The sequence below is a fragment of the Orbicella faveolata genome, unplaced genomic scaffold, assembly GCF_042242905.1.
Source record: "Orbicella faveolata isolate gen_17 unplaced genomic scaffold, um_ofav_v1 contig_12, whole genome shotgun sequence".
NCBI lineage: Eukaryota > Metazoa > Cnidaria > Anthozoa > Scleractinia > Merulinidae > Orbicella > Orbicella faveolata.
In genome coordinates this window covers 14,863,287-15,007,465 of record NW_028301539.1, presented here as the reverse complement: position 1 = coordinate 15,007,465, position 144,179 = coordinate 14,863,287, and the positions used below count along the sequence as shown (strand labels likewise).

The 144,179-nt window shown below is 37.8% G+C and overlaps 7 protein-coding genes, 1 non-coding gene and 1 pseudogene across 9 annotated transcripts in view; 3 read left to right on the top strand and 6 right to left on the bottom strand.

The window, feature by feature from the left end:
• LOC110044297 (xaa-Pro aminopeptidase 1-like) overlaps positions 1-1,583 on the bottom strand; it is a 23,867-nt gene extending 22,284 nt beyond the window's left edge. The window contains exons 1-3 of the mRNA XM_020749837.2: positions 1,519-1,583; positions 1,295-1,371; positions 977-1,087 (exon numbers count right to left, since the gene is read on the bottom strand). Coding sequence (XP_020605496.2) covers positions 977-1,087; positions 1,295-1,371; positions 1,519-1,564 — 234 coding nt within the window. The 5' untranslated portion in view covers positions 1,565-1,583. The remainder of the gene's footprint in view (positions 1-976; positions 1,088-1,294; positions 1,372-1,518) is intronic.
• A 5,615-nt stretch (positions 1,584-7,198) lies between these two features.
• Positions 7,199-30,383, bottom strand: LOC110044294 (DBH-like monooxygenase protein 2 homolog). The gene is made up of 3 exons (XM_020749829.2): positions 30,003-30,383; positions 12,901-13,047; positions 7,199-10,954 (listed from the first exon to the last, which is right to left on the bottom strand). Exons 1-3 carry the CDS (start codon positions 30,303-30,305, stop codon positions 10,721-10,723), a joined length of 684 nt encoding a protein of 227 aa, XP_020605488.2. The 5' UTR covers positions 30,306-30,383; the 3' UTR covers positions 7,199-10,720.
• Positions 30,384-30,431: 48 nt separating this feature from the next.
• LOC110044293 (large subunit GTPase 1 homolog) lies at positions 30,432-52,740 on the top strand. Its single transcript, XM_089282496.1, has 16 exons — positions 30,432-30,583; positions 35,628-35,745; positions 38,321-38,441; positions 38,522-38,608; positions 40,526-40,612; positions 41,483-41,543; positions 42,775-42,857; positions 43,095-43,173; positions 44,245-44,910; positions 45,542-45,643; positions 45,849-45,989; positions 46,300-46,426; positions 46,532-46,611; positions 46,740-46,868; positions 49,697-49,729; positions 52,092-52,740. The coding sequence occupies exons 1-16, from the start codon at positions 30,494-30,496 to the stop codon at positions 52,248-52,250; spliced, it is 2,163 nt and encodes a 720-aa protein (XP_089138622.1). The 5' UTR covers positions 30,432-30,493; the 3' UTR covers positions 52,251-52,740.
• Positions 52,741-55,025: 2,285 nt separating this feature from the next.
• LOC110044295 (uncharacterized) lies at positions 55,026-58,536 on the top strand. Its single transcript, XM_020749830.2, has 2 exons — positions 55,026-55,433; positions 57,845-58,536. Exons 1-2 carry the CDS (start codon positions 55,112-55,114, stop codon positions 58,171-58,173), a joined length of 651 nt encoding a protein of 216 aa, XP_020605489.1. The 5' UTR covers positions 55,026-55,111; the 3' UTR covers positions 58,174-58,536.
• Positions 58,537-60,805: 2,269 nt separating this feature from the next.
• Positions 60,806-61,821, bottom strand: LOC149116813 (uncharacterized; annotated as a pseudogene).
• Positions 61,822-67,718: 5,897 nt separating this feature from the next.
• Positions 67,719-67,791, bottom strand: Trnat-ggu (transfer RNA threonine (anticodon GGU)). The gene has a single exon. It is a non-coding gene; the product is annotated as a tRNA-Thr (tRNA).
• A 232-nt stretch (positions 67,792-68,023) lies between these two features.
• LOC110044300 (gamma-aminobutyric acid receptor subunit beta-1-like) lies at positions 68,024-75,217 on the bottom strand. Its single transcript, XM_089282507.1, has 9 exons — positions 75,106-75,217; positions 74,250-74,326; positions 73,804-73,871; positions 71,625-71,842; positions 70,953-71,035; positions 70,506-70,646; positions 69,701-69,915; positions 69,357-69,509; positions 68,024-68,420 (listed from the first exon to the last, which is right to left on the bottom strand). Exons 1-9 carry the CDS (start codon positions 75,177-75,179, stop codon positions 68,211-68,213), a joined length of 1,239 nt encoding a protein of 412 aa, XP_089138633.1. The 5' UTR covers positions 75,180-75,217; the 3' UTR covers positions 68,024-68,210.
• Positions 75,218-77,658: 2,441 nt separating this feature from the next.
• Positions 77,659-108,932, bottom strand: LOC110044304 (E3 ubiquitin-protein ligase TRAIP-like). 2 transcript variants are annotated; one of them, XM_020749844.2, is made up of 14 exons: positions 108,583-108,932; positions 106,661-106,685; positions 103,311-103,443; positions 101,358-101,397; positions 98,202-98,236; positions 97,724-97,766; positions 97,149-97,225; positions 95,611-95,705; positions 87,486-87,593; positions 83,385-83,472; positions 83,160-83,249; positions 81,276-81,364; positions 80,535-80,684; positions 77,659-78,667 (listed from the first exon to the last, which is right to left on the bottom strand). In XM_020749844.2, the coding sequence occupies exons 1-14, from the start codon at positions 108,644-108,646 to the stop codon at positions 78,373-78,375; spliced, it is 1,332 nt and encodes a 443-aa protein (XP_020605503.2). In that variant the 5' UTR covers positions 108,647-108,932; the 3' UTR covers positions 77,659-78,372. The 2 variants fall into 2 exon arrangements, with proteins under 2 accessions (XP_020605503.2, XP_089138625.1); XM_089282499.1 differs by lacking the exon at positions 106,661-106,685.
• Positions 108,933-109,076: 144 nt separating this feature from the next.
• On the top strand, positions 109,077-114,644 carry LOC110044305 (transmembrane protein 26-like). The gene is made up of 4 exons (XM_020749845.2): positions 109,077-109,400; positions 110,425-110,557; positions 111,113-111,433; positions 111,797-114,644. Exons 1-4 carry the CDS (start codon positions 109,147-109,149, stop codon positions 112,319-112,321), a joined length of 1,233 nt encoding a protein of 410 aa, XP_020605504.2. The 5' UTR covers positions 109,077-109,146; the 3' UTR covers positions 112,322-114,644.
• Positions 114,645-144,179: the final 29,535 nt, after the last annotated feature.

Genomic DNA, 144,179 nt, shown 5'->3' with positions numbered 1-144,179 from the left:
TGGCGGACGCAAGTCAAGATGAAAGCGAGGCCACTTTTAAATTTATCGAAGAGGTTCACAATTGCCCGGCTGCTTGGGACGTTTCATCTGTAGTCTGCAAAGTTACTAAAAACAAACAAAAGAAAATGGAGGAGCTAGCGGACAAATTGAGTTTCGTCCAAGCCTTTCTTGCTTTCTGTTTCTTCTCTTCTTTTTTTCTGTTCCATTGTTCTACGTGAGTGCCACTGCACCAAGTCGGCCATGTTGCAAATTATCGTGTGTTGGGATTTGACGCGAATTTGACGTGTGAAGGAGCGAGTTTGTCAACTTTTTGAAGTTTGCCAACGCGGGTTTGCCAACTTAAGTTTGCCGTGTGAAGGCCGCGTAAGACGCGAACTCCCACTGCACAAGCGCACGTTTTTCCTACGCTCGCGCAATTCCGCGATTGCTATGACAACCAACACAAAACCGAGGCATTATTCACGAATAAGCCGTGAACCATTTATACGAGCACTTCGCGTCTTATATAAGGCGTGCTCGTATAAATGGTCTAGGACGCATCTTATGTAAGCCGCAGCTTATTTTTCTCGTATAAATCACCCTATTGTATCGACTTCTAATTGACTGACCCCCCGCCCCTTTTCACCTCCCTTGGCCTGACAAGTCAAAATACTGATCTGAGAGTCAATGACCAGTTAAGGCAAATGACTTGACGGCAGCGGTTATCGTCTCTGATAGTCAAGTAGTACTGGTCAAAATTAAGTTAGTTCAGTATTAGGCTAGTTTAGAACGGTTTTCAGTCGAGTGTCGAAAGTGATCAGGAAATTAGTTTGGTTTTGGTTTTGGTTTTACTACGGTTTCAGATTGGCTGAGAGGTCCAATTGGTAAGTAATTGATTTGGTTTTGGTTTTACGACACTCAAATGAAAACCGCTCTATGATCTAAACCAAGCAGTAAAATGTAACAAAAGAAATAACGTACAGCATGGCTAGCTTACCTGGTGTGCGTCCATGGAGGGTACGATGTAAGCTTTGATTCCAACTTTCCTCATCGCACTCCTTAAATCTGACAACCGCTTCGTTGTGTTGACTGAAGTGCGTGCTAAAAACTAAATCATTAAAGAAACAGGATTGCTTGGTAATCAAGTGGGAATGATGTATGCATACGTCAGGGAGTAAACAAAACAAACTGCACTACGTCATGCAAATCAAACTGAATTGAGCATTTTTAGAGAAAATCCCTTTCGTTGCCCAGGCTTAATGCGAGAGAGAAACTCGTACTCCCATGATATCAGTTAAACTTTGTTGTTACCAACCTGCTGTTTTCCTTCAGAGCACATTCGCAGCTGTATTGGATCTTGAAAGGAAAACACATCTGGAATTTCTGCCATTCCTTAAATAATAGGACGGACATAATGATTTTATTTTAGTCCCAAAAATGGTGGAAACTTGCAATCCGACACAGGTTGAAGTTTTTCTCATCCTACAAATTAAGATCAGTGGTAATGAAACAAAGATGATCAATAGATAACTGACTGACCTGCCCCAAGTATAACGCTGAGGATCGCATAGAAAATTTCCACCATTGTTAGTCTTGTGAATCCACTCTAATTTCGAGGAAATATTACCGCCATATTTTCTGTCGTTACTGATCTCACTCTAGCATATAAGATTCAGCAGAGACTTGTAGTGCAGGTACCGGCTGCGTTTGATGGCATGGCGACAACACAAGTGAATACACCACCAGTCAAAATTTCATAACAAGTGGATCACGGACGGTACGATACTTAAACTAAATTGCTTAAGTTTTAGCGGAGCTCCTGCGCGTCGAAGGCGCGCGAGCGGAGCACCACACCTCAGAAAATTTGGTAACCCATCGATCTCAAAAATTTTGGTTGTCACGTGTCTGTCCGTCGTCCGTATGTCCGTGCGCTGCGGAGCCCAATACCTTGAAAGATAAGAGAATAGCACCATTGCCATAGGTACATCTTTGATGTTGTATATCTGTTATGGTTAATTGAAAGCTGTCAAAGCAAGGTATCCGCTGGCCAGTATCACGGACCATATCGCGGGCTCCGTTTTAGAGGTTATTGAGGTAGAGTGTTTCTCTAAGGTCAGCGGCTGACCAGGTTATTACTCTGAGGGAGAAGAAGAGAGTAAGTTTCGGCGCAAATTAACCCCTAGCCCGTCGTTGACTTTTCTTCCCGCATATTCCTTGCACAATCGTCTCTTGGAAAATCCCTGATATACTGCGTATGTAATTTCTACAATCTCGGTTACGCTTATTGGGCATAGTTTGTTAAAATTTAACTGGAAAAGATACGGAAACCACAGGCTGAACAATTACACACTCAAATTGATCATTTTTGAGTTTCTGAGAAACAAATTCTCTTTTTCCTTTATGGCTAATTATTGCAATCGAGAGCTCCGCTTTTAGGCTTGGCTAAATCTGTGTATAAGTTATTCTTAAGGACGGTGCCTTCTAAATACAAAGGTTTTTGCGCCAGGTTAGGATCATGCGGAAAAAGTAGATCTTTGCAAGGGCTATTGGAATCCACAAAGAACTAGTGAGACAATCTCAGATAGTGCAGAACGCAATTGATAGCCCTGGCACGGTTAGTCCATCAGCTGAAGGGGTCGTATGGCTCACTTAAGGGGAACAAACGAAACTTGTATATTCTTAATCTTTGACTATTGAGCATCATAAAAATGCATGATAGCAAAGATAGAACGGTAGCTTTCACTTTGTAAATCAAATTTTAAATTTTCCCCCAATACCCTCTTTTTGGCCGCCATCTTGGAATTCTAAAAAAAAACATGTAAAATGTTATTTTCGTTTGTTTCTCTTCTTAGAGGCACACACTATTTTGCCTGGACGTATATTTGGAATAATTAGTATGTTAGATATTATTTCAGTATTGTGTTTGGTTGTTCAAGCTAGGATGACATCATATATTACGTTACAATGGCCGCCATTTTGTTTTCAAATATCTGACATAACGAAATTACCATTAAGGTGCTCCACACCACAATAACAGAAAAACACCTTTGTCTACGTTTAGTTTCATACTACGCTATGAATCAGTATACCATAACTCAGATGTAACTGTAGGTCCATACTTTAGTCTAGAACTCGTTTGAGTACAGTAACGCCAGAAGCGTATAACGCCCTTCTTCACTGCTGTCACTTACATTTGGGATCTATAACTTCTCAAACTCATAAACAATTCATTAAGTTTAAACATGGTAAATCATGACCGTGGCGGTGTTTAGATACCTGATTTTTTTAGCAAATATTTCTACGATTTCATTTTTCTGTTTTAGTTACGGTAGAGAAGATATAGCAAACACTCAAGACTCTGTTTGAGGACCTTTCCAAACACCTAAAAAAATGTCAAAAATGCTCCGCTACTAGCGCCGTATTTCAACTGTCTCCTTTGTGGTCTTCCAACGCAACGTCATAGAGATGACTCGCATGGCCGCAAAGCCTCTGGCTAGACTTCCCCGCCTCTGGAGCAGTGGACCTTATAACGCAGCGCATCCATACTCTGGCACTCCTTCTCGTACAGCTGTCACGCCAGTGCCTCTTCCAGTATCCTTTCAGGTACTGTTCACTCCTTCCCAATTCTCGCCATAGCTCGGATGTACCTTTCACTGTAGTGGAGAATTAGAAGCTGAACTGCTTACCAGAGAGTATCACAGCCTGTGATCGTGGGTGCGCCAATTAGGACTTCATGAGGCAGTGCTTGTTAGTGCCTTGGACAAGTTACTTCTCCAAGCTGTTAATGACAAAAAAAGTCATTATTTTGGTGTTTCTGCCTCTTCCTTTCTTGATGTAACACATTTCAAGATTATGGCTTTGAGCAAGCAGCAGGACAAAGATATCATTGTCGGAGTGCATGCGCACCAGCCTCTCACATGGTGAACCATACTAATGTCAGCCTCTTCATGATTACACCCCATCTCAGGAACTTGTTCGCATGTAGCTGGGTCTTAGCTTACAACATTGAACTTCGGTTGTCTCGTACATGATTCGGTCCCTGAGCCTGCCTCTGAATGCTTCTTTCTTCCACTGTGACTCTAGCGAATTGGCAATGTCAGGCTTGTTGGCGCTGAAACTGAAAAGCTTGTTCCCTGACTTCGCAGTATAGGCAGGAAGTATGTTCTTGTACTCTTCACCGTCAGAGGTAGAGTCTCTTTTAAATCTATGACATTATTGATAGATACCTCGTGATACACGTCGAACACTATGTCTACGTGCCTGCTGCTGGTGCTCATTACCAACTCAAACACTCTCATAGCAACCACGAGACGTACCTCCAGAGGGCCGGGATATTCAACTTCTGCAAGACCTACATTCCAGGCATACTGAAAATACTGGTTGCGTTCTCTGGGTATTTCTCGGTGACTGTGATGCGTCACTCTAGCTGTCGGGAGAGTTTGGCTTTGCGCAGTTGTTTTTCGTGGGAGTCAACAAGGATCGGCAAGAGACCAAGGAAGTGGGCGAACAGGATAGGCGATAACTTTTCTGTCAATCTGACGAAACTGTCCGACAAGTACCATCAGAGCAAAAACATCACGATTCATAGGAGGAGGAAGTACTACATCCTGCTAGTTACGAACCTTACACACAGCCTACGGATCCTTAAGGTGGCTCAAAACAGTAATATTTAATCTCCGTGAGACGCCTGAGCTCTAGCGCGCACTTCAGCGCGAGGCATCACGCGATCACCAGAGGGTTCGCGAGATAGCGCGCGAGGTTTAATAAAGTTTACTGAAATCAAAACAAACATGGCGGCGCGAGGCCTACTTCGGAAAACTTTGTTTCCGCCAAGTTTAGTAAGCTGTTTGCGTTATCAGTTATTTTTAGTTTCGAAAACATCCATCCTTCAGGCAATTCCAAAGGAAAACATCCCTTTAAACCGCTGTGCTGGAACGAAAATTGTAATGTTGATGTTGCGATCGACCGCGCCGGCTATCAATCTAAAAAACAGCTGGAAAAAAACTACTCTTCAGGCTTTCTTCGTTCTTTGTACTTGGCTAGTCTCACCTCCGCGTGTTTATGGTACTCTTCTTTTCCCGCTTATGCTGCTAACGACAACAGCGAAAAAGACAACACTATTCGCGGACTATTCGCGTTTATTCGTGTGGAATTGTGGGCTTTACTGATCAGCGGATCCCCTTCACGTATGCGCAAGGGGCGATCTTGCAAAGTCGAGATTTTAATTTGCGCGTAGAACGCGCGCTAAAATACGTTATCCACGAAGCTAATATCTCAAAAAATGATCTGGTGACCCCATCTTTTTAATGTATAAAAATATTCCACAGCAAAAGCAGAATGCAAATGCGAAATTGCAAAAAAAAAAAAAAAACTGTGGAGTGCAATTTCTCCAACTTAAAAATTTCCATTTTTCTTAATTCAAGAAAAATCCACTCCACATAATTTTTTATAACTTTGTCTGTTTCTTCTTCTATGTGTAATAAAAAGATTTTTATTAAAAAATGGGGTCACCTGCTTAGTTTTAAAGATAGACGCAATTGATGGTAAAAAATGGGTCAAGTTTGTTGCTATGCAACAGGATAGTGCAACCTTAATTTATGACTTTCCACAATGAAAGGTACAGTGGAGAGTTACCTTAAAAAATTAGCATAGCCATTCAAGACAGTACAGTTCCAAGCCTGAAAGATCGCGTTTAGTTCTGTAAGTCTCAAAAAAAATTTGTTAAGGAAAAATCTCTAAACTTTTAGCTACGCGGATTAAATTTACTTTCTCTTACTCTTTTTAATCGACTTTCATCGTTTCAATGCGCTTGAATTTTCAGAGCCGGGCTCTTCCTAATTTGCATGATCCGTAATCGGCCCGTGGGCATTACTTAGCTCTTATTAACCGAGCTGGAGGTCTGTATGGGAGAATCTTGACCGAGGTCGTGAGTACAGACCGAACGCAGTGAGGTCTGTACACACGACCGAGGTTAATAAGATGTTTATTATATGGCAAACAAGAAAACTTTAATTCGTTTAATGTAACTGGTTTGCTGACATTTTGCCAAAGGTGATGAGCTTAACTTAAACCTGCCGAAATCTGCTCGTCCTTTTTACTTTTTTTTTTTTTTGTCATCAGCCTTTTTGGCACTCCCATAAATGATTGACAAGAAAATAAAAGAAAATGGTGAACATTTTTGTATTTCGTTTGCTACTTTTTCAACGCACAATGAAACCGGTCTAGATGCCGGTCTAGATGGGAAGATCTAGACCGCGGTCAATATCGATTTCAGCCGATCAAATTCGTGTATTCTGTAGTTCCGAGTCCTTGTGAGACACAGCCATATAATAAGGCTGCATAATGACCGCTCAGATCACGCTCTTAGCCAATTAGAACGCGCGTTATATCGGCTACAAACCAAAGCCATATAATAATACATGGTTAATGGTAACATAAAAACTATTTTTCACCCGAGATCACAGAGAACACCTTTGGTAAGAAACAGAAAGGTCCTTGATCTGTTGGCCAAATCACTTGGGTTATAAGGCGAAATAAAGCAGAAAGTCTCGAGCGCATCTCATAGGCTTAAGATTGCCCCCCCCTCCCCACCCCCGACAGTCACGTGTACATGTGATGGCAGGGAAGAAAACAGCTAGAACCGAGATCGAAAGTCTTTTTGGTGTAAGCAGGAGGGCTCCTACCAGCAGCATACCCTTGTGTCCCACAAAGGATCTGACTCCACTCCAAGACATACATTTTCAGTTTAAACGAGTGATAACGTAACTAGAGGGAGTTATGGCAGTTGGGCAAGAAATTCATTCATTGGTTACCCCTACATTTTATGTTATGAAAATGGAAGTGGCAAGCCTATTCAACACGTGATTAGTTTTTGGTTGTGAGCAAAAGGTATTTAGACTGTATTTTAGCTTAACCAGAGGAAGGCTGTCAAAACCCCGACAAAGTCAGCTACCTGACCCGACAAACGGAAAGAGAACTTCCGCTGAATTATCAAACTGTTTCAGTTCCTTACCGGCACCTTGTCTTTAAAACCTACGTGAAAGCCTGCAGGTGTTGATTTACAAAGGCGGTAGTCTAAAACAATTCACGGCTACTTTTTCTTCCCTTCACGTTGTAAAGGCTAGTGAGCATCAGTTTTTCTCTTGTAGGGGAACAAAATCTAGCATTTGTTCAGACTACACTTCTGATGAGAAAAACGCCATCACCACTGACCAGACTATAGAGCTTTAAGCTACATTTATTGTCCTTGGTAAAGCACTAAGCAGTGGTACATCGCAAATAGCAAACTGTATGGTTCACATTCGAGAGTGATTCTATTTTACCCGTGAAACAGACTATTAGTGTGCTAAGTGTCAATTAATCAGTGCAAGTGCGTGGTTACAAAAGCAAAGTAGCACCGAAAACGTAACTTCTTTAGGGGATACATTTGCAATCCTACTATCTCTTTCACAGGCTATATTCAATAAGTCTGATCCTACTACTACTGAACACAAAAAGATCTAAAATAATGTGTCAATAATGTGTCCTAATTACCATTATTTAAACTATAATATTTAAAATACTGCATTGTACCTCTTTATAACGTACAAACTAAAATACTTTTTACTCTAATGCCTACTATTAAATGAATTTTAAATGCATTTAAGTATTATAAATGTCTGTGATTACGAATTACTGATAAAGACTCGATTAATTATAAAGTCACTTTGGCGGGACTCAGAAAGTTTCATATTGACATCACGTTGATACAGACACCTCATTGGGAAACTATGGAGTCCATATTAAATAATACACTACCTCTTAAGGAATACAACCAATCAGGAGACTAGAAAGCCATGCTGCATATTAACGGTATATCCACGACCTTAAAGTTTTCCCGCGCAGGTCTTTTTATTGACTTGTAGCTCAGCTCAGATATTGAGAAATCGTTCAAACATGAAATAAAAACCAAACTGTTCCTCCAATTAAAAAGCCATGGGAACAGAAAATCTGATGTATGAGGGGGAAAACTCTACACAGATCTCGAAGAATCTGGCAAACAGTGCCCGAAAACCCAAGAACAGTTAGGAAAATAAATAGAAAAATCTGAAACAAGATTTCTAAACGGGGCAGCTTAGCAGGTAAAGTTGAAAAGCTTCACAAGCTTTCATGTAAGGTTATGTTCATTGAAACTTTACCTTTTTTGTAAGTCTTCAATATTAAATAAGGATGTAGTACATGTCATGACTAGACAAACAAGACAAAAATTTATCTCAAAACACACAGTGAAATGAAGTTGAAATAGTTTTATCATGTTTTCTGGTGCCATATGTGACCGTTAATACCAGACTCGCTACTTGACGTTTCTTTGTATGCACAGTCACCTCAAGCCTTGTGTGTCTACAGAAATCATGGCACTGATGGGATACTTCAGGGCATACCATTCATCTCATGACAATGCATAACTAGTATTGACTGTTCCACTAAAACTTGTAACAAATTAAATGCAGCAGCAGTTAATAATAAATTAATTGTAATAAATTAAATGCAGTATTCTGTTAATATTAAGCAATTACTTTACAAAATACAGTCGAACCTCCAGTTGCGACCACTTCTCCTCAGCAACCAGTTTTCCAAAATACCGAAAGTTTCCAAGTCAAATCACTATATTTGGAACCTCTTGTAAGTGACCACCCTTCATAAGCGACCGCGGCCACTTTTGAAGCTAGAAGTTTGAAATTTTCTTGTTTTTAAACTCCCGTAAGTGACCACTTGATAGAAAATAGAGCAGAAATTGGATAATAAGGTGTTGTAATATTATCGCATTCCTTGGTAGTACAAGAGACAGAAATTTCTCATTGGGAAGTACCGAATTTTTTTCTCGAAATTGACTTTTTACATGAATCAAAAATTTAAAACTTTAGAGAAAACTGCACATACACTGTACTCTATCAGTCTTAAAAGAGACGACCTTATAAAAATGTCTTATAATTACAGACAATTAGAATCACCAGCAATATAATAGGGCTGTCAAATTTAAAGCTAGCAATTTCCAATCCTTATCAGTTGATGTTCAGTTGCCCCTAACATTTAGAAAACATTAAAGATCCAATTTGTAACTATCGTGAGACTCTTACCGTTCTCCTTATTAAGTAGTTTAACAGAGTGACATTCTGAATAAACACATTGGAAAGCATAAATATTTTTGTGGCCACAAAAAGTTATAAGTTGGGTTAGATGAGCGTTAACGCATGGGTAAGTCTCTACAGCTACTAGATGCTAATGAGGCACAATATTGACCCAATATGGTCTAAGCTCTCATAAGCGACCACCTCCCGTTAGCGACCAACTAGGCTTGACATTTTGGGTGGCCGCTTACAGGAGGTTCGACTGTAATTGTAACTAATATTGTAGTCTTACTGTACAAACAGCTGCAAAAGAGTTGAGAAACTTCTCAAACTTGTCCTCACTGTAAAAATAAGCAGATCATTTCCGAGCCCCCTTCCCTTTTCTATTTAGTTGATATAATAAGTTTAAGTACAGTGCTAAAATTCAGACAACACTGATAAGGAAGAGAAAGGACACACTAGGTATCAATGTATAACATTTCTAAAATGATGCTCTTAACCAGTGACTGTGTCAGTTCTCTTTGAAACTGAGTGTACAGTGTAGCTTGGTACTTGTACTGGACAAAATGTACAACATATTCTTGTAAATGTACCTGTGTTTTTGTTTTCTTCCATTGCTGGAAGCACATACATGTACATGCACAGTGTGACTTAATTCCTACAGTGCCTTTAGGCTCCTACTAGAGCAAAGGGTGTCTATGCAGTGTAGTACATGTAAGTTAAAATTGGCAACCTAATTTGCAGCTAATAAGCCCAAGGCCTAAATGCAATTACGTCCACTAGACATGTACATGTACATACATAAATACAATCAAGACTAACCCAGGAAATTCATACAAACATACACCAAAGTAATAGATAAGGCCTCATTCACACTAGCAACATACACAACAACACAAGAAGGATGTTATGTTGTTGTGTTTGCAGTGTGAACATCCTGACGTAATGAAATATAGCAACATAACAGCGTGAACATAACGACATACGGAAAAAACTGATCTTTTCCTTATGCTTTTATGATGATGTTCACATTGCAATGTAAGTATTATGTCGTTCTGTCACTATCTCATTATGTTATTTATGTCATTTCTTCACTACTGTGAACTCATTACCTAGTTTATCTCATCATGTCGCCAATGTGAACTAGGCCTAACCAATATACTGTATCTGAATCGAGCCATATTGACGTTAAGTTTTACATGTAAACTGTGACTGTAAAAGAGTCCTTTTCAATCAGTCCAATTACATGTGGGTTTTCTGAAAATGCTATCCACAGAATCAACATTTCCTATTATAATCAACGTATGCAACAAATTTGTTTTATTTCTTGTTTATAGGCTAGTACAGTTATTTGTTCTTGGTCTTATTTTAAAATACTGGCAAAAATGTCACTCGCAATTAATATAATTTTGGAATGCAGCAAAACCCATCTATATGTATTATTTCAAAGGCTTGTAATATGTATTTAGAGAAGATTAATTAGTTTCTATCTGTATTTATGTTTCCTATACCATTGTAAACCATCTTACGTTAAGTTGTTTTTACTGTAAATAGTGTGCGATGATAAAAAAAAACCGAAAACCGAAGTGAAATATTTGCCAGAAGTTCCATGGAATGCCCTCAAAACTCATGATCTAGTAAAAGAAAATGACTGCAATGATAAACAGCAAAAAGTTGCCAATGATAGAGACTGCTATTGTGCTGGCTCCAGTTGTGTGTGGGTCATTGTCAATAGCCTCCACCATAGGTTTTTCCCTTGGTTGCTTAAAAAAAGCAACCTCTTCAAATCCTTTATGTGTATGTTTTTCCATTCCATTTGTAGTATCATTAGTGTAATGGTAAGCCCACACCATCCATCTACTGCCAGGCTAAAAAGAATGAAAAGCAATGCTTAACGCCAGACATCTTGATCAACAGGGCTCTTAAATTTAACACAACTTTGTGCTTGAGATAAACTACATGTACATGTATAGTTATAAATGGCAACACTCTGTGTTCAATATGGTATGCGTGTGATGAAACAAAGAGCAACTTGATTAGAAGCTTTGGCCATTGTCAAAGATGTGGGGATGAAAATACAAAAATATAAAGGAGAACTTGTAAGCATTCCTGTCTGCTCAGTTTCAAAACCTGTTGGCGCATTGTTTAGATCACACAAGTACCAACAGGCTTTTAGCACGGATTTGAAAATGGGTGTCCAAAATGTACTATAGGGCCTGCTCAAATGAACAATTTACAAGACAACATATCAAAAATAAAACAATTTTCTTTAATAAGTAGCCATCCACAGGACACCTGGACACCCATCTGGGAAAACACCCGAGTACCAATGAAGTAAAAAAGGTGAGTTCTTAAAAAGTACGTTATTGCACAGTCATAATGCATTTTAGCCCTACCAAGTTAATGCTCAAGACTGCTTTTCCCTTGTTAACACATTACAATGAACTGGTAAGTATGGGCATTCAACGATGAACTTAAATTACTCCCTCAGACAGTGTTTTCAAACCAAGCAGGCGACCACCAGAGTTCCACTGCCTACTTGACGATACATTGCCGGCTCCCCCCTTTAGCAATCAGCTTGCAACACCCTAATTTTTCAAAACTTTAAGGTGGCTCTGAAGCCCATGTACAGATTTTTTAAAACTTTGCCAAAAGTTGCATCTCATCATGCTTATTAAAATTTGATAATATAAAACAATTTCACCATGCTGTTTTTGAACTATAAGCCCCTTAAGCTGTAATTAACAGTGATTTTAGAGAGTCATACTGTTGCTATGGTAACCTATTGTGTCACAAAAATGATAACAATGTGTTCACCAATGATTGGGCAGTTTTTTGATACCATGATTGTAGCATCAAGTGATAATGAGTGGTTATACTGACCCATCAAAATCTAACTGCTGGAAACTGTTTTGAGCCACCTCAAGGTCATAATCCTAAGCTTCAATTTAATGTTATAAATGAAAAATGTGAGATTTGGAAATGTTTTAAATGATTTTCTTTTTTACAATTTCATCTCAGACAAACATGTGTTACGAGGATTTATTTAATTTTCATGCCACTCTGTAAAGCAAGATACACTGTAACATGGTGGCTAATATAAATCTTTGCTTCCTTGACTAGTTTTCATTAAATTAACGCAACCTAAGAAAATCAATAAAGTTATACCAATGAAAGATCTATATCTAACTCTGAATGCTTAAAATGGCATTTCCTAGCTTTTATATTGTAGATTAAAAATTTTCTGGGGGAGTGGGGCATTCCCCTAGACCCCTAGAATGAGGGGCTTTGCAGCCCCTAACTTGTCATAGCCGCCTACTTCAAAACATTTTAGAACACCTGCTCAGATATCAAGTTCAGCCCTGCTATGGGAAGCAACTTGGTGAACTGCTAAACTTAGTGCCACAGGAATAGAATGGAATGGAATAGAAGTGCAGAGCAAAACAGAGCAGAATAAAAACGAAACGATTAGAATAGAATTTCTAGGTGCATTGGTGCTAGTATTAGGCACAGTTTTGTTTCCTGGATATACTGCACCTATACATGATCCTCTACACATGTAGTCAAATGCATACAATGACTACTAAACAAAGGAAGTACAATGGTTGTTCCTTTGTTTACCACTACACAAGGACAAATTTCAAGATTGTGCTATACTTTATACTGAAACTTTGCTCATTGGCCATGGTTCGTGTCATTGACAAGTCTTTTAACACAACATAGGAAGAGAGAGCTGGAGAATATTTCATGTTCTGATCTAAGGCTCCAGTCAGGGTATTTTGAGATGATTGGTCTATTTACAAGCTGTACCTACCCCAATGACATTGTCATCAATGTCATCAGTATCTTTCTTCCGATTGAATTCCATAGTTGTCACACCGTCAATTTCAGTTATCTTTGTAACATTCCAGTCTTGCTTTTCATCCACCTCTGGGGCCATATACCCTCTAGTCATACAATCCTTCAAAAAAGAATATCAGGGATTTAATCCTGAGATGAAGACGTTTAGGTTATCCGCTAATGGCTACCAGGCAAATTGGGAAGCAGTAATAACAGTTCCAGAAGCAATTAAATATTTTAAAACCAGAAAAAGCAACCGCTTAAGAAATGTTAACTGTCGATATTTGGTTCTTTTTGTTTTGTAGTGGATGAATTCTCCCAGCTTCGCATACATACATTCACAATCGGTTGTCCCAAAAAACTACAACCACTGACAAAATTATTTGTGATGGAAAATGCCAAAAACATTAACCCATAACCCTTATTACCATAAAACCTTGAATTAGCGCCCCCCCTTCGAATAAGCGCTCCCTTCAAATAAGCGCCCCCCCTCTATCGGCCAAAATTTTTCATTTATAACATAAAAAATTTTTTCTCGAAAACTAAGCGCAAATCAACAAAAACAATTATGCAATGATGCTTTTCATGTCAAAACAAGTCAGTCTGCCAAAATTTAGCTCAATCCTGCAAAAAAATAAAAATCTGCTCAAAATGCCATATAAGCCCTTTTTGCAGGAAAGCCTTTGTTTATTAGTCATGATCAAGATCCCTAACAATATTCTTTGTAAAACTATAGTATTAAAAAGTGTAGTCAAAAGCGAGCTTGTTTTGCTTTTAAAGAGCAAAAGCAGCGCTCACACGCGTCGTAACTAATGAAGAACACTCGAATGAGTTCTGATTGGCTCAGAGTTGAGTGGTTCAGTACACCATATTGTTTTCCAAACGATTTGTAAAAGTGTTGTTTCACGATTTAATGTTGCTTTATTTCAACAGTTTTGTTCTTCATTAATATTCATATTTTTGATTATCCGAACCCTTGATTATCTGGACTATTTCGTCTAGTGCAACAGGTCCAGATAATCAAGGTTCAACTGTTTGCATGAAAGCCCACTTGAAACGTGTCAAGATTACACGGTAAATAACTCATGACAATCTTTTTGTCCTCCACTGGTGAAAAGGCCAAGAGGCAGGTGGAGTTTCATGTGAACTAAACTTTGCGTTGCGATGTATTGAAAGGATTTACAATTTTTTGTGTCAAAATAGCGCTGTGATGTGAGGAGTAAAAGGTTTTTTTGGAGATAATTTTGTTTTTGTGACCTTTCACCTCTATCTGGGTGTTCAATTAGATAGCAGATTATGTTGGAAAGAATACTTTCTACATGAATCAAGTTAATGTCCAATGGCACCAGCAAGGCTAATAAGACAGAACTTTTGGTCCTGTGACAAGAAAGTTAAAACGACTTTCTATGAAACAGTGGTAAGACTCAAACTTGAGTACGCATAGTCAAGCTGAGACTAGCAATACAAAAGAGTGGAAGTTGTACAGAGATCTGCTGCACATTTCTGTACAAGTGATTACCAGCACACTTCAAGTGGCACTGACTGGCACTGGAATCCCTGGAAACGACAAGGAAGTTAGGCTGACTAGTGATGATGTATACAATTATCCACAAACTTGTCAACATGAGTGTGTTTAACTACATGTATCTGCAATTCTCCATGGAAACATGAACCAAAAAAACAGCCATAGGATGCTCTTTAGCTCTAAAAACATTTTTAAATTTTCCTTTTCCCCAAGAACTTCAAGGGACTGGAACCAGCTCTCAGCTGTTAGTGTGATGCCTCATCAACTTTACTAACTCAAGAAAAAAGAAAAGGTGAATACCAAGTGACTTCTGAACTTCAGGCTTCTACATTGAATTATGCACTTTGCTTTGGTATATCACAACATACCAAACCCTAGGATTACAAATTGTATCTGTAACACTTTTTTCATTCCATGTCCAGTCTTTCTAGTTATCTTGGGACATGATCAGTAACAGATGTTTACATCAAAATTCCAAGCTTGATTTGGACACAAGTAAAATAAAATAAAAACAGCATCAAGAAAATGAAACTAACATAAGATGCATGTACTGAGTGGCATGTATCTTACCTAGTTAAGTAAGTTCATAAATGATGCAATGTTCTCCACGTTGGTCTCAAAATCAGTACTTGTAAAATTATCTGTTCCCACATTTGATTATTATGAGTGAATTTTCATACTTCTTCTTCACGGTGGATGCCAAGTAAATGGATTGCTGGGATAAAAACCAGTAATATTGTAGCTAATACACCCTATCAGACGTTCATCCCCATCCTAAATCTGCCCCAGACTGCACTGTACAGACTTGGCGATGAACTTTGTGATTAATACAAGATGGTGAACAAGTGAAGTGAAACAAGGTTTTACTTTCATAATTATGTGATAGGGGTGCTAATCAAAGGAATTTCTCTACTTTTTGAGAGAAACAACTCTTATCAAACAAATTCTGATCAGCAAGGCTGAAGATGTCCACGGTTCCATTCAATCCAGGCTTATAGCCAAGATTTGATGTCTGGACACCCGTCTGGCTAAAAGTCTGGTTCAGTCTGAATCATGGTAATGAGTACTGGAAACAATCATTACCATGAAATCCTCAGGCTTGACCTACTGTAACACAAAGCATTTGGTGCCAAGTCTGTTCCAGGAAATTATGGAGAACGCAGATTGGACAATTTGTAAATTGCAAAACCAGAACATTTTTGTTTAAAATTACTTGGTTTTTCTGTCTGAAGATCAAATACCATCAGGAGGGTTCAATGATCATTTTTATAGAAATCGATCTTTGAATCTCTCACTGCCAAGTATGTAGTTGTTTTTTGAACAACCATACCTGTGAGTCAAGATTTTTACAGTCTAGCAAAGCTGGGGAGACTGTTTTGGTTGTAGCTACATGTACATCAGTGAGACCGTAAGGAATGTGCAGGTGCATTATTTTGTGGAACATTCAAACACATGCAATGACTCTGAACCTGCCTATCACCTAAACAAGAATCCTTTACATTCTTTTAGCTGGCACATACTCTGACAACCCAATCTTTTCACAAGCAAAGAATCCTACAGGGCCTAATGATCCAACAATGGCAACCCAGCATGTAGAAATATTTATGGCATAATTAAAGAAACAATACTCAGTTCTATGCCAGAAACAATCCAGTTCAGCAATTTCCCCCCTTTGAAAAATGTAGACTCCTTCACACTCTAAGGGGCATTATGGGTGATCAGGTCAAATTTACAAAGAAGAAAGGATGTAAAACATACATTGTTCTTTACATTTCTCTTCTGATTTCACATTTGGAGACGAAACCTAAACTGTAGATGGAGAAACCCCTTTTCTAGGTTTACCAGCGTTTTTAAGCTGATCAAGTGATTGTTGTGGGCGTAGGAATTTTTTTTTACAGTTAAATCTCAGCCACTCAAGCCACATCTCTGATACTCTGATAAGCAGGCTAATGCCTACCTCATTCAACTCAAAAACGCTTCATAAATGTAGAAAAGGGGTTTCTCTATTTACAGTAAAAGTTTCTTCTCAAACCTTAAACTCAGAACAGAAATAAGAAGAAAAACTTGTCTTTTGCTGCTTTGTTTCTTCGCTGTGGCTACATGTCCGGCAGCTGGACAGGTTTTTTAAAATACTCTGTGTCCGGCAGTGAGACTTTTTTCATAAAGTAAAACAATGTAAAAAGATCTTTAAGCCAGGCGACCCCAACAGGAATTGAACCTGGGTCGCCAGCATGGCAAGTGATACCCATGACCACTGTGCCATGGCAACCGACCGGCAGCTTTGAAATTTTTTAATTATTTATAGAGTTACTCTTAGCATTATTGAAAGCTAACCGGAGTGCTATTCAGGCTAACCGGAGTGCTTTTTAGGCTAACCCAAGTGCTGAATGACTGAATGTAGACTCCTTCACACTCTAAGGGGCATTATGGGTATCAGGGCAAATTTACAAAGAAGAAAGGCTGTAAAACATACATTTTTCTTTACATTTCCCTTCTGATTTCACATTTGGAGACGAAACCTGCTAACCCGAATGACTGCCGGTCATTTTATAATAGTACAAACATATCATTCAAATTGAAACCCTTATGGCCTTACCTATAATTTTAGTTCTGCAATAGTTTGGACATGATGTCTACCAACTTTGACATATGTTTGATCTTTCTCTGGTATTTTTAAACCAGTAATTTTTTTCATTCCTGTCAGTTTTTCAGTAGAATTTCAGATGCATCAAGAAAGAATTTTCTAGCGGTTTGACAACAAAATTTGGCACAAGCTTTCATTGTAGAACTTTTCTGGCATTGATAGCCATTTAAATGCTTTCGGCAAACAAAACGTGAAAGCTTCATTAAATCTCTGCTTGTGAAGTCTTACATACAAAATCCTATTGTTCTAAAAACATTAAAGGTACTAGTTTTTCCGAGCTTTAATAAAGGAAGTTTCATCAAATATTGGTAGCCTTTGATGAACTATGTATTTCAGTTCCCGCGTTTTAGTTTTGCTCGAATGCTCGTCGGACGATCATGAATTGTACTCTTGAAGAAACAGCTGCTCGAAGGAAAGACAGTATCATACACAAATATAAGCTCACATTTCTGACAAATTCCTTTAGGTCTCAGTCCTCTCTTCCTTTAGGCTTATTTTATCAAGTAACGAAAGTAACAGAGATCATTTTTAAAAGCCATTCATGAGTTCAAGTTCAGCCTAAGACGTGCAACAAATTCAAAACAAAGTGGAAAGGAAATTGTAACCCACAAACCTGCCATTGAAGAAGAGCATCTCAAACAACTCAAAGCCGGTGGTGTTTGTTCGCTTTCTTCTTCACTCTCGCTTTTAAGAAATGTCTGGTTCCATATTGTTCTTTTCTTTTGCCGAAGAGGCCGTGAAGGACAGAGAGTTCAGCCACCAAAAGCTTCAACCATGTGCAGTTTGTTTTCAATTCTTCGGAAAACTGATCCAGAAAAGTTTCGATGTGTCACTTTGTCATATTTTTGAGTGAACATTTTTACGCAGTTTCTCACGCTTTTGACTTCAAATAAGCCGGATGCAATTCCATATCTACTTTCTCAAAAGTCTCAATTTAATGAAAGAAATGGTAAGTGTGCAGTGTGCAACTACTGAGTTATGGATGAATGAATGAATGCTTTATTTAACGTGGATATACGCTTAGCTTGAGAGCTAGTTTACAGGTATTCCACCCAGTAACTAATGAAAACCTAACAACTAAACAACACTAGTATCACAATTCATCAGGTAAAATCACAAATTAAATACTGATTAAAACTATTCAAAACTATTAGTACAATATCACCGCCGCAGTCAAACTACTATCAAAACTAATGTCATAAATTTACTAATCCCCAGAATTTAACGACCTAATTCTGTTTACTATTTCATTGGTGCCTACTTTTATTCTAATGTCATTTGATAGTTCATTCCATTTCTTGGCTGCAAAATATCTCCATGACTTGAGTCCATATTTGGTAGTGTTAACTTTAGGTAAAGATAAAACATATTCTTGGCACCTGAGATTGTACTTAAATGAGCGCAAATTAATAAGATTCCTAATTGCCTGTGGTGCTTTGTTCGATATGCTATTATGTACTGTCAATAACATGTCTTGAATTCTTCGAGATTCCATAGAGGGTAGTCTTATCCTGTCCAAGAGATGCTGATAGGATGCATGTTTATCATTATAGACACATCTCAACGCCCTTTCGTTGACTTTTTCGATTTTTGTAGTGTTTCTTTTTCTGCAGTGGTGCCAAACGTGGTTGCAGTAATAAAAATTTGGTAGTATGAACGAATGATATAACAATTCCTTGGTTTTCAGTGGTAAAATGTTTTTCAGTCTATTAAGGGCATTTATTTGAACACTCACTTTGCAGCAAATACTCTATACTCGATCGTCAAATTTTAGGTTACTGTCATGTACAACCCCCAAGAGGTTAGTCTCTTCTGTAGTCCTAATATCAATATTACCCAATTTAAGGAGTAGCTGTTCTTCTGTTCTGCAAAGGACCATAGCCTGGTACTATTCCGGATTCAGTTTCATGCCATTTTGAATAAACCATGTGGTTGCGTTCGCAAGATCACTATTTAGGTTGTCTTCAACAGCACGTACATTCTTATTGGAACAATGGATATTTGTATCATCCGCATAATTGATAATCCTGCATTGCGTTATTGCATACGCCAAATCATTTATAAAAATATTTAACAATGTACGTCCTAAGACAGAGCCTTGAGGGACTCCTCTTAACACCCTTCCCACATGGAGAAGGCAGTAGTGAGCTTCACTCTTTGATGGTGAGAAGGGAGATAGCTTCGCATTAAAGATAGCGCAATGATCACCTAAGCCATAGAATTTAAGTTTTTGTTGAATTAAGTCATGTGATAGACAGTCAAAGGCTTCACTTAAATCAATGGCTGCTGTGCTGATAATGTTATGATTATCAAGATCTTCCTTCCACTGTTCAGTGAGTGCAAGAAGTGCCGTCAGGCACCCATGATATCTTCTGTATCCAAACATAGAATTATGAAGAATCTTCTCTAAATGAACTGTCAATTGTTGATGAATAAGATGTTCAAAGATCTTGGACATTACTGGAAGAACTGACTGGTCACACATTCTCTTTCTCTGATTGTGACTCCTTTTTATGACATGGTACGATCTCTCCTCATTTCCAGGAGTCAGGGACTGCTCTCGAAGAGATGATAGTGTTAATTAGATGACTAAGACGCTGTGTAATTGATGGAATGGATGCCTTGAATGGATGGAATGGAATGGAATGGATGCACTTGGGAGGTTTGCTAAGCACCCAAGAAGCTAGAGTCGCACTCACCTATCGCCTTGTGCGACTCTTACGCATCTTTCATGCTTAGCAACCTCCCACGTACATCCACAACTTGATAGTTGCACGCTGCATGCTTACCATTTCTTAATTACCAACTTACAAATTTTCGATGGAAAGTGCTACTTTATGCAAATTTATGGCACGTTGTCCAGATGTTCTCACAGATAAGCCGCATCCCCGATTTTTCAGGAAAATTTTGAGTAAAAAGGTGCAGCTTATCCACTGGTGTTTGGCATATTGTAAAGCATTGACTGGAGTGGACTGGAGTGGAGTGGACCGGATTTGTAAAACATGGAGTGGATTTGTAAAAGGTGGATTTCTAAAAGGTGGATTTGTAAAAGGTAGATTTTTAAAACATGGATTTGTAAAAGGTGGATTTGTAAAAGGTGGATTTGTAAAACATGGATTTGTAAAAAATGATAATTTAAAATTAAAGCGCATGATGAGAGCAATACAGAATTTTTTTTTTCGTGCAGATCAAATCGGAAACTGTGCAATAAAAGCTAAAGATTGTGGCACCCAGGGGACAATAAGCGGCAAGAACCTAACGGTATTGAAAGAAAACTGGATGTTATCCTACAACATAATTAGCCAGAAGTTTGTGCAAGCGGCTAACAAAATCAACTGTTATTTAATTCCGTAAATCTTTGCTTTTTTAGTTTGTGCAAAAGGTGGGTTTGTAAACAAGACATTGTCTTAATCAGAAAGAACGCTCAGCAGAAATGTGACCCTCCATATGAAAACACGTCTTATGAAACATGGCAATTTGGGTGAAACCGGGTTTCAAAAGGGTTACCAAAGGGTTTCAAACTCCCAAAACCGGGTTTCCAAAGGGTTTCTAAAGAGTTTCCAAAGGGTTTCCAAAGGGTTTCTAAAGAGTTTCAAAGGGTTTCCAAAGCGTTTCCAAAGGGTTTCATCACTTCTGCTTCAGTAACGACTCGCCTGGGCAAGTCTTCTGTAAGGGCTATGTTGATTCTGAAGAAGTGGAATTTGATTTGCTCAGAGATCCAACAAAACTTCCACCTTGTACACTTCCTCCTATCATTAATCCAGCAGGCCTGGATCTAGAAAGGAAGAGCTATCTGTATAAAGAAATAAGGCAGTTTTGCAAGCCAGATTCTGTAGGTCTGGTGGCGCCAAAACCATGAAACGGTAAACCTTGTTGAAAATGTAAGCTTCATAGTTTACTTAGTTTGCCTAACAACTGGGACTTCAAAATATATCGACAAAATCTTCCAACGAACGTGAAAGCATTTTAAATATCTCAGTAAATTGATATTAATTCTATGTGGGATAAAAAGAAACTTTTCAATTCAAGGCGAGATTATTTCAACAGAAAGCGAAAACAAACATTAAACACTGTGACACGAATTTCATCACGTGTTGGACTCGACAATGCGGTAAACATGCAATGCTGTGTGGATTAACTATTCGTTTGTTTCGTTTTTGACTAGTTGAAAAGGGAATTTATACAACAGTGTTGCTTTGCTAAATGTGCAAATGAGACCTAAACCTTTCAAATGCACTGTAACGAGACTCCTCGAACGTGATTATAATTTCCATAAATCGTGATCTTCACATTGTGATTGTAACGCAACATGTGTTGCCGGTCAGAGCAATAAAACACTCATTCACGTATATCACTAGCAGATTGTTGGCCTGTTCATGATAACTTTACATGGACAGCAAAAATTACTCAAAAGAAGGAACGAAAACCATTCAAACCAAACTAACAATGCCTTCAACAAATTACAGAGTCTAAATAGTTTGTTGGTGGGATCGAAAGCTGACATGTTCCATATTTACTCGCAAGAAAGCAAAAGTTTTGTAACGAGCAAACAGTTTAAGTGGAAAACATAATTTCAAATTCTTCGGGAAGCTTGAGAATTAGTTTAGAGAGAATGTAGGCAGAATTACGCAGCAGCAAACAAAATATTCAAAAGAAAAGGTCGCACCTCACGCAAATATGCAAATGACGCGTGTCGTTGATCTCACATGTAAACGATAACCTATTTGCGTTTACATTCGCAAACGTCTGCAATTTTTGCCACTAAACTTTGGAGAAGTTTTACATGCGTTATATCATTTGATCTTTCCACAACTATAAATAAATCAGTACTGAGTAATGCAGCAAAATAACATTTCTGCAAAAAAAAAAAAAAATTAACATGCAGTGCTGTCACACATTCGCCAGCGAACGCAAACTAGGAAAATATTTTTTTCCCTGACACTTTCAAATCAGGTTTTCAAAGAGTATTCGGAACATTTCGAAGGGGTCTCCGACGTGTTCCACATTCCAAAGAGTTTCAAAGCGTTTCAAAAGGGTTTCAAAAGGGTTTCAAAGCATTTCAAAAGAGTTTCAAAGCGATTCAAAAGGGTTTCCAAAGGGTTTCAAAGCGTTTCAAAGCGTTTCAAAAGGGTTTCAAAGCCTTTCAAAAGGGTTTCGAAAGGGTTTCAAAGCATTTCCAAAGGGTTTCCAAAGGGATTCAAAGCGTTTCAAAAGGGTTTCAAAAGGGTTTCCAAAGGGTTTCAGAGCGACCTCAAACCCCCTAGGAAACGCTTTTGTGGATAAGACGTGTTTTCGTATGGAGGGTCACAAATAGTTAGGAGCTCTCATTAAATTTCACTACAGGCGAGTAGAGCGGAATATGACCAAACTCCACAGGATTAAACAGCTAGAAGTAAAAGCAATGATGAAAAGCTAACTAAGAATAAGGTACATTACACGGTCCTTGAACCGAGAGTTAATGTAAACAAACATGAAGAAGAATTGAAAACATCCAGAAAATTCACGGCTGAAATTTCAGATACAGAAATAACTTTCCTGGATACATGCCTATATAACGGCAAAAGATTTAAGAAGGAATCCATTCTCGACATGCGCACGCACTTCAAACCGACAGAAACTTTCCAATACACACACTTCACCTCCTGCCACCCTCCAGGCGTCAGGAAAGGCTGATCAAAGGCGAAGTCTTAAGACTTCTGAGAACCAACTGCTCAAAAGCTACATTTGAAGAAAACATTACACAATTCAAACGCAGATTACGCAACAGAGGTTATCCAGATAACCGTTTAGAAAACATTCTCTCAGAAATTAAATTTAGCGAAAGAATGTCGGTTCTACAAATAAACAAAAAAATGCGCAAAACAATTAATTTTGCCATTTGTTACAGAATATCACCCATCTGTGCCTAATCTTCAAAACATTCTTATGAGTAAATGGCATTTAAGACAAAATCAGCCTCTGCTAAGGGAGATCTATAAAGACCCTCCCCTGCTTTCATACAGAAAAGGGAAAACTTTGAAAAACATACTTGTTAGAGCAAAGCTTTGAAGGTCAAAGTTTTCCTATCTTGACCAGTAGGAGTTGTGTTTGCCTGTCATCCATTTTTTCATCATTACAAATCCACCTGTTACAAATCCACATTTTACAAATTCACCTTTTACAAATCCACCTTTTACAAACCCAAATTTTACAAATCCACCTTTTACAAATCCATGTTTTACAAATCCACCTTTCACAAATCAACCTTTTACAAATCTACCTTTTACAAATCCACTCCATGTTTTACAAATCCAGTCCACTCCAGGCCATGTTTTACAATATGCCCTGGTGTTTACGGTATATTAATGCTATCAGAATTGATACTGCTAAGGGCGTGTTTTCCCAGGTATTTTGTACAATGTACATGTATTCATAGAGGCGTTTTTACTGCTGTTGACTTTTGGTGCAGCAGTTTCACTCGAACAGTTGACCATCAAATACAAAACAGACAAGTTCAGGGCTCGAAATTGCGACTCGTGATTTGTACGATAAGTAAAGATGACCACAACACAACTTTTGTTCTTAAATCTTTAGATAGGGAAATTATTCAGATCTGGTAGCTAGTAGACACTAAAATAATGTCTGAATATTGCAAGAAAATTGTAAAAATTACTTCGACACGTTAAAACTGCGTTCACCAAGCACCATATCGTTTCAGCGGCCTCTTCCAAAACTGGGATTGCGGGCACACTACAACACCATGCGCTTTTCATTTGCCGCAAGAACAATGGCAGCAGATGTGATCAGTTGTGTAGGAGCCTAGGCCAAGCACGGTGTTGGTTATCAGGGCATGTACTAAAACCCAAAACAACGAAACAAACCAAGCGAAACGAAACCACCGAAACAAGCGAAACGACCGAAATGAGCGAAACGACCAAAACGAGTAAAATAAACAGCCTTGATCTCTAGCACATTACTATGGCAGCCTGATCTCGTACCCAGATCCACACGTGTGACATCGTTACATCTCAAACCTGAAAGATGGATGAGCGCAAGGGTGTCGATGACGACCATGAAGACATGGAGAAAAAGGTGAGTATTTTTCACATTTTGAATGGCATTCTAGCTAAAACAAGAAATGCAATTTCAAAGAAAGGTTTCCTGGTCATATCGTGGATTCTTAGTTGGTGGCGAATCGACAAGGCCGATCCCATGATGTACGAAACACGATCTCAAGAGTATCTGTGAAGAGCTGAGCGCCTAATAAGGAATTACTTTGAGAACTGCAGGAGTCACGAAGGCCTGACGTTAATATGATTAAAGCCTGTCAAGTTGACCTCCTTTTTCTTTAGAGATATATATTAAAGAAAGTCCTGGTTTGCACGAAGAACGCTGCAAAGTCATTCTCGAAAGGACCATTCAATTCGCCACCACCTAAGAATCCATGATATGACCAGAAAACCTTTCTTTGAAATTAGATTTCTTGTTTTAGCTAGAATACCATTCAGAATGTGAAAATACCCACCTTTTTCTTGGTGTCTTCCTGCTCAACACGCTTGCACTCATCCACCTTTCAGGTTTGTGATGTCACCATGTCACACATGTGGCTTAAGAGCACGATCTGGGTACGAGATCTGGCTGCCATAGTAACGTGCTAGAGATCAAGGCTTTTTTTAAACTTTTTTGTTTATTTACTTATTATTTTCCTTGTTTCAGTCGTTTCGCTTGTTTTGGTGGTTTCGTTTCGCTCGCTTTGTTTTGTTGTTTTGGGTTTTAGTACATGCTGTTTATCAGCAGCGAAAGGCGATGAAAATAAAGAACTGCGTTTCGAAGAAATGCGAAAGGACCCGTGTTTGTCTCATTACGAAAACCACGGACATAAAAGTTTTTGTGCTTCGCTCCATTTAAAATAACTTGGAAGAAAACCATCACCTGCAGACCAGAGATATCAGGGAGTTTAAGCAAATCGCTACGGCTGGCTCTGATATGGCTGCGGAAGTAAATTTCCCCCAAAATGAGACACTGCGCATGTACGTTGCTTGCACCCAGCCGTAGCGTGAAATCTGACTACGTGAGTTGCGATGTTTTGCCATAGTGGCTACTACGTCGGGTTTAATTCGCTTCTCTGGCCCTTTTCAACAGACATCTTGGCATTTTAAGAATTCCATTGGATACTATATCCTTTAAACTCAATTTAAGTCAAAGATTGTGTCAAGGTTGCCTTTCATAAGCTTGTAAATCCGTATCCTGAATTTACGGTAAGTTTTGGCAAAGGTGTTGGAATAGCGAAGCGAGTCAAGTGAAATATTCATGTTGAGCACGAGGTTGTTTTTCTTCGGTAAGTTTGCTTTGAGGGTTTAGTGAAGATGTTTTATATCTGGATAACTATACGATGCTATTTTGCTTCTTTGAGTATTGATATATTTGTGTTCTTCACTCGATATTCTTTGAGATAATTGTCTCTGAAATTATATATTTCATCCATCAAATTGTTATCGTACAAAGAGTGTGGCATTCACTTTCGCTCAGAAATAATCTGTTTGTCCTACTGAATAACGGCCATTGTCTTTTGAGCGAAGCCATTTGGCTGTGAGAAACTAAATAAAAGAGATTTTAAACTCCTTAGGTGATGTTTCTTTCATCTTTGTATTTCGCTTTACTCGCTAAACTTAAAATTTGGCAGACCACCGAGATGTACTCTCCCCAGACCTTTTCAGTCACGGCAGCCGTAGTAGTACCAGCCGTAGTAATTTGCTTTAACTCCCATCACCTGAGAACAACGGTAGCTTTATAACAGTTTGTAAGTCTTACTCATACTGTTTTCAAAAGTCTTAGCTTTTCATTTATGACTTTCTTGCATGCAAAGTAATGTACAAAATCATTTTAGTGTTCCCATGTGAGTTATATATAAAATAAGTTGGCGACCAAAATTTACGATCTGGCGACCGTATTGCAAAATATGTTTTAAGCTCTCTAAGTATTGGCTCTGGAGGGACAAAGTGTTTGAAATATTCTGTGAACATGTTGCTTACTTGCACTCTATATTATGATGCCCGGCCTGGCTATTTGATTAGCTCGATTAGAACTGTTTGCAAGTACCGAGAATGTAGCTTCTTGATGGGTCTAATTACCTCATTGACTGATTTGTTACAGGCTTATCACCACGGGTGGATAGGCACATCAAAAACAAAGTCTACAGGCTCCCCTGTCCCCACCCCGATCGCTTTGCTCTCCAAATTCTTCTGTTTCGCGCTCGCCGAAATCTTTTTCCGTCCTTGCCGGGAGCCTGTTCGAAGGCTATGTGATGAGAAAGTGAGCCTGCTCTGATCTCTGCAGTTTTTTTTTATTTCCAGCCCGGAAACCGCAGAAAAGAATAAAGTCAATTGATTTTCACCGGAAGTATGAGCTTTGGCAGCTCAGATTTCTCGGGAAAATTGTAAATCTTTTTCATAACAACATGTAGGCGCAATATCCGTTGTTGATAAAGTTTTGCCGAAGAAAAAGTGTCAAAGTTTATGTCTATTAAGGACACACACTTTGATTCCAAGTGATCTTGCTTTGGCAATCTGGTCTTTGGCGACGCTGGTAAACGGGCAAACGCCTATGTGTTGTTTCGTTGCCTGCTTACAATCACATACGTTTGTAATATTTAACTCTTCCCGTATGCAGTCGGCAACACGACAGGTACGTCTTGAATCATTAACATACTTTCAACTGCTATTTCCTGCTCCCTCTTTAGATTTAAATTTAACCAGAAATAGACTGGACCTTTGTTAAAACATCAATAATACGCACACTCAACTCTTCCTCTGACTCCAAATGTGGACGACTTGTTTTTTATTGTGCGGTAAATTACCGACTCCATGGGGATTTAATCGCTCGTCATCAAACATAGTAGATTGACAGTTTTCTCGCCTTTCCCGCTTTTCGACCAATGGTATTTCACTTCGCTCAGACGATTGACACAGAAATGTAAAAATTACAGAGATCAGGGTGGGCTCACTTTCTTGGCACCTCTTCACTAGCAGCCTGTGAACAGGCTCCCGATCGCTTTGCTCTCCGAATTCTTCTGTTTTGTGCTTGCCGGAATTTTTTTCCGTCCTCGCCGGGAGCCTGTTCGCAGGCTACTTCACTAGACTCCTTCCCGCCGGATCGCTTTGCTTATCGATGCTCGCGCGTGTGACTTAAAGGTGAGCCTGCTCGAGAGCTAGCTGCGAAACTCCACAGCTCTTTTGCAGCTCTCTCATGTGGAGAAACATCAAGAAAAACCTCTGGGACCAGGGTAAACTGTCAACAGACTTGCTCGTAAACAGCTAAATTTGAATCATGTGGTGCCAGAACGACCAAAAGGGGGAATAAACCTATACATCGAGCTCGAGAAACATAAGGTCGATCAGATAGCTGTAAGAAACCAGAGAATGTCTTTTGAGAAACGTATAGCTTTCTCGAAGTAAAGCTACAGTGTCTCCGAGGAAAAACGTACGCAAATCGGATATCCGTGATAAGAATCAATTACAACATACTACTTGCAAAGTGTTCTAATCAAACAGTCGGGCCTAGCATCACAATATAGAATGCAAGTAAGCAACATGTTCACGGTAAATTTCATATTTTGTCCCTGGAAAGCAAATACTTGTATCTTGCAATAGAAACAAGCCAAAACAATGGTATGCATAAACACATGGCAAATTACAGGTGTCAAACTCGACGAAGTGACATGCAGATAACAAAGGAAATCATGCAGACCTGTAAATTCTAAAAATTTGCCATAGCACGGTCTAACGGCTCAACTTGACTTAAAATTCCTCCTTTTAACACAACATGAAATGCCCTTCATAAACATGAGTGAAGCGAAAAAAAAGGTCGAGTGACCGAACAGAGAACGGCAAATGTACAAATGTCACGAACCGTAGAAGTCGTGTAGGCTAGCCATTTTACAAGTTTGTACAAGCCGCAGAATGTCTTACATCCTCACATATGTACGAGTTCCGCTAGCAACTACAGACGTACATAGTATTTTAGAAATACCGGCAACTGATGAGATCCACATGGAGGATCGAAACTATGGTCTTGCCTGAGCTAGGCCGAACAGTGGCAAATACAACACGCAAAACAGTCAACAGACTTGCGCGTAAACAGCTACATTTGGTGCCAGAACGACCAAAAGGAGGAATAAACCTATACATCGAGCTCGAGAAACATGAGCTCGATCAGATAGCTGCAAGAAACATAAGAATTCTTCTGGAGAAACGTGTAGCTTTCTCCAAGCTACGGTGTCTTCGAAGAAAAAACTTACGAAGACAAATATGATATCCGTGAAAAGAATCAACCTCCTGTACTTGCAAACAGTTCTGTAATCACAGCCGGGTCCAGTGTCACAATATAGAATGCAAGTAAGCAACACTTTTATGGTAAATTTCATATTTTGTCCCGCGAAGGGAAAAACTTGGAGACTAAAAAACATATCTTGCAGTAGAAATGAGCCTAAAAAATGCATAAATACATGGCAAATTATTACAAGGTGTCATCGACGAAACGACATGCAGATAACAGCAGAAATCATGCACACCTATGACGTCATGGCTTCTAAAAATTTTGCCATAGCACGGTCTTACGGCTCTACTCTAATAAAATTCCTCCTTATAACACAACATGAAGTACCCTTCATGAACACCAGTGAAGCAACAAAAAGGTTGAGTGACCAAACAGAGAACGGCAAATGTACAAATATATCACGAACAGTAGAAGTCGTGTAGACTAGTCAACCCATTTTACACTGAAATACTGCAAATTATACATTTAATATGTATACAGCTAAATATTTCAGTTAACATTGCCAGATGAAATTTTTAGATGAAAAAAACCCTATGTGAGAAGAACACTAATGATAGGCTATGTATTCATTAAGTTTGGCTTATCACATGAAAAAAAAAAATCTACTAGTTTGTATTTTTGTGTGTGAAGTAGAAGCTTACACAATAAGACCACTAATGGTAGGCTTTGTATTCATTAAATTTGGCTTATCATTTAAGAAAAAAATGATTATACATCTCACAGCTTGTTTTTTTGTGTGAATTAAGTAGAAGTTCTGCGCTTTTACGAGATGTATTTAATTAATAATAAAATAAAATTTTTAAACGTAAAATGAAAGCCTTCCTCTGAATCAATTTTTAATGTGATAAATTTTATATATAAATAGTTTTTCAATAATTGTTTATCAATAATCTTTGAGTATTTTTTAAATTATCTTTATCATTATTATTGTCTCTGAAAAGCTCCCATGGGGAGTTGAATATGAAATTTGTATTGTATTGCAAAATAATTAATAATAACATAATGAATAATAAAAGTAATATTCACTCAGGATAATAATATTCAGTCACTCATTCTGACAAAGAAAGTTTCGTCTAACGTGTAGAACCTACTGCTCCAATGAAACCCTGTTCCTTCTAAATGCCCATAGAAGACAGTTAGGATAAATTTTAAGGTTAGGGTAAGTTTTTAGCATGACTGAATTGAATGAATTGATGAAGGTGAATGAATATCAATCGCAATAGAGCTTGCAATATACAGTAGGATAGAGTCCAGACTCCCTTCCCCCCCCCCCCCCCCCCGCCACCTCTGTCAGGAGACATGTGGCCTCTTACCTAGCCTCCACCTCCGTTAGGAGATCCATGGCCTCTTAAGTAACTCCCCACCTCCCTCAGGAGACCCATGGCCTCTTAAGTAGCCCCCCACCCCTTCATTAGACCCATGGCCTCTTAAGTAGCCCCCCACCTCCTTCAGGAGACCCATGGCCTCTTATATAGCCCTCCCTCCAAAAAGTGGGTCCCTAGCATGTAACATAGTTTTGACCACTTCCCTTAGTCGCCAGCTGCTGGCTCCCGAACGAAGAAGTTAATTTCGAGCCCTGGAGTTTCAAACTAACCTTATAGTAATGGGTATTATTATCAAACATTCCACCAACAATGACATCGTAATCCTGCATTGAGTGTCTATTCCACTGTAAGCTTTCTTCCTTGGGCCACAACAACTTTGATATTCCAAATCCGATCCAGCCAGTCGCGATCACCTCAACTTTAAAATAAAACATTTGTGTTTCATTCTGGAACTTCCAACGGACTGTGTAATTTCCTCTATTAAAGGACGAGAAATTTGAATATTCGATGCCGTAAGAACACGGCAAAACAAGCACCAAACTACAGATTGACAGAAAGCCAAAGTGAAACATTCTTGTAGTTGGGGAAATAACGCCTTGACAAGAAGCTGTAAAGTCCCCCTCAAAGTAGCGCCAATAAAGTGCACCTTACAATCTCACGTGACAAACCATTAAAAGAAAGTACTTCATGTTAATAAATCATATAATATTCCTAATTTATACTTGTATTTATCACGTGTCATTCTTGAAGTCCACGCAAAATGGGGAAGAAAAGCAAACCGTCCCTAGGAAAAAGTATTATAAGACAAAGGGTTAAAAGTAGTGGAAATATCAAGCACGCAAATAGCTGGGTAAGTCTTTTTTATGTCACGAATTAAGCTTTAGAGCTGTCTGTTTTTTTCACTTACATTGAGTTACAAATGATGTAAGTTAAGGTTAATTCTTCTGATCTCTGTGTGTAATTGTATCTTATAAAGGGTAAGTTTAAATCTTGTAATGTTTGCATCGCATTTCATGCGTACATTGGTGAATTGTCGGTGATAATTAAGCTTGAACCTTCAAGGTACTTTATTTTCTTTGATAAGATTCTTTTACAGTTTCTAACGTAATCTTGTAAGGTGATTCAGCATAGAATGTGTATGGATTAGTCAGCAAAGCACATGATATTGAGGCTCTGTTGGGATAAATTCTGACATGGCAATTATATCATTTAATGTAATCAACAATAAGACATGGATTTATATCAATTACTCAAACAAATCAATCTCACTGATACTCACGTCCGCATTAACGTCTCAGTTGTGACTATTACTATTAAGCTTAGATTTTTAGGTCATTCCCCAGTATTGCATTGCGCATCCCTTCTGCACATAATTTCACGCGTGATTAGCGTGCACACATTACAAAATGGCGGCTTTTTCTTTATGGCTGGACCTCACCATAGAGGTAAATGGTCATTTTCTCGCAAATGAGTATGGTGACCTATCATTTTTTTCTGTTGTTTTGAATTGAGTAATAAATTTCTCTGTATAAAATAAATATGGACCAATTCTCAGTGTAGAACAAAAAACAGTCGTCAGGAACATGAATTTAGCAAGCAATAAATAATAAATAAAGATTTCACTTATGGGTTGTCTAATAGATTCAGACTCGTGTCGGTGATTTTTCAAGTGTTGCACTGTGCAAATGTAACAGACTTGTGTTTTTAACAGCCCACCCCATCCCCAAAATAAAATGCCTAAAAGCTGTTTTCAACATAAGGAGATGCCGATGGTAAGAAGGAAAGTTCTTACCTTCCATTCATGGCTCAATCTGGCTATGGAGGATATATTTTTAGGCTGTTAATTGTTGTTGTATCTGTTATTTCACTGAGCAAATTGTGAAGCCTGGAACGAGTTCACGAACCTACAGGAGAATGGGCTGGAGAAAATGGCAGCGGAGGCTTCCCCATATGCGTCTTTCGTATACTTTATGGCCACAGCAAAGGAAATGGCAATGTGTAATGATTTAAATTGTACCCGAGCCTGAATCCAGGTCTGTTACATTTGCACAATGTAACGTTCAAAATTTTGCCATCATGAGTAATCTATTAGACAACCCGTTACTGAAATATTTATTCATTATTTTTATTATATCTTAGGGGGTGGTCCATAGAGTGGGTCCATAGGGGGAGTCCATGGACCGGTCCATAGGTAGTCCGCAGACCCGGTCCGTAGAAGGGGTCCACGGACCGGGGGTCAGTGTTTTCGGGTTAACCTTGTTTAGTTCTTATTATCTTTTTCCTGGTTCTGATTTTGGCTTCAAATTACGGTATATTTTAAACACTGACCTGGACCTTTTGAAGTCACTTGCACATTTTTGGAAAAAAATCTGTCTGGATTAAGATAGCTCTCTCTGAGGCAAAGATGGCAGCATCTTATGCTAATACGATACATAAAATTAATGTAGCTTCTGTTTATAAAGTTCAAAGTCAAATCAAATCCTTCAGAATCTTAGCTGTCTTCATGTAGATCAAAGAAAAAAAGGAAAAAGAGTGGGAATCTGGGAAACAGATTGTTTATATTGGTTATTGTGACGTGAAATTCAACACGTAAGATCAATCTAGCACCAAAGGAAATACCTTGTACCTTGCATGCCTGCCGTGGTTGAGAGGCATCACAAAACCTTGGTATACCGGTAAGTCAGCAATGCATTTTAAAGAAGCAAAGTGTGTTCTTATTTCCCAACACAGACACAGTCAAGTCATTGTTTGAGTTCAGGTCAATCCAGGCAGTAAAGTCTAAAAGCATTTTTTTGCCAAAGAAAAAAAACCCTCTCGTGAGTTGTTCCCAGTTGCCAAGTGTTACCAGTGTCAAAGTTTGGAAAGGGAGAACTGATTTTAGCGTGATAAAATATGTCTTGCTTTGACCGTCATCTTTTCTCGCGCGTGAGTTGAAGACATGCATTGCGATCACCTTCTGTGGACATTTCATGGCCTAGTAAACAACAATAAACTCACTACAATATAAGTAGAGGAAATGGATTTGTTGAATTAATTAATACAGGGAGTCCCACAGACAATGGTCAACAAGTAACAATCAATTGCAACAGAGATATCATTTCAAGTCCGCATGATTTGTAGTGTTTCGAACTTCTGGGATCAGGGGACAGAACCCTAACCTCAAGAGCTTCCTGAAATCAACATGTTACTGTTCATGTTAGTGAAATGAGCATCTCAATGATTGCGTATTCTCGTAAAATCAACCTTTTACTGTTTCCTAAAGCAACTGGCGCCTATGTTATGAAGCTTACTTTGGCGTAGACATTTTTGTAGAGCTCTACGACTCTATGCTTTTGTCACCAATGGTAGTCTTTAAATGTACATTTAACTGTAGTCGTGCTAACTGATGTGAAGGACATTTTGCTATAGTGTACTCAAAAAGTGCAAATACTTAGGTCACATGACTTTGAACGCTTAGTGGAGGTTTTGCGACCATGTGGAGATGTTGTTTACTAGTTTTTAGGGTTGTAATTGGTCGTAGAGATTGCTGTTCATTTCAAGTTCGAATAAATGGTTTAACTCAGAATATGCTGCCTTTGCAATGACATCTGCAAATGGTTAGATATTCTAGTCTTCTCGGATAAGGACGATAAACCGTAGGCCCCGTCTCCTACATCTTCACTGTTATGGTCAGCAGGGGACGTTAAAGAACCCACACACTAATCGTAAAGAGCAGGGCACGAAGTTCCCGGTGTTGTGGTCTGGTCTCTGCCCATTGTGCTGTGGAAATACTCGGAGACATTAGCTGTTAAAGCTACTCTACAATCCGAGGGTAAATAAAGTATACTACTACTACTACTACTACTACTACTACTACTACTACTACTACGACGACGACTGCGACTGCGACTGCGACTGCGACTGCGACTGCGACTGCGACTGCGACTACGACTACGACTACTAACACTACTAACACTACTAACACTACTAACATCAAGCTGGTTATCCAGAGACATTTACCAGACTTACACTGTATTGTCAGTTATAAATCTACTACTACTTTAGCACATCTATGTAAATAGCATGTTTTTGGGGGGCCATATGATTAGCGCTAATCGAATGGCTCCCAAAAATATAACAACATGCAATAACATATGCATTAAAGTGCCTATGAAGTAAAAAATAATTGCTGCTTATTTGCGAGGCTTTTCAAAGTAAAGAAGAATGGCGTTTTCCTTTTTGGAATATCTTTTTTCATTTAAGAGATATTTACGTTTTTGTAAGGAAAGTGATGACATCATAGGTGGTTCTACTAAAACAGCACAACACTCGATCAAGAATAACTCTAGAAATATTAAAGCAGTGTTCTTTAAACTTGGCACCAGAAATGTACATCACAAAAGAAACATACCGGGGTAATGACACCTGTCGTGCCATTGCCATGACAACAGTTATGCGGCTGGTTCTGTCTTAATTAAGACTAAAATTCCCAGATTTTATCTTAAACAAGGATCATCCACTCCCACCAATCTAATGGGGAGAGTAGCTTTACTTAAATCAAATTGTGCCAGGGGTGTAGCCAACATTTTTGCATAGAGGGGTTCCTACTATAGTATCGGTGACCCAATTAAAATGAAAATCCAGCACCGGAGGTGCTCTTTGCTAGGGAGGTCCGGGGGCATGTTCCCCGGAAAAGTTTGGTATTCTAGGTCCTCAGAGATAGCATTTTCTTGATTTTGAGCACAAATTTCGAATTATCTCAGCAGTGCCAAGCGTAACTAGGATTTCCAAGAGGAGATTGCAAATCTCGCTTCCTAAAGAAACGCTAACAAAATTAAAAATGGATAAGACTGTAGTCTTATGATTTACCATTTACTCAGCTAAGATGTAGATCTTCAAGAAGGAGGCATCTTGGATGCTTTCCTACAAAAAGGTTGGTTGTTTTACTAACTTCTATTTGCCCGTTGTAATGAATTTGCATTAGGGCAAGTCCAGACTCAAGTGAGTCTTTAGTCGGCGCAATGTGCTAAACAATTGTTCCAGGCAGTTTCAGGTAGTTTCCCGAATTGAATTGCAAACAGCCGTGCATTTGACAGAGCTTCTAGTGCTCTTACTATAGATGGGAAAAGTGCAAGGAAAACTTCATGTCCTTTTACCTTTCAACCCACCGTGTTTGACACAAGTTGAGCACATTTGTTTAGCTGGCCTCTGGTATTTCTTTCTCAATTATGGCTAGCAAAAGCTAGTTACGCTTCGGTGAATACTTAAACCATTGTAAACTTCACTGAATGTTCCAAAAGCATGTTTCTTATAAGGGGTTGATCACAGGAATGAACAATTGGGAAGTTCAGACAGTGAGCCCTGCAGTGTGTGTACACAGCCTTTAGACTTTTTTCCTGTATCAGTGCTTGTGCGCCTCGCTTAGTAGAACATGTTAGACGCTCCATTGTACTGTTGCCCCCAACAGTTTTTTATGTCTAAGTCGTAACCCAAAAGGAGGGTTCCGGAACCCCTGGAACCCTCCCCTGGCTATGCCCAGGCTGCTTATCTAGTAGCAGGATTATATCACCAAGCTTGTTAGAGCTTTTCAGGGGACATCACCCCAATCCAAGTTGTTGAAGAAACAAGTTCTAGTAGTAATAGATGTCCAACAGTAGGAATTAAATGAAGACATGACGATAGATGCAAATGTGGTGATAACACTACTGGAAAAAGACTTGAAATTTTTTTCAGGTCTTTTTCCAGTAGTGTTGTGGCTGCATTCGCATCTATCGTCAAGTTCTAGTAGCTTTACTTGTTATGGTAAATTAAACTGTACCTGATACCAGTGCAATGATGTTGTTTTTTTCCATATTTTCACATCAACAGTCGTCAGGTGATACAATTTCTGTTTATTTTGTGTGTATTGTTTTTAGCTGCATTGCAGTGAGCTTGACAATGACAGTGCACCCAACCTGCAGTCCATCACTGAGCAAAGTGCTTTGGATGATTTCCTGGCAACAGCTGAACTGGCTGGCACTGAGTTTACTGCAGGTAAAGTGTTAATTATTTACAGAGCTAATGAAATACACTTTATCTCACTGATAATTTGCCGGCAACATAAACCTTTTGCATTACAAAGTTCTTCTTTGCCCTTTACTTGTACCTTTATAGATCTGCATTATAAACTGTATACTCTTCTTGCTCAACAGTGTTGTTGACATATAAACTACACTTTTAGAATATGGTGATAAGGGTTGCCATCTCTTCTAAAATGTTGAAACAGAGACAACGCATCACAACCCGGCATAGATTTGAATTCAAATAAAATCTTCATTTATCTTTCATATATTCTTGTGCAAAGTAGGGAATGCAGTGCCAACAAAAACTCTCCAGTGACTATCTATTGGATGAAAATTGTGACTAACATGATTTCACAATCCTAGTAACATGATGTGACGTACCTGTTATAATCCCTAACTTAGTTGCGACATGTGAGTTATTTGAAAACAAGTTGTGACAGTCACTAACAAGATTGACAAATATCTCTGACAAAATGTGTCATTCACCAATCCATCATATAACAGTTGGTGTGTGAATTTGTGTGTGCAGTAAAGATGCGCAGAAACAATTAGCATGAATGTCCTTAAATCTCTTCCACATTTTTCTTTTGACCAAAATGAACAATGCTGGTGAATGTGGCTCAGTAAACATGGAAAACTTTTCAATTTTTGTGGAGTGTTGTTAGTAGTTATTTCAATGAAAATACACATGAAATGGCAACCTTGAGACAACTGTGGCATGCATATGTCACATATCACCTCTGTGTAAAAAAATGCATGTATATGCATGTGACTGGTTACAAAAGGCATGTTAAATGTGATCTAAATAACATTACCAAAAAGTATGTAATAAGGCTTTTCAGGCTATTACATGTGTGTAAAATTTGGTACATGCATGAAAATGCGCATATTTCACAATTTACACATTCCAGGTGCTGCAATACGTGTGAGCGGTACTGTAAATGTATAATTATATGATGTGGGTTCCCCTTTAACATGTGGAGTAGGAATGTACAGTTTGCAATGCAGACAAAGTTATCACTAAAATGTAGAGCTGTAGAAGCTAGACTACAGCTCATTACTGAATGATAACATTGTACCTACACCTATAACTGTAGAGCCCTAGAAATGTACAGTTTATAGTGGAGAGATCCCCATACCTTAGAGAATTTAACCCATCGAGCCGTGAAAATTTGGTTGTCACGTGATTGTCCATACAACGCCCATACGTGTGCCACATGCTCTAAGCATGCGTGTGTTTTTCAAGGTCTTTTACATCTGCACATGCTGCCTTGATTTACAACATACATATACACCTTCAATATTGGACATCCATTGTATGGTCAATTGACACCTGTCAAAACAAGGTATCCGCTGACTAATAAGGCAACTTGACAATAAGCCTTAGCAATAGTAGAGCTGTGAAAGCGATTTCAACAAAACCTAGATAGACTAAATGAAATCTTTTTGTGATAAAGAAAAGACTAACAATTCACGACTTAGCAAATAACTACAACAATAAGAACTTACGTAATTTGGTTGACGACTTGCACCAAAAGGTAGCAGAGAGACAGCAAAATACACTTGAAATAGAGGTAACTTGGATCCTCTGATCATAGCACAGTAGTGTTGTAAGTTAACCAACAATCTCTGACTAAAAGAAGTTGTGCGTCGTCTTATATTGCCTATGCTACATGAAAAAACTAAGGCGTTGTGAGAGACGTGGTGCCCACAATAAAGACAACTTCCTAGCGGCAAAATTTCTAGAACTATTACATACGTGTGAAAATCACGATTTTATGAAAGCGTGATTTTGAAATCACGTACTTGGCTTGAATAATAACTGATAATAAATCAGTGGGAGGTTGCATAGGAAATTGATAAATGATCAGTGTTTCAAAACTAACAGAGGTCACATGTTTTGTTGAAGTGAACCACTGACCAAGTACTGGCTTTTCGATTGGATCACAGGTTCAAACTAGGTTAACTTACTGTAATCAGGGTCGGGTTGTTCGGAACTGAGCTGGTTATTGCTAACCCAGGATTAAAAGTTAACCAAAGTATAAATCTTTCTTTTACAAGAGTGTTTCTCACTGCTTATGTTTTGTGTAGTTTGAGATTATTGAAACTCAGAAGGCCAAACAATATAAACAGAAACCTCACTGCCAACTTAAAAGAACTCAAATCAAAATTCTCACTTATCCTGGGTTAGCTTAATCAGGCTTTGAACAACCTGGCCTAGGAGTTCCACTTTCAGGCTTGGCTAAATCTAGATACTAATCTTAGGCTGTGGAAGTGTATGGTTTGTAATGCAGATGAAGTTATGTCAGCTGGCATGAGACATGTATGTACATGTAGTGCCAGGGAAATGTACTCCTGCTGTTACTTCTTACATATTTGGTACAGATCAGGTGCTCATGCCCACTTTGATTAGTGGCATACCTCTATGGGCCAATTAAGGTGTGATGTAGCTCTCCAAAAAACTATGTTAAGCATGTACCCACCTGCCTACCTACCTATGTACATGTACTTACTTACCTTCTTACTTCCCTTAACTTATTATACAGAAAAGCTGAATACAACAATTGTGACTACAAAGTATAATGAAGGTCTTTTGACTAGTGAGACAGTGATGGCAATTAAACAAGCACAGCAAGAGCATCAACATTTCCTCAGAATTCCTCGCAGGTTTGCTCATCTTGACAGAAACATTTTTTTAATGCACAAAACATTATGAAGGTACATGTAGCTGTTTCATTTTGTTGTAGGCCAGAATGGGATGAGAACATGACAGCTGAAGAGTTAGACCAGACAGAGAAGGAAAGTTTTCTTCAATGGAGAAGACAACTTGCACAGTAAGATCCTAAGTAGGGGGTTGCACAGAGGGGATCTCTGGTACAGTTCATGAACGGAAAAAATATATAGAGGATCACGGATCACGGATGTAAAAATTTTGTTTTCCCGAATCACGAAATTTAAGCAAGTAAGATACTCTTTCTCTTCTTATACTAGAAAGAGTGTTTGAAGAAAGCAAAATCATGAGAGGCTAAGTCAAGGCTCCATATTGATGAATCGCATGTCTAAATCACTCTCAATAGACATCTCTAACCATTTTGAGGACTTGCGTCTCAAAATCACGTAGAACAGAGTGGCGAAATCATGAATATAGGTTAATAATTCAAGTTCTTCACGGGTCATGCAAAACCTTCAGGTCACGGATCACAAGGCATAGTTTCCTAAATTCACGTTTTACGGAAAATAAAATCAGCTAATCATGCATCACGAGAATACCCTTGTATGACCCTTGAAGTAAAGTTGCAAAAGCAAATCTGTTACATTTTAACTGTGATTAATTGTACCAGCATCAAGTATTTTACATTAGTCCCAACTTGTTGCCATATTTAATTTGAAACTCTTTTGCCTGCATGTAGATATCTACTATAATATTCCTTTTTTGTTGCAAGCAAAGGAAATGGTAAATGTTTGCATGTGACCCAAGACCAGTAAATGTACCCTTTATAGCCCAGCCCAGACCATGGTGCTTTGTATGCTGGTTATAATTATCTTGATACTGCATGGAGTGATATTTTAAAAAAAGAATGTGAATATGCAGTGTTAAATTAAGTATGAGGTAAACAAATCTTGTCTCTGCCCCAGAGAAAAACCATCAACTGGATGTTAAGGGAGTGTATACAGTATGTGAGGCAGTGAGCCTGCAAGCCAGATGTGTGAGTCATGCAAGGCATTGACCAAAACATAGTTATCGAAAAAATGTCATGCATTATGTAAAATCATGAATATGTGACTGATTTATCTTAGGCAAAGAATAGTCCCATAAAAAGAGCTAGTTGAATCTGCCAAAGATGATCCAGTGATGTCCATGTAGGTCGTACCGCAGGATCTAAGAGAAAAGGCACTCGGGAGTGTGAGACTCAAATGACATAGGCAATGGCATCCAGTTGGTGTACTAATGGTTCACCAATATGGCAGCGGGGACATCAATTGCGTACCCTCCATTGGCCATTAGGGAATTCATTTCAGCACTATTGTAGATCATGGACTTCTGTACTTTAACCCAAAATATGGAAAATGCTTATTTACATGATGATAATTGTACATGTATGTTAACTTTCTTGCCTAAATCTTCACATTACTCAAAGAACTCTTAGACTGAAATAATTTTCTGATTTGAACAAAACCCACCTAATTCCATGTCTATAGCATGAAGTGACTGGGAGCATTCCCCCCCCCCCCCCCCCTCAGTGGATTGTTAGTCTATTGCAGGGCTATTCCCAGCATTAAATCTCCAGTACCCATTTATACGCACAGTGCCTATTTAGAGGCATTGTGAGGGTCAAGTGTCACAATGGTCCCGGATAGGACTCTAACCAGACCTCCAGCACTCTAACCATTAGGCCACTGCATCTCCCTTTGAATTACGTATATTCGAATTTGACGCAAGCAACATGTGCTCCTAGCCCTTCAACAAGGATCCATGTAATCTTATGACATGAAATTTTCATTTTGTTCCTCTGTTTTTTTCAGATCACAAAAATATAGAAAGTCATTTATTTAGTACATGTAAAAAGAAGGTTATTTGCAAAGTTGTTGTGGAATAGTATCCTTGTTGTAAAAATAATTTATCATCTTTCAAAATTAGGTTGTCATAAGTAAGTAACATGTATCACTTTAATTATAATTCCTTACTTGCAAAGATAGATTTTGGTTATTTTGAGCTTCATACATGTAAAAAACCTGTGTCGTTATTTTAGGTTACAAGAAAAAGATCATATACTCCTAACTCCATTTGAACGTAATCTCGACTTTTGGAGACAGTTGTGGAGAGTAATTGAACGCAGGTACTATCCTCTTGTAACGAGTATACACCTATTTCAATTAATGTTGTCAGATCAAAGCTTAAGCAGCAAGACCAAATGGTGGGAGAGGTAGAAGTAGGCAGCTTGTGCAATCACTTAGTATCAATGACATATAAGAACATTTTTTTCTTCACACATAAAGCAAGTTAAGCTACACTGAAGTTTAGCTTTTTCAAAGGTACAGAAAAAGTTACTGACTTTTGAGGGGAAAACAAAACAACTGCGAAATAGGAATATGCTGTATAGTGTATACTACACTGACATCAATACACAAAATTCTAATATTATATTATAATTATGATTATGATTATGATTATGATTATTATTATTATTATGATCATTATTATTATTGTAAGGCCATAATTTGATCTAGTTGCATACAGACTACCCAACAGCATGAACTGAAATAGCAATACTTTTAATATTTATGTTGCCATGCCTCCTCCTTCAGTATAACTTACAACTCCACTATGTAAACCCACAAACAACTTGACTGACTGAAAGGCCCATAAAACACAGAGGAAAGAGATGGAAAAAGAAAATGAAAAATGGCATAAAAAGGAAGAAATACCCTTTTTGTGATAAAAAAACTGGTGATATGCCAATGGTAGCTTTTTGTGCATACCCTAGCCAAACGGTCTCAAACTGTAAGCAATTTAGGGATCATTAGATTCCTCCATCTTTGGCACAGTCATGTGAAGCATGTGAGGCTGTCTGGCTGCCACCTCTTAGGAAAAGAGCCAGACAGGGAAGTGAGAGACAAGAGGTCGAGAAATATACATACTAAAGATTAGCAGAGGAGAGGATAAAATTCTTAGGTACTTTTAGTCAATGTATTGTGCTTTCTTCTAGTGACGTAGTTGTCCAGATTGTGGATGCAAGAAACCCCCTCTTGTTTAGATGTGAAGACCTGGTAAGACAATGTTTTGTTTTGTTTTGTTTTGTTCTTACAAGTACGTGGATTTCATCCTTATGCAGTGCAGTTATTGTCACTGAAATGTTCCCAGTGGTGGAGTAATGTAGGGTATAAGTCGTAGTCCTTTCTAACACATTCAGTAATAAAGAGAAGAGTGATAACTTTTTCCTGGACTTGAGCACAAGCTTTGCATCTCCCTTAAACACACAAGGTAGCTGTACTAGAATCCGGTTTACCTAACTCGAAACTTAAAACAACTCAAAATTATTGGCATTTATGGTATCTACATTTACTCTATGTGAATGATGTCAAAATGTGTTGAGTAAGTCAACTCGGGTTGTGATCCAAAGCTGTCTATGATATATACTACAACATGAACTGTAATGGCCTCTCAATCGGACACGTACGTAGCAACCGTTTGTTAGAGAAGGCATTTGACAGTAAGATAAAGGAAACAAAACGGTGCTGGTAAAACCATCTCTCAAACGAGTGACTGGAATAAACTGAAATTGATAACTGAGTGATGCATTTATCAAACACGGGAGGCTGTTTTTACAACATCTCCAAACACCTAGAAGAGAGTTTAAACTACGTCGCAGCAGAGTATTTCTAACTAACTTTCAAGGTGTTTGGAAATGTGGTCAGAAGTCTTGAGTGTTTGAGATGTCTTCTCCATCAAAACTGAAACTGAGGAAAAAATGGAGAAACAAAATAATTGTAAAAAATCTGTGCTAATTAAGATCACATATCCAAATACTCGCAGTTATGATTGCCCCTTTTTTCGGCTTGATTAATCATGAATGAGTTTGAGAAGAATTAATCAACACGTACTCCAGTGGAGGCTCAGGTCCAGGTCTCAGGAGGCTCTGCACCCTGACACGTAATGTGTTAACATGAACAATTTAACTGATACTCACTCTGATCTTCTGAAGACAAACAACAGCTGCTTGTTTGTTTTACTAAGTTAAACTCTATTTTCGGTTCTACTTCTAGTTGAACTTTTTTACTTTCACTTTGATTCTTGAGCATCATTTTTTCTCCTTAAAGTGGCCGTATGTGGTAAATCAAGATTATGGGATGTTGGCCAGGTCTTTACTGCATGTTTACTGACCTGGAACAGCACACACGAGAAAGAACTTGACCAATATTTTGCCATCTTGACAGAAAAAAATGTGATCAAAAAATATTATTTGTTGATTAATAACCACCATTCTTTCCTTGTTTTAAGGAGAATTATGTGACTGACATTGATCCAAAGAAATGCAATCTTCTTCTCATAAATAAAGCAGATTTGTTATCTCCAGAGCAAAGGTAAATAGCTAGACTAGTGTTTCACTGTCGAATGTGTTCCCGAAAACCAATTCTATTGTCAGAGCAGTCTAGTGGAGTTGAAAGTTTTTTTGAAAGTTTTTTTTGCTATCAAGTCAATACGAATTTAGAGTTGATTACCTTCATGGCTACCTAAGGGTATTTGTTGAGCTGACAGGTCCCTTCTTGAACAATATTAAAAAACAGACTATACTGTTATGAAATGATTTGTGTACACAGAGACTCCTGGGCAAGATACTTCAGAAGTGTTGGATTACCGGTGGCTTTTTGGTCTGCACAACAGGAAAGCGAGAGGCTTGTAAGTGCCCCCATGACTTTTTTAGTAGGCATTGTCTAGCCTGTTCCAGGGCCTTCCAGGCTCTCGGTTAGTGGGTAGGATGGAAAAAGCGGGTGGGTCTGGTAGAGAAAAGAGACCCGCTTATCGCTGATCCCGCTTGTCGCCTGCCTGCTTTTTTAATTGTCCCCACTGACCGAGAGCGTGGAACAGGCTAGGCATTGTCGAATGTCGTGACTGTGACCTACAAGCCTTGTGCAGCTATCAGAAGCAACATAATCAAACTGAGTCTTGAACATGGCATGTTTTCTTTCATGAACGTTTGTGCCCAAAGAAGAATACAGAAGGCATTATATTATGTGTTTCCTTTCAGAAATTTTGTAATAGTATTTATTGTTGACAATGTGCCAAAATAAACCGCACCATACCTGTGCATAAACTGTACTGATATGTTTGGTTTTGTTTACTTGCTAAAAGCAGGGTGATCTTAAACTAATAAATTTCTTCCGTAATAACCATGATTGTTAAGCTGGGCGGGGCAACAAAAGTTTGAAAGAAAAGATGGCATTTGATTAAAAGAAGCCCAAATCAGTGCAAACACATCAATGTTGAACATTAATTTACACACAACGATTAAAACTGGAAGAGCGTGGGCTGCGTTTGCTGATCAGTCAAGTAGACTTAGCTGATGTACTGAACTATCCAGTGAAACTGAAAGTCAGTTGCTGTTATTAGAAAGAAGGGAAGTAGAGTGGAAAGTATACAGGTTACTGTAACGCAACACGTCTTACTGTCGAAATTCTGTGATAACCTTTGACTGTGACTCTTACCATAAATGTGTTGTGAAAAAGTGTCCAGAACATGGTGATGTTATGGTAAATTCAAACTCGGGAAATTGGTCATTAAGAAAATTGATATGATTTTTGTTTGGCTTTCCTAAAGATCTCTCAAGAGGTTTGAATAAGACTTGTCAAGACTAAGACTGTCACCCAGGCCTTTCAGGTGGTTGTTCAAGCCGATGTGCATTTTAAACTGTTAATAGCAGACAAAGTAACAATACTTCATATATCGTTGAATATATGTTTTTCACTCCAGTTGATGGCTACAGGTAATGAGGAGAGTCAGAAAGAGAAGGAAGAGGAAGAGAAAATGGAAAGGGAAGGACGAGAGGAAGAGTTACAAGGGGATGGCTCTTTGCAAAATTTGACACTTTGGTCAAAACTTGCAGAATTGGCAGTCGAGAATGAGGTGAAAGGTGCTGAAGATTCAAGCGTTGTTGGCGTTGAAGCAAACAGTCCAATAAAGTCGGACCTTCATATGAGTGATCTTTCAGTAACATTGTCTGAAGATAGAATTGCAAATGTTATGTGTCCTAGCAACAGCACCAATGACGTGGACTGTAAACATCTTCCCTCAAATGTTCAATCTTATCAGAGTGAACAAGCAGTGGATGTAGAAACTGACAACCAATCTATAACAGAAAGAGAACTACCTCTTATAGCACACCTTGATAGTACTACTGATTGTGGAATAATTAATGAAGTATCCTTAGAAAAAAAGGCAAAGGAGTTAAACAGCTGCCTTAGTGTTGGCACTCAGTTGAATTCAGATACGGACTCAAAGCATGAACGTTTGTTTGATGGGCTGTCAGCAAACCTTCTGACGAGAGATGAGCTGTTGGCTTTATTTAAAACGCTTCACAGGGAAAAACAACAAAACACAGCGGATTATTCACAAAAGCTGCTCACAACTATTGGTTTAGTAAGTCAACATAATAATAAGTTGAGAATTATTTTCCAGTTAAAAGTAAAAACATGTTGTATCACATGGTGGAGGAGATGGTTTTGGAAAAAGAGTAATGATTAGTTAGTTTTTCATTCCTAGTTAAATGTGATTTGTATATAAAGTCAGTTAGTAGAATTCTACTTGTACACTAATACAATTACACTATCAGCGATTAGTGTGTAGTGGCTGGAAGTCGTCAACAAATTGGTGACGTTTTCTCGTTTTTCCGAAGTTTTGGAGGAACATATTGGTTAATTAAATTCCTGACAAGACTAAAGAAGGACATTTACCGTTACCCCGACAAGAAAAATACTTGGAACTGTTGAAAAAACTAATGATCGAGGGCACGTACAGTGACAATACAATCCACGTGATTTATCTAAATTGTGAAGCTTAGTACTAAATGAATAAAACATTGAAAATTGTTGCTCTTTACGGAAATGCTCTCAGAATTCTTCTTAGATCTTCTTAATTACCACTAGATTACTGGCTCTCGATTTTTATGAGTAGAAATACAGTCATAGAGTTTCGAGCTTATAATCCGATTGTTCAAGAGATTTTTGAGGGCGTGCTCTCTCATTTTTTTTTTTTTTCAATATCTTTACAGGTTGGGTACCCGAATGTTGGAAAAAGCTCAACAATCAACACTCTTCTGAATGACAAGAAGGTTCCCGTTTCAGCAACTCCTGGGCGAACAAAGCACTTTCAGGTATTAATTTTAGCACTTCGGTCAATTATACGGTTGCCCCCTGTACCTCCTATCTTCATTAGATTTCAATGCAATAATTACAGAAAACTTGGTACGATCAATTGTTGCATTTACAACATTGAAATTATTAGCTAGACTTGAGAATGAAAAAGTTACAAATGTTGTCTTTGTACTTGCATGTTTTGACTTGAACTCTTTATTGCAGACACTTTATGTTAATGATGAGGTGTTGCTGTGTGACTGTCCAGGCCTTGTGTTTCCTTCATTTGTGTCCACAAAAGCTGAGATGATCCTCAATGGAATTTTACCAATTGACCAGATGAGAGACCATGTCCCCGCTGTCTCTCTTATATCTTTCTCCATCGCACTGCCTTGACTCAGGGCTTGGCATTTGTACTCACTGTTTAATCAACTATTATCAATTGTTTTGTCTCGATTCCAGTACTAGAATTGTTGTGCTAAACAATTCATTTCCTGCCACAATGATGATACAGATAAACCTGTAGTACTAGTGACAAACCTTTAAAAGTGGCTTAAGTCAACTAGTAATGAAAAATATATAGATAAATAATTGATTTTAGTCGAAGAAAGGTGTAGAGTTGTGTTTGAGTAGTACATCATGCTGCTTGTACGTATTCATTTTCCTTGACTTAAACCACCTCTGTCAGAGAATTCCTCGTGGTGTTCTTGAAGTAGTTTACGGTATTAACATTGCCCCACCCCAGGAAGGAGAGGATCCCACTAGGGCTCCTTATGCTGATGAGCTGCTGTGTGCTTATGGCTGTAAGTTTTTACTTCTATGTGTAAAGCCAGACTTTGTTCCTTTCACTTCAGAGCAAGAAACTGAAAACCAGACTGACTAAAGAGAGTTGTATAATTATTTTGCAGATATCAGAGGTTTCATGACCTCGCACGGAATCCCGGATTGCTCCAGGTCTGCCCGCTACATCCTAAAGGATTATGTGAGGGTTAGTTAGTCAGCTTACAGGATATTTCAAAAGAAAACATCATTCCGGTTTTTTGAGACGAACTAGACTTCAATGAACATTGTATAAGATGGAAACAATTTTTTTACTTTCTTTTCTTTTCTCTGTAGGGTAAACTTCTATACTGCATTGCACCACCTGGACAGGATGAAACAGAATTTCAGCAAATCGGCAAACTGCAAAACCTTGCTGATGTTGAGAGGAAAGATCGGGAGGCCAGAGAGAGAGCTCACAAACAGGTAGTTTTTCTTTTTTTCGTTTATTCCTACTTAGAGCAAGAATATATCCGCTCCTTTCTGCGCGATTGTCGTTGTAATAAAAGTAATATATAGATGTAAAGGTTAACCATCAAGGAACAAAAAAGATTTGTTTTTCTAGGATCAGAAACTCAAAAAAAGATCAGTTGTGAGCATGTTGTTTCACTATTTTTGCCCAGTTAAATTTTAACAAACTAATCCAAATAGGTGTACCCAATTGTTCTAAGATTGTACAAATTATGTACCCAATATATCAGGGACTTTCCAACAGACGATTGTGCGAGGAATTTGTCGGAAGAAAAGTCAATTACGTGTCAGGGGTGAATTTGCGACCTCCTTCTCTCCCAGAGTAATAACAGTTCAACTTCCAACTTTGCACGAAATTTTACACCGGAAAAAAAATTTGGAGAATTTGACTGGTAAACTAAATGCAACTAACATAAAGTAGTTCGAAATAAATTTTTAATGCATCTTTCTTTGTATAGTATCGGAGTTACTCCCTCGATGCAAAGACTTTTTACAAATCTTTAGCAGAGGGCACCATGACAAAGTTACGTAAACAACCCATTTGTAATTAAAACCAATTTTCCACTGGGAAAAAAGTTAACATGTTGTTTGCCGGCTTAAGGGGGTCTTATACCTTAAAAATTTTTTTTTTTTATAAAGCAACTCTGTGGAACAGTTTTGGCGTTAAGGACTTCGCACTCATATAGGTATAAGGAAGACCATTTCGATGAATCATCATTGTTGTGATGAAAATATTTCAAGAATTTGTTATGCTAATGACTAATTGCAGCATTTAAATGCGAACAATAAAAAAAAAAATTAACTTTTCCAGGTCACATGCCACAACAGTTAGTGAATAACTCTTAAGTGTTAAAAAGTGGTGTTCATGCTGTCCATAGGCAAGTTGTCCAGGGAGCAAACCTCAGAAAACAGTGTTTTGGGTTTTTTTTCTCGAGAAAATGGGAAACATTTTACTAATATCAACTAATATTAACTATATTAACTAAATAACAGGGAAAACATTTCATAAATTGCAACTTTTTGAGGTTCACGACTTAGATAATTGTGTCCTTTACCAATCTTGAAAGTTTGGCAACATTCGGTGGAAACCCAATGGAGATACCGTGTGCGAGGTATTGGTGATCCGTCTATTTGGTCATCTTGAGAACTAAGGCTTTAAAGTTTTACTTCGTTCTCCGAGAGCCCAAATTAGTCCTGTGAACCGGGGAGGGGGTAGAGGCAGGGGGAGGAGGTGTATCGAAAGGTCTTACATAAATATTCCATTGAATACCCGAATACACACCAGTCATAGAGATGTTAACCAAGTATACTGAAGAAGCGTGTAAGATGGTAGAGAAAACAATGTTCAGGACCGTGATGCAAAATTCTCATAAGTACACATCTCTCCATTTTGCGAGTAGTTTTGGACTTTACACAACCGTTGCTATGGTTGTCGCCATGTTGAAATATAGCCATCAGTGTGCAGATTTCTTCATTTAAACGTAAATCAAGGAGTGATTAGACTAAAATTGTTTCAAAATACATTTGCAAATGATCAGAGATGTTGAATCTTCGTGTTTCGAAAAAATGTTCTTTTGGAGAAAAATTTATATCTGAGGGTACAAGACCCTTTAAGGTCGGTCCGTATAGAGAAAAATTGTGACCACGGGCTTCAAAATACTGCCCTGGGCCTGCGGCCTCGGCAGCATTTTCAAGACCTCGGTCACAGTTTTTCACTATACGGACCGCCTCGCGGGCAAATAACATATATGTACCTATGGTAATGGTGCTACTCTTATTTTTCAAGGTATAGGGTTTGGCGTGCGGACAGTCACGTGACAACCAAAATTTTTAGATCGATTGGTTACCAAATTTTCTAAGGTACGGGGCTCCGCTCGCTCGCTTACGACGCGCCGAAGCTCCGCTATAATGTAACGAAAGTTCGCTCCACTCGCCTGGATCTTCTCATACCCTTTGATTTCAGCCCTTGTGGCACTTTCTCGTTCCTTCGTTCCTTCGTTATGGAAATTATAAGCTGGCAAATTTAACGATACGATACTTTATTTAACGTGAAATTACGCTTAGCTCAGTAATCAGCGAGTTAACAGGTAATTCACTGCCCTTGTATATTCTAAAAATTAAAACTAAAAATCTACGATAATTGATCGTATAAAACTATAAACGCAGAGAACTAAAAATCTAGAGAATCAAATCACAATAAATTCCGATATCAGTCAAAATTAAGCGATCGAATTTTGTTATTCACTTCATTAGTGCGAACTTTAGTTCTAATATCATTTAATGGTTTCCATTTTTATTGTTCGCATTTAAATGCTGCAATTAGTCATTAGCATAACAAATTCTTGAAATATTTTCATCACAACAATGATGATTCATCGAAATGGTCTTCCTTATGATACCTATATGACAAACTGGTTTTGCCTTGTGTGTATGCCCAAGAGATAAACTGAATTGGAGAGAATATATTTTCATTACTGTAAAACCACGTTTTTGGCAGTTTTTGGCAATTGTCGAGATGAAGGCCAGGAATAAGTATCTGCAGTGTAAATAATTGTTTTGCCTGGGTTTTGCCCCAAAACACTTCAATGAGCCGATTTGTGTAGAGGTGGCGGGGGGGAGGAGTTTTCTCTCTTTTTGTGAAATTAAAATGCACAATTTCTATATTGCGATTTAGTCAGATATCCGGGGGCTACAGGTTTCGTGTTATTACCGTCGTGAAACTAATTTGTGTAAATTGTTCCACCGTGTTTGGACATTGACGTATGTTTTGTCTTGTTTCTTAGATGAGCGATGTGGACAAGAATTTCTTTAAACAGGTATTTTGCCAGACTGAAGTCATGTCAGCCCATAGTTTTTAGAGGGAAATGATTATGAAGCCAGGCAAACATCAAAGAAGCAAACAAAGATGCCCAGATCGTCCACGACCGTGCACAATCTTTTGTCTTTCGCTCATACACCATGCATGAATTACGTAGTTGGTTACGTAGTTGGTTACGTAGTTGGTTAGTTCCTCAGTACGGAGTAAACAACTATTGTGTTTTGTGCACGGTCAAGGCCAAAAAAGCGGACAAAAACATATAACAAAGAAATTTGTCAGGTTTCATAACCATTCCCCTCTATTAAGTGGCAGTCCCGCTAAGAGCGGTCCACTCGATTTCGGGACCAAAAATAATTTTCCTTCATTTTTTGCCAGTGAAAAGGGTTTGACACACATATATAAAAAAGCACTTTATTATTTTCCAATTCCTTATTTTTGCTTTGCTACGAGCCAAAATTGAATTTTGGCCGAACTGAGGTTGCCGACCGTGATCAGAAAGGCAAAATTCACCGATTTTGTGAAGCGTGCTACGTCGCCTAAAATGCAGCTCAGTGAATTTCGTTTTCACGCGAATTTTAAGGTACATTCATTACTTTGACTGACGAAATATGGAAACTTTTCAAAAAATTCTAAGCTTACCAGCGAGGCTGGAAGACACCCTACTCCGAGGCCTTTGATCACCTACTAAAATTTAGCCAAATTTGACGGGGAAAATCTCAAAAGTTGGGTCTAAATGAAGCCTAAAGAGCACATCACAGTAAATTTCATACCTTAATAAACCGATCTATAAGTTCAAACCGGTGGGTATCTCCTTGGATTGCACGCGAGAACAGATTAAAATCTGCCATAGTCAGTGTGTTTACATAGCTATCGCTCGTGTCAAAGCTCATATGCATAACCCAAGCACCCGGTGAAAATACATCTTCTTCCGTTCAGGTTCGTTTGTTGGCCTTCTGAGTAGTGGCAAATAGCTTCCTTTAATACTTGTGTACACTCTAGATCCAGTTTTGAGGTGAAGGTTGCATTAAAGTTGATCAATTCTCAAGACTTGCGAGACTCCAAAAGTAAATAATGGCGCCGGTCTGCAGAAATTAACCGTAGCCGTCGTCCTGACCCTTCAATAAATTCCGCCGCAGATGTAGCACTAGGAGAAGAAGAAAATCGTAAGTTTTCATTTACCGTTTAATGGCAACTGAATCCTGTACTACTGCCAAGACTACTGGGAGCTTGAGGGCTATATGCCCGAATTTGAAGAGCAACAACAACGAAAACTTGCCGGTTGCATCGCTGGGAAATGAACGTGAATGAACACGACACGCTTGAATGGAACTATGTTTTGCGATGAATGATGGGCTTTACTTCTGTTTTATGCTTGATGCTTGTCTTTTAGTATCTTGCAAAATTCAATTTTGGCTCATAGCAAAGCAAAAATAAGGAATTGGAAAATGATAAAGTGCTTTTTTATATGTGTGTGTCAAACCCTTTTCACTGACAAAAAATGAAGGAAAATTATTTTTGGTCCCGAAATCGAGTGGACCGCCTTTAGCGGGACTGCCACTTAACTATGGTCAGCCTACTGACCTGACACTGCCAAATTGTAATACTAATAACTGACTGCGTCGCAGACTAGTAGGTGCCGGTAAGGTTTGTACCACTGGATAGCTTTGCTTATCGGCTCGTTTCATTCATTACCAAAAGGTGAAAGTTAACTGCAGAAAAGATAGGGAAACACTAGGATAAAGTAAGATAACGACTGATCAACCTTTCAGTTATTGTCTTATCATAGTGACGTAAGAACACAAGACATAGAAGTCCGCTTAGAACTTCCAGAATCTAACAGAAGAATCAAGATAGTTTTTAAATTATAAATTTTGGGCCATCAAACTCGGCCTGGTATAGCAATGAGAGGCTTTTCTGAATCTTCTCTTTGAATGAAATGGCAATATTTCCTCTGATGTTGTAGTTAAGTTTGTTTTAATGGCCTCAAACAAGCTGAACAGGTAAATTTTTCGTCACAACAAACAGACCGTAAATTTTCCAAACGAGCGATTCTTAATTTTGCTCTTAAAAGAAGTCTTCTTTCTTACCTAGTGAACCAGCAGCCATGTTTTTAGTCTGATATATTGTATGCAAGTCTAGAGAATCGTTGACTTCAAAACGCAATGTTTCTATGTCCAGTGATTGGGAAAATCAAACATGAAGTATAGATACCGTTTTAAGTACACTAAAATGAGTGGCCAAAAATAAAATCTGTTCAACAAAATGCGCAAAATGTAGAGATTTTTGGAAATGAAATAGTAATAAGCGGTGTCCATATGTACGTCACGCGTACTTACTTTTGAATTTTTGTTTTCTAACAGGAACAAGTTCGCTGTTTCTCTCGAGGCTTCCACACTACAGAATCAAGACAGTATGGTATTGTCCCTCCACAAGAAGCTAGTGCTTTGCTTTACAAGCCTTGGAAGAAGCATCATAACAAGAATAAGAGAGAGAAACTTCGAAGGCTTGTTAAAAATTAAAAATATTGCTTGCGGTGTTTTTCTCAAGCCTGGTTTTCACCAGAGACGCAAGCGCAAGAATAAGGTGTTTATGCCTAATGGAACGAAGGAGGAGCTACGGCTTTTATTTGACGCTTGTGCCTTTTAATTTCTGTGTTTAAATTCCCTACACTTTTTGTCATACAATATTCTACAGTTCCAAACGTGGGAAAACTTTTCATCAAAATCAACCGCGGCCTCTGCAGATTTGTTCAAATGGGAGGAAATCTGGAACGAGTGTTTTAATTGGCCAGACTGTGGTAATGCGGTGTTTCGTTTTCACATGGCATAAAGCGAACGCAAACACAAAGAAAGGAAGCATTTTAACCTTTGAGCTTGCGCTTGTGTTTATCCTTGGGTCAAGGACGTTTTTACAGTGACATAAGAGCTGTGCTTGTGCTTGTCGCTATAGTGAAAACAAGGCTTTAGTGTGTTTTAGTAAAATCAATAAATCTCTATTTAACATACTTTGCATGAGTTTTCCGTGGTTTTTGTCTCACTTTTCTTTGTTATTTTACTACATGTTATTGAAGAAAAGGACCGAATCATTCGATCAAAACGAGTTCGTTTGATTTCCTGTTGATCTCACGGGAGTAAGAAAAAAGCGATTCTTTTTTTTTTTCTAGCTCCTATTCTGACCTTTTCTGTAATGATTCTGACCCCTAATGATCCCTGGTTTCTTTTTTGCTTTTGTGTTTGTTGTTTGTTTTTTTTTAACCTGAACTCGAAATGATCCCCCAGTACTTTTTTGTAGGGATCTTGAAATCACTACTAAATACTGATTATGTCGTTCTAATAAGTGCTGTATTGATTAACAGATGTAGAATTTTGGAATTGTTTCTGTTATTTCGTGTTCTCCATTTTTCTTCCTCTATTTCCAGTAAGTTTGAGCCGAAAAAGTGGTTGAACTGCACTGTTTGTTTGTTTGTTACTCCGCTTTAGCGTGCTTTATCGAGTTTTTATGTCCGCGGGAAGTGAGGGGCATGAAAGAAGCGTAAGAGTCGCTCTCCAAACTTTACAAGTGCGTCGTAGCTCTTACATTTGTTTTGAAATCAAAGATGATCCTTGTGATCTGATTTGCTTTCAGCAGCGTGATTTATTCACAAATCGCAATTCTTTTTGCTCTAAATTTGATCTTTTTTCTATTTTGCATACAAAATGAGACGTAAAGCTTTTCCTGTTCCGCTTTTTAACGAACCCTCTACTGGATTATTGGTATACTGGCCAAAACCCTGTATTTAATTCAGGATCGATGTAATAAAGTGGCAATTGACATCTGTGTCGTGCAATTTTGATTTGAAATCGTCTAGTCATTTCAATTCAAGTTCGCGTCCTCGTATAATTTCAGACCACTGTTGCACTCCATTCAGCTGAATTATCAAAACAAAAAAATTATCCTTGCAAAAAGGTCACACAACATATTAAAAGCTAGGTATTTTTTCCACAATCTTGAACCCTCTGTGCCCGCTTGATGACTTACTGTGTGTTACTGCAGTTAGCAACCGAAAAATGCCATCTATTTAAAATTCGCATGAGAGGGTGAGTGCTTATCTTCATCTTAAAAACTGTACGAGGCTGGAAAATGATTAGATTGCGGTATTTGCATCACTGATGTATACAAGTACGAAAACTAGTAATGATGGCGCGAGGGAAGATAGTTACGTCATTGTGTTAGCTGAATTGAGTGCAAACTGAAATATTCCATTATTCCAATTCAATTGAGATCCCCTCACCTTCCCTCCCCCTTTTCAAGGTCAGGAAATCCAACATTGTTTGGGGGGAGGGGTTAAAATTGTGGAGTTGTGGGGTAAAATTCGTGTCAAGTACTCCAGAATAGCAATATGTTTCCACACTTTTGTCGCCCATTGTAATTTTGACAACCGAAATAAACGCTTATCTAGCTAAAGAAACCCTCTTGAAAGTTTAGCGTGGTCCTCAGACGGTCCGAGTCACTCCCTCTTCTTCCCCGTCGGGGAAAAATGGAAGAAGATACGGAAACAATAGATCGTTTTCACGTGACGTCATCATAAACTATGGAGCCACCAAAGTGTTTATCCTCATAAATTTATATCTGTTTAGAGTTTTACAACTCAATACTGTGCTTCGTTTGGAAACCCGGCAGCGCATTTTAAATTTCAGAGTTATGCCGGTGCGTGACACAGAGTTACGTTCGCGTTTGTCGAAAAATAAATACTTATGTAATGATTTTTAGAAGTTAGAACATTAGGAAAACTGCTTATATAAATGCTTGTTTGTTCAATGCAGATAATCAGGTGTCGTCTAGATAGCCAAAGTAAGTTTTAGATGTTTACACTTTTTTTCCGGCCGCCATTACTACCATATTGTTGTACCATGACGTTTCCATGGTGGGCTCTGTAAATTTCTGCGAAACATTTCGACGAATATCTGAAGTTTGGGAAAACGTACAGACTAAACTTGGAGAAATGTCTTCTTTATTTATGTTTTATAACATCACAATTTCTTGACTTCCACTGACTGGTTAACAATCTTTTTTTTTTTATTGCGTGACAGTTAAAACAATCTATCTTGACCTATCTTGACCAGCAGCTTTTCAAAAAAGAACAATTTAAACTTAATGAGGATGACTCGGTAGACTATTTCAGCTGCCCATTTTTCCTGCTATAAATTTTGTTGTTGTTTTTTTGTTATTTTCTGTTTATTTTTTGTTTATGGTTGTTTATGTTTTTATTTATTTATTATTTATTTGTTTTTGCATGTGAAAAACCTCCTTGAAAGACCCCGAGGATGACCTGGGCACGAGAATGTAGACCGTCAATTATTTACGGGACACGTTTGCATACTGTCTTTGTCTCTCGTTGATCATGGATCGTTGGTTAGAAGTTTTCATGGTTTTTGCTATCATTTTCAACGTGAGCAATGGTGAAGAAGAGAAAGTAACGATCAAGGTCGAATATAAACCACCAGAAGAAAAATGCCAGCGAAAATCGAAGGACGGGGATTTCCTTGCGATGCATTACACAGGACGTCTCGAAAGGGATGGCTCGGTGTTCGATTCCAGTCACAATCGCGGGCATACTTTTGATTTTACAATGGGAAAAGGTATGGTAATCCAAGGTTGGGAGCAAGGACTCAAGGACATGTGTGTTGGAGAGAAAAGAAAACTTAGGGTTCCAGCACACCTGGGTAAGGACTCATTTGTTTCTTGTTAGCTTCTTAGTTGCTGAGTGTCGGAACGCGTAGGAGTTGCTAGCGAGATTGTTGGAACCCATTGACTCACTACCCTTGCCTATTTCTTGCACCTTTCCAACTGATTGCAGCCCAGTGGCCAAAGACTTCATTGAAGAGGGAACAAAACATTCCCTTTCACTTTTGAAGCCACAGAAGGTCGCCTACAAGCTTAGCGATTAATTCATCAAACAGAGAACTATTATTGGCTGGTAAAACAACGAGTTCTTTTAGTTAACTTTTGGTCACTTTTAGGCCTCGGGGAAACAAAGCTCACTGTTTCTTCACAGTCATCTAGTGTTTTGTTATACGACCTAAATGAAGAGTCTGTTGCCTTTATTCACCAGAAAATGTTACTAACGCCGAAAACTACTTGAACCATTAATTTCATTGAAAATTTGAACACTGTTCTTCAGAATTTGCATTGAGATATCCTAGTAATTCAACTTCTGCATAAACAAGTGGTAATTAACAAGAATTATTGGACAGGCTAGTTGAGGGTTATTTTCCTTCTAATTTTTTGTTTTGTTTTATTGTTGTCATTTTTTTACAAAGGCCTACTAAAGCTATGTTGGAGCAGGGCCTACAGGCTGTGGTCTAATTGGACACACTTTATTTATGAATGTGAGGACTTGAAGTTAAGGTTACTCCGAACCTTCGTGGGTGAAAAAAATTCGTACACATGCTGTTTTCAAGGAAACTCCTACAAACTAGATATCAAAGGTTATGAAATGTAGAAATTATTCGATAAAATTATATTCTGTTTTTGTGATTGCTTAATTCCTAAGGCGGCAGAAGCCGTTAACACCAAAATGACCAACTGAATAATAAACATGTCACACCTTCTCAGAGGGATATGTCAACTCAAAAAGCCACCAGCCGATGAAATAACAGAGCCCCTGGTGTTCAAAGTATGCAAACTGGAGCTTTCCAGGAAAGCGATAGTGTGACAGGCACATTTTAGGCGCACACGTATGAGGCTGGTGGTCAACAATAATGGGCAAAACAGAAAGAAAGCGATGTGCAACAAAACAAAAAGAAACTGAGGAGAAATTGCCAAAGCATGACTAAAAGGAGGCACTCTTGACGGACATGAAATCTAAAATTGAAAGTATTCAATACAGAATCTCTGGATTGAGCAGTTTGCCATGAAAAGGTTGCTGAGGAGTCCATGTCTTTTGGGGTTCATGACACCTTGACAGTTTTGACTTTTATAAAAAAAAAAACCTCTTTTTCCTAAAAACTCGCATGTGTTTTAATATTTTATTTTCACTTTTTGAAAAATGTTACCTTAAAATAATGAACTTTAATTTTGTTGAAAAAAAAAAAAAAGAAATTTGCCAACAGTAGCCCCAGGAAGGTTTGGAGCAACCTTAACGTCCTCAAACCTTTGGTACCCGCCAAAGTTGATCAAAGCCACTATCAACCTATTCATTACCAAAATCGTTATGGACAATGTACAGAGCGATGCACTCGCAAACAATGTTTCCACTCCCAAGATCGTGTTTTCCAATCCTTTCATTAACCAGAACTTTAGCTGTGGACAACTCAAGGAGACTACTACAAAGTCGTGGATCAAATTTCAGTGTTGCTTTACAACCAGCTTTCATGATCAAGAAAGTCGTCAACATCATCAAAACCCGCGAACCAAAAGCGAAGAAAATTAACAAACAATGTGTTGTTTATTATGCAAAGTAGACTATGTTGGTTTTACAAATCAATACCTTGAACAACACATTAATAAACACACCAGCTCAAGATCTTTGATTGGAAAGCACATGAAATTACAACACAGAGTTGAAAAACCATCTATTTCAGATAATTTCTCCATCCTAAAAAAAGTGGTGGAATAAACTCAACTGCTTAATGTATGAAATGTTTTTCATGAAAGAACTAAAACCATCAGTTAAGGTACAGTCTGACTCGATTTGCACGAAGTTATTTGCTGATGATTAGTACACTTACATACTTCACCCATACTGGAATGCAAAGCATCTCAAACTCAACTCTTACGTAACATTGACATGAACGACCTCAATCTGAGAATGATGTTTGTAACATTGAAATGTTGATTGACATTACTTTTAATCTTTCTTGTCAAATGCTTTAACAAGCAACTCATTATGCAATCTTTTTTTGTTTGTTTTTGTTTCTGTTTTGCTTTTCACCTTTCACTTGTTTTTGTCACTCATACAGTTTTTGTGAGTGATTAGAGGAGACTGCCAGTTTGATTCTCATTTGATGAGACTCTGATGATCTGATTCAGGGTTCAAACTTTCTCCTTAGCTTAAAATACTTTTCTTTCAAATTATTGCTGGCACTCCTAACAGTAGATGTTAATAATTGCTTTACTTTCAAACTGTGTTCAGGTTACGGAGATCGGGGAGCTGGTGATGTTATCCCTCCAGGAGCCAATCTTTTGTTTGATGTTGAGCTAATGGAAATTAGAGCTGGAGAGGATGAAGACGATGGTTCACAATCTGCACCAAATGTGTTTGGCATGATCGACAAAGATAAAAACAATGAACTAAGTATAGAAGAAGTCAAAGAGTATTTGAAGGAACAGCAAGGATTCCCAAATGAGGATGAATCTAACCATGAAACTATTTTATCTGAAATATTTGAGCATGAAGACAAAGACAAGGATGGGGTTATTTCCTTTGACGAGTTCAGTGGCCCAAAACATGATGAACTTTAGTAAAAAAGTTGAGTAGTAAAATTGAGTTCTTTGTTTATACTCTTAGCTTATGTACAGCCACACTCCTGGTGTAGGGCTGATGCCCCCAGTGGAATTTTTCCACTTTTAGATATATTGAATAGAACTGTATCTAGTCAAAATTGTTTTCTAAGTGCTCTGTATGGCAGATGAAACATTAATACATCAATACAATCTTGGCTGATACTGCGATTATTATTGTGTATTTATATTCAAACTCCAGCCGTAAATTTTGTAAACAATTTTGCCATTCCAAACTTTGCCATCGAGTTAATTACATTAAATGTTTGAATTTGTTCATAACATGATTCTTAGTGCAGTTTGTAATAAATTATGAGTACAGTACCTATCGTTGCAAATTTTTCAAAATTGTATGGATCATGCAGTAAGTGCCATTTTGTAGTCTTTCAAGAAAGTACAAGTGGTTTCAATGATTCCAAATTGCACAAGAAAGCTCTTGTGATTAGTTTCAGTAGTGCAGGGCTGGGTTGATCAAAGCCTGATTAAGCTAACCCCATATTAGTGAGAATTTTGATTTCAGTTTTGTAATTTTTTGGTGAAGTTTTCTGTTTACATTGTCTGTGCTTTTGTTTTGAGTTTGAAAAATCTCAAACTACACAAAATAGAAGCAGTGAAAAACATTTATACCATGAAAAATAGTACCTGGTCAGATGCATACAACTAAGCAAATGTTACTCTAAGGTTATGAAATTTCATTTGAAATGTCCAAACCAAAAATGCAATGTTTGAGCTCAAATTCAAACTTTCTTCAGTGAGAAAACATGAAAAGTATGTTAGTAGGATGTTAGCCCATTGCATGGTTGCCCCCCCCCCCCCCCTCCCCAGCAATAAATTTTACTGGTACTAGTATCCATTCATGCACTTGGGTGGACAGACTGAGGCACTGAGAGTAAAGTGTGTTGCCCAAGAAGCCAACATAATTTCTCCCACCAGGGCTCCAACTCGGACCGTTCACTCTGCAGTCGAGCGCTCAAACCATGAGGCCACCAAGCCTCCCACATATTCAAGCTCATTCAAACTCGGCCCACATCAGCTATGTGACCATATCATAGCCACATCATAGATAGCCATGCTTATGAAATGGTAAATGCATTTCTAACCATCTAATTGGTTCACTGAGTCTTGGTTAGTTTAGAATTTATATGCCCGCATTGGATATGAGATGATTTTTAAAAAGTGCCCAAGTTTGTTGTAATAATCTCTTATTCAACTTGTTCAACAAGGGCGAATGGAGTAATTAACCGGGACGGCCCAGGGCCGAGCCCATTTCATGTATTACTCGCCTTTTTTTGTTTGTTTTTTGTGTTTTTTTTAAATTTTTGTACGCGAGTAGACCGAGTTCACCGTGAGTGGAAATTCCTTTTTCCACGGGTGTCCAAACTGCTCCCTTCCCCTTGAGCGCAAAATATCTCGACCCGAAATAGACCTCTTTACCTAAATGTTGATGCAATACTTGCCATGAAAATAAATCATACATGTTCGATGATTCCAAATCATACATTTCGGTTATTATGTAAACAAGATTTGGTTACCGTGTTCTATTTATCATTCACTCGGTCACTTTCTACATGTAGGACAAAATGTTGTCAATCCTCCAAGAAATTGGGGACTTAGTTAAACGCCCGGGGTTAAACGACATTCGGGGCTCTCAAAAATTTTGCCTTCAAGACTCTTCAACAGTCTCAACAGTCTCAACAGAAGTGATCGATAAACAAGGATTGTGGAACGTTTTGAAAGGACTAAACTGCACGAGTTTAAAGGAATGCTTATGCAATATTTGCTGTTCAAAATGTGACACTAGTAATCAAAGATGTCAATAGAAAGCAAGACGTTAATAGAAAGGCAATAGTTTCATTAATAGAACCTGCGCTGGGTTAAGTGTCACAGACTGCGATACCTGAGCGCTTTTAACTCTCAGGCCTATTTCCAGGATCCTTTAGAACAGCTGAAAGTAAATATGCACGCTGATTGGTTAAAAAATCGTGTTTCTATTTAACAATATATTAGATTATGAGCTTGGGCTAGAGAGCCTTGGGCCTCATCAGCTATCGCCTCATAGAAATCGACAGCGAATAATCTTATTGTTTTAGTAAAACCCTGACTAATTAAATTAAATTCCCCTTCAGAGAGCGATTTCCAATCATTTCTCACCGTGGTATTAAACTCTACGCTCTAGCAAAATCGTGCAGATTGAATTGCTTTTTGCGTTATTTTTTTGGAAAAAAAATACCTCAGTCAGCGCGTCGGGTATGTTATGGACGGGTCAATGGGTGAGTGAGTGAGTGAGTGAGTGAGTGAGTGAGTGAGTATAGTATAGTATAGTATAGTATAGTATAGTATAGTATAGTATAGTATAGTATAGTATAGTATAGTATAGTATAGTATAGTATAGTATAGTATAGTATAGTATAGTATTGTATAGTATAGTATAGTATACTATAGTATAGTATAGTATATCTTTATTGCGCCTTACTCTCCAAAGGGAGGTATTGGTCTGTTTACAATAAAGGTTTAACATTAACTAGTACAATAAGAAATAACATTCACTTGATTCTTTTATAATTCAAATAAAGTTGAATAAAAATTATAATGCTCATTTCATTTGTAAGTTGAGAATCTCTTTTCTTTTTTTAAACATTAAGTTGATATATTTACCTATTATTTTTTATGTAACTCTATTGTCAGCTCTAAGTAAGTATTTAGTTCTCTCGTTATCGCTCAGATTTGAGTAAAGTGCATCTTTGTTTGAAATGTGAGAATGGAGCTGAACTCTCATGGTAGCATACCCCTGGCAATACATCAAGAAATGCTGTTCGTGTTCTACGCAATTTTCTTTGCATACTAAGCATGTTCTTTCCTCTACTGGGATTGATGCTCCTTTATTTTCATATTTTCCAGTTTGTATTCGTAATGCGTGACATCCTAACCTAAGCCTTGTCAGGCTAATTCTGTGTGCTGAGTTTGTAACCATTTTCAGGTAATTTTCAAATTGATAACTCTTTTAAACTTCCTTGTGTGTAAATTTTTCCCTTGAAGTTGTTGATGAACCGTTCTTAGTCTCAAGCCAGTTTTGTGAATACTGATTTCTAAGATTTTTGTTTATTTTTAATCGACCGTTCTTGATGTGTTGCTGTGTTACTGGCTCTGTTGATTCTGTTACTTGATACCCCCTAGTGATCTCTTCATTAATTGTAACATCAAAGAAAGGTGTAGAAGTTGTTGCATATTGAAATGTTTCACGTAACAAAACGTTGCTGCAAGAATGCTTCAATCTTTGCCAATAGCTAAAGATTGAGGCTTTCATATCAATGCTTAAAGGGTACCTCCATAGCTCTGCCCTGCAGGCAATATTTTCTGTATACCATGGGATGTTTAGTGTTTGTTTACAGAACTTAATGTGGACTTGTTCAATTGTGCTTTTATCAAAATGTGTTCTGTATGACAATAGTTCTGGTCCCCAAATTTCAAATGAATAAAGTAACACGGGTTTAACAAGGGCATCGAAAAGTTTGTTCTTAATCGCAATAGTTGCTGAATCTGAGTTAGAAAAGGATCTTTTTATTATCGAGAGAACTTTTGTGGCTTTTTTGCTGAGAATTTCTCTTGCATAGGTCTAGCGACCGGATGAAGTCATTTCTACACCTAAATATGTTTGTTTATCGACAATTTGTAAAGTTTCATTATTGTATTTGAAATTTGTATTGTTTTTGTTTTGCCCGTTACCACTAAATATGATTATGTTCGACTTTTTAGTGTTGACTTTGAGCTTCCATTGCTGAGCGTGTTGATGAATTACATCATAGCGATTGTTGCAGCCCTTCCAGAGAAGGACTGATTACTAATAAATCATCTGCATACATTAAGCAGTTTATAGAGCGATTCCCTAACATCACACCTGGAGATTTGTTCTGTTTAAAATATTGCGGTAGATCATTCATAAATAACGAAAATAAAACTGGACTTCTTCTATAAAAGAGGAGGAAGTATTCATATATTGGGTTTCCTTCGACATTTTCTGTGGGTCAGGCTGAGGATTTTAGTTAAATGAAGGAGATGTGCCTTGAGGTTTGAAACAGTTCGTGAGTTAGTAGTATGCAAATGCAACGAGATATTTTTATTTTTAGTTACAAAGGTAACTTGATACTTTTGTTTTTCACAAGGAGTAAATTCAATTAGAGGTCACGAATCGTCGCGTCTAGTTTTTAGGACATGTTTTAGACGGGACGAGACTTTAGATTTGAAACAGTTCTAACGTTTACAATAGTGCGGGTAACGATTGTTTTGTTCTTGTTGCATGCAAATATAACGAGATATTTTTGTTTTTTAGTTACAATGTGTAATTTTGACACTCTTGTTTTTCACAAGGGAGTAAATTCAATTAGAGCGGACGAATCATCACCACTCTTTCTCACGAGATGTTTGCTATCTTTAGTAACAAATGGTAACTTAACACTTTTGTTTTTTGTCGAGGAAAAGGTTGTTGTTATTCATCGTGGTAGATGCAATAATAAAGTGCATTACCGTTTGTCTCACGAAGTAGTCACTTGAGATGTAGATCGCGACGTTTCGACTGCTTACTGCTAGTCTTCTTCAGGCGATAAGGTCGACTGATTGCACGGTATCATTTATATCACAAAGGTCGGCTGTGATTGGTGCATTTCGATCCTCCTATTGTTCCATTGTTCCGGCGAGTAGCTGTTCCCTCAGTGGTCCGCTGTTGTACCGTTCTCCTGTTGTTGTGTTTCTTGATCGTGGGTATCCATGCTTCAGGAATTTCAATTCCACTATCCCTGTTGATGTTGTTAGGGTGAAGTCTTATGTGAATAGCTTCCTTGACCGTACGTGTGTACCAGTGAGGATCTCGATCAATAAACTTGACCTCATTCCAGATAGGATAGTGGCCGGTCTCGTGGGTGTGTTCAGAAACGGCGGAGGTCTGGGTTCGGGCGAGTCGTATATCCCTGTCGTGTTCTCTGATCCTCTCCTGCATAGATCTCCCTGTTTCCCCGATGTAGACTTTGCCGCACTCACAGGGAATCCTGTAGACAACACCATCTTGTTTAGCCGGGTTGACGGTGTCCTTTGGTCGCACTAAGTGTGACCGAAGTGTCGTGTCGGACTTAAAGACGGTGCGAATGCCTTGTTGTTCTAGGCAGCGGCGGAGAGACTCCGAAACTCCTTGGACATAAGGTAAAACGGCGGTGGATTTAAATTCCGCGACAGGCTCTCTTCTTGGGGTTGTTCGTGCCTTTGTGATCTTCTGTACAAAAGAGGAGGGATATCCGTTAGAAACAAGTACAGATGACAGATGTTTCTTCTCTCCAGCGATTACTGATGGTTTGGTGACGAGACGTTTAGCCCGGTCGTACAGACACTTCACAATACCGCGCTTTACTGACTGAGGGTGGTGTGAATCATACGCTAGGTACTGATCAGTATGTGTTGGTTTCCTGTAGACACTGGTGGTAAGGCGGCCATCAGGTTCTTTGTAAACTGCCGTGTCGAGAAAGGCGATCTTGCTGTTGTTCTCGATCTCCATGGTGAAACGGATTGATGGTTGTTGACTGTTCAGGTGTTGCAGGAAGACGTCAACTCTATCCCGATCCAGGATGGTGAAAGTATCATCTACGTAGCGTTTCCAGATCTTAGGCTTGCAAGGTGCGGACTCTATTGCTTGTTCTTCAAATATCTCCATGTAGAGATTAGCAATAACCGCGGATACATCGTGAGACAAACGATAATACACTTTATTACTTTTGTATTTTATATTCTTAGATATCTTTTTAATTGTAAATTTAGTTAGCATCGGGCAGGCGAAGAGCCACCCTGTGGATATACTGCCCGAAATGCCATTATTATTATTATTATTATTATTATTATTATTATTATTATTATTATTGTTGTTATTATATGGGAGTAAATTCAATTAGAGCCGACAAGTTATCGGCTATTGTTTCCAGGATATTAAACAAAAAAGAAGCTTTCGTTTCTGGACGGTTTTTACGTCTCTGCAGTAGCAGTTTAATAGTTTTATTTGATGACGTTCATTTCAGTCCGATATTTTTAAAGGTAAAAAGTATGAAAAAAAAAACTGTTCAAATGTTCTTTGAAGACTGCGTGGCACCAAGTTAAAGTGTAATTTAATTAGATCAGACTTTCAACATGTCAGAGGTTTTTTTTCTCTTTCTATTTTCGGTGAAGTTGTGTTGTGTTGTGTTGTGTTATGTAAAAAGGTAAACTTACGACTCGTCTAAAATGCGAAAAGGTCTCTAAATTAACTTGAGTATTTTTGAGCAAAAATTCCTCTTGGGGTTGGAAGGGTTATGTGATCGGTGGGTGAGGGAGTTATGCATGTGCGCGTGTCACACCAATCACAGTGCGGGTTGTATCAAAGAACGAATCAAATTGCCTGTTAGAAAATAAGATGGCATCTACATTAATCTGGAGACGTGTCAGATTACTGTAGTTTGTTCAGTCAAACATTTTATGGCTTACTATTTAGTTATCTTACCATGACCGTTGTAACATCGCAACCAAAACAACTTGTCAAATTAACCAAATCATTACTGTGCCATGAATGGTTCTATCTCCACCACTTCACACAAAATAATAACTCTTGCACGCCTTGCATGCCTATGTTTGAAACTTACAGTTGTCCACGTGCGCTCATCGGTTCATTGAGCCATTTTGACGTTGTTAAGCCGCATAACGGTCAGTTTCCTTGCTTTAGTGTTTTTCAGAATTTAATCAGAATTTAATCTTCCGCGAAACATTAGAGGAACCAGAAAACGTTGCCATTATGTCGACGACCTTCAGCCACTGCGCTCTAAAACTCGATAGAAATACGATACATATTTTCTATTTCTTCAAAATTTTACAAATGAGCCTCTCTTCCAGATTTATCGAAATTTATGTGAACCAAGCATTAGTTCCGTTTGTTCGTTTACAATGTGTTTTAATTAACTGTAGTAAACTTTTTCCTTAGAATTTTCATGTCGGGAACTTTTAGTATTTCTTAACAGATTCCTTTCTCGGCCTTTTCTGTTGTTTTGATCCACAATCTCGAGCTTTATCGTCCAACACGTCCAAAGCCTTTTTCCAACTGATTGTGGATACATCATGCTTTTCTAGCCAACGGGAGTTCACAACAGAATTATTTCGTTGGTCGGTGTTAATTTTAGGCAGTTTTGTTTGGCCGCCGTAATGTTTTATATATTCATTAGAGCCTTTGTCTTCCCCACTGATAGGTGGCAAACTTAAACCACGTTTGCCTTCGTCATTGTGTTCAGAGCCGTCGTTCACCGAAATATCTGGCAACTTTAAAACTTGTTGTATGGCGTCGTTTTCTTCATTGTACATAAAGTGTCCAGGAATTTCTTTGAGTTCTTTTCCAAAACTATCACAAATACTTCTCTCGATATCCAAGGTGATTTTGCCTAGTTTTCGTCCATGCTTGCTACGACTCTTGCGAGCTCGGGGAGTCTTCATTGCGTGGAAATTTCTGTTCTTGTTTATCAGTATTTTACCAAACAATAATGACGTGTGTCACATAAACCGTCAGCAATCGCTTCTGTACAGGAGAGATTTCAACTCGTAAACAACGAGACCAACATCACAGCGACAAAAAAATAGGTGTCAGACGTCATGTTGGATGGCCCGAGTATGATTCAATCTCTTGTAAGTATTTTCGATCTTTTCTAACTGTAAGACGAACTTTCTGTGCAGTAAAAGTTATCACATAAACAAGCAATGAAAATAGTTGCTTGGCAAAGTGAGACCTATTTGCTATCCTGAATATATTATAATTTGACCAGTTTTAAATCAATTTTTTTGTTCATCACCTCTCCTGGGACATTCTTAGGACAATCAAGTTGTCAAGGAAACTTTTTGTTTTAAGTCCTATTTTTTCCGTTAATCCATTGACAAATAATTCTTTTGGAGGCTCGGAGACAAAAATCAGCGAAATTTTTATTTTTTCTATATATCGTTTATTAGTTGATTGTTTAGTTAGTTTCGAAATGAATGAAATTAAAGGGCTGTAATGTGGTCATCAGTTTGAATTATAAACCATAGTGTGGAGTGGGATAGTTCTGTGCGAATCATCTTGTGCGTGTAAACAATCATCTTTGTAGCTTGAATATTGAACCGGCTTGCACACATTTGCACTTAAATTCTACATGCATTTTGAGAACTTGAATCGTAAATATTTTAGATCTTGCATCGTAATGTGGACTGAAATTTTAGTCCATTCGTGTGTGCAGTAGCTGAGGTGACAAAAGACAAGTATTTAAAATCGTACGGGCCTTCAAGTACTCAAACTAAGTTTCTTCAACCATTTGGAGAAACTGAATAATAAATATTTCATAACTTGCATTGTAATTTAGGCGGAAAGTTTGGTCTTTTCTTCTGGCTTTATCAAACAATTCTTTGTTTGTCACTCTATGTGCACAGGTTTTTGGTTTAAATTTTGGGATGTCTATGAACTCTTTAAGAGAAGGAACTTGTTTTCTATTCTCAAAACGTTTACTGAGATAGTTCATAGACATCCCAAAATAGACCAAACTATCCGCAGCAATTTCGTATCCTTGGGCTACACTAGTGTATATATGTTTTGCTGCATCTTGTTCTCTGTTGGTTGTTAAACTGCATTTTTATTTGTTTATTTTTTATTTATTTTACACTGCTTACGAGATACAAACAAACAATTAATTTACTATTCAACATAGAGTTCACTGCTCTAAGTACTCTTAATAAAGGACATTATTCGTACTAATAGCAGATTTGCACGATAGCGTTGTTTAACTACAACTACCAGAATTCGTTTCTTTTTTTTCTTATTATTTAAATTTTGAAGCCCCAGTGGGGTTTAAATAACAATTGCCCTTCATAACAAACAGAAAAACTGAAGGATTCTGTTAGTTGTAGTGAAATGACGCCATCATGCAAATCGTCTGTTTTCGCGAGTACTTTAGCTTACTACAGTTTTGATGGATTATAACAGCCCAACTTCTAACTCTTTTGAAAAATGTTCCACGATGTTTTTCCTTTCTCTATTTACTGTTTACTTAAGTCTTTTACCATTCTATGGAACAATTAAACGTCAACAAATGGCCAAAATGAACGACCGAGTACCTAAGGAGAGACTGGGTACTTGTAGGTTAAATTACGTTTTTCTCAAAATCTACCCGTATGACCTCACCCCAAAATTTCAGGAATAAGAAATTGGCTCTGATTTAACATTCATGCAAAGTAAAATAAAAATCTGTAAGACAGATTTTAAGCTATTTTTGATTTCACATTTTCTTAGTTTGCGAAAAATCTCTCTACATTTACACAGTATCACAATTATTACCCACGCGTATTAACCTTTTTCGTTTTATGCGTCAGCAATAGATCATAATCTCTCCACGACAGGTTACAAGTGGAAAGTATGAAGACATGACTGATCATCGCAGCTATACACACAGCTTAAGCAGTTGTGAAATTAAAGCCTGTAAAAAAAATTCAGGCCTAAATGGGATTCGAACCCATGACCTCTGCGATACCGGTGCAGTGCTCTACCAACTGAGCTATCAAGCCAAATGGGAGCTGGTCACTTTGCGAGTTCGTAATATACCCGGCGTAGATGGCGAAGAATACAAAGAATACAAGTGAATATATGAAAAATATATGAAAGATCATACATTTGAACTGCGAAGAAAGATATGAAGACATGATTGATCGTATATACAACGAACTCACAAAGTGACCAGCTCCCAGTTGGCTTGATAGCTCAGTTGGTAGGCACTGCAGCGGTATCGCAGAGGTCATGGGTTCGAATCCCTTTCAGGCCTGCATTTTTTTCAGGCTTTAATTTCACAGCTGCTTACTAAGTTGTGACAGTGTATAACCGCGATGATCATGTATTCATAAGTCTGCAAGTTTCATTATACATTGGATTTGAGCTGGAAGTCGTTAAAAGAAAGGAAATTAGAAGAGAGTTGCTGACTGCAACTGCATTAGATCCATTTAAAAGTATCAAGCCAGTAAACAACATTGAAAAGCGCAAAACCAGCCGGAAACACATAAAGCGAATAATCATCCAGAGCAGAAACAAACGAAACCGTATAGATGCGAGTTTTTATGAGGAACATGGCGGTCCTGAGTCGCTTACGGCTGTGGGTTAAGAGACTGCTTGAATGCGTGTCGCTGTCAGGACTGTCCTCTACCTGTGTAAAGAATAATAATTTAATAGAACAATAAAGGACCCTGTGAGCCAACTCATGAAATGCACGGGCGAATATAATGTGATATGAATTACATGGTTTACAGGAATTGTTTTTGATTTCCATGCTTTGTGTATGGCTAGAAATTGTTTTTGATAGGAAGACACGTTTTAGACATCGGTGCATAAAGACCCGACCAAACGATCGCAACATTGTTGGGAGTAACATGTTGCGCGAGTTTGGCCACCCTGCTGGGACATGTTGCGACATGTTGGGTGTTGTTGGCTCAAGTTTGAAAATGGTCAAATTTTAGCCACGTCGACTCAACATTTCGCAACACGTCGAAACAGGGTAGCCAACTTTGGGATATGTTGCATTGAACGATTGCGATCGTTTGGCCGGGGCTGAACAGTTGACACGATGAACAAAAATATATTCTCCTGCAGGGTTTCGTGTTTCTTTTTTAACATTTTACTCTGGTTCTGGCTCACCAACTGAAGGAATAATATGCAGCAGGGAAGTTAAACAAGCCTCGAGTTCAAAGGATATTTTGACTTCCGATAACTCGAATCTTCATGGGAAACCCAGAAAGGTTCGAGGTATCATGGAAATTTTTGGCGAGAGATGAGAACAAATGTCCAGAATTGGGGAGTAAAATGGTGAGCACAGAAAGAGTAAAACTGCGACGATACTACCAACAGCAATGCTACCAACAAAGCAAATTAAAATAGTTATAATGGGAATCAAAATAAATAACACGAAGCAGGAAATTTCTATGGTGGGCTACTGTGGTAAATAATAGTAACGAGTAACTATGCTGCTCTCTATTTCTTTTCGGATTATCTTAACAATCCATTGCTTGGCGAAATTGTGTAGAAGAATCGTTTAACTACTTAACCTTAACCTTAAAAATAGTCGTCTGACTGCAAGTTGACTTACACTGCCGTACAACTTCTCATTCGCGTCCAGCCTCTTCCGCATTTTTTTCACTTGTGATAACACAAGTAAGATTATTGAATACTCAACCAAGGATGCAAAGACAAATAAGAAACAGCAAATGAGGTACACGTCAATCTTTTTGACGTAATTCACCTGCAAACCAAAAAGAACTATTAGAACGACAGTGTTTCAGTATTAAAAATTAGAGTCTGATGAGGCATTTGTTGTATGTCTTATGCAAGTTTAGTGAACTTGAACCACAAGGATAGCTCACAACTAAGTTATTTGCGAACAAATTAGTACGGCTCTGCTTTAAACTCTGTCTACCCTCCCACCCTCCCTACCTTTGCAATAGAACTGTTCAGCATAGTGAGGATAGTAACAATCGTCAAAACTGCAGTGACAGCAAGTGTCACGCGTGCTGGTGGTGTGTCACGTGGGAGTACAAAACCAACCCACGACAAGATGACCACAATCACGGACGGTGCATACACATGATAGATAAAATAACTGTAGATTCTTTCAAAGACAAACGTTGCCGTTACTCCTGTCCAGTTGGCTAAAAAAAACATGAATTCAAAATCAAGATAACTCCATAACAGTTAAGAACGATTTAGATGATGGAGAACCAAAAACATAACAAAAGAAAAGTCACGGCCTTGTCAGAAGACCACGATCAAGAGTCGTTTTCTTCCGCTATCTGGCTTTAATTGTGATAAAAACACATCCTGCTAATTTGTCAGATATGATCATCAGATGGCTGATCATATCGAATATTCTCCCAAGTTCAGACACACCCTCGCTCTGACTTGTTCCCTGAAATTATAACCCAAATCAGAACTGATCCATTTTGATCGAGCTTTTTTACAAGAAAGAAAGCCATTTTGCAACCTTTTTTTGATATTATTTATGTTTTTACTTTTAGTTGTATTAGTAGTTTTAAGAGCCTTTCGATTCTTAAGCGCGCCAATACGAACTTTAATTTCATTTTAAAGAACAGAACAAAGTGCATACATGTGCTTTACTTCTAGTGAGGCTTTAATATTACGTTGTTAGAACAGATTTACACCAAAACGCCAAAAACTAGGGCTAACCTACAGTTTGAAGAATATATTTCGGATTTTCTGTTAAGTGTATCCGGTAACGTACCTGCAACATAAGCCGTGAAGGACTGGGACAGTTCCATATCAGTAAGAATATACTGAGGATGCATTTGCAGGGTATTGGGTACAAAGTCCATTCCACTTGAAGTTTCCCATCGAAAAGTGATGTGCGTATCACTGTACCCATCTATGAACATAATTACATCATGAGACCGAGGTCCGTTAGCAAAGATTAAAATAATATCGCTGATAAGGCTTTTTGAGTTCTGGTATAAAAAAGAAAACTTTTTTTTTTCTGTTGATTGTTCACATTTACAAGCAGAAAGTTGGCTCTGAATCAACTGTCGGCTTAATACCAATTCATTATTTGAATTAGTCTCACCATTTTAGTGCTAAATGAAATTCCATCCAGAACTTATCTACAAACATAAATGAGATTCAGCCCAATCCGGACGGGTGAAATCAAACAAAAACCAAAAAACAGAACACTCACAACTTTCTATGGTGATAGGACATCTTTGTACGTCCATTGGAAAATCTTGTAGATTCATGGGACAATAAGCTTTGATAGTGATCCTGGAATACCAAAAAGAGAGAAAGAGACCATTTTAACGCAGGTTTGGTTCCCGTTATTATCATTTTGGGTTAAAAGATAACGTTCTAAAATGTTTCTTAATGTTACCTGTTTTTAACAAGCTCTACCCCTGATCAAGCCACGTTCTCGAAGTAGCGTCACATCAAAAAGTCCGCGATTTTAGCGAGCGAAAAGGCGCTATTTTGAGTAAATACGGTGAACAGAACTTACTTAGCAACGAATTGTTTTTGTACGAAGGTGTTTTAAGGGAAAGTAAAACGAAAATGAAGACTCAACTCGGTCATAGTGAGCTTTGCATTATGAACGTAATGCCTTTGGGAGAGGCGGGATTATCGATCAAAATCAATTTGGTCGGCCACCACTTGTAAACATCCGTCACAATGAGGACGTCTCTTTATTGAATGTTTACAAAGTTTGTTGAAGGGAAACGGAAAGTTAATGGTAATTAAAGACTACATGAGAGTTTTTGTAGAAATTCCTAATAATCTGGGTTTGTCAATCTCTCCCATGCATGTACTTGACCAATTAGTCCCTAATGAATGCTTTCCTCTACGTTATCTCCGTACGTACCGTGCATTGTACTTAACCAATCCCCCCGGAGCCAACATGATCATCACATTGCTGCTTGTGACATCATGCATTTCACCATTTTTGGCGTTCACAAAATACGAGTCAGGTATCCAAATAAGGTCATTCACATGATTGCTGAGGTATAACGTCTGATTGGTTCCATGATCCAGTCTTTTGTCGATCCATTGTTGCCTTAAGAAAACATCAAACGTGAAATCCTGTGCAAAGTGTTGAAAACGAACAAGAAAGAAAGAAACAAGAAATACATTTACCGTCTCCGCACTATCTTTGGGCCAGTTTACACCGTTAATTTTTGATACTCTTTTTGTTGTCATGATATGTTATGCCACAATTAAATCACGCATTTGTAATAAACAAGGCAGTTGTCATACCCGTGATGCAACGCCAAATCACTTGGGAAAACGGAGACGCTTTACGGAGGGTAAGCGCCCACGCGCAATGCGACATGCACTTAGACCCCGTCTACACTACGCTGAGGAATTTGAAAACGGAGGTTTCACTTCATACATACTAGAAAACTGATAAAATGTTTTGCCTCCACACCACGCCGAAGAAATTTGAAAACGCCATAACCACAGGCGACAGAACCGTGAGCATGCGTATATCAAGGTACTAGTTGAACCCACATGGCTCCACCACTTGTTGTTCTCTCCATATTTTAAATCTGTTTGAACGGAAGTCAAAGAAAAATGTCCAGCTGAACAAAGAACAGATCCGAGGGAAACAACATAAACAACAACTTTTAGTGGTCGGACGACGAGGTGGAATTATTGCTAAACGTAGAAACAGACTTTAAAGCTTCAAATTCGATTGAAAACATGGTGACATCTTTGTTTTCGAAAAGCTCCGTTTTCAAAATGTTTTTCGCCCACACTAAAACGTAAAGCTCCTTTTCAATTTCCTCCGGTTTCGAGAGCGTTTTCTAAAAGCTCCGTTTTCGGATTAGTGTGGATGGTAGGCCTAACCGGAGAAACAAAGCTCCGTTTCAAATTTCTCCGGCGTAGTGTGGACGGAGCCTGACAGTGATTATTCGTCCCGCAAATGATACTTTGCATGTCTAAGTGTACTGTTTGTTTTCAGAGGTAGGTTTTGGAATACTCTTGTCTCTTTAGAGATTTCAACTGCTGTCAATCGAACGGTTGCAGGTTCAAAGTAAATCCCAACGTGGGACAACAGTTCAGGTGGGTCCGGCTCCTTTAGTCAAAACAACGTAACTGGCCAAAAAAAGGCGCCAAATTTCGGTTTGGGATTTTCCCGTAAAGACCTCACTTTCGGTTAATAAGTAGTTAATATTTTTATGTATACTTTATAACATCAAGATTTAAATAGTTAATAAAAATAAGTAGGCTTAGTTTTAAATACAATTTAGCAATATGAGAAATTCTTACTGTAAGTGCCTTATTTTAATCCTTTTTAAAATTCATGTAACGTTTGATATGTACTGTATCGAATGAATAAAGACATTATTATTAGTAATTATTAAAAAATATTATCATTTATATTAATAATAATAATAATAATTATAATAATAATAATAGTACGCCACACTTTGTCGAGGCAAGAACCAAGAGTACAATGATAGACAGTTTTCCTCTCATGGGATTCAACAAAGAGAATTCACCTTAAGACACCGAAAGAGCTGAAGTTCAGTCAAAACCAAAACTTCCAACGGTCAAAATATGATGAAAATTTTTGCTAGTATCAAAGCCGTATGCTAAAAGAGACACTGCGCGTTATAAGATCGAGAAAATTCTTGCCTTTGTGCTAATAAAAAGCCACTTCCCATATTAACTTATGTCTGAAATGGTCACATTTTGGAGTAAAATATCCCCAATTTATAGACGGACTACAGAGGCAAGCATGACAAAATCTATTTATTGACCTCTGTAAAAGCCATATGCTAAAACTAACCATGTTGCATATTAAACCTACAAAATGCAACCTTTCTTCGACAGCAACCGGCCATTTTCTCCATTGTTTTAGCTCCGGATCTCTAACTGAAGTCTAAATTTGCGCCGGTGACGTTGTAAAACAGTCCCTGATATGTCGCCACATTGCGCCGGCGGCGAAAAATACGAATGTGATAATTTCATAGAGACCCAGTTTTTCACTGTAAAAAACAAAATTGAACAATAATGATCATGAAGTATATACTAACCATATCAACTACATTGATGGAGTTGATAGACAACAAGTAAAAACCAACTGTGACAACAACAGGCCCCCCTGGAAATAGAGAAAAGACAACAGATTGAAAAAACCCACAATGGGATTTTCACGTGATGTCTTCAAGAAATTCAGTGGAAAAGACAAGAGATTTCTCCTGTGAAGTCTGGCAGTGTCTCACGCCGTGTTTTGGCTTGCATTTTGCACCATAATCCAAGAGCTAAGAGCAAACAGACTTTTAAATCAAAACTATTTGTTCTTAACTCTTCAGTTTTGTTTTTTTTCAACTACATACCATTGATTCCAGCTGGGGCCTGGGACCTGTAGTTACAGTATTAGAAAATGACGTCCCTTTTATTACCTGCTGAATCAACATTGCAATATCTAATGTTGCGAAACAACAAAAACCAATGATGTATGGAATATTTATTGGCTCACCGTCGTAATTTGGTCTTATCCTAAAGTCATACTTTTCTTGATCAAGTAGAATTTCCAGAGGATGGTCAACTTTGCCTCTGAGAAAGTATGAAAAGAGACTCTCGTTATCCTTAAACTTGCTTGTATGAGCAATCATTGTTTCTCGGACTCAGTAAATGTATCGTTTTCGACCACGTCTACCTCCACTGTCAGAGCCACCACCACCACACAACCACATCTCTATTGTGTTCACTCCTCCGCCACCACAACTGTAGTGTTTTTGCCCACAAATACCACCAATGCCAACGTACCATTTTTATTGTTTTGACTGCGCACCACAACATTTCTTTTGTTTTTACACTAACGCCACTCAAGAGTGTGACGCCAGCACGTTTCCATTGTTTTTACTGCGCCAAAAACACATTTCCTTTGTTTTCAACCCATCATTTTTCGTGATTCAGTCTGTTTCATTTTCCCTTGCTCTTCAATTGGTAATAGTCATGGTGGAAAATTGCACAGTTTGAATATTCATCCAAAAATAAATCAAAGAACATATCGTCCTTATTATTTCCTGATGGTGGTCTCGTTTGAATTTAAATGAGAACCGACTCAATGGCTGGGTTAAAACAGATTTTGCATATTTCTTTTTAGATACCTTTAAAATATTTGCCTCACGAAGAGTTCTTCACAACATTTGTCTTCGATTAACTGTTCGAGGTAATATCGTCCCTGATTTTCAAACCCACAGCTTGATTTTGTTCCAATTCATCAGTCTTGAAAAACGAGGCAGAGGGAAAGTGACAACAATGGTCTATGAAAATCTTACAAGGCTGAAATGTGGCACTAAGACATAAGAATAAAGGAATAAAAGCAATACCTTCCTTGGAGTGAGTCGATTACTTTCGAAAACACAAAAACAAAGACTAAGTGAAGGGTGACACGCCACATCATGTCTGCACCTCCGACTTTTTTGAAAAAAAAAAACTTAGATATTCTGTGTGATGACCCCTCTTTAACTTTGCGATGAAATATTAATCATTTGTAAATATGTCTAAAAGAAATTCAGTTACCCTCTAATGTATGTGGCTATCGACAATGACAATTATCAATATAGAGCAAGAAAATACATTTATGGGAATTACATCAGTCAGTGAAAATATTCTTCCGAGAAGTTTCTCCGATAGACAAACAGAGGCAATTTACCACATTTCTTTTAATACTCACTCTAAAAAAGTTAATAACAATGTTTTTTTTTACCTTGTGTTAAGATGCTTATTGAAAAGATAAATTTTACGAATATAATTTCTCACTTTAGGCTCACGAATAATTTAGATGTTTTTAATATCCAGGCTTATCTGTTTCTTTTAAGGTAGGGAATACTTTAGAAAAAGTAAGGAATATCTGTCGTGGACAATGCGTGCCTATAGAAAGTGTTTTGGGGAATACGGCACGCTAGGGTTATCAAACGAAAACAAGCACAAAGCTTAAAAACGAAAACGCAAATAATTGTTTATAGTTTTTCAGTTCAGTTGGGGATAATAAGTCTTACCAAAGTAGTTTTCTTTATCAACTGGCTTTTCACTTAAACGGCAGATGTTTTCGCCAGAAAAGACAATAGAATGAGAATTTCCATCGACTTAATTAGGTCGGCAAGTTACTGAGAGCATTAGTCTATTTCCTCTATAGAACAAACAAGTAACACCACTGGTATTGGCTCTAAACTTCCAACCAGTTGCAGGCGCCGAATACATTGATAGACCATCTATGAAGTTCTAGAGAAAATAGCCCTATTATGTAAACAATAGCCTCCATTTCGGGCGGAAATATGTCCGCGGACATTATCTGTTCCGAGAAGCGAACAGTTTTCCCAGGGCGTAGCTCAAGGAAAACTGCGAGCTTTGAGGAACAGATAATGTCCAAGGACGAATGCCCGAGCATATTTTCGCGCAAAATGGAGGCTATTGTGTTTATTATCCTTCAAACATTTTTCGCAACACGCGCGGTTTTGAAAATTTGGGAATATCACTCGGATATTCCCGTTTTAGCTGAGAAATATTCAGTCACGTGACGTGTTTAGAGCAATCGCGCGCGAGCGAAAATATTTGATGGATTATAACGAATATATAGATTTAGCCAAGCCTAAAAGCGGAGCTCCTGGGGCGGGTTGTTCAAAGCCCGATTAAGCCAACCCAGGATAAGCAGGAATTTTGATTTTAGTCTTTGAAACTGTGGGGTGAGGTTTTCTATTTATAGTTTGGCCTTCTAAGTTTGAATAATCTCAAACTACACAAAACATAAACAGTGAAAAACATTTTCATGCAAGAGAAATTATATTTTGGTTAACTTTTAGTCCTGGGTTATCGTTCACTGGCTTCCGAACAACCCGGCCCTGATTACAGTAAGTAAACCTGGCTTGCGCCAGCGATCCAATCGAAAAACCAGTACTTGGTCAGCGGTCAACTTAAAAACAACGCGTGATCACCATGAGCTCAAAACTTGAGCCCCACAAAGTGGTCAAATGATACTGGTCAGTGGATACCTTGCAACAACAACTTTATTGTACATAGAAATTACTTATATCAACAAAAATCAGTTAAAATAAAGAGTACATGGCTGCCCGAAATAACCTTAATGGGCTAATAAGACTTTAACAAGTGTCAATTGATCATAACATGGATGTCCAATACCAAAGATGTATGCTGTAAACCAAGGTCTACATTTCTCGGTCAAATTAATAGCTGGAGTATGGCCGCCATGTTGCGCGACGTCGTCGCCGCCGCCGTAGTCGGGCGTACGTGCCCATGAGCAATACCGCTAGCCATTATTGAGCGATTCACGGGTTCTATGAGTATGGCGCTCCGCTTGGCGGCCCTCGCCTACCCGAGTCGTCTCGCCTCCCGAGACGGGATTGCAATCCTAATGTAAACGGTTGGTTGATTTAACAAAGAAATAAGCTAAAAGTTACCTCGGCCGTCCGAGACCATATAAATGGGGCCCAAGTTGGATGTCACTTAAGGCACGTTCTACTATGCATTTTGTATTTAAATGTGTCCATAACAATGCTCCAGATCTGTTCAAGGAAGATTTTGTCAAGTCATCAGATAATTATTCAGTTTACACAGCAACTGCTAAGAAAGGTTGCTATTATTTCGGAGCACACGTTTTCAATAATCTACCGTCATACTTGAAAGAAATTAAATCTCTATTAATTTAAAACCATGCTTAAGGACTTAGTAATAGTTTTTAGAATTTTTAATAATTGTATATAGTTTTTTATCTTTTACTACATATATTGTAATCTTTTTAGGATTTTTATTGTTATTTCATTTCTATTTTTAGTTACCCTGGTTAAATATGATATGATGACGATGATGGCGCTGATTACTGTTATTACCTATAAACATCACGAGTCGCTACAATAAGAAATGAATCCTTGAAATTCAATTTTTTATTTCAAAAATTAAGGTATGCTAACACATAGGCTTTGGCACATCACACAGTGAATTTCTTGGTATACTTGAGAGCATAATTAGACTACATACAATTACGTTTAATGTCTCCGAAGATTTCCTAGTTATATTTGACAAATTACGTAATAACGATGCATGCAAATTTCTGTGGACGATAAGATTTTCGTTACTTGAGCCCAACACTACATTTAGGTTGCCACTCAACGAAATTCTTGAATTGCTTGCTATGATTTACATAGTTAGGACCAATATGGTGGAACTTACGGGCACAAAAACTTCACAGCTTCAGCATAACAACAAGAAATGAAGGGGAAAAAAAGAAAATCATAAACGTTAAACACAAGTTAATAAAATCAAAATATCGCAAGAAAATTCTTGCTTAGATGTAATCAGTGACGCTATGATTTTTTTTTTTCATCGACAGGACTGTTTTCCTTTACAAGATGCACCAGATAAATCAAAATAAACTTCAAGAAAGGATAGAGCTAAATTATTTCAAAACGAAACTAGATAGATAATTCAGTTTACAGGTTCTCTTTTATGGCAGTCAAACTTAACAGACACTGATTTAAAGAGTTACAAAATGTTTCACCTACACTGTCTGTCATAGCACCAGGGATTTCCCAATCAAGCCAACACTAATGATTAACGTTCAGTCACATCTTTTTTGTGTCTCAGGTGAAGTCTAAGTTCATTGCAGGTAAAGGAGGCTCAGTTGCTCTGCTACACTTGGTGTGTTTGATAAATTTTGAAATGCCGTTGGGTTTGGCCACTTTACGTGATGCTATCTTGACTGGTCTTAACGGAGCAAGAAACTTGGTATGTCCACCCAATCCATCATAACCTCGCCTGAACACGGAAAGGCCAGCTTGGTCAGGAGGCTTTTTTGCCTGTTGTTGCGTTAGCTTTAAAGGTGCTCTGTTTGAAGGCGATGCCAGACTTGTTGTCTTCACAAGAGACAAGCCCATCCTGTTTAAGGAACCAACAGACAAAAATCATTGCATCACAGGAAAACAAAACAATTTAACTTATTAAGGATGGTTATGTTCCCGCGAACTAAAACTTAAAACTATCTGACTACACGATTTAATGCAGTAATGCAATTTCCTTTTTGGATCAGTGGTTGACCGTTCGTAAAACTCGAACTTGAAACTGTACGTTAGTCATCGTGTTTTCCTTTCGTTTGAAATAGTTTACAGAATTTGTGTCCTCGCAACACAAATCGGGTCTTCAAGCAGGATAGTTGCTAGGTGGTTGTTTCTTCGAATGGCAGCGAGAGATGGGCCGGCGACGGATCATTCAAAAACGGCCTTATGAACATAAGGAAATGACATCGAATCATGGACTTTTACGCGGAAAACTGAGTATCTTCGGGACGAAAAATTCCAAAACATTAAAAAAAGAAAGAAAGAAAGAAAGGCAATAGCACGGTGCAACGATATGTAAAGGAAAGTGTTTTTCAATTACTACAAGTTATGAACAAAATACATAGACTTAATTGCGTTAAACTGAGCGATGTGAGTCAACGGCGGAATGATAAGAACGGTTACTGTGATAATTTATGTATCGTCGACAATATTGAGGAATACTCAGAAAGCCGTGCAAATGAATTAGCATAATAATAATGATAATAAATAGAGGAACTGGTGGTGGCATCGGCCACAGGAGATTTTTCTGCCGTCGCTGTTGTAGCTAGCAAAGTTGATGACAAGGTAACTCAGAATTCGCAAGTTGTCAACGAAGTAGAGAAGTCCGGCGAATTATTGTCGAAATTTGCACAGTCGAAAGAAAATCTAGCTACAAGAAGGAATTTAAAAGCCAACATTGACCGTCTTCTGTCGACACAAAGACCTTTTTGCGTGGATCGATGGTAAGTTCTAGCTAAGAGCGAAATGAAGATGCTGAAAAATTCTGTCTGGCAAAACTCAACGAGTTGTATAGCGCATAGGCTACACATGAAGACAGTATCAACATCCTTGGAGATAAACTTAGGAACCTATAGACTGACGTACTGGAGAGTTAGATGGAGAGTGTGTCGATGTAACGATAGCTAGAGTAAAACACAAAATAGGTCTCAAGCTACTCGATGCATCTTGACATGTGGATATATCTGTACTGAGAAATCGATTTTCAATTAGCTTCCAAATGGTGTAGAATTGTTTCAATCTCACAGCCATATAATAGTATAAACTAGAGTCCCAGAAACACCACTTGAACTAATTTAACTTTGAGGGTCGAACGCAGCGAGGTCTGTACACACGACCGAGGTCAAGATTCTCCCATACAGACAGACTAAGCTCGGTTAATAAGATGTTTATTATATGGCAAACAAGAAAAATTTAATTCGTTTAATGTAACTATGGCTTATACTAGCTGACTGATTTTGCTTGTGAACGGCGATGAGCTGAACTTAAATCTGCAAAGTTTGCTCCCTCTTCACTTTTTTTCTCATCAGGCTTTTTGGCACCTCCACTCATATGTTTAGAAGAAAATTGTCACTATTCTTTTAGTTTAGTTTAGTTTGCAACTTTTTCACCGCAAAATGTAACCGATCTAGATGGGAAAATCTAGACCGCGGTCAAAATCGATTTCAGCCAATCAAATTCGTGAATTCAGTAGTTCCCAGTCCTTGTGAGACACAGCCATATAACAATAAGTAGTTAATAACCAGAGCTCAATGCCAGAAAGAAGAGACAAAAAATTTCAAGTTGACATTCATGAAAGAAAGTCACAACAAATACTGAGAACCAATCGTTAATTGATAGGTTCACATGTAGGAAGGAATATAAAAAGAAAGGAAGAGAAGAAGATGGAGGGATAATAACTATGTCCTTACTCTTCTGCAATGCTCTTTAGTTCACTTCTTCCCCCTGGAACTCTAGGCTTTGGGGATGGTGTCTCGGCTATGACAATATTTTCTGAATCCTCAGCTGAATCATCAGCAGGAGAGCTCAGCCTTGGCCTCTTAATATCCACTGGTGCTGGACTACAGATAACATAGATGGAGACATTATCACACAATGTAAAGACCAAGATTGTCTGGTTCGTGTTTTGTTAATGTTGACCCTACTTCTAGCATACAATTTGCCGAATCCCGATATACGCAAAGATTTTTGATGATAGATTGTAGAAAATGTCGGCTATGATTGACAAGGGGCCTTGGAACGCGATTTTAATGTTTGACTGAAAAAGAGTTAATAATTATTTTGACCATACTAAATATGTTAAAGATATTCTGAATAGAAGTAGCAAGAATGAAAGACATAACAGTCTTGGCAGAATTATTTCAACGTAAGTAGGCTGGAAAATCTCCAGGCTGCAAGAGGATATAAAGCTGTGAGCCTTCTAGGTCTTCCATTACTTGGTGGTTTTAATAAACAACCAAACCGTTAGGTGATAATTGCTAAACCAAGTTACAGTATCTGCCTTCTTGATGGCACAAACTAAACAATTTCAACACCAGCAATCAAAGGATTATAGCCTCTAAGTATGTAACGCTTTCTTAAGGTCCCATTAAATTTATTTCTACCCAGACAATTTCATTATCATTCATAACTTAATGTCATAAACTGTACACCTTTCTCGTATAAGGCGACCAATGGCACTGCTTCTTGGACTTGGGGATGCAAATGCTTTCTCCATGGCTGTCAACTTTTTTTTATAACTCTGGCATTCAAGATATAAGCAATAAAATAATAAAATGTAAGCAAATCATTCAAGTAAATTTATGAAATATATATCTGTCAAAGGAAGCAAGGGAGGGAGTAAGGAAGGAAGGAAGGGAGAGGAAGAGATATGTACGCAGACGCATGGTAAGAAAAGAGGTTCTCTTTGCTCAGTGTACACTAATTCATGAAATATTTCTAAGGCCACTGTTTGTGTCTAGAAAATTCTCTAGCAGAACCGCTAGAAAAGTAAAATACTGTTGACAAGCATGGAGCGGTTATCAGTCGAGCGTCGAAAGTAATAAGGCAATTATTTTGGTTTTGGTTTCACTACAGTTTTAGGTTGGCTGGTTTTGGTTCTAGGGCACTCAGTAGAACGCGCTCTTGTCAAGCACTGATACAGTGACTGCAGGCAGGCAGGCAGGTTGGGAGGTAGGTAGGTAGGCAGGCAGGCAGGCAGGCTGGTTTGCTCTGAGGTCTTTGGTGGCTGGTTATGCAGTATTAGTATTATAATAGGGCTTGTTTTTTAGTCTTATGTGCACAGCCATGCTAATTACATTTTAAAAAGCTTCGAGCAGTAGAGGCTCTTCTTGCTATCCAGTAAATGTAACCTCAAAGCACATTTCCGTCCTGAATTCGGAAAATAAGTCTCTTTCAAAAGCGAATAGATCCTTGCAACTGTATTTCAATCATGCCTATGATTCAGTCGTGTATTCGATTTGACTAAACTAGGCCTAATGCTGTAATAGGTTTTTCAATCGTTAAAATGATGACCATAGTGGTGTGGGTTCTCAAACCTCTACTGATGCTTTCTCCAGTAAACTAACAGTAGTACCAAGCTACATCCGGAAACTTTCCGCGGTATAGGCGGATTCAATTTCTAAAGGGATGTCTTATGACTTAGCAATTTGAACTTAAACGTAAGTTAGAACATTAGCAAAACTTGAAAATCAGAAAGGAAATTAAACTCTCAATGTTCGTCTATAAACCGAACAATAAACAAGTTTCCCCTTGAAAATGACACATCCATTCAACTTATGACTCACGTGGTAATTTTTTGCTGATCGCCTGATGTTGTCATAAGACGTTTCCTACAATATTTCAGGCGGTACTTACAATCGTTGGCATGTACTAAAATCTGAAAAAACCAAGAGACCGGGGAAACGAAAAGAGCAAAACCACCAAAATGAAACCGCCAAAACGACTAAAAGGGTACACGGGCGATAGCAGCCTAATCTCGGCGTTCTTTGGGCTCACCGTGGCGCTATTCAGGCTATCAGAAGCCGAGGCATATTGCAGACAGACAGAAATCCACTCTGGTTAGCCTGAATACCTACCCAAAATAAGTAAGTACACCTTACTGTTAGTGAGAAGTAAGAATTTTTTTGTTGCAAGCGATGAAACCAGATATTACGTTACAAACGGTACATTGACATTTGTTTTTCACCAAAAGGTAGTTTCAGTTAAAAGTGACCATCCAGTGACTCTTATTCTCGTGATAATAAACTAACAAGAAAGCAAATAAAGCAGCATGTCAAGAATGAGTTATGCAACTATTTGTTGGCATGTTTTCAAAGAACGTCTCCGGCACTGGCACTTTTTAGTATCTTGTATCAATATATAGGCATTCTACGGAAAGGGGTGTTAAAAACCACTAATATTTGGCTGATATTTTCTTAAGAAAATTATAACATGAAAGTACAAACTACTGAATGTATAATATACAGAACAACTAATTGATAGTTGAGCAACAGAATTTTGCTGCCGTCATTGTCGCCAAAGCCCATGGAACTTACAGCATTTTCATCTTCTAGTCTTCTGATATCTTCCTCTGCCATTTTAAGATGCTCCTTAGTTTTTGTCAGCTCCATTTCCCTGTAAGTTCCCTAACGTATTAAATAGTATGTTAAAATGACGTTCGTACACCAAAAATGGCATCTAAAACAATTCACAATGTGACAACGCAGCTGCAATTCACCAAAATCATTTATACAACTGAACAGTAGAACTAGGTTACTTACCTCATTTTTAATTAGGATATTTTCCTTCTTAATTTTCTCAGCTGCATCTATGGCTTGCTTGCACTTTAGTTTTTTTTCTTCTAGTTTCCTGCCGGTATACAAAGTATGAAACATGGAAAAATTACTAAAAGAGAGATGGTCTTTGACTAACATTGTCAAGGTTTTACATAGAATAATACCGACGGGACGTAGCGGAGAGAGAGTCCTCTTTAACTGAACAGTTGTTTAAGGCAAATTTGTATGAAATTCGACAAACTGGCAAGATTTGCGAACGTGATTGGCTGCTTGGAGAAACAGCAAGACAAACAGCTGAAAGTTCGTCCAAAATACTCGTGTTAAAGTGCCCACACTCTAATTTTGTTACTTTCTCAACTGTTCAATTTTCTGCAAAAGGAATTTTTCTATTTGAACATAACGCAATCTGTTAACAATTTTTCAAGTTCTGCAATTTCTCCGCGGATCAAGATGGCTGACGAGCTCAAAATGCTAAGCGTGTGACGTAGATTAAGGAACGAGCGTTCAAAAGAAAGGAAGATGGCGAGTCTTTGCACATTATTTTCTTGTTTGTCTCTGAAAACATATCGTCGATAAAAGATAGTGTTTCTGAAACCGAAGATAAGGAATTGAACAGTGAGGACCAGACTGAAATCAAAGAGGTGACGCAATGGGTTACGACCTCGAGCAAATAAACAGCAACACAACGAATGATTGGCTGGTTCTGTACGCAGACGATTGCCTTTGGCCGATGAAGAGTGGATCAAAAATTACAGTACATGGTATACTGTATTTTTTTTTACTGTAGAGGCAGATTGAAATTAGGCTTTGGCTTATTAGGGGTTAGCTTCAATGTCAGCCTTAGCAAACAGGGTTTATTTTTGGGTTTGTATTAGGGTGAGAGTATTTATAGCTATAAGGCTACAACCATGGACTCAATGTACTGAAAATGTGCAAAAACATGAAATCATAACCGCAATACGCAATACCTACAGAGTAAGTGTGAGTACCCCATTCCCCCTTTCAACGCTGGGAAATGGTAAAATGCAAACTTGCGTTAGATGAAAGTGTTTTGTCAGCATTGCACATGGGTGAGGAGGGGCAAAATGCGTATAGAATGAAGTTGTACAACACTTGTGACCATGATTGTAGTTCTTAGTATTTGGTCAAGGTTAGGGTTGGCCTGCAGTCTGCATTTCACACTGACCGCTCCTCTGTAATCATTATGGTCATGCAAATAAAGCTATTGTTGTTGTTGTTTTTGCTCCTACTACTGACTTGCACTCATAGGCCATTGACCCATAACACAAACAAACAAACAAACAAACAAACATATCTGAGATTCAGGAACAAAATTTACTGAGCTTCAGCGAAGTACATCGACATTATGAACAGTATACATGCTAAAACGTTGTACACCATTAGTTTTCCTTAGAGCACATGTATTCACACCATGCTTTCCATGAATATATTTTAAAACGTAGCTGTGTACACTGTATACTCATTTACAGAGCTACACATCAACCGTGACCTTCCATGACGCGTGACAAATATCCTGTCACACCCTCTGAGCTCACTAAAAGGAAAATGTATAGAAGTTATCCCCTTCAATCGATCAGTGAAAAAATTCCACGATTCTCGATCTAAATTTAAATTCTTCAGTTGTGATCAACACTTTTCATATTAAAAAATGAAAAGGATTTTGGAGCTGAGCGAAGCCAAATCCTTTCTCTTTGAACAATTACGGGGATTCCCCAAAATGACCTATTCAGTTATTGCGAACTACTGAACTGCTCTTAATCCCGCTTGAGGTCCGAATCTTCAGTCCTCGATCGCAAGAGCTTCTTTCAATGTTTAGCACCTTACGAGTTGAATTCGTTGTGGTTTTAGGTTTCAACAACGTGCACATTTCTCTAAAATTGTTCATGTTTGTCTGAACACCTTTCAAATTCTCTCCACTCAAACTCGTCGAACGTGAGCTGTTTTCTCCACGGGATAGCTTGTTCTTTTCACACTAAACTTAGCCGTCAAGTTGAATATGCCTCAGGCATAGCTCAGCCTCTTCTTAGCGTTCTTTTAGGAAAGGTTTCGTTCAATGGGTGACACATCTGATCGATCTCGATTTTCAGGCGACTGGAACCTGTTGTAAAAGCCTTTAACGAATGTAGAAAATCGAAACACAAGAAAGAAAGTAATATCTGCAGAGATTCAGCGGAGGACTTTTCGGAGATATTACCCGAAGCTGGGGGTAATATTTGCAAGATGATCTTTATTTTCATGGCTGAATTTTGTTGTCGGCGACCCTGTTGGCACGACTTGATTACCAGGGAGCCGCAAAAGGATCTTGTGCATTCCCATTCTTGGGGTCGATAGCATCATAGAAGCATTGCTGCATCTTGCAGTAAAGCATGTTTTAGGCTTTATTGGCCGCCTTTAGCTCTTTAACACGACGAAAAAGAACTCTACTTTTTTACTCATATTTTAAGTCGCCCATTCCTTAATCTACGTCACAGCTATTTTAAAACTATATAGAAACTGACGTTTTGTATAAATCGACAGATTTTTTCATAAAGTTCTTTTGGTAATTATCACTATACTTTCAGTTGAGAAAGTAAAAAAGAAAAAACTAGGGTTCAAGTCAGGTTTAAAACTGTCAGTGTAAATAGCTTCCTTTATTAAATTAGGACTACAAGCTGTATTAAACTAATTTTATGGTTTTCCCAAAAAAGAAGCGTAAAGGCAATTTTCCTCCACCTTCCACCCATAGGGGCTTAGTATTACACCGTCGCAGCTCCACTAACGGCCACCTCTCTACAACGGCTATTTTTTTACGCCCCGCTGGACGGTCCATACATTCACTCTTACTTTAACCTCTCTACAACGGGAATGGCCACTAAACCGAGTCACGACTCTCGACAACGACCAGTTAATCAACGACTGACGGTGTAGACAAACCCCATTTTTTATTGTAAAAGGTCACGAAACTTGATTGATATATACTTGTATACTGCATTAATCATCTTTTTTAGAAATAAAAATGTTGCACACCGCCCCCCCCCCTCCCCCCCACAAAGAAAAAAAAAAAAACAGTTGCCATATTTCACCCCTACCTGCCCATAACGGCCACCTCTCTACAATTTCAGCCACATTCCTATGTCCCCAAGGTGACCGTTGTGGAGAGGTCCGAGTGTAATTAAAATCAGAATTCTGTATTCATTATGGCTATGTATTTAGTTCGTTCTTAACCCATACAAAAAACACACTGTAAGATCCATTTCGCTTGTTACTGGAGGTAACTGTAACATTGCCATTGATTGCCGTGGCCTCTTTGGAAGATGTAACTATAGCTATGCGTTTAAGAAGCATCTGATCAAGACCTATGGGCTCAATCGATGTTTTTAAACCGGATTATGACTGCGACAATCTTCTTCCCTTGTAAGTAACTTGTATAATATATAGATTGAGCCAAGCCTAAAAGCGGAGCTGCGGTCCTATGCCCCACTGGGAGCTATATAAGGAATTATGATGATGAAAAGCGGAGCTCCTGAGTCGGGTTGTTCAAAGCGAGAATTTTGATTTGAGTTTTGTAACTTTGCGGTGAGGTTTTCTGTTTATGTTGTTTGGCCTTCTGTTTTGAGTTTGAACAGTCTCAAACTACACAAACAAAAGCAGTGAAAAACATTTGTAAACAAAAAAAAAATGTATACTTTGGTTAACTTTCAAGCCTGGATTAGCGTTAACCGGGTTCCAAACAACCCGGCCCCGTTTACAAGAAGTTAACCTGCGATGAGCCATTGATCCAATAAACATTAGCAATTGGTCGGCAGATACCTTGTTTTGACAGGCGCCAATTGACCATAACATGGATGGTCAGTATCAAAGAAGTGGCTGCATGTCTCTGTCAACCTATTAGCTGAAGTATGGCCGCCATCTTGCGCGAGTCCGTCGTCGCCGTCGAGGCCTTCGCGCCCACGAGCAATACCGCTAGCCATGATAATCATGAGAAAATTTATTCATGGTTTTCCTTTTCTTTCCTATACGAGTATTGGGCTCTGCTTGGCGGCCCTTAGGGCCGCCGGAGCCCCGCTATCAAATAAACAAGATTACCTTTTCAGTGTGATCAGTTGAAGGATGACTTCTGGGAAGGAGTTGGAGTCCAAATCTTGTAACATGGCTTCGGCATCACTTGCGTGATCATCTATTAATGTCTTCATCCTGAAAAATAACAATTCCATAAGACATCATTAAGGTGACTAGCAACAGTTCCCAACGCTTTCCAGCATTTATACTTTAATGGATCAATACACAACTCTTTATCAACTTTTTATCTTTATGATTAAATTACATCAATCATATCTTCCGGATGTTAAGTATCATACAAATGCCCAGTCATTGGTCAACAAGCATCATCATCTACGTGGAAAAATAGGTGACCATAGCAACAGTGCATCTTGTTTGTAAGTAATATTGTCAGAAAACTAGTGTAACTACTTTAGTATAAGTGGTTTCTTTATTGAGAAAGCTAAGTAATTATCGAATAGTCAGTTTTTTTATATGAATTGTTAAATTGCATTCTCTGTCAGTAATTGCGTTCGACGAAGTGGAACGCAAGCCTGATTTTGACCTGTGGCTTTCCAGGGTTGGTTGCTCTGTGCACGGTTACAGGCCGAAAAAACTACAGTCCTGTAAGGACACCAAAATGGCCACCTCGCTTGATTTTTGCAGGGGCATGTCACGGCCACTAAACTGGTACCGTTTAATGCTAAGACATGTGATAAGACATGTGGCGAACATGTGAGTATGTAAGCAGGCCATGTGAGTTCGTCTTTCCGATGGATCTTTCTTTGACTTCTTTCCTTTCAGTCGCCGTACGCTTCGCTATTATGTGCTTTCAGCATCAGATTTTGGCGAATTTAAACGCTTCGACGGTAGCATTTATCGAAATCTGAGGGAATTGTCCTTGTCTATTAACATGACTTGGCTTTGGGATGATAACCGTGGGAACAACTACATTTTGATTGCATTTGTTGATTAGTTCCAGTCGCGACAGATAGCTCAGTCTTTATCCGGTCGAAATTTTATTGTTTGGAATCGGTGGAACGGTACTTTGAAGGCAAGATCCATAAGACTACTTTATTCATCAGGGGAAATACTCGAATTAGTCGCACGGTGTTTGTTTACGATAAACGGGCACGCGAAACGAGCGCGCGATTGCAAATGCTAGCTTCGAATAATGTACGTAATTTAAATATTCTATGAAACTTGAGAGTCTACAGAAACTGACGGCGTCACGCAACGTATCAACAAATCGTGACCTCTTCACTAGCATGGACTTTGACACTATGCATATCTATATCTGACTGTAAAACCTCGGTTGTTGCTGAAAAATGTTGATTTTAGCAATAGACAAAGGTTGAAAGTCAGCTAGTGAAATCATTTATTCACGGTATATACATATTAAAGTGAGAGTGTCGAACGCACTTTCATAATTTCTGATTACTACTAGTTTATATTAATTATTTAGTGCAAAAGGTATTGTCTGTTGACTATTGTGAGTAGGAAATTCTTTTGTATTCTTGTATTTTGTTGATTTGTTATTGCAATAAAAAAAAAATTAAAAAAACACTACGACATACTCATGATTTTAACGAACTATATAATTTTACGGATCTTTATATAATAAGTCAAGTTATTTTCGCATTTCGATTTGACGTTTTCACCTATGATCTATTAGAGAACAGACGCATAGATGACGTCAACATTGCAAACATTTTCCCTCTGTTTTTGAGTTATTTTTTTGTAAAAAAAAAAACCTCTTAGTCGGCGCGTCGGGTATGTTATGGACGGGTCAATGGGTGAGTGAGTGAGTGAGTGAGTGAGTGAGAGATGTATGTATGTCACACCAATCAGATTGGATCTACTATGAACAGCCAATCAAATTTCTTGTTGTAAAGGTAAATGGTATGTGAGAAACACAAGGTATCTGTAAATACAAGGACTTTGGTGGTTGAAAAATAAAGAGTGACGTGTATGTTGCCGGTCTGTGATTTTTAGTCCGGTTTGGAGGAGAGTGTGACAGTTACATACGTACATTGGGTTGTTTTAGAGTGCATAATTTTCAGTGTAATGGTGGCTAGTTATGAACGAGATGAGTCTTGAGTTTTGAAACAGTTCATGAGTTAGAAGTAGGCAAATGGCACGAGATATTTTTATTTTTAATTACAAAGGGTAACTTGATACTTTTGTTTTTCACAAGGAGTTAATTCAATTAGAGGTCACGAATCGTCGGTTCTAGTTCTTAGGACATGTTTTAGAGGAGACGAGACTATTTACATTTGAAGCATTTCTAACGTTTACAATAGTAAGTGCAGGTAACGATTGTTTTGTTCTTATTGCATGCAAATATAACGAGACATTTTGATTTTTTAGTTACAATGGGTAATTTGACACTCTTGTTTTTCACAAGGTAGTAAATTCAATTAGAGCTGGCGAATCGTCACCACTTGTTCCCACGAGATGTTTGCTATTTTTAGTTGTAAATGGTAACTCGACACTTTCGTTTTTCCTATGGGAGTAAATTCAATTAGAGCTTACAAGTTATCGGCTATTGTTCCCAGGATATTAAACAAAAAAGAAGCTTTCATTTCTAGAGTGTTTTTACGTCTCTGCAGTAGCAGTTTAATAGTTTTATTTGATGACATTCATTTTAGTCTGATATTTTAAAGGTAAAAAGTATGAAAACTGTTCAAATGTTCTTTGAAGACTGCGTGGCGTCAAGTTAAAGTGCATTTAATTAAATCAGACTTTCAACGTGTCAGAGAGGTTTTTTTCTCTCTCTATTTTTGAGGTTTTTTTACAAAAACATACCTCTTAGTCGGCGCGTCGAGTATCTTACGGGTCAATGGGTGAGTGAGTGAGTGAGTGAGTGAGTGAGTGAGTGAGTGAGTGAGAGATGTATGTATGTCACACCAATCAGATTGGATCTACTATAAACAGCCAATCAAATTTCTTGTTGTAAAGGTAAATGGTATGTGAGAAGACCTGATCCCGATAAAGTTCAGAACAGCCGTATTCATTCTTCTATAAAAGAGGAGGAAGCATTCATATATTGGGTTTACTTCGACATTTTCTGTGGGTTAGGCTGAGGATTTTAGTTAAATGAACGAGATGAGCCTTGAGGTTTGAAACAGTTCGTGAATTCGTAGTATGCAAATGCAACGAGATATTTTTATTTTTGAGTTATTTTTTTGTAAAAAAAATACCTCTTAGTCGGCGCGTCGGGTATGTTATGGACGGGTCAATGGGTGAGTGAGTGAGTGAGTGAGTGAGTGAGTGAGTGAGTGAGTGAGTGAGAGATGTATGTATGTCACACCAATCAGACTGGATCTACTATGAACAGCCAATCAAATTTCTTGTTGTAAAGGTAAATGGTACGTGAGAAACACAAGGTCTGTATAAACACATGGACTTTGGTAATTGAAAAATAAAGAGTGACGTGTATGTTGCCGGTTTGTGATTTTTAGTCCGGTTTGGAGGGGAGTGTGACAGTTACATACGTATATTGGGTTGTTTTAGAGTGCATAATTTTCAGTGCAATGGTGGCTAGTTATGAAAGAGATGAGTCTTGAGTCTTGAAGCAGTTCATGGGTAGTAGGCAAATGGCACGAGATATTTTTATTTTTAATTACAAAGGGTAACTTGATACTTTTGTTTTTCACAAGGAGTTAATTCAATTAGAGGTCACGAATCGTCGGTTCTAGTTCTTAAGACATGTTTTAGAGGAGACGAGACTATTTAGGTTTGAAGCAGTTCTAACGTTTACGATAGTAAGTGCAGGTAACGATTGTTTTGTTCTTATTGCATGCAAATATAACGAGATAGTTTAATTTTTTAGTTACAATGGGTAATTTGACACTATTGTTTTTCACAAGGTAGTAAATTCAATTAGAGCTGACGAATCGTCACCATTTGTTCCCACGAGATGTTTGCTATTTTTAGTTACAAATGGTAACTCGACACTTTTGTTTTTCATGTGGGAGTAAATTCAATTAGAGCTTACAAGTTATCGGCTATTGTTCCCAGGATATTAAACAAAAAAGAAGCTTTCATTTCTAGGGTGTTTTTACGTCTCTGCAATAGCAGTTTAATATTTTTATTTGATGGGCATTTTATGACATTCTTTTCAGTCCGATATTTTTAAAGGTAAAAAGTATGAAAACCGTTCAAATTTTCTTTGAAGACTGTGTGGCACCAAGTTAAAGTGCAATTTAATTAAATCAGAGACGTTTTTTCTCTCTTTCTTTCGGTGAAGTAGTGTTGTTACGTTGTGTTGTGTAAAAAGGGTAAACTTACGACTCGTATAAAATGCGAAAAGTTCTCTTAACTTGAGTATTTTTGAGCAAAAATTCCTCTTGGGGGCTGGAAGGGCTCCCGAGGGGGTACTCCCAGAAAAATTGGTTGGGGGTGTGCGGCCCGCTTCCCAAAACCCTTACCCTATTTATGACCAAAATCTGCGATATTCCTTACCCTATTTATGACCTGACCAAAAAATTCGAAACCCTATTTACGACCTGACCCTCAAATCAAAACCCTGTTTCAGACCTGCGTTATAATTAGCTCCCTAGTTCAAACCAATGTTAAATTACCGTAAACATATAAATCTGTGAAGGGCTTTTGTTGATTTTCTTTTCGATAATGATGAAAAAGTGGCTTCTTCTTAAAGCATACCCATATCAAGGCTAGAGTGCAAAAACCGTACCCTATTTATGACCAAAATGACCAAAATGAGCTAAAATCGATACCCTATTTATGACCAAAACGGCTGAAAAACCATACCCTTCGGGGCCGCACAGACCTATATAGCCCATATAAGGAAGTCCCCCCCCCCCGGGGGGAAGGGCTACGTGATCGGTGAGTGAGGGAGTTATGCATGTGCGCGTGTCAGACCAATCACGGTGTGGGTTGTATCAAAGAACGAATAAAATTGCCTGTTAGAAAATAACATGGTGTCTACATTAATCTGGAGACGTGTCAGATTACTGTAGTTTGTTCAGTCAAACATTTTAGGGCTTACTATTTAGTTATCTTACCATTACCGATGTAACATCGTATGTACATCATAAACTCCCAGTTTCTTTCTTGCTGTACATCGCAACCAAAAAGACTTGTCAAATCAACCAAATCATTACTGTAAACAGTTCCATGAATGCTCCTATCTCCGAGACTTATAGTTCACAAAAAAATAACTCTTGCACGCCTTGCGTGCCTATGTTTACTTAAAGGTAACTTGATACTTTTGTTTTTCACAAGGAGTAAATTCAATTAGAGGTCACGAATCGTCGCTTCTAGTTCTTAGGACATGTTTTAGAGGAGACGAGACTTTAGATTTGAAACAGTTCTAACGTTTACATTAGTAAGTGCGGGTAACGATTGTTTTGTTCTTGTTGCATGCAAATATAACAAGATATTTGTGTTTTTTAGTTACTAAGTGTAATGTGACACTCTTGTTTTTCACAAGGGAGTAAATTCAATTAGAGCGGACGAATCGTCACCACTCTTTCCCACGAGATGTTTGCTATCTTTAGTAACAAATGGTAACTTAACACTTTTGTTTTTTATATGGGAGTAAATTCAATCAGAGCTGTCAAGTTATCGGCTATTGTTTCCAGGATATTAAACAAAAAAAGATTTCATTTCTGGACGGTTTTTACGTCTCTGCAGCAGCAGTTTAATAGTTTTATTTGATGACATTCATTTCAGTCCGATATTTTTTAAGGTAAAAAGTATGAAAACTGTTCAAATGTTCTTTGAAGACTGCGCGGCACCAAGTTAAAGTGCAATTTAATTAAATCAGACTTTCAACGTGTCAGAGGTTTTTTTCTCTTTCTTTCTATTTTCGGTGAAGTTGTGTTGTGTTGTGTTGTGTGAAAAGGTAAACTTACGTCTCGTATAAAATGCGAAAAAGTCCCTAAATTAACTTGAGTATTTTTGAGCAAAAATTCCTCTTGGGGGTTGGAAGGGTTATGTGATCGGTGAGTGAGGGAGTTATGCATGTGCGCGTCTCACACCGGGTTGTATCAAAGAACGAATCAAATTGCCTGTTAGAAAATAAGATGGTATCTACATTAATCTGGAGACATGTCAGATTACTGTAGTTTGTTCAGTCAAACATTTTATGGCTTACTATTTAGCTATCTTACCATGACCGATGTAACATCGCAACCAAAGAAAAAATGTCAAATTAACCAAATCATTACTGTACCGTGAGTGCTCCTATCTCCGACACTTCACACACAAAAATAACTCTTGCACGCCTTGCGTGCCTATGTTCTAAAATGGCGGAAAGTTTTGAGAGTTAAGTTAATATTTTACCGCACTGGGCTAAGGAAAATGTTAAAAAAGTCTTGTCGAGGCTGTGAACAGGTACGAGAAACAGGAAGAAGAAAGCAAAACACGTTTCTTTTTAAAAATTGACTCGGGAAAATACTCGAGCAGTCTCAGTCGAGCGAGACTAAACGAAACACAAAATGAGCCTTGAAACTATTTCAAGGTAAGAAACCATTGCTTTGCCTCGAATTCAACAAACCCAATAAGCAGAATGTTTATGAGAATAATTTATTTAAAAAATTGAAATTTTCCCAGTCTCAAAATAATTGTTCACTCAGATTGGTGTCTGGAAAGAAACATCCAACACCACTTCTTAAAATGAAAAGATAACCTTGCTTTCCGAGCTCGAGATTTGTATCACGTGCACCCTCGTCAACTATCGCGCATAGAAATCGAGAGCGAATAATCTAATTGTTTTAGTATAAATCTACAAGTCGTTCAAAACTTAATCTAAATCTTCTTCATGGATACTTCAAAAACACAAAGAATCGGCCGTCATTTCGTTCACAACCGCACATTGCTACGCTATGTGCTACCTACAACAGAATAGATAGTGAGTAGCGTAGCTATTCAGCAAACGGTATCCTTGATAGAGCGCTAGCAGATTTATACTAATCCTGAACAGATGCACGGCAACATGGGATCTATTTGTTAAATGTATAACTCAACAATTCATTTGGATCACAAACTGCACACTTTTAACTTTCGTGGCTCTACGTGTTCCTAATCTGCCCGTCCTGTTGCTAATTGCGACACCTTCATGCTGATTTTTGTAGCATGCAGCTAAGTCAGTTGTACAGCTTGCTACTTAGGTTCAGCGATGGATATCCAGTCTCCATACCTACTGTTTCCACTTAGGGAATGTTACATTTGTTAGTGATTGCCTTGTCTCACTTGTCATTTCTCACGATTTGTTAGTGTTTGTTACAACTTGTTGATGACTGTCTTGTTACTGATTGCCACATTTTGTTCGAGATTGTTCTCAAAAGCTCCACGACGAAAACAAAAAACATTTCTTAATGTTGCTCACATGTATAGTTTTTCAGAGACAACAACCACCTAAATACATGTATAGGGTGATCTTTACTGATGTCTCATAAGCATACGATTTAGTATAGCGAAGACATCACGATATATAAGAATAAAGAGCTTGTGAAACTATTAATTGGTGAAATTTTCAGCTTTATGGGTGTCATATTCAAGGAGATATTCCCCTTTCAAAAGTCGAAAACTTTTTGGTCGGCAAAAGCGTTACTGAGACCTGACATTCTTTGTAAGTTTTCTAACCCGCGTGGCAAGAAAAGTGTCCGGGAAGTATGTAATACAGCAGACTCAAAAACTCAAAATCCTAGGGACAGTTAATGTTTTTTCGTGCCACGCTCTTTCAACAATGAGAGCTGGTATTTTTGTAGCTTGATCAGAAACTATATTGCCTATGCTAATGAGGAAATATTGTGATGAAAGATTCCCATATATTTCTTCGCTAGCTGGTGAAGGTAACAAAGGCAATGATTCTTAAATTATTAGGACGTCTAAAATAAGTGCCAGATACTTTCAGTGGAGAAATGTTATAAAGAAATGTGGAGGCGCAGACTTGTTTAAAAATTTTACGGCCAATTTGACGTGCAAAAACTAGGCACGGATAGCTCATTAAAACCAATCGGACCTGTTAGAAGTCACTCTCTGTTATCCTGGTATACTAATCTAAATTTTGAACCCTGTGGGTGTATGTGCAGGTACACCTGGCTGTTACTTTTTACAAGACGTTTTTTTTTTATGAAGCAATGATAACAGTTAATTCGATCATAAAGTAATTAATTTCAGCAAATTATAGACTATTACTCACCGTTTCAATTTCAAAAATTCTGCTCTTAGCTCAGAAGCTTCACTTTGTGCAATGGCAAGTTCTGTATCTTTCTCTTTCATGTAAGACAGTTGTTTCTGTTTGACAACGGCAAAGAAATGTTATTTAATATGATTATATGTAGTTCTAGGAAGTACTCATCTCCACCCATCAGAAGGTAAAAGAAATGTCAATGAGTAAGGCACTGAGTCCGAAGAAACAAATCATGGCTCTTATTTTAAGCTGTTAAGCTTAACACAAATATACTTATACAAAGTGGTCTTTGAAACCAGGCCTGCTCTTACTGATAGCAAATAGGAATACCACGTTTCATTTAGAAACAAATGTTTTGTAAAGGCAAAATCAATTTCCAGCAGCCTAAACATTCTGCTGCCTGAAATGTTTCTAACAAAAGATGCCGAGTATCAACATGTTACTGTATCTGCATCAGCTGCTTAATATACTTTAGCTTAGGTTTGTGCACTAAGAAAACCCAGCCTCTACTTTGCTTGAATGTAATGAATGGGTTAAGCTCCAGTCATATTATCCGATTTGCAAATTAAACAACTTTTCAATGTTTCTTTCCCTAACTTTTTGAGTCACCGCTTGACAAACAGGGATTGACTCAAAATTGCCTTCCCATGGCCTGTTTATTGTGCTGTCCAGTTAGCTTTTTTGGCTCGAAATTATTTCCCATTGGTTTTGAATTCAAAGTTTGGTTTGGAAACACATGTATTTTTACTATGCCATGGAGTATCAAACATTGGTAAAGTGAAAAACTAAAAATAAAATATTTTGTGTAAACCATTCTGTGTGGCCAAACTGAAAGAAACAACAAATTCACAAAATAAAGCACCAAAATCTGCTGAGTGCTATAGATAAATGTAAAGACACATGTTGGAGTTTTAACTACAAATTACAGCTTTTAAAGCATACCCTTATTATCATCATTACTATTATGAAGAGAGTTTTGAAGAAAACACATTGAACTGTGGACAGTTTTATGCCCTGGGGCCTGTTTCTTGAAGGTCCTGAAGCACCCGAAAAGCCACAGCAAAATCTCAAACCTTATTATCACAGAGCAGTTTTATTCATATATGCTTAATATGAACAGAGGTTCCCTTCATAAAAGCAGTTTTAGGTGTACACACTTCTAGATACAGATGAGCTAAAAATGACTGTGTGGGCCCAAAGAGTTTCCAGGACTTTTGAGAAATGGCCCCCTGGTCAACTAAAGCATTAAAACAATGTAATTTGTCTGGTGTGCTTGTTATATGCAACATTCCAGATGTCCAAGGTGATCTTTTGACCCTCCATCATTTTTGGTGGGGACATGATTGTTCTTCTGCAATGGCACAACAGCACAGCCTGGCTCACATGCTGTTGTTGTTGTATTGTGCCTTGCACAGGGAGGTGACAAAAGAACTAGATCATTCACAGAAAAAATGTAATTGTTCACAGTAGTTATCCAGTGCTATGACTATTTTAAAAGTCAGCCCAAGTAAAATAATTATTGTGTATTATTTTAGTAATACCCATACCTTTAGTCCAGCAGTAGTTGACCTTTCCATTTGAAGTTTCTTCTCAAGCTGTTTTCTTACCTCCTCCACAGCACATTCTTAAACAACCAAAACAAATACCACCTATTTAAAACTTTATTCACTCTATACTCATTTGCATGTGGTTTGTGAGGTATATTGTAGAAAGTGAGTAAATGCAAGTTGGAAAACAAAACATGTTCATAACTGTGTTAGGTAATTCATAAGTGCAGCTATGTCAATACAATTGTACGACAACAATACACAGCACTGCATTTTCTCAGGCAATAGTCACAGAGTTAATATTAATTTTGTCTATAATTCAAAATGGTACTCTTTAAAGCTAATGCTTTAAATATTTTCATAAGTGTTATTCCATGAACAGACTAAATTTAAGCTGAAAAACCTCTGTCAGGAAAACAAAGTATAGAAATCATAATAGTTCCATGTTCCATGTCACTGGTCATAAGATATGAATTACTCACACAGATTTGTTAAAGTCATATGAAAGCCATCTGCCAAGTCCATTAAAACGATTATTCAGTGAAACACATTTTCATATTGTATGGAAAACACACCTTTTTGCTTTTGTAATGCTGCAATTTCCTTAGCAAGCTCCTTCTGCAAAATAGCCAGTTATTGATGTAGAGGAGAGAGAACAAGGGTATTCTTCATTATCCTGTTACAATACAACTGGGCACACTCACACAACATAATAAATATTATATTTAAACCAACTGCAGTGGAAAGATGTTAGTTTCTAGAGCAGCCATTCCAACATTTATTATTTGAGTCAAGTACATATCAACCAAGTGTAAACTTGGTCATCCTCAATACATTTAAGCGCACCATGTGAGTCTGATTTGCAGTCCAAGTGCAGCAAAAAAAACAAACAAACAAACAAAAATCACAATTATGGCAAAATCCCAACTTGGAAAGAAGCAATCAAAACACTTGGCTTTGTAAACCTCAAGACTACAATGCCATAATTATAATAATGTATTTACTGCAGCTAGAAAAAACATTATCATGTCAATTGCTGTTAAGAAGTCCCACCTTGTGTTCCAGTTTTGAGCAGTTGATTTCCACATCTAAAAGGAATAACAGGTGAGTGTTATTTTGGTGCCTGTTTAACATATTAAAATACTATGTGCAAAACATAGAAAAACATGATGATGTAGTTAGAAGAATCCCAGTTTCTTGAACCTCCAATGGGATGAAAATAGGTCCAAGATTTAGACAGTGCTTCAAATCATGAACAGCTGCCTACTGGAAGGCAGTATATCTAATGAAAAGTTAGGAACATTTCCATTGAAATACATGCTTCCTGGACATGAATAACAATGAACACACATTAAGGTGGACTGAAGCAACCAGCACTTGGACAGTTGATAACATCACTATTAATTTATCATTTATGTCTGTATTTATGCATTAAATGACCCGGCAACCAACATGGTATACAGTATTGACATGATGAGGCTTCCATTTTAAATTTTTCAAGGTTCTTCTCTCTTTTAATTAAAACAACCCTTAACCTCTTTTGGACTTTGGACTCAACTGCTGAAAAGAGGGTGTGACTTAATGAAGGTTGCACACAGGTACAGCACAATAATTATGATCAATCAAGGCTTAGCCAGCAGTACACAGAGTCACTGACTTCAGTTGTGTATATGTTATGGGCTCACCAAAATTTCTTTCTCACAGAAATTATTTCAAATTTCTCTGAGGTAGGAGTTACAGGGCTCAACTTTCAGGAAAAAACAGATGCATGAAAACCTGACATCAATTTGTAAAGTCGCAAGCCATGGACAAAATCTCTTGGATGGAATGACGTCACAAAAAAAACGGCCTGGCTGCTTAATACTGTTCAAAATGGTGGCAACAATGTCAAATTTTGGGCTTCTTTGGAGACGAATTTTATACCTGCTAACTCTCACACCTCAGGTGTGAGTCTGAAGCCTGTGGACTGAAAACTTCGATCTCATGCTGGCTCATGTTTACAGGCCAAATTCTCATGCCTGATTGAAAAATGTGAGTGGTTGTAGCTTTGCTTGACACAATTTCCAAAAATATATAAACTCAAACCGATGTAAGAAATAAAAACTATAGGTAAATGACGATACTACCTTCTCCAAATAGAAAGCACTGGGAGCGTGGTCACATTTAGCAATACACATCAACATCACAGTTGCCTATAAGAAATTGGCTGTGTCGGTCCAAACATTTTCCGATCTTAGTGGTATAGTGCTGATGTAATGATTAACTAACATCTTTGGTCCATGTGGCTAAAGCACTTTTTTGATAGCCTTGTCGTCAGAAGACTTCGGACGTCTTCGGGAATCTTTGGATATATTCGTGTCGCCTTCGAAAAACCTAGCACTCCCAGGATAAAAATCTCATGCCTATAACTCAGAAAAAGTTGGCAGGTAAAGAATTTCATAAGAAAAAACTGCACTTTAAAAAAAATAAAAAAAAGAGCAAGATTTTTATTAGCCTTGAAAAAAATAAGTTTTTTGGAGTGACCTTCTCTTAAAAGATGCAAAATTTCAAATATGACACTCAAGGTTTTACACATTCATGAACATTACATAACAACAATGTTTACCAGAATGGCTTGCCAATCTTGGTGGCGCCAAATTTTCAAAACCGATAGAAGGAATGCCAAAAAGAAGAACTGAATGTTTCCCTGATGCGTCTTTACACATCTGCGAGGAAGAAAGATAGCACGTACCACAAAAGTTCATCGATGAAATCCATAGTTTATAGAGGGGACTGGTATGAAGCCCGGCAAACATCAAAGGAGGAAACAAAGATGCCAAGATTTATGCTGGAAGGTCCACAACCATGTACAATCTTTTGTTTTCTGTTCATACACTATGCATGAGTTACGTAATTAACACGTTTCTATTGGTTAGTTCCTCAGTACGGAGTAAACAACTATAATTGTGTTTTGTGCAGGGTCAAAGCCAAAAAAGAGAACAAAAACATACAACAAAGAGCTTTGACGAGTTTCATAACCATTCCCCTCTATTAACTATGATGAAATCCATCAGAGCTGTCATTGATCATTTCCTTTGTATGCCGCTGCACAACAAATCGTTTCCCATTACTTCTGACCCTGCTTTTACTGAGGCAAATAAAGTATTAGAGCATTTGTAAAAGACCTCCAGAAGACCGCCAAAATTTGCACTTTAGTCCATAAGAAACCAATTTCCAATGAACAGATGAAGAAACAGTTTGACAGCGATCCTGCACAGCTACATGTAAAGAGGACGACCAAGTTTTGTTTCAGTGTCTTTCTAGGCTGACAAGGAAATGAGAATCAATGCCAGCTAATGGCAACAATGCTGTCCTTGAGCTGAACCAAAGTCAGCCCAGTTCTTTTATACCAGCTGTGAAAAACCACCACTGTGGCCTCAGAGATTCTGAGGATGAATTCAACGCTAAGATAGTTTCTGTCCCTGACTTTGAAACTGGATAGTAATCAACTACACAGATCCAGCTCGAAATGCCATGGCAGATGCAGCAAGGGAATGCTGGAAGAGTTCTTGTCGAGGATAATTTCAGCACATCATCTGTGTCACAAAGCAATCAAAGTTTTCCGCATATTCTTACAACTACAATGTGCAAGTGCACAATTATTACACTTCTTGATGACTCAAACTTCAACGCTTTTCACACTTGACGAGGGTTGTATCTCCTTCATTTGATAGACATTCCTTGAATTCTACTTGATTGTAATTTTTGTTCAGCAGACTCACTTGCTTTGCTCTCAAATTTTTCACTCGACTAAGTCTACAAATGATGCGCATGTCATGTGATTTCCAACTTGCTGTTTTCATCACATCACCTTCAGTCATTTTGTAAAATTAAAACAGAATCCAATAAAATTATGCTGACATAATTTTGAAGTATACAAGTGTACAGAATTTTAGTTAATAATAGAATTTAATTAAACAGTTATTCCATTCATTCTTGGATATGAGATTCATTACAACCAGATCAGCTCTAGGGGCCTTGTTGGCTAATTACCATCTCAAATTTGACGTAAACTCATGGAATAATAATATAGTTAACTGTTCTTAGAATAATGGGACCTGGATGTGATATTTTGTACTCAATCATTATGGTACATTTCATGCATTTTTTGCTTTGGACAAAAAGTAAAATAGCCAAATTAATAAACTACATCAAAAAGATCAATCCCACCTTTCTGATTCAATAACGCTTTGAGATCTTCAATATTATTCTGTAAAAGAAATAAGAACAACCTAATGTTAGGTATATTGTCACTATCAATGACTAAGACTATTGCTCACTTTTAGAACGGTCCTATTGTTCACGTTGAATAAAACATAGGCACGCAAGACGTGCAAGAGTTATTTTTTTCTGTGAAGTTTTGTAGATAGAAGCATTCATGGTACAGTAATGATTTGGTTAATTTGACAAGTTTTTTTGGTTGCGATGTTACATCGGTCATGGTAAGATAACTAAATAGTAAGCCATAAAATGTTTGACTGAACAAACTACAGTAATCTGACATGTCTCCAGATCAATGTAGTTATCATCTTATTTTCTAACGGGCAATTTGATTCGCTCTTTGATACAACCCGCACTGTGATTGCTGTGACACCCGCACATGCATAACTCCCTCGCTCACCGATCACATAACCCTTCCAACCCCCAAGAGAAATTTTTGCTCAAAAATACTCAAGTTAATTTAGAGACTTTTTCGCATTTTACACAAGTCGTAAGTTTACCTTTTTACACAACACAACACAATTTCACCGAAAAAAGAAAGAAAGAGAAAAAAAAATCTCTGACACGTTGAAAGTCTGATTTAATTAAATGCACTTTAACTTGGTGCCACGCAGTCTTCAAAGAACATTTGAACAGTTTTCATACTTTTTCCCTTAAAAAATATCGGGCTGAAATGAATGTCATCAAATAAAACTATTAAACCGCTACTGCAGAGACGTAAAAACCGTCCAGAAACAAAACCTTCTTTTTTGTTTAATATCCTGGAAACAGTAGCCGATAACTTGTCAGCTCTAATTGAATTTACTCCCATATAAAAAACAAAAGTGTTAAGTTACCATTTGTTACTAAAGATAGCAAACATCTCGTGGGAAAGAGTGATGACGATTCGTCCGCTCTAATTGAATTTACTCCCTTGTGAAAAACAAGAGTGTCACATTACACTTTGCAACTAAAAACCAAAAATGTCTCGTTATATTTGCATGCAACAAGAACAAAACAATTGTTACCCGCACTTACTATTGTAAACGTTAGAACTGTTTCAAATCTAAAGTCTCGTCCCCTCTAAAGCAAGTCCTAAGAACTAGACGCGACGATTCGTGACCTCTAATTGAATTTACTCCTTGTGAAAAACAAAAGTATCAAGTTACCTTTGTAACTAAAAATAAAAATATCTCGTTGCATTTGCATACTACTAACTCACGAACTGTTTCAAACCTCAAGGCTCATCTCGTTCATTTAACTAAAATCCTCAGCCTAACCCACAGAAAATGTCGAAGTAAACCCAATATATGAATACTTCCTCCTCTTTTATAGAAGAATAAATATGGCCGTTCTGAACTCTATCGGGATCAAATCTTCTCACATACCATTTACCTTTACAACAAGAAATTTGATTGGCTGTTTATAGTAGATCCAATCTGATTGGTGTGACATACATACATCTCTCACTCACTCACTTACTCACTCACTCACTCACTCACACACTCACCCATTGACCCGTCCATAACATACCCGACGCGCCGACTAAGAGGTATTTTTTTTACAAAAAAAATAACTCAATAATTGCTAATTTTGAAGGTTATGTAAAAAAGTTTGATGTCTATGGGTTTATAGTGGCAGTTGGTGAGTGTACGAAAAGCAGTTCGCAATGTAACTGAAAATTGTGACGTTGAAGTAAACAAAAGGCATTTCCTGTTTAACACTCAAAATGTGTCCCAGTGTTATTTTTTTTTTTTTTTTTTGTAGTAACAGCTTGTGAGAATCATCTCTGATTTTTTTCTGCCTTCTTAACCTTTAGGATCAAATGTAATGGTACGTGTGAGAAAAAAGAATGACTTCTTTATTCTTAATTTGCCTCAAAATTTTTGAAGGAGGCCTAGTAAGAAAGCTTAACCTTTTTACCTTGAGACTTTCCACATCATCCTCTGTTTGTGTACTGTTCAGGTCTGCTCCATCAAAGAATAGCACAACTGCTTTTGAGGTGATTTCACGGCATGTTGGGCAAGTATGTCTTTGGTTGAGCCACTTATTCAAGCTATAAATAACAGGGTGAAATACCTAAGTCATGACCATGCCTTACCAAGACAATACTGAGATCCACCATCAGTTTGAAATACATGTGGAACAGAACTGCTAGAGGGCAAAATATGAATGTTACTAACAATAATTAACAATTCATTATTCTATGAAAACTTGTTATAAATAGAGAGGAAGGGAAGTTAAGCAAACCAGACCATACAAGTGTACTTAATCCAACTTCCATACGACTCCCTGACCACAATAAAATCACAGGGAAAATCACACAAAAGGCAAGGCACAGCACAATGAAGTCTTTAAGAAAGTCTGGTTAAGAAGTCTGAGCCAGTTGGTCCACTGGCAGTGGTTTGCCAGAATTCACCTAATGACATCACTTTATTAATGTATTATGCATCCCAAGACAAGTTCTGTTTCAATTCCCTTGCTAGTATTCACATTTTGATGTACACATGTAATTACTAAGAAAACCCAAATGCTTGAATGGGACCAAAGATGATTAATGTAAATTCACACTAAGAAGAGGAAAGTATTTGGAAAATTAAGGAACTTGAAATCAAGCAAAAATTTTGTTTTAACAGTACTGTTGTGCAGGTAGTCAACAGGTAGTACTGTTGTGGTCTGTGCAGCCATATTTACTGCAGAAAAATACATGTACAGTAGCTCATTTTCATTGCATTTGTCTCAGTCACAGGCCATGTTAAATTTGGGTCAAATTTGGGTCAAATTTGGGTCAAACTTTTCAAAATCAGAAGCAAAAATTTGAAAGCCAGCTTACCGTCATCAACATGTGCATCTGTTCTATGATAAAGCACGCTGTTTCAGCCAATCAGAGGACATGTTCTCTGGAAACTTATTATAAATCAACACACGACTTATTTAAGTGGGAATCAGCAAAAACAAGCACTGAATAATTTAGCTGTCAGTGCACAATCTGCAGTTTTATTGCTGCACTGAAATATTTCAATGATATGTATGTTGTTAATTTTATAATTCCAGTTTCACTTTCGGCAAGCTACAAAGTAAGAGAATGATACCTTATGCTCCTAGTTTTTAAAGCTACATTCCTGTGAAATTAGTCCCCATAGTGTAAACACTATGAGGGACTAGTCCCTGCATCCAGTCCCCTTGTGTTAACTCTTCAAGGGGCTAGTTGTTAAGACTAGACCTGCAGATCTGTCCACCTGTGTGTTGACCTTAATACCATCTATCACAGACACACTGTGTAGACGACCTTAGACACTAGAGCTACTTCTAACATGATGCATATGTTAACTGCCAATGTCTATGGCCTCCCTGTTACTCCAGCCCCTTAAATGGCCTGTCAGGCTGATAGTGTCAGGGGATGTAACTGGCAAAGTCCATTGCTCCCTTACCAGTGAACTAGATGCCCTCATTATGCACCAGCTGGTAACCCTTGTATGATCTGCAATTACATGTACACGTATTGGCGTCCATCCTGTGAAATGTTAGCAGTGAATGGTGCATCTGAGTTCTACCATCAACTTCACCATTGAAGCATACCCTTCAGCCAAGTACAGCTAACACAGTTTTTCCTGCTCTGCAACCTACACCACACAATTATTCTACCAGGAGAATAATTATGTTCAGTTTAATACCCTCTGTGAATCTGATCCTGACACACTGCAGGTCCTTGAGGCCTCTAACACCTTGGTTAACAAGAAGTTGCATTGACTCAGCCTCAACCAATCCTCTCTGTGGATTATGCCGTACACATCAGCATCATGACTGACTCCCCAATTCCGCTGTAGAGTAGGAAGCAGTTGTGCCAAGCTCAGCAGGTGACACCTGTTTACCACACTGATCCCAACCCACCATCTACCACCGCTTCTACTGCTTCTTCCCAAGTCAACCACAAGCCTTTTCAAGCCAGAGTACTCCTTGATCCTGATGGGTGCCCAGATGAGGACACTGGTGACAAATTCATAGCTGCAACCTGGAATTTAATGAATGTCTTAACTCCCCCATATCCAGATGCAAGGGTGCAAGTGACCAAACTGAATCTTCAAATTCAACATCTGCCCACACTTCCTCCTCAGTGTAATGGCAGGCTCCCCCAGTGCAATAGGAACACCATTAAGGATTTACAAAACAAGTTTGAGAAGCTACAAGGTGCTGGTGTATTTGGTAAACCTGAGCAGGTCAACATCCTTCCTGGGTACCTGAACACAAGGTATGAAACGAAGCATCTCTTCAGCAGATGATCTTTGTTCTAGTAAATGTCAACAAAACACTTCCCCTGCCACACTTGTCAGTTGTTGAAGAATCTTCAAACACTTCCAGCCACAGTCAACCAGAGGTCCCTCCATTCATTCCTGCCTCTTTTGGTCCTGATCATCACTACTAGCTGATACTTGTTCTAAAAGAAACTGTGTCACCTTATACACTGGCCTCCCTCATTGAAAGTGGAAACCATGTGAAACTGAGGTAAAGTGAGTACTCTATCTGACCTATAAATGATTTTCGCATGATGGTGGAATTCATGACAACCCTTATTATTAATACAGTCAAACCTCTGTTAAGTGGCCACTCTCAGGGAAGAGACAACTAGCCCCTTAATAGAGGAGGCCATTTAATAGAGGTTCACCCGAAAACAATGTTGGGCGTGGTCCAGTTTTCAGTTTATTAAATATAAGCACAAAAAAATGGAGAAAAAGTAGAACAATGATGGTTATAAGACGGTCTATGACGTCACCAAAAGCCAAAGAAACAATTAGGTTTCCACGTTGTCATTACAGTTCAACCCCTATTAAACGGCCACCCTTGGGGAAATAGATAGTGGCCGCCAAAAAGGGGTTGGCCATTTAATAGAGGTAAAAACAATAGAAAAGCCCTCATTGGGACTTTGATTACTGGCTGCCTAATAGGGGTGGCCGTTTAATAGGGGTTCAACTGTATTTTACGTTCATCTGACTAAAAATGTCCAAATTCAAATCTTCCTGACCATTTAATAGAGGTATAAAACAAAACAAAATCACCCTTGGGATGGCAAGAAGCTTGCTGCGGCCGCTTAATAGAAGTGGCTGTTGAATAGAGGTTTTTATTACAGTGTATAGCTGACAATTGTTCCAGGTTTTTGGCCACTGACCACCAAATAAAGGTTGGCCACTTAATAGAGGTTCAAATGTAATATGTTCCTAGTCACACAGCATCAACATGGCAATATTATCTTACAAGGAATAACTTTAGCAGCTTACCATTTCAAGTGATAAACATGTCCACCTGTACATAACACAAAGTTGAAAATTAATATCACATTAGGGGCAATTTTACAATTCCTACATGTAGCAACTCTGAAATCCTGTTGAAGCCCTACAATCTTTATTGAGGCATAACTCACAAAAACACTACTAAAATTGCGATTACAACTGCAATGGTCACATCTTCATTTCAGTAGTCCCAGCACAGTCAGTCAAACCCAATCAAACTGAATTTCAATTGAACTCAATCGATGGATTGAGTTTGAGTTTTGCAATTGAACTAAATCAAACTCACACACAAAAAAGTGGGCAATTGAACTCAATTGCATGTTTTATAAAAACTGATATTCCAGGTGTTAAAAAATAACTGCAGACATCCTGTAGAAATGGCTTCAGATGCACTGTGGGTTGTTAGCTTTAAATGCGTAGTTAAAGGTTACTAAGATTGCTGCTTTGACATGAAGGAGGATGAAGATTTTAAAACTTTAAAGAAAATAAGCAAGAAAGACTGCGCATTTTCAGTTGTATGTGAGCATGAACAACTGAGTCACCTTCAACATAAACTGGTTACGCCCCTGTGGCCTGTAAATGCTTCAATCACTTGGTAAGTGAAGACGCTTGTAGTGGAATTCAAGAAGAGATGCCAGCGGAATATACCAGGAGTACATAAATTTGCCTCAAGAAATCATTGTGCAACCCATGAGGAAAACAGGGGAAAGCAACAGTAGTGCATTATTTTTGCCATTACCTGTGTTGCAGTTAGAAATTCGATTAAGTCTATACATTTCATAAAAGTGATACTTCAATTGTCATTTTTCAATTGCAAGTTAACTTACCATGACAATGGTACCATATTTGTGGATACAGTAATATGCGGGGATGGTGATTGCTTTGTTCGCATTTGTTCTTTTCACTGCTATGAACAGTCTATATTCGTTATTGAATATTCAACAATAAAAGGAAAAGAAAAACTTGTTTACAATGGGCTTGCTTTGTATGCAGGATTACCAGAGCTTACACACAGTAACCAAGCAGGCTGTCAGACCACATAACACGACCTTCAACACAATCAAACACAATCATAATTTTTTATCCAAAAGATTGAGTAGATTGTGTTCAGTTGCCGAACTCAATTGAACGCAATCTAATGGATTGAGTTTGATAAGGTTAGATTTGTTTGATTGGTTCGGAAATCAAACTCACACAAACTTCAGTTTTTTAGGTGGTTTGATTACTAATTCAAACCACGCATTGAGTTTGATTGAGTTCGATTGAGTTCGATGGACCATGTTGGGAGTAGTCTCTAATAAGCTTACATGTAGTCATATTGTAACCATATGCATGCTTATTTATATATATTGTGTTACTGTTAACATTTTTGAGAGCTAACCAATGACAACTGGGGCACAAAGACACCCATCATCACCATATAACACTTGACTGTTTACATGAATTCACATCCATTGTGGACCACAGACTGCAACATCATGAAAGTGTATGAGAAATGGTTGTGAAATACAACAAAGTCCTTTCATGTTTTTTTTCTCTTTTTTGGCCTCTACAATACACAATAAGCATAGGTGTTTACTCCCTTGCGAAAAAATGACCTATAGTCATAGAAACGTTTTTGTTTGGTAATTCAAGCATAGTGTATGAGCGTAAAAAGACTATGCACATGTTTGTTTGTTCCTTTGAAGTTTTCAGAACTTTACCGGGCTTCAATGCCATTCCCTTCTAGATTGTGAAGAAAGTAACGTATTCAGGGTATTGAAAAATTCAGCCCTTGCATTAAGTCTTATCAGAAACATATCACCTCGAATTCAAGGTGATATGCTTCTGGTCTTATATAAAAAGCTATAAGCTTATGTCGTGTAGCATGCAATTGAATGAAAAAGGAATGTAATTGAGGTATAGCTTACAGGGACAGCATGCTGCGCCGTCTCGGATAACTTCCGTGCAAATGTTACACCGCGCTCGTAGCATATCCCACGTAAAGTTACGTTCACTCCACGTAATGAATTTGGAACCAATCCTTCCTTGCTGATTGCATTCGGGAATGTCGTGGTACAAAGCTCAAAGGTACTCAAAACAAAACTCCCGCCACGCTTGAATCGTGGTGGGTATGTGGTGTAACTGTCACATGGTGCTGTCACTCTCTCGACAACATGCACAGGCAGTCCAAGACGTCCAAGTTGTCCTCTACTTGCCTTCCTCGGTTCCAAAGGATCCTTTTGTTTAGCCTGAAGGCGATTCGGCGTCTAACTGCTGCCGGCTTTTTAACCCCCCTTGTACTTTTGATCTAGTTTTAAATTTAGAGTACACGGTCAATTTTCATAAAAGTACAAAACAATAATCATATATGCAGTAGAGTTCTCGATTTTCTTTCTGCAGACCAAAAGAATCGCGGCCTCTAAGGACAAGTTCCCCCAAACCGTCACGCTTCATTGGATCGACGTCAGTGAGCTGTGGTTGCATGGAGACCGATGGAGACCAAATTAGAAGAAGAAAGCAGTTTCAAGATGGAGAATGGAATATGGCATAAGTTATGGAATTTTCGACCGATTTTCTACGCAGTGTTAACTCGGGTTATGTTCTTTATCCACGGATTTATGTCTGTGTGGCTCCTTGCACACTGCCTCGATAACACCATATACTGGGTAACCATTCTTGGTATCGTGTTGTTGTTCTTCGAGATGGTGTACACTTTGCTTGCTCGCAAAGGACAAGAATACAAATAGTAAGAATGCATAGCAACACGCGTTATTTAATCTTTACTTTATTCTGCACGACATCGTTTAGTAACGTTAAGGATTAAGAAACTAAGCTCCTTCCTACAGTACGTTATGACAAGGTTTGGTTTAATATAAATTTCGGGTCTAACTAGTTTGATTTCACTTCCGTCGTCCTTTCTTCCAGTTTTTTCTTCTTTTTTTTTGGTTATCCTTAGACGTAGAAAAATTCAAGTCAAGTTAGTCTGAAATTATTTTAACCAGAGATTCAGTTTAATGTTAAAGGAATATAATTGTGTCAAGCTTATTTACAAGATGGGAGGTCAGTATTTGAGGTAAAAACTCTTCCCAAGGTCTTGAGTACAGCAATCAACCTCTGGCTCCTGGCCATACTGAAGACCTCAAGCACAGTTTTTAGCTACACTGTATATAGACTGACCTAGACTAGTAAATAACTTGTTTTTGGAAATCCTATTTTCAAATGTTTGGAAAAAAGAGATAGGGGAGAAGGATAAGAAGTCACTTAAAATGTGCTTTCAAAATTCCTAAGAGCTAAGATAATAACGTGAGGGTGTTTATCAGCACTTTTCCTTTATTTTGATGTGTGAGAACAGATGTGAACAGAAAAACAAGCCGTGCAAACTGAAGTTTACTGCCACTCCCTGAGCACAGTCTGCTTATAGAGAGTTCACTGTACATATATCAACTTATTCATTTTTTTAGCAAATTATCTCACACTGTGTCTGAGTGCTATTCACCAGACACAAGAATTGCAATACATGACTTAATCAATCAGGAAAAACCTACATGTGCTTGTGAAATCATAGTATTTCAAATTACATGTGTATGTATATGAACTCACACAACAAATATGTGTCCTCTACTCTAACTGGAAGTCAGAGTGATTTCATTTAACCTAGATATGAAAACATCTAATGATATCTCATGGCACACAAGTAGTAATGTAAATAAAGTGCCCATGTCTCTCTAGCTGGAGCCTTGCAGAAAATCATTAATTGTTCTTTATTTTAGCTTTTGGCCAAGTTGCTTTTTCTACATGTCTACCATGATTCCAATCATATGGATTGTGGAGTTAGACCTTCTAGAAGGACGTATTACTAATGGAAATGAGACTACAGTTACACCAATTCCAAGTAATTCAGGGGTAAGTTACAACTGTGACTGTTTTTACTCCATAATGCACTTTTTTGATGGTTTAGGGTTTGTTGTTTAACTGCTGACCTGCTATGGTGTAAAATACCTCAATTAAGTGACTGTTAAAACTTCTGGTTAATTTGCTGATCAGGGAAAATGTTAATGGCAGCTTGTTCTAATTGTGTGTGAAAATTCCTGGTTCATTTTTGAGGAAAAAAGTGTTAATCTCAATCATTTGGCCATGCGTCATGCAATGGTGACATACTGTAGATGCTGCTAAAGAGACTAGGAAAGGGTCACAAAAAGGTTGGCTTGTATCTGCCAAAATTGTCTACAGCATTGTTTCAATGTGTGGAAATGGAAATCCTGATCAAAGAATCCACAGATTAGAAGTAACAGAATTATTAACCTTTTCAAATTGAGGGAAATAAATAAATGCATTTTCATGTGCAAAGTATTAGAGGTTTGTTCTCCGGTTCCATCACATTTAAAGGTGCAGTTTTTTCCTTTGCCTCGGGAAGTTCTATCAGATAAAAGAGTTTGACATAAAGATTTTATTTTGCAGTGCTTTGGGGACATGAATTCATTAACACTGGCCAGGCAGATATGTGAATTGGGTCTGATTATTGGTATAATCATAGGAAGGTGGCTTCTACCAAGAGGTGAGATCACCCGTGACCAGCTCTCTGCCCTGTTACTGGGTTATGTGGGAACTGCAGCAGATATCCTTGAACTATTTGAAGTTCTTCAAGACGAAGTTGTGCAGCAAGAGAAACAGGTGACACTTGCTGTTCTTGGTGTGTACACCTGGAGCTTACTACAGTTCTGTCTTGTCACAACAGCAACAACTGGAAAGAATAATCAGATTCGCATCACAAACAACAAGGTGGGTGAAGTTCAGGTACTTTTGACTATGTTGTATTCTGCACCCTAGAGAAAATAAGTGGAAAAAGGCAAAAGTTTGGAGTCACATTTTCACAGAAAAGACATGTTTCTAACAACAACAGGATAGCTGGTACTGACTGCCTAAAAAACTCCCAACAAAACTGTTGACTGAGGAGGATTTTTCACAATCATGCCAAATGTCATGACATCAAAGCTGATTAGTGAACTGGCCCTTCTCTTATCAATGTTGTTTCCATTTGTTTAGAATAGCATACCAGTTGCTAGTGCAAAATAATTTTCTTTTAGTATATATGTTTTATCCAAAGATTACCTTAAGTGTGATACCAGGGATACTTTCTTTTAGGTAAGTCCTGATGACGTGATCAACCGCAAAATAAGTCTCCACAAGTACGGGAAGCAAGAAGATCTTAAAGAGAGATATATTCAGAGATTACAGATGAAACGTCGGCAAACAGAGATGAATGTTCTTCGTGGGAAAGGGTACAAGGGTGAGAAAAAGGAGAAGAAAATCAACCCAATTACTACTGCACGAGGAGAAGTGAAAGAGATCTCTCGAAGGGAAATGTTGCTCCATGGTGATATATTTGGCATTTTAACTGGTATCTTCATGCAAGATGGCCCATTTTTGATCCTCCGATTACTTCTCATAATCAATTACAAAGTATACAGTGAGATGCACATCTTCTTTACCTGTAAGAACGCCATTGCTTTGAGCCTCCTTGTATATAGATTGTGTATTCTAACATGCAGTGGTGAAGATGAGGAAGATATCGAACATCAGGAACAGGAATCCAGGCTGCAAAATGTCCAGCAAGCTGTGTTAAGTGAAAACTTTCAAAAGGCAGGTGCTATCCAGTTAGCAGGCTAACAATAGCCAATAACCATTGAGCACACAAACTTCACTATTTATGTGGCTTGTGCTGACTTTTCCAACACTTCAACTTCAAGTGCTTTTTAACTGCAAATGCAAAACCACCTGTTTGAAAAGTTTTGTAATCTTCTTGTTAAATTATTACACTGTGCATATGAGTTCCATTTTCAACTTGTTGGTGGTTTTGATATTTTGCCTTCCTTACACTCCTTTTCATAACAGGCTGCAAATGTCCATATTAATATTTAATACAGCTTCTAACATTAATCTACATTTCATTATTACATCCTAGTTTCCAATTCATAAATTCCTTTCAATTGTACATGGTTTTATAGTTTGCGTCTGAAATTTCTTTCTTACAGTGTATATACATGTATGTGTAGAGTGTTTAATTTTTTTGTATTTACCTTTTCATTCGTTCCTTTCTCAGTCACTTTATTACAGTGTATGTTTTTTGTTGCTCCATTTGTTTCTTTTTATTTTTCATTCCATTTTCCTCTGTTTTCCATCATTGTACTTCCTAAATTTGTTCTAGTTTCAATTTCCCCTTTATCACATGCCCAGTAACCTCCTCTTTCCTATTCCTACCATTATCCACCAGCATTGAGAATTCCCTTCAGTTACATTATCCTGGGGCATGTGTATGCATGGGACATGGCAGTGTTTGTAAATAATGTTTCTCCTTAAACCCCCGTTCACAGTTCAAAAATGGCTGAGGTAGGCATAAAATGATGTCAATGCATCCACATCAGTTTACTTTGCCATAACAACCACATTTTGAAAAACAAGTTAAGCTGAATTTCGTTTCATTTCAAATTCTTTATTTGTTAACAGTTTTTCTTAACATCTTGTGTACCATGGTAGAATTAGGACCTTTCACTCAATGTATTTTTATTTGCATAATTATGTAACTGAAGAAGGTCTAAGACCGAAACGTTTTTGGTAAGTTATTGGCTTTTTTTTTTTTGTACAGTTCTTAGCATTTATGACCTTTTTATATTGGAGATGGCTTTGTCAATTACAATCACCTTCATCTGTTCAGCATTTGACAACTTTTCCTGCTCCAGAGAAGGGCATTTGTTACAACAAGTCATCCTTTTGGGTGGGGCATTCTCAAAGTGCAAACAAATTGTGGGAGAAAGAAGCCTTGACAACTTTGCAGGGCAAGAAGTACAGTTTGTAAGTGTTATGCTGCTAGTTTTATTCAATTAGGGTGTTTAGATTTTCATCTGACCGTAGGAAGGCACTTACTGTTCACAAATTTGACTTATAGCTTTTCACTGGCAGTCAAACATGGAAATATGAACATAAAGTCCCTGATGAAATGGAAATTGCCAGTTGCATCATTTGTTAAGTTGTTACTTTCCAGAAGTGCATAGCTTCTAAACACCATGATGTGTACCACCGTTCCATGGCTCAAAACAGTTTACAGCACTTTCCAAGACTTAAATTCTAATGAGTCATTGAGGGTCACAAAATACAACAGCAAGGAATGAATCGCCACTCTTAGTTGGCCATCATTAGAATCACCCTGGAAGAATCAAATTTGCTTTCAGATATTCAAGTGTCTCAATGGCTTTGTGCCTGCCTACCTGCTGCATGACTTTCACTACTCAAATGATTTTCATGCCTGCAACACACTGAGCAAGGATCTTCTCCATCTGTCTCTTGCAAAGACCTCTAAATACCAATGTTCTTTTTGCTATGGGGTTATAGCATGGAACAAATTATCAATTACCACAGGTCGATCATGTGATAACTTTTATAGTTGATTAATATTTTTATCAATTAGGTTTTTAATATGTACTTAATTAGCCATTTATTCAGTTATGTATATGAACTATTTATAAGTTAAGTATTTAGTTTACAGGCCTCCATTTAAACAGGCCCTATCTGAATCAGACCTGCCTGTATAAATATTGCATATCAATATTTAGATAAATTTAAATAAATGAATCATTGGTGAATACATTATTATCATTTTTGTGACACATTAGGTACCATAGCAACAATATTGTGTTACAAATATTATGAGGTGTTTACCAATGACTGGGTAGTTTTTTTTTACCATGATGTAACATCAAGTTACAAAAGAGATTTGACCAAATAAGGTGGCTCCACTGTGAGGCATTTGGAGTATTTTGTCAAAAAATTGACAAATGCCCAGGAGGGATGAACGGGCTTGGAACTGACTGAGCCATTGATATAATATACAAGCAATGGACATATTTACACATTTTGTATCTAAAGAATTAAGATATTTACATATACAGCTGTACATAGAATTTTATCTTTTACATTAAAATAACATAATTGTAAATGTTGTACGGTCATTGTGTGGTCACAACCTCTACTTTGAGACACCGTTGTTAAGGGCCCATTAACCAATTCATGCACGTTGCTAAGGAGGTGAAATTTCCCTTCCGGTTACTTACGTCAGCCTGCGCGCAGAAAATAAAAACAACTCAATAACTTGGAAATTTGCTTACACTTTAGACGTTTCTTCTTTGTGTTTCACAAGATGCAAAATATAAATACAACAAGCAAAGACAAAATAAGAGAAAAACAGAAAACAAGAGCAAAAGAAAGAGAAAAATTAACTCCGCATGGCTTTGTCTGATCTTACTGAAGTGTGCTGGTAGTGTAAATTGTGCACCCGCTGATAGGGTTACTTCAAATATATAAAGGGTGCACTTCTGGTTTCTTTAAATCCTAAAGGAAAGGCAGTTTTTCATTAAATCGAGCCTTTTTCGATGAGTTTCGATTGAAGCTAACGTTGAAAATATAGCTGTGCATTCCTTTTTCAAAATCATGCTTTTTTCAGAAAATTACGAATTTTTCAATACCTTGAAATTCTCTCAAAATCTGACCTTTAAGAAATAAGACAAATCTATGCATAGCATAATGAGGATAAAAATTAAAATATTAAATCAATGAAAAAAATCCCGATAAAGTAATTTGCCTGAGAGCCTTTGCATTTTTTCAGTATTAGTCACATGACCAAGGGTGTGGCCTGATGACATCATCACTGACGTTACTGGTCAAGGAAAAGTTAAAACACATGAAGTAACACTGAACTAACTATAAATGATGAGGTTTTATGAGAATAAATCTTCCTTAGCAACGGCTCGAAAAGATCAGTTAATGGGCCCTTAAGGACACCTGTTCACCAGACAAAGATTTCATATACTCGAATCTAAGTTTGGATACATTCTTGAGAATCTCTTTGAACAGTGTCCTAGTATGTGTAATTGTATGTTCAGGAATACCTATAGCATGATATTGTCTAGACCTTGAGCTATTCTCAAAATGAAAACATAGGCACGCACGGCATGCAAGAGTTATTTTTTTGTTTGAAGTGTCGGAGATAGGAGCATTCATGGAGCTGTTTGCAGTAACAATTTGGTTAATTTAACAAGTTTTTTTGGTTGCGATGTACAGCAAGGAAGAAACTGGGAATTTATGATGTACATGCGATGTTAGATCGGTCGTGGTAAGATAACTAAATAGTCAGCCATAAAATGTTTGACTGAACAAACTACAGTTATCTGACAAGTCTCCAGATTAATGTAGATACCATCTTATTTTCTAACAGGCAATTTGATTCGTTCTTTGATACAACCCACACTGTGATTGGTGTGACACGCGCACATGCATAACTCCCTCACTCACCGATCACATGGCCCTTCCAATCCCCAAGAGGAATTTTTGCTCAAAAATACGCAAGTTAATTAAGAGACTTTTTCGCATTTTATACGAGTCGTAAGTTTACCCTTTTCACACAACACAACACAACACAACACAACTTCGCCAAAAGTAAAAAGAAAGAGAAAAAAAAACCTCTCTGACACGTTGAAAGTCTGATTTGATTAAATTGCACTTTAACTTGGTGCCACGCAGTCTTCAAAGAACATTTGAATAGTTTTCATACTTTTTACCTTTAAAAAGATCGGACTGAAATGAATGTCATCAAATAAAACTATTAAACTGCTGCTGCAGAGACGTAAAAACCGTCCAGAAAAGAAAGCTTCTTTTTTGTTTAATATCCTGGAAACAATAGTCGATAACTTGTTAGCTCTAATTGAATTTACTCCCATGTAAAAAACAAAAGTGTTAAGTTACCATTTGTTACTAAAGATAGCAAACATCTCGTGGGAAAGAGTGGTGACGATTCGTCCGCTCTAATTGAATTTACTACCTTGTGAAAAACAAGAGTGTCAAATTACACTTTGTAACTAAAAAATAAAAAGATCTCGTTATATTTGCATGCAAAAAGAACAAAACAATCGTTACCCGCACTTACTATTGTGAATGTTAGAACTGTTTCAAATGTAAATAGTCTCGTCTCCTCTAAAACATGTCCTAAGAACTAGAAGCGACGATTCGTGACCTCTAATTGAATTTACTCCTTGTGAAAACAAAAGCATCAAGTTATCTTTGTAACTAAAAATAAAGATATCTCGTTCCATTTGCATGTTACTAACTCACGAACTGTTTCAAACCTCAAGGCTCATCTCGTTCATAGCTAAAATCCTCAGCCTAACCCACAGAAAATGTCGAAGTAAACCCAATTTATGAATACTTCCTCCTCTTTTATAGAAAAAAAATATGACCGTTCTGAACCCTATCGGGATCAAATCTTCTCACATACCATTTACCTTTACAACAAGAAATTTGATTGGCTGTTCATAGTAGATCCGATCTGATTGGTGTGACATACATACATCTTTCTCTCTCTCACTCACTCACTCACTCACTCACTCACGTACGCACGCACGCACGCACGCACGCACGCACGCACTCACTCACTCACTCACTCACTCACTCACTCACTCACTCACTCACTCACTCACCTGAAGTGCGGCACCTCATCCGAAAAAAGTAGTTTTAAAGCGATACAAGAAAAGTAAAACGCTCAAGCGCAAGCAAAAGCTTTGGACGCTAAGTTGGCAAAGTAAGTTACTTATATGAATGAAATTAAACATCAACAGTGCTTGGCAAAAATCAAGTCTAGTTTTAAAGATAATCCAAAACTGTTTTAGAGTTATCACAAAGCTTTCCTAGGCTAAAGGTCTAGTGTAAAGTGGGCGACACAGCTGAAAAACCAGGAGGCTGAGTGAAAACTGAGCTTTTGAATAAGTACTTTTCCTTTGTCTTTCGACCTGCCTCAGATGTAAATATTGATCGCATTTGCATTTCTGATCTGCAACTCTTGGACATTGTGGTATCTGTTGACGAAGTGCATGATCACTTGAAATGCTTTGACACCTTGCAAGCAAGTAGCCTTGATGGAATTCTCGCCTGTCTTCTCAAAGAGTGTTGTGATCAAATTGCACCAAGTCTTTGTGCTATTTTCAATCAGCCGCTTGATTACGCCAAACTCCGAAGCGAGTGGAAATCTGCTGACATTGTACCAGTCCATAAAAAGGACTCAAAGAAACCAGCTGAACACCATCGTCTTATATCTTTACTACTGATTGTTAGCAAAGTTCTTGAATGCCGTGTCTTCAATTGCCTTTATGACTATCTAAAACGCCTGATAACTGACCTTCAGCATGGGTTTGGAAAAATCGATCATGTCTGGCCCAGTTACTTTCAATTCTCTATGATATCGGGCTTAATCTAGACAAGAACATCAAGGCCGATGTGATCTACTTAGATTTTGCAAAGGCGTTCGACAGTATAGATCGAAAAATTCTTCTTCTTAAACTGAACGTGTATGGGATACCTGGTAAACTACTATCGTAGCTCACTAATTATTTTTCTGGCTGTATTCAACAAGTAGTTCTCGAAAGTGTTTTGTCACAATGGGCCCCTGTCATGCCTGGAGTGCCCCAAGGGAGTCTTCTAGGGGACCGTTCATTTTTTATAAGGTAGGGGGGGCTGGTGGGATTTGGGGGGGGGGGCCATGCGAAAAAAAATGGCTTTCGAGGGGGGACCATCCCAAAAAAATAAGGGAAAAAGGGGGGGTCACGTGAAATATTTTAGTAAAACTTTAAAATGGCATAATGTTTGAATATCAAAAAAATTGCTATAGAATAAACATAGAAGGCAGGATACAAATTTATTACAAACTTTCCTTCTGCTTTAAAAAAACGTTTGGCGACAAAAAGCATTTGTAGCTACTGAAAAGAAGTATTTAACACTGTTATTTTCGAATGCAACTTTCACTGGCATTCATCTTCACAATAATACATAATAATAATACATAAATATTTATATCTCCGCTGTCGTCGAGTTCTTCGTCGCCGCTTGTGCTGCTATGGGAGTCTCTTTCACCAATGCTGCAAGAAGCAGCAATGCTTTCCGTCAGAGTGTACTCTTCAGGGTACATGAAGGTGTAAACATAATCTCTGACTTCCCGCTCAAGGTTGGTGGTGATTCTACTTCTTGCAGCATTGGTGAAATAATTCCCTTCCAAGAGCTGTGCGATGTATGGCCCATCTCTTCTAAATATCGACGTGGCAACATCCTCAACTTTAAGACACTCTTCCGGGACGGCCGTTCTAGGAGGGTAGACAAGGCATTGTGGAAGATCATTTTCTAGGGGGTTTCCAACACAGATTCCATAAACTCGTTGGACGTTGTTTTCAGTCCGCTTCCTCTTTCTTTCATCTGACTTTCTGCGGTTTTCTTTTTTCCTTCTCCTTTTGTTGATGTGCTGTTTGAGTATGCCTTTGAATATGCTGTTATAATTGCTCTTCTTATTTTCTAGTGCTTCCATGTCCTGCGTGACCTTCGTCAACTTAGCTTCTGTACATTTGATCTGTTTTACATTAAAACTGTGGGCAAATTCTTCGCCCTGCTTTAAAGCAAGCCCATTGGACTGAAAGAGTGTGGAATCGTGTTCCTTTACATCTTTCAATATGACATTCAACTTTTCCACCATTGCTCTGTGCTCTTTGATGGAGAAGTTCAGTTTTCTTCCATCACTGGGCTTCAACTGGTACCCTTGCATGGAAAACTCACTCGCCCTTTCTGAACAGCCATCCGCACCTAGAAAAATTGCTTCTTTTGCTTGTAAGATGTCAAACTGCCTGGATCGTTCAGCTGTAAACCTTTTCTTAAACGAGTCGTCGCTTTCGCCATTATTGCGCATTTTGGAATGAGCCTCTTTCATGATGCTCATGTAGTAATGCGCTCTTTCCCCGATTGGATTAACAATATAAAGAAGAAAGAGCATGGAAGTGGCAGGCTGGTTTTATCTGATCCAGAGAGCGTTGCTCTATTTGCAGATAAGTTTATTGTCAAATCGAAGTTTGTGGTGGATTATCTTCAGCATCTTGAAGTGCTGGAATTTAAAAGGAAAAAGAGAGCAGAAGAAAAGGCAAAGTTAAGTATGGAGGAGGATTATCCTTGGACTGAGTTGTGCGAAGATCTAACCAAGCTTAAAAAGCTACGTGTTCCAGAACTAAACAAGTACTCAAACCACCACGGGCTGAAGCAGCATTTGAAAAGCAGCAAGAGTGAGAAAGTAAAGGCAATTGTAAGACATTCATGCTTGCAGCAGAAGAGTCCTCTCAGAGCTGGCCAACCAACACTGAGAAATGCCAAGACATTGACACAAAATGACAACAGGGCAAGTGCTGACAGCAGTGAAACGGATGAAAGTGACAATGATGAGTATGACAGTGATGCCATTGACTCTGGGGGAGAAGATGACTCAAGTGACGTCATTCTTGCATTCATCAATTCAGATGAGGAAGATGCCAATGAGAGGCCAAATGCCACAGGCTCAGGGCGAGCCATAACTAGGAGATCCGAAATTGACTTCTCTTTCTTTTGATTTGTTTTTTAAACAACAGCTCTCTGTCGTATAGAGATTGTAAATATTGTCTTCATAGTGAGCACAATAACGTGAAGTAGGGGGATAATAGAGAAATATTAAAAAAGTTGAAATCTAAATATTGTTTGTTCAATTTTTTTTTTGGGGGGGGGGGTCATCCCAAAAAATGACCGCTATAAGGGGGGGCATGTGAAAAAATTGGTAAGCTGAGGGGGGTCATGCGATTTTTAAATAGTGCTTCCCAAATCCCACCAGCCCCCCCCCCTCATAAAAAATGAACGGTCCCTAGGGTCGCTAATGTTTGTTAGTTTTATAAATGATCTACCTGACGCTGAAAAAGGTGACGATTCAAAGATTTTTGGTGCTGTTAAGTGTGTTCGCAAGAAGTAAATACTTCAATTATTTCGGCATAGAATCGCTCATAGCAAAGTGTCAAGCTTAGCTGGCTGGTAATTTTTGAATTATTTTTTTGTAAAAAAAATACCTCTTAGTCAGCGCGTCGGGTATGTTATGGACGGGTCAATGGGTGAGTGAGTGAGTGAGTGAGTGAGTGAGTGAGAGATGTATGTATGTCACACCAATCAGATTCGATCTACTATGAACAGCCAATCAAATTTCTTGTTGTAAAGGTAAATGGTACGTGAGAAACACAAGGTATGTATAAACACAAGGACTTTGGTAATTGAAAAATAAAGAGTGACGTGCATGTTGCCGGTTTGCGATTTTTAGTCCGGTTTGGAGGGGAGTGTGACAGTTACATACGTACATTGGGTTGTTTTAGAGTGCATAATTTTCAGTGTAATGGTGGCTAGTTATGAACGAGATGAGTCTTGAGTTTTGAAGCAGTTCATGAGTTAGTAGAAGGCAAATGGCACGAGATATTTTTATTTTTAATTACAAAGGGTAACTTGATACTTTTGTTTTTCACAAGGAGTTAATTCAATTAGAGGTCACGAATCGTCGGTTCTAGTTCTTAGGACATGTTTTAGAGGAGACGAGACTATTTAGATTTGAAGCAGTTCTAACGTTTATAATAGTAAGTTCAGGTAACGATTGCTTTGTCCTTATTGCATGCAAATATAACGAGATATTGTTATTTTTTAGTTACAATGGGTAATTTGACACTCTTGTTTTTCACAAGGTGGTAAATTCAATTAGAGCTGACGAATCGTCAACACTCTTTCCCACGAGATGTTTGCTATTTTTAGTTACAAATGGTAACTCGACACTTTTGTTTTTCTTATGGGAGTAAATTCAGTTAGAGCTTACAAGTTATCGGCTATTGTTCCCAGGATGTTAAACAAAAAAGAAGCTTTTATATCTGGACGGTTTTTACGTCTATGCAGTAGCAGTTTAATATTTTTATTTGATGGGCATTTTATGACATTCTTTTCAGTCCGATATTTTTTAAAGGTAAAAAGTATGAAAACTGTTCAAATGTTCTTTGAAGACTGTGTGGCACCAAATTAAAGTGGAATTTAATTAAATCAGACTTTCAACGTGCCAGAGAGGTTTTTTTTCTCTCTCTTTCAATTTTCAGTGAAGTAGTGTTGTGTGAAAAGGGTAAACTTACGACTCGTATAAAATGCGAAAAGTTCTCTTACTTGAGTATTTTTGAGCAAAAATTCCTCTTGGGGGCTGGAAGGGCTCCCGAGGGGGTACTCCCAGAAAAATTGGTCGGGGGTGTGTAGCCCGCTTCCCAAAACCCTTACCCTATTTATGACCAAAATCTGCGATATTCCTTACCCTATTTATGACCTGACCAAAAAATTCGAAACCCTATTTACGACCTGACCCTCAAATCAAAACCCTGTTTCAGACCTGCGTTATAATTAGCTCCCTAGTTCAAACCAATGTTAAATTACCGTAAACATATAAATTTGTGAAGGGCTTTTGTTGATTTTCTTTTCGATAATGATGAAAAAGTGGCTTCTTCTTAAAGCATACCCATATCAAGGCTAGAGTGCAAAAACCATACCCTATTTATGACCAAAATGGCCAAAATGAGCTAAAATCGATACCCTATTTATGACCAAAACGGCTGAAAAACCATACCCTTCGGGGCCGCACAGACCTCAGTATAGCCCGTATAAGGGAGTCCCCCCGCCGGGGGGAAGGGCTACGTGATCGTTGAGTGAGGGAGTTATGTATGTGCGAGTGTCCGACCAATCACAGTGTGGGTCGTATCAAAGAACGAATAAAATTGCCTGTTAGAAAATAAGATGGTATCTACATTAATCTGTAGACGTGTCAGATTACTGTAGTTTCTTCAGTCAAACATTTTATGGCTTACTATTTAGTTATCTTACCATTACCGATGTAACATTGCATGTACATCATAAACTCCCAGTTTCTTTCTTGCTGTACATCGGAACCAAAAAACTTGTCAAATCAACCAAATCATTACTGTAAACAGTTCCATGAATGCTGCTATCTCCGAGACTTATAGTTCACAAAAAAATAACTCTTGCACGCCTTGCGTGCCTATGTTTGATTTTGTCACCAATTCCCTTGTTTAAACACCACTTTTTCCAAACCAACAACAACAAAAAAACAGTGCTTTTCATAGTGTTTCCGTTTTAAGCGCTGTTTCTCAACTGCTGTATTGTTGTTGGGATGGCGAAAGAAGATCTACTTAAAACACCGGCCATTGTTTTGCTCGCAAATTTTTAGTATAGATATATCCAAATTTTGTGCCATCCAGGCTCGCATTTCATTACATGTAGCTATCTGCGATTTTGTTTGTTCATTGAGCAATCATAATGGTTGGTTTGTTACCACTTTTTGCACAGAATTACTTCTGTTCTGCATTGTGTTGACTGAAAACCGCATTTCTCTTAGCCAATCAGAAGGGACAATTTTTGAGTTATTTTTTTCTTACAAAAAAATACCTCTTAGTCGGCGCGTCGAGTATCTTACGGGTCAATGGGTGAGTGAGTGAGTGAGTGAGTGTGTGAGAGATGTACGTATGTCACACCAATCAGATTGGATCTACTATAAACAGCCAATCAAATTTCTTGTTGTAAAGGTAAATGGTATGTGAGAAGATCTGATCCCGATAAAGTTCAGAACGGCCGTATTCATTCTTCTATAAAAGAAGAGGAAGTATTCATATATTGGGTTTACTTCGACATTTTCTGTGGGTTAGGCTGAGGATTTTAGTTAAATGAACGAGATGAGCCTTGAGGTTTGAAACAGTTCGTGAGTTCGTAGTATGCAAATGCAACGAGATATTTTTATTTTTACTTAAAGGTAACTTGATACTTTTGTTTTTCACAAGGAGTAAATTCAATTAGAGGTCACGAATCGTCGCTTCTAGTTCTTAGGACATGTTTTAGAGGAGACGAGACTTTAGATTTGAAACAGTTCTAACGTTTACATTAGTAAGTGCGGGTAACGATTGTTTTGTTCTTGTTGCATGCAAATATAACAAGATATTTTTGTTTTTTAGTTACTAAGTGTAATGTGACACTCTTGTTTTTCACAAGGTAGTAAATTCAATTAGAGCGGACGAATCGTCACCACTCTTTCCCGCGAGATGTTTGCTATCTTTAGTAACAAATGGTAACTTAACACTTTTGTTTTTTATATGGGAGTAAATTCAATTAGAGCTGACAAGTTATCAGCTATTGTTTCCAGGATATTAAACAAAAAAGCTTTCATTTCTGGACGGTTTTTACGTCTCTGCAGTAGCAGTCTAATAGTTTTATTTGATGACATTCATTTCAGTCCGATCTTTTTTAAGGTAAAAAGTATGAAAACTGTTCAAATGTTCTTCGAAGACTGCGTGGCACCAAGTTAAAGTGCAATTTAATTAAATCAGACTTTCAAAGTGTCAGAGGTTTTTTCTCTTTCTTTCTATTTTCAGTGAAGTTGTGTTGTGTTGCGTTGTGTGAAAAGGTAAACTTACGTCTCGTGTAAAATGCGAAAAAGTCCCTAAATTAACTTGAGTATTTTTGAGCAAAAATTCCTCTTGGGGGTTGGAAGCGTTATGTGATCGGTGAGTGAGGGAGTTATGCATGTGCGCGTCTCACACCGGGTTGTATCAAAGAACGAATCAAATTGCCTGTTAGAAAATAAGATGGTATCTACATTAATCTGGAGACATGTCAGATTACTGTAGTTTGTTCAGTCAAACATTTTACGGCTTACTATTTAGCTATCTTACCATGACCGATGTAACATCGCAACCAAAGAAAAAATGTCAAATTAACCAAATTATTACTGTACCATGAATGTTCCTATCTCCGACACTTCACACAAAAAAAATAACTCTTGCACGCCTTGCGTGCCTATGTTCTTCATGTATGTTATTAAATACATTATTTATAGTTCCCTGGAGAAGGTTCTAGAGTCAATTTAAATTGCATAGCATTGTAAAGTGGTCAAATGCTGACACATATATTTTGTCATAAAGCTTTATTTGTGTCTGAAATATGGTACATGTAGCTTATATCAAGTTTCAATTCACTCAATATTTTCTCAATGTAGTTGTTGAGAGTTTTTGTTTTGTTTGTATTGCATTGTTTTAACGTTGTGTAGGTGTTCCTAGCAATTTGCATTTTTATTCAGGTGTAGAAGTTAATACAGATTTTAAATCAAGTTACATAACATAGTATTGATTGTGTCTTTCAGGTCATGCTGTTTGTTCCTCACTTAGTTTGTACTAGTGGTTGAAGCTTATGAATGCAGGTATTAATAAAACTGCAACATAATTTTATAGTACCTGAACTGCAGTGTCTACATTTCTCCTTGTAACAGCAGTCTAGAGTGTAGATGATTTTAACCAAACTGTATTATTTTGGTTGAAAACGTTTTCATTTACCATAACCTATGCAATAGGAGAACAGTTGCAGACCTTATCTTTTAACTATTTATTAGATAGTATTATTATAGTTCACAAGTAAATAAATGAAACTTGGATCAATTTAAAAGGAAACAAAGTGAAGTATGAACAGCAATGAACTAATATTTGTGGTGAACTAGATGTATAATTGAGAGATACATATAAAAGTTTTTTGTTATTAAGATCGTTTTCACATTTAAATCAAGCTATTTTTTGGATGTTTTACAATGGCTAGTTTTATCTATTAGACACAGCTACAAGGAATTAACTAAAGCAAGTTTAGTCTTCAAAATAAGTACAAGAATTACAGTGGTGTAGCAATGTTGAATAGAATTATTGTGACATTCTAGCATTTCCTTAATGGTCGCAGGTTTGAGAATTGTTTTAATGCCATCTATGGTAGCCTTTCTGTGGTGACCACTTCACTGCTTCAAAAATTTACTTTGGTTGGTTAATAGGTTGACATTTCTGTATAAGAAACATCGAGCTGTGAATCTCCCCTCTCCTCCATTTTTTGTTTACCATCTCAGAAATTAAAATATATTTCTTGGAATGATAATGAGTATTGGATACTATTTGTGGAATCATAATATTGTAGCTTACAGTGTTATCATGGCATGTTGGTTGAATGGAATTTTGATTTGAATATTGAATTGTTCACATGGAATATTGAAGTGAAAAATGAAATTTGAGTTCTAGTGTTATTAAGTTAATGACTTGATTATTTTGTTATTTATTTAATACATGCCTATTCTATTTCCTGCAATTCTATTAATATTGCCTGAATTTTCTGGTTATTCATCATCTGATGGTAGTAAATGCTTAATAAAGTACTGTTAGAGTCATAATAATGACTAACTTACATTTTGACACAGGTCTAGCATTGTTGTTATATTGCGTGTGACTGCTTTACATTCTGTAGGAGTCTGGAAGAAGAAGACATTTTAGTTTGTTTTAGAATGTTTTTCATAAAATGTAAAGGTATGATAAATGTTACATTACATGATTACAAGAAATTGAGTTCTCTATTTACCATAATGCATCTGCTGGTAGCTGTAGCATCTTTGAGCAATTTCAGAGAGGTGTTCACAAGGATAAGGTTTTTTAAGGTCTCCGTATCTAAATTTTCAATCCATTTCCCTGAAAGATAAGTTGAATAAATAATAGCCATTTGGTCTGAAAATATGCTCAGATCTTTGTCGGCAGACGTTGTCTGTTCTGAGAAGCAAACAGTTTTCCAAAAGCATGGCTCGAGGAAAAATGTGAGCCTTGAGGCACAGATAATGTCCAAGGGCAAGTGTTCAAGCACACAGTACTGTGCAAAAGCAATGCAAGTGAAATACGCGAATTTCATTCTTTGTCTTTGCGAATTTTCATCGAAAAATCGTGCAAAAATTTGAGGGAAAATTTAATGCATTTCGAGCGATAATTTACTTAAATAATAGTGGAAATTTCATTGGATTTTCAACACCTCAACGAAAATTCGCGATTAATAACGTTCTTTTGCCACTAAGTACGCAACATTTCGCTATGCACAGAGCCGAAGTTCAACAGTGTGACGAGCAAAGTTTACATGTAATTGATTCAATCGATCATTCATGTAATTTACACAAAATATATTTTAATAACTGTCGAGTAAAGCTTGTTGTAGTTACTTGCCGCTCACTGATTAGGAGGGAATTATAACACGCTATTAACACAATGTTTCTTTCGTCTTGTGCATCTTAAATTCGCTAATTTTGCCAGCTTCAATTCAGCTTTAGACTGAGCAACTCACCTACATGCACAAGCTCTGAGTTCGTTTTGGGAACAAAGCCAACAAACTGAAGGAAAACACTCTGCCAGCAAATACGTGAAATTTATGAAGTAAAACTTGGCAGTTGTAATGCTGGCTTTACAGTTCCTCTTTACAAGGAGAATATTCATGTTGTCACTCGAATTTTTCTAGTGCAGTTGCAAGTGATAATTAGAGCAGATGTTTACCAGTATTTAAAAATTTGCAAAGAATTTTCGAGAAGAGCAAATTAATGTTCGAAAAATCACACGCATTGAAACGATAGAAGTTGCAAAATTGCGGTGAAAAATCAACGAAATATGATTTCGAACGAAATTACCTCGTAAAGCCACAAATAGCCAGGAATTTTGTCGAAAATTAATTGCATTACTTTTGCACAGTACTGTATTTTTGCACCAAATGGATCAAGTCTTCCTTCAAATATTTTTCGTAGCACGTGTAATTTTGAAAATTGGGGAATATCACTCAGATATTCTTTAGAGAGTGAAATTTTGATAAGTAACTTAACTTACTGTGAGATTTTTATGTGCGAGGAGTGGAGAATAGTGAGAATTGTTGCAGTACTGTATTTACCATCTCTTTTGGACTGCATTTCCAGTGTTTTTGCAGAAGTTCGATGATCTGTTAGTTATGAATTGTAGGTATACAATAAGTTGTAGAACATCTTTATACATCTGTTATAACATCAAACAACGAGTTGTTTAAATATAATGTTTAAGATTTATACACAATACGAACATGATAAAAACAAAAAGACAACAAATTTTGGTGGACTGGCGATTATTTGAAAGTTACAGGATGAAGCTCTGACTTGGGTTGTTTGAAAAGTGGATAAGGCTATCCACCAGATAAATCACTATTTAGCGCATACTGTGGTTTATTTTGTTAACACTTACCCACCAGATAGTGATTTATCCGGTAGATAAGTGTTATCCAGTCTTTGAACAAGTACAGCGTAGGCCTAGGGGATTATAACAGAAAATTAGTATGAATACTTTCAGGTTTCTTATTTTATGTTTAATGAACATCTTTGAACCAAAGCCGTGAGAACATTTAAATGGCGTAATACTGTATTAACCAGATGGGATGTTCTTGTACTTGTTGATGTGCTTGTAGGTCTTGCCAGTCTGGACTTTTTTTATTTCTGTCGATAGTCTGTAAACAGAAGGTCAGTGTGGCTGTGAAAAGGAGAAAGTCACTCCACAAAAGCTTACCTACTTTTCTGTTTCCACTTGTAACAAGTAAACATTGGCCTTTTCCACTCATTCCAGTATGAGCTTCTATAATGCCAGCTATTCTGAATAAATTCATCTCGAAAGAAGCCCAAAATTTAACTTCGGACGTCACTATTTTAAAACTGCACTTAGCAGCCAGGCTGTGTTTGTGACGTTATTCCGTCTAATTCAAAATTGGTGGGAAATACAAAAATCTGCAGATGACTATGCGCTCCTTCATAAGGTCAGCAAAATGTATTTTTTTCCAACCAATTATCCACTTCACTCTCTGCACTGCCATCATTTACGGGGTTTTTGAGCATATTTGGCTCGAAATAGTATGGCTAAAGGGCATGCAGCCATAACCAAGAGCGGTAGTTGTTGGAAGCTGTGGACAAAATTCCTTAGATGGAATGACACCACAAAAATGCAGTCTGGTTGCTGAGTGCTGTTTAAATTGGTGGCAATGATGTCGAATTTTGGGCTCCTTTAGAGATTAATTTCATAAGGTAAACCTGTACTTTAGAGCCTGAAACTTCGGTGAGTAGCTTAACTTAGTGTGAGGTTTTTACCTGCGTTGACCAAAAAAAGTTCGTTTTTTGGAATTCTGCACTTAATATTTGAATAATGAACCTTATAAAGGTAAAGGTCTAATGTAAGACAAGTGACCACCTGGGGAATTCATAAAAAAAAGTGGTGTTGTTGTATTAAATTGTGATATCTCTTTTAAAAACTCCATGTCTATATTTGTAAGTGTTGTAGACGTTTTTGCAGAGATGTTCTTGTTTGATGATCTGTTAGATATAAGTTACATGTATATAGTAAGGTGTAGAACGTCTTTATACATCTGTTACATCATTAAACAATAAGTTGTTTAAATACAATGTTTAAGATTTATATTCACAATACCAACAAGACAAACAAGAAGACAACAAATTTTGGTAGACTGGCCATCATCTGAAGACTATATAACTGTTATTTCAAAGTTACAGGATGAAGCATCAGAGGATTATAGTAAAGAGTTAAGTGTGAATCTTTTCAGGTTTCATATTTAATGTCATGGTTAACAAATACCTTTAAACCAAAAAACTACATTTAGATAACATAACAATTTGTATTTACCCTGAACAGATGATTTTCCTGCTCTGCGTTTATGATTTTGCCGATAGCCCGTGAACAGAAGTTCAGTCAGTTAAGATCAGATTAACGCATGCAGCGCAAATTACTTGTAACTTGACAAGTAGTCTTACATCAAATATCTCATCAGAGTAAATCATTTGTGTTTTTAAGTTCTTTGCATGGTCTAAATGTGTTCATTAAATATGAAATACATTGAAGTCTTCAAGATGCACAGTCTAATCCTCTCTATTCTCCAGTCCTCAGCCATCAATGTCATTTTTCTAAGCGATAAGGTAGCAGCTTTATATAGTCACAACATTACCACGTTTTTGAATTCCCCAAATGGTCACTTACATTCGAACTTTAACTCTATAATTAAGTTTTTATTATAAAAATATCAAGGGCAGAATTAGTTTTAACACCAACACTGTCGATAACCTCTAAGGGAAATCAAGAGAGTTTCATTAGTTACTGGGGTTCAAGTTACTGAGAGATGCGATTTATACAACTGACCAGCAGAAATCAAAAGAAAATTAAACCGTATTATCAGGAAAACTGATCAACTAAACATTGTTGATTCGAGGTTAAATGTTGTGAGAAATAGTCAAAGCAGAATGATACTTTGCTGAAATTGAGCCAATGAGAAATCGAAGCTAAGCTGCAAACATTTTTTGGTAGAGCTTAATGCTTTGCAGTCAATCCATCTCTGGAGAAGACATGATTGATCATTAAAGTTATGTATTTAACGTAAGTACTACTTAAGTTGTGTGCACAACTGCGATGTACAACTGCGATGATCAATCATGTTTTCACATCTTTCTCCACAGATCAATGTATATTGTTAAGAAGTCAGTTCCGAACAGTGGCGTGATGCGCGAATAGCACGCATGCATGGAAATATTTTGAATTTAAGTTACACGTATGTTTATTGCGCATACGAATTTAAGTTGTACGTACATTTATCTTGAGAGTTTTGAGTGAGCAGTTGTTGCGCTTTTTAGAAAGTTTTGTGCTGTTTAGTGTTTACCATTTTGCCGATCTGGAAGTGTTTTGGCCGATTACCGCTGAGTTTACCGCTCATGAACATATATGACCTTTGATATATTCACTTGCAGTCCATCTCTGTTGTAATTCTGAAGAGCTTTGAGTGATTCGGGACTTTCATAAAATGGGTTCAAGTTATCAAGGTCTCTGTTTTGAATTGTTTAGAAAATGACCTTAAAGGAAAAGAAATCACTTTAAGTTAACTTGTAAGAGGTTCAAGTTAATGAGGGTTGAAATTAGCCGAAGAAAAATAATTGGTGTTTCCTCTCTTTAGAAATGCTTAAGTGGTATACAGTACCTTTATTGTCATCCTCATTTACAAGTGAGTCTAAGGAATAAATCAGATTTCATTGCTCATACAATGTTATATATTGTTACTTCTTACGTAATTCATTTGACATGTGATATGTACTTGGTGAGTGTTCCTACTTATCAGAGCAAAATTTGGACAAAAATAATGTCACATCTCTGTTTTATGTACAGTTAAACCTGATATCTATGAAATTATATGAACTAAAGCCCATTCTCATAATTCTGATCACAGCTGTAATATTCACGTTTCAAAATATATTAAATGTCAGATTTTTGTTCAAACAGCTTTTTAATGTACCATTCATATTTAAATTGTATGTGGTTTTGGAATGTCTAGATTTCAGCTGTTAGAATTTTGTCTATGTCAATGATCAATAAGAAAATTTTGAGAGAGATCTACAATTTTTTAAAGTGGCAAAATATAATTCTAAATTCTGAGGTGTTGTTTATCATATATGGTTCTAAAAGTGTCAGTTTCTAAGGTCAGCTAATAATAAGCACTTCATAACTGGTCCCAATGGAAACAGTGAGTTTTTAGTTTCTCCAAGACCGTCAATGTTTCCTGAGGTGAAGCCGAGGGGAACATTGAGGTCAAGGGCAAACTAAAAACTCAAAAAATAGAACTCACTGTTTCCCTTGGGGCCCGTCATTCAGTGTTTTGCTATACCTTTCAACTCAAAAATGAAAAAAAAAAAACTGCAAAGAGATCATTTACCTGACGGCAGCTGGCTCACGTATTTGCCACCATTTTAGGAGCAGTCGACCTGATCATGTATGAGTCAGAAGTTCAAGATGTTGTTTCTCTGGGGAGTCAGTGAATTTTGTTCACCCTAGGGAGTTAGGGAGCTTTGATCTACGACACGAGACACACTCTGCTCCAATCAGAAAACGTATTAGAGTTGGGAGGTATAACAAGGGCATTTATTCAGCGGCTTCTCAAAGGAGACAAAAATAAATAAAGCAGAATGCCAAAACAGCTGGAACAGTGAAACTGTGAAAAAGGAAACTAAATTTCTGAAACGACCATTTTTGTCATTATTTCTTTGCTTTACTTAAAAAGAAAATATGCTTACAACAGGTTACAATGCGTGGCATCTCTTGCTGATATGTTCCCATTAGAGCATCTGTGAGGTAGAAACAGTTAGTGAATTGTTACAATACACTGTATGTTAAGGCTAATCAATGAGTATGCTAATTAAAATTGCACATGCAAGAAAAAGGTAAAGAATCCGATCCCACCGACGCGTCGACAAACACGTCGACCGACGCGTTGGTCGGCTCACCACCGACACACTACCGACGCTTCGGTCGACACACTATCGATGCGTCGGCCGACACACTACCGACGCGTCGGCCGACACTCCGACGCGTTGGTCGATTTACTTTCTCTTTCTAACCTACTTAACCTAACTACAAATCCATTTGTCGGCAGCTGCAGCAAAAAATCAGCAACTTGGCAAAGCGGCCTACTAAGATCTGAAGGTCCAGTTCGACGCGCTCGAAGACAATTGCCAAGAGAGGGAGGAGCAGCTAGCTCAGGCTCAACAGGACGCCGACGAGATGGCAGACTTGGTCCGGCAAAATGAACAGCGTATCAACGCCTGCAAAGAGCAGTTGAAAGAAAAAGATGACCGCATTAAGGCCGTGGAGCAGAGGCTGTTACTGCTGGCGTTGGAGGATGCCTTCTATTCCTAGAGGGTTCTGTCAACAACAACAAAAAAAACGGCCCCTTTAGGAGCCACCAAGTTTGAAAAAGTCAATGACCAACTCAATAAAGTTTAGCTAATAAAGATAAAGTCTCGGCCGATGCGTCGGCGGACGTGTTTGCCGAAGTGAGAACTAGGTTCTAATAACACTTGTCGTAATGGGAACTGGGTTCTAAGAGCACGAAAAACAAGATGTCGGTCAAAAGTAAATTTCTTATTTTCGTGTCGTAGTGAAAGTTTGGAAAAGGTACGTTTAGCATTGCAATAGTTCAATAAGGCCCAAATGAGTCACCGACACGCCACCGACGCAGCTTGTACGTTATAAGGTTAAAAAGTGGCCAACGCGTCGACCGACGCATCGGCCAACACGTCAGCCGACGCGTCGGTGGGATCGGATTCTTTACCTTTACCCAAGAAGCAACTAGAATCAGTTTTCTGAAGCTCGAATAGGGATGGAAATGTTTGTAGAGTTCTTTGATTCTACTTACACGTAAATGTTGAAAAATGTTTAAATGTTGCTTTTTATAGTGGTCAATACCCTTAGTTACACCTAGGTAGTTCACAGGGAGAGTTTCGCAGCTCAGCACATGTGTAGTTGCATTTGCCTGTTTGATACCATCATCTTTAAATGTGAAACATTATTCTTGTTACTCTTAATTGTTGGAAATTCAAGTCCCTAAAAATTTTGTGGTCAGTCACAAAACAATTCTTTTCACAAGTTTTGTTCTAACATTAAGTATAGTATGTTTTTGTATCAACCTAATGTATTTATGAAATCATACAACATAACTATGAGTAAGGAGAATGCCAGCTCTTGTGTAGCTAAATTATGGCTACAGGAAGGCTAGCTGGGAATATATAACTGGTGCTCAAATTTTACGTAAACTGTCAATAGATTTTCACAGCGAATCTCAAGTTAAGAATTGAATAAGAAATGTATTATTTGACCCAATAATTATGTTTGGATCAAATTTCAGAATGATCCACTTGTATCTGATTGGTTTATAAACAATTGAATTGAGCGGCTAGTCATCATAGCTTACAGATGTTCTTATTTATGATATATCTATCTAAATACTGCAATCTAATTGGTTGTGGGAGCAGGTGGAATTTTTCCATTCAGTCTGCTGAGAACAGGCAGAATCGTTGTCTAATGATCTATTTTTGTAAATAAATTAGCATTTTTGAATTATTTGTTTGTTTTTTCCCACTTTCAATCTAAGTTTATATTTGTTCACTTTTAAATGGCAAAAAAAGTAACTGTAAGTAAATTAAATTAAGTGTTTTAAAGTTGAGAGAGTTTGTTTGGTTTGTAGCTTGGTATTGTAATGACTCTAATAAACTGATATCTCTCCCACTGAACAATTTTAAGAAAAATAAGTCAATTTCATTTGAATTTAATTCTTTGATCCTGATTATATTTTGAAAAATGTCTGTGGAATACACTTAAAAGTCAATCCAGTCGTGTCTTATTTCATGGGGTTATTTGCGACCCATGAGAAAAAAAATTTCCCTCAAATTTGCATTACTTCCTTTTTACTCCAAATTTGATATAAAGGAAGTTGAGATAATAGCGAGCTCCTGTGAACCGAAGACGCGTGAGTGGAGCCCCATAGCGTAGAAAATTTGGTAACTCAATCGAAAAAACTTTGGTTGTCACGTGATTTTTTGCACGTATGTACATATGTGCGTCCGTCCATATGCCAAACTCCATAGCTTGAAAAATAAAAGTAGCCGGTGCCATTACCAGGTACATCTTAGATATTGGACATCCATGTTATGATTAATTGTCAAAACAAGGTATCCACTGACCAGCATCGCGTAACATATTGTGAGCTCGGGTTAAGTTACTACTACCGGAGGGTTGAGCTCCTAAAACTAAATTGGATATTAACTTGGAAATCAAAGCGAACAGTTTCCTTCAGGGGAGGGGTTAGGGGATTAGGGTGCTAGGGTAATAGGCTGTTAAGGTATTAGGGACTTAGGGTCTTAAAGTATTAGGGTATTAGAGTGTTAAGATATTAGGCTGTTAGGGTATTAGGGTAATAGGGTATTGGGTTATTAAGGTATTAGGGTATTGAGGCACTAAGGTATTAGGGCAATACAGTATTGGAGTATTGGGGTATTAGGGTATAAGGTTATAATAGTATTAAGATATTAGGGTATTAGGGTATAAGGGTGTTAGGGTGTTACGGTATTAGGGTTTTAGGGCACTCGGGTGTTAGGGCATTTAGGTGTTAGGGTAATAGGGCATTGGGCTACTAGGGCTATTAGGGCATTGGGCTATTAGGGCAATACGGTATTGGAGTATTAGGGTATTAGGGTATCAGGGTATAATAGTATTAAGATATTAGGATATTAGGGTATAAGGCTATTAGGGTGTTACGGTGTTAGGGCGTTAGGGTGTTAGGATAATAGACTATTAGGTTATTAGGGTATAGATGTATTGGGATATTAGGGTATAACAGTAATTCATAAAACCAATTGAAAGCTTGATCCGACGGCTGAAAAGGGTGAATTTAATGCCCAATATTTCGGTTAGACAGGACTAACCTTCTTCAGGGGTTACACTGAAGCTAGGTAGATATGGATAAAACGGTTACAAAATTGTAAATGATACTTAAGGTGACATGATTGGTTGACAAAAATAGAGAAAAATGAAACGTGTATTGAAGTGGATACGAGAGAGTAAGTCCCCAATACGCTAATACACTAATCAGGACTCGAGATTAACGGTAGCCAACTAGCCACAGACCAGTAAAAATTCCATTTTTTGCCAGTGGTTTTTACGCTTCACCAGCCATTTTGGCTAGTGAAAATTTGTGAGCACTGGAGGCCCAGAGGAAACCAATTAAAAGTTAATTTCAAACTTTTCACGAAACAAAATTGAGTCAAAGCGTGCAGAATTTAAAACGTCGGCTGTAATAAATATCATATTTAATTGAATGGCCCAAACAAGACCTTTGAATTACTAAAATGCAAAAGAATGATTGACTTTTTTGTTTTTTTGCCCTAGTTAAAAGCGACGAACGACAAACGAACTGCTTGCCGCTAATGATTAGTCGTGCATGAAATCATGCGGAACTCTAGGGATTATGTTTCATGCGCGCAGCATCTGCAGGTCACATACGCTTTCAAAAAGTTAAAAAATACGCAGTTGCTCGAAAATCTGAATGATGCCTATATAATATCGATTTCTATGTTTGCAACTCGTATATAAAGTTAAGATGGAACGAATTATTGTGTTCAGGAGAAATCGTGAATCGGCATTTTGACGGCAGTTCTGTAAGAATCACGGGCGCGAAAACTTTGTACTTGTCAGTTGTTCATTCAAAGCATAATGCAAGCTACAAAGACTAGCATTTACTTGCCTTGATGCCATGTTAAATTTATGCCAGTGTCTTTCTAAGTATTATGAACTTCATTGACCGAGAAGAATGGAACCTTTGTTTTTGATTTAAAAAAGCATGATTAGTGAAGTCTATTTTATTATAAAACTTTTAAATGTAAAGCATACTAACTTATTTCTAAAAACCTGATAAGTTGAATTTATTGCACGTCAGTAGTATGGTGGCCAGTTCAATAAAAAGGCACTGAAACTGATTTACAGGATGAAAATAAAAGAACTGAGAACTTGGATTCACAAGTCTGGGAGAATTTTTTGTTCACGTTACAGTAACAAATGTCTGCGTCTGGCTAGTGAAAAATTTGTTTTGGCTGGTGAATCAAACCTGTCACTAACCACTGGGCTAGCGAGCTGAAAAGTTAGTCCCGAACCCTGCTAATACCCCAATAACCCAATACCCCAATACCTTAATAACCCAATACCCTAATGCACTTATATTCTAATACCCTAATACCCTAAAAACTCAATACCCCAGTACCCCAATACCCTGACACCTGAATACCCCAATACCCTAATTCCCGAATACCATAATACCCCAATACCCAAACACCCTAATACCATAATACCCTAATTCCCTAATGCCCTAATAACGTGATACCCTGATACTTCAATACCCTAATACCCCAATACCCTGATACCCTAATACCATAACACCATAATTCCGTGATACCCTAATACCCTAATGCTCTAATAACGTAATAACCTGATACCCCAATACCCCAATACCCTAATACTCCAATACCATAATACCATAATTCCACAATACCCTCATACCCTAATAACGTAATACCCTGATACTCCAATACCCTAACACCCTAATACCCAAACACACCAATACCCTAATGCCCTAACCCTAATAATATTCTAACACCCTGACCTTGCATACGGCTGGTGCGCCTGAAATTTGAATTAACCAATCAGTATTAAGCAGGCGGGAAAAACTCTACTGTCCTAAATTCAATGTATGTTAACAAGAAAAGCATTGAAGTCGGGCAATTTTTCTCACTGGAGACGGCATCAAATGTTCACGAAAAAGAATTTTGAATTCCAAAAACCATATCAAACTACAAAAAGTGAAAATTGTCGCCATGTAGTTGTGTTATTCTGAGAAAATATGTTTGACTGGATTTATGAAAACCGTGTTAAGGCTTTGCGCGAACCAAAATAGCGGACATGGTTTTGGAAAATCGGCCAGATATATAAAGCTTACCTGCTCATCCATTTTCACCAAACGAAACAACAGCAATTACATATGTGACTAACTTAAAACCGAGGTTCACTATGAAGACCTATGAATTTGGAAGTCGGAAGTCGGAAGTCCTTCCTCGGCTTTCGTACTATTCTTGTCCATTCTACAGCAAACTTCTTGTTTTAGCAAACTATCGGTAACCTGTCGGTAGACTGTCGGTAGCTTGTCGGTAACCTGTCGGCCGACAGCTTACCGACAGTCGGTTTCGGGAGCTATATCTTCACAATGGACTACTGTAAAAGGTATAAGGGGCATTAATGTTAGTTTTCCTGGGTGGCTGAGTTTCGAGATAACACATTCAGATTACTCAGTCAACTGTCTACATGGTTTGAGGTTTTGCAAAACTGAATTACTCACCATATCAATCATGTCTTCATATCTTTCCCCGCAGTTCAAATGTATGATCTTTTATATATTCACTTGCATTAATTAAAATATTGTTACAAGTCTTTAACAGCAATCGTAGGGTTGGTTTGGGATATATCCGTAGGTTAAAGCCTACTGGCAAAACGTAACGGTAAGAGAGTACACGAGGAGATGTAGCACTGTTGAAAACATTCATAAAGTTATTGGTGATCCTCGTGTGAGTCAATTATAAAGAAAGTACGGCTTCTTGTCTGATCAGCAAAGCATGTATAATCGGATTCTCATTTTCATTCCTATTTTCCCGTTTTTTATTTTCCTGGGCGATATCAGTGATTTTTTTCTTTCTTTGTTACCTTTCGAGAAAAAAATTGTCCAACGAAGGGTCATAATACCACAAAGACGGCACCGCGTCTCGTCCGCTCAACAACGTTAAGCCCTGTCATGGCTCTGTTCGGCGGGGTTCATGCTTGGATGGGTTACCAAATACGAATACCCTGTGTTATAATAACTTTTTTCTTTTTTTTTTTCTTTCCTTTCCGAGGCGATATTAGTGACTGCTGAACTCCCAGCCTTGTGTTATGTCTTTTTTTCCTATTTATGAACTATTTTGTTTAAATCATTTCGTCATGTCTGTATTCATATTTGAAGCATTTATTTACAATACTGTATAAATAATAGCAAAACGCTTCGTTCGAATTCTCCTCAATTCTCTTGTCTGTTGATCGTCCAAAACTTTTAATCACGGCTTGAATCATAATTCGGAAATTCATACAGCTCATCAATTTTGTGATTTTCAATAGCTCTTCAGTTTATCGAGTACGATTAAACCTGTATAAGCGGACACCTCCGGGAAATGAGCTATTTATATAATTAGCTTCTATGTATAAAAATAGGTCCGCAGTGCGTACATGTGTGGCTTACGCGTTATACTTTTAATTAGGATAAACTGAATTATCATGAAAAAAAATGAAAGACACTACTAAGATTTTCAACGCGAAAGGTCAGTGATCGATAGTCGAAGGTGAAAATATGAGGTATTTTAGAGAATAGGGTGCTATTACAGAGAATCACAAAGTGTGCTCGTGTGGGGCTTCCAGCTATTTAGCTTTATCGTACTCAAGGTTACGATATGGTAAATGAGATGCTGCTGTATTGCAAATGTATTTGCTAATTTGCGAGTAATTGAAACTTATTGCTTCAGCTTATAACTAAAAAGATTCTTAGGCCTTGAAAAATTATCCCAAACCAAACTTAAACAAAAAACAAGAAATATGAATTTTGCTTAAGTGTTTAGCACACTATTTGTGAAAGTTAGCAAAATACACTCATTGTATTATTTCCTGCTGCAAAGCAAGCCCTTTAAAATGTGGGCAATCGGTTAATTAGGGAGCATTTGTCATTTTTTGAGCTAGCTGATGAGATGAGATATTTGTTACTGGAGTGTAGGTATCTTTCAATCAATCAATCAATCAATCAATCAGTCAGTCAGTCAGTCAGTCAGGCAATCATTCAATCAGTAATATTTTAGCTTTATTTATGCCACAAAGTACAAGCTCACACCATATCAAAGCATAACCACAATAGCTCTAAATTGAGTGGATTCCCAAGAAAGCCTACATCTCTTTATAAAGCCCGCAAATAATTAATGGTTATTCCATGAGTGCAGGTTGGATATGAGACGATGGATAGCCAACGAGGCATGTAGCATTGAGTTGACTATAATCATTTCATATCCAACAAGCGCGAGTGCAGCAATCGTTTTTATTATACACTGTAGTCACCATCTGTCTCCTCATTAGCTAAAAGCCTTCAGTTAATTCTTGGAAACAGCGCAACCTACAGATCATTCACTAATCTGCTAGCGGATTAGTGAATAGTCCATAGGTTGCGTGTGCAATGCATGATTTCCAAGAACAGTGTCAAGTTCACGTCAAAAATAAACTTTGTTCGTTGCGATAATGCGTTTGTCGTTAATTATGAGATTCGGTTTTTGTGATGTCAAAAATAATCAAGGTCTCGGTTAGTGTTATTAGCCTCAGCCTTCGGCTTTGGCTGAAAACACTTGCCTTGACCTTGATTATTCCGGATATCACAAAAACCTCATCCAACAATTGTTTATAATAATTAAATTATACATATAACCTTACCATATATGTAGAGCATGGCATAATTCCTGAATGATATTCTTGTATAACGGCTAACAAGCCAATGAAAACTCAAATTGTATTATGCAATGAGCCAGTTTTAAACAAAACTGATTGTATATATGGCTTAACAAATTTAAATAAGACAAATCCATACATCAGGTTAATGTATGGTCAACAATGTTAATTAAAAAAAAATAGCAAGAAATCATTGTCTAAATCTCCAAATATAATGAGCTTATTTTTCAAACAATGCGATTATGATCTCTAAGTATAGTAAACAAATGCAAATCAACTCTAATATGGTCATTTATTTCACTTTTGAATATCTAATTTAGACAAAGAGAAAAGGTCACAGTTCATATTCAAACTGAGGCGAAGAAGCGTACTTACTCAAAAGCGTAAAAATAAGTTCCGCAAATCGACGGCTTTACAGTCAACTGATCGTTGAATGACCTCTTCCATGACTTAGATTTTTAAACAAGTAATTCCACTAATTCCATCCAAATGTAAAGCAAGACATATAACACCCTCTTGTTTCCGAAAGTCTTGAGAAGGCGTCTGTGATTTTTATTGTTTTCAAACTCAAGCGGTACTGTCTATGAATTTGTGGTCATGCGAAGAAGCGTACTTACTCAAAAGAGTAACTAGTGAGGCAATCTCAGATATTGCAGAGCGCAATTGATAGCTCCGGCAAGGTAGTCCCATAAGTACTCACCCCTGCTCGGTTCACTTCCGGTTAATGTCTACCTTGGTAATCTGATAGAGCTTTCCCCCTTTGATTTGTATATGTTTCAAGGTTGTATTTTCATTCAAGGTCCAAAAATTACGTACAAATTAATTACTACTGGTGTTTTACGTTGATTTTCGTTCATTTTAAATTCAATAATACGTTGAAGCAGCAAACGTGACAATTTAGCTCTTCACGCAAACTTTGTAACTTGATACTTTTGTTTTCCTCGCAAAGGCAGGTAATATGAAACCCTTGTTTTCTCCAAAACACGCGGAAGATGTGCTTGTTTTTTGGAGATAAATGAAAGAAAGTTAAATATCTGATGTAGTGATGAAGAAACGGAACAGAAACGATGTTTTTTACTAAAAATGCAAATTTTTACCTATGAACAACAACTAATTTAATTATCGGATAGTCAAGAAATATCACTTTCTCTTTCTGTTGCCACCTTTGCTGCTAACAATAAAACTATTCAAAATTAACACACAACGATATTGATGGTTGAGATGTGTTTCAACGAAAAGTGTTGAAGATAAACAGCGCTACTTGGCCGATATGAATGAGTCTCCTCAAAGACTGATAAAATTAATTTGCGCTTTCATTAGGTGCCACGGAGTCTGCAACAATATTTGAGCACTTTCCTGGTTTCGTTTGTTACAAATTTACAATTTGCGGGGTATTAAAGCCACTAACTTGGGAACTTTTTGGTCTCTCTTACAGACACAATTAAGGCAACAAATAAACAAGCCGCTTAGGTGAAGCAATACATTTGAACCCTGACAAGCACACTATTGTAGATTGAAAACAGCGGATGATATTCGTTGAACCGACCTGTGTGTAATTCTAAAAGTTACGCAGCCACACTAACGTTTCACTTTTCCAATAAAAAGGGACAATAACTGAAAAATAACTGCCGTCCTTGGTCACATGACATGACATAAAATACCGCGTGGAAAGATAGCGTATGACACTAACGATGCTAGAACGCATGCGTCTTACATTTTGAGTTCTACCGTAAGGAAAACCACTCAACATTTGTGCGTGATTCCGTATGCAATGTATCCTCCACCTAATATAGAAGCCACGAACGCTAATCTACGCATGCGTTTAGAGAAAATTAGTTTTGTTCTAAAGAGAATGGTACCACAAGGAGAGCAAGGGGTTACCTGACACAAACATATAGCTTTGCGATGTTCATATCTAGCTGACGGCGATGGAACGTGTTTTACGTAGAGTACACATGTACTTTTCCCTCCCCACCTCCACCACTTCCTTGCCTCTAGACTAATTAATTAATTGAAATTAAGACCAAGTATACCAGCGGACCAGGCAGGGGTGATACATGCCATCTCTCCTTTTTGGATGAAACTTTGCCAGATTGAAGGTACTACCCAACGACTCTAAAAGACAAAGTGGGCCGGCTTTGTGATTTTTCCCTTAGCAGTTAGACTACCCCCCCCCCCTGGTTTTTTGCCCAAAATCCCAAAAATGTCACTAAAATAAGCATCAAATTTAGACACCACTCCTACTTACAGAATGCATTGGATTTTATTGATATTTTACACAAATATAGATTGGACCTATCTTAGTTCACACCAGGAGTTTCGAGTCATTTGAAGTTACAGGTGCCAATCAAGGATTGTGATTTCCTACCCATGTCACGCAACATTTAGCTATAAGGCAAATTATCTCAAATTCTGACTCACATACTGCTTAAATCCAAGTTTCTAAATCAAAACTAATTTTACAACAGTCTAGAGTCACCCTTGGCCTAATGAAATCAAGAATAAAATTTTTGGCCTCTATTATTTTTGGTAACGAAAGCTGTTTAAACAATGTGACAAGAGGCTAGTTTTAACAAAGAGACAATGGCGAAATCTGAAAATATTAGATATTATAGAATCAGTTTATTCAAAGTTATTTCTGTGTTAATGTCATAAACAAAGTCTTTGAATATTATTTAGGGCAGTGGAAGCTCGATGAATGCAAAACTCTTTGCAATATTCCTTAACCCTCAGACGTACAAGGGGGGGGGGGGGGGAGGGTGAATGCCATCCCCCAATAAGGTTTTTTCAAAATTTTGAAAAGACGATTTACTCTGACGTGCTGAAACTTTCAGTAGCTGTTCATTCATGCTTCACAGATATTTTGATATGTCAATTGTGTGTCCATCATTTTTGATGTTTCCATGGCAACCGCTAATTTCATGTGGGTTTGGCCAAAAATCAACTTTTTTTGACATAATTCTGTAGTTTTTTCCAGTTTTCTTCATCAAATTCCAGAAATTCACCAATTTGTACATTTCATAAGTATTCTGGCTTGATTTTGTATTAATTTCTGTTCTTTTTTTACTTTTTAAGAAAAAAGTAAAATCCAAGCTGGCGGATCCAAGCTGGCGGGTCAAATGATGTCATTTGACATCATATAACGTCACAACCAATGATTATGGTATCATTTTGTAGACCAAGTTCAGGGCTATATAATCGATGTAAATTTGTTTCGCTGTGCCTTAAGAGAACGAAGACCCAAGGGGATTCCATTCACTTCCCCCTTGTACCACGGTGGGGGTAAGAGTTAGCTTTTACGTCCGCGGGTTAAATAACAGTGCAAAACACCTAAAGTCTATTCAAACAATCTAAATATGGGAATGAACAGCCGTGATGTTTAAATTCTAAAACATTGACTAGTTAGATGAGCGTTTTTCTCGGCCTATCTTGCTTTTTAGATTACTCTTGACACCCTGCTCAATCATTACAGGTCATTGATACTTGATCTTGCAATTGATTATTGTCAACTCTTACTTTACATTCCGCATACAAACTCATCAATCCTGAGAAGTATTCTTTGCTGAAACTATTGTTTGCCCCCATTCCAAGTTCAAAAAACCCTTGAGATATTGATTTTGCTGCATCAGGCATGCGAGTAAATCTTGGTAAACACGTAGATAATACTTGAACTTTAAGATTGAGCTTCAGCTAGCGTTTTTCTTCTGAAAGTTCCTATATTGAATTAACCGCAGATAAATTTTATACCTCAAAGATGTTAGCACAAAATATAAGAGGATGTAGAGTAAGAAGATGTGTGAAAAAAAATTGCAATTCTGAGAAAAAAAATTGAGCCTTGAGAAGATCTAGTAGCTGAAATTATCTGAAAAACCTAGGGTCCAAGCCAGCACACATGACAACATACATGGCACCAGCGCCTTAGGTTTAGCAAGGTTTGGCCCTGGTTGAACTTTTTGAATTTTTCTAGGCACTCAAGAAGCTTGAGTGGCTCTTGGCTATCGTTTTCTTTTCTGCTCAATAACCTGTGTACATCCGTAGCTCCATAGTGCCGTGAAATAAGTAATTTGTTTTTTCTGGTCACAAGACTGTGTTGCATATTCTACATGGTGGATGGTAAAGTAGCTGGGAAGTAGTACTGTTTTCCTACGGCAAGCCTGGTCAAGATCTCTTCTGCTTAATCTTGAGAAGGACTCAGATCAGCCTGGTGTATGGTGAGTTGGCAACTTCTGTACATTACAGACAACCTGCAGAAGTACTGGGCTGCAGCAAACTACTCTTCTTTGCTGGACATTTTCCTGCCACTGCTGTCTTGCAGAGTCTCATCTTACTGGACTCATCCACTACATTTTCGTCCTGTCTCCACGCATTCCAGGAATGTTGTTTTCACTTTCTCAGAAAAGCGGGTTCCTCAGACCCATCCTTTTGAGATTTCTCATGTGGATCATGATCACTAAAGGACGTTTGGGATTTCGACCCATTTTATTTTGACGCTGTCTATGCCGTTTCTTTCTCTAACCTCATTAGGTGTTTACCCGCTGATCCATGTGTTTCTGCAGACTGCAAAATATTGGTATGTTTTTGTGAATCCCTCCTCAGGGTAGGAGGAATACACTCTCGTATCTTTGACAACTTGGGACTCTTCTTCAATAGATTGCGAGGTCCTAGACCATAGTTAATTGAGGGGAATGCTTATGAAGCCCGGCAAACATCAAAGGAGCAAACAAAGATGCCAAGATCTGTGTTGGAAGGTCCACAGCCATGCACAATCTTTTTTTGGTTCTTGTTCTCACGCTTTTGAAGTTATATCCACAATGTTCATTTTTATATCAATTAAGATCTACTTGCCGGCT

Excerpts from the sequence above, each read along its gene's own strand:
- LOC110044294 (XM_020749829.2), bottom strand. The coding sequence starts at position 30,305 with ATGTTTCACTTTGGCTTTCTGTCAATCTGTAGTTTGGTGCTTGTTTTG. Across the intron at positions 13,048-30,002 it reads ATAATACCCATTACTATAAG|GATTGTATGACTAGAGGGTA; the intron begins GTTAGTTTGAAA and ends TCTTTTTTGAAG. Across the intron at positions 10,955-12,900 it reads TTGATGACAATGTCATTGGG|CCTGGCAGTAGATGGATGGT; the intron begins GTAGGTACAGCT and ends CATTCTTTTTAG.
- LOC110044293 (XM_089282496.1), top strand. The coding sequence starts at position 30,494 with ATGGGGAAGAAAAGCAAACCGTCCCTAGGAAAAAGTATTATAAGACAA. Across the intron at positions 40,613-41,482 it reads TGGAGAGTAATTGAACGCAG|TGACGTAGTTGTCCAGATTG; the intron begins GTACTATCCTCT and ends GCTTTCTTCTAG. Across the intron at positions 45,990-46,299 it reads ACCATGTCCCCGCTGTCTCT|CACCTCTGTCAGAGAATTCC; the intron begins CTTATATCTTTC and ends CTTGACTTAAAC.
- LOC110044295 (XM_020749830.2), top strand. The coding sequence starts at position 55,112 with ATGGATCGTTGGTTAGAAGTTTTCATGGTTTTTGCTATCATTTTCAAC. Across the intron at positions 55,434-57,844 it reads TAGGGTTCCAGCACACCTGG|GTTACGGAGATCGGGGAGCT; the intron begins GTAAGGACTCAT and ends AACTGTGTTCAG.
- LOC110044300 (XM_089282507.1), bottom strand. The coding sequence starts at position 75,179 with ATGATGTGGCGTGTCACCCTTCACTTAGTCTTTGTTTTTGTGTTTTCG. Across the intron at positions 71,843-73,803 it reads CCATCAATGTAGTTGATATG|GATTTCACGTTTGATGTTTT; the intron begins GTTAGTATATAC and ends CACTTTGCACAG. Across the intron at positions 69,916-70,505 it reads CTTCACGGCTTATGTTGCAG|CCAACTGGACAGGAGTAACG; the intron begins GTACGTTACCGG and ends TGTTTTTTTTAG.
- LOC110044304 (XM_020749844.2), bottom strand. The coding sequence starts at position 108,646 with ATGCTACGAGCGCGGTGTAACATTTGCACGGAAGTTATCCGAGACGGC. Across the intron at positions 101,398-103,310 it reads ATGATGTGGAAAGTCTCAAG|AATAATATTGAAGATCTCAA; the intron begins GTAAAAAGGTTA and ends TTTCTTTTACAG. Across the intron at positions 81,365-83,159 it reads GACTAGAAGATGAAAATGCT|AGTTATAAAAAAAAGTTGAC; the intron begins GTAAGTTCCATG and ends CTTGAATGCCAG.
- LOC110044305 (XM_020749845.2), top strand. The coding sequence starts at position 109,147 with ATGGAGACCAAATTAGAAGAAGAAAGCAGTTTCAAGATGGAGAATGGA. Across the intron at positions 109,401-110,424 it reads AAAGGACAAGAATACAAATA|CTTTTGGCCAAGTTGCTTTT; the intron begins GTAAGAATGCAT and ends TCTTTATTTTAG. Across the intron at positions 110,558-111,112 it reads CAATTCCAAGTAATTCAGGG|TGCTTTGGGGACATGAATTC; the intron begins GTAAGTTACAAC and ends TTTATTTTGCAG.